Genomic DNA, 120072 nt, shown 5'->3' on the forward strand with positions numbered 1-120072 from the left:
TGATCTATTTAAATAACATTAGGTTTAACGAGTACCTAGGTTTGCTGCTACAAGGAAACTAATAAAGTACTGTGTTTTTAGTAAAATATTGGTAGCTTACTATAAAATAAATAAATTTGCCAAGTTTGATCAAAATATATCCATAAACAAGCAAACTACAACATTTTACAATATTCTCCATAAGAATAACATGGGAATTTTAAATTTACCATTTTTTTAGTTTTCTCCGTAACCAATAATCGTACAAAAACCCTTTGATATCCTGAATTGTTTGTTTTTTTAAGCTCTTTAAGAAGGTTTGGAGAAAAATTGGGAAATTTTGTGTTTTGAGGGTAAGAAGTGAGAAAAACCAATTTTTACCCCATAAAACCCCCCATAAAACCCTGTTCCCATGGTCCGATCATGCTGGATCGCGAACTCATTCAAGTTTATCCCGCCTTACACCTACAAACCAAATTTCATCAAAAACGGATAAAAATTACTCAAGTTATCGTGTTCACGGACACACACACATATATATATATATATATATAAATCTATATATATATATATACCTATATATATATACATATATAAATACCCCCGCCGCAGCAAACCTGCCGACTAAGCGAATTTCCATTTGTCTGAATTGATTTTCAGTTAAATATATTTTAATAACATTAGGTTTAACGAGTACCTAGGTTTGCTGCTACAAGGAAACTAATAAAGTGTGTTTTTGAGTAAAATATTGATAGCTTAGTACAAAATAAATAAATTTGCCAAGTTTGATCAAAATATATCCATAAACAAGCAAACTACAACATTTGACAATATTCTCCATAAGAATAACATGGGAATTTTAAATTTACAATTTCTTTAATTTTCTCCGTTACCAATAATCGAACAAAAATACTTTTAGATACTAAATTATTTGTTTTTTTAAGCTCTTTAATAAGGTTTAAAGAGAAATCGGGAAATTTTGTGTTTTGAGGGTCAAAAGTGAGAAAAACCAATTTTTACCCCATAAAACCCCCCGTAAAGCCCCGTTCTCATTGTCCGATCGTGCTGGTTCGCGAACTCATTCAAGTTTATCCCGCTTTACACCTTTAAACCAAATTTCATCAAAATCGGACAAAAATTACTCAAGTTATCGCGTTCACGGACGTATATATATATATATATATATATATATATATATATATATAAGTCTATATATATATACATATATAAAAATTTGAACAAATGGTGTTTTTGGCCTCTGGGGACATCAAAATGAAAAAGTAAATCGGTCCCGGGTCTAGGTCTTTCCGTGCCACCTACGGTAATAACTACTTCCCTATAGGGAAATTCGCTAAAATTTGAACGAATGGTGTTTTTGGCCTCTGGGGACATTAAAATGAAAAAGTAAATCGGTCCCGGGCCTAAGTCTTACCATGAGACCTACGGTAATAGCTACTTCCCTATAGGGAAATTCGCTAAAAAGAAGAAATGCAACTTTTTAAATGTTACGTGTTGGGAAATGTTAATAACTACACGTAATAATACTTTGGTGACATAAAGAACCATGTAATCATTTTTTACAATTTTAATTTGAATTAATAATGGAATAAAAACAATAACTGTGTGACATACTTAACTGATTACTTAACTGATACTTAACAGATTACAAATAACTCTATCCTTGCTAAACTCTAAATGCGCAAAACCAACATAGCGACAAAAGCGCAGCTTATAGAAACTCTTATTCTAATTCTAGTTTTTTTATCACAATCAAAAATTCAATATAGCTACTCAGACCTTTGCTAGTATGGTAAACAGATTTAAAATGCTTGTTAAGAACAAGAGAACGCATAACGAGTACCACAGCCAAAAGTTTGTTTAACACAAGTTTTAAGTTTTACACGTGTATTAAATATGTTAAAAAAGTAGTTTAGGGTAATAATGTGCCCCCCCCCTTGTAAAAACATACAAATAACTTGAAACGAACAAATTCGTCACCATTTTAGGACAGTTGATGTATGCCTAGCAAAAAACAGTTTATATCGATTTCACATAAAATTGATATGCTTTAGCCTAACTACTGAAATTATGTCTGGCATCTGTAGCTCATCATATAATACAACAGCTATGTCCAATAAAAGTAGTTTACCAACAGGGCACTAAATCATAACCACGCATTAAATACAGTTCTCTTTCAGAATATTACCTTACACTTTGATCGATTTCCACACCATTTAAAAGTTTTCTTCAAAAAAGCTTAAAGCAACCTTCGAATTTATAGTGGTGACAAAATACTTAGTTAGAGATATTTTTTTAAACTTTGTACAACTAAACCTATACTACTTTGATATCCTGAAAAAGAACCGATATCCTTTACTCCAAATATCCCTTGATATCCTTTCAACTCAACCGAGTTTTGTTAATTAATGGGTCATTGGAAAGCCTAATTCGTTTAGATTTGCAAATAATTATAAAAGTGTGATTTTATCACATAATTGTGGTGAAAAAGAAAAAATAACAAAAATACATTAAAACTGTTTTGAAGTTTTCTATTATAATATCAAATATGGATCATAATTTATTTATTTCAGGATTTATCGTGTGATTATTAGCCTTTTCATAATGTACTAATATTATTTATTATGCACCATACACATTTTGAGGTAAGCAAACTGGAAAGTTTATCATAGTTTTTTTTTTCTGTTCCCTATTTTTGAAGTTATCCGTAAACGATGGTTTTGCGGACGATTTAGAGTACTAAAAATGGCAATTTTTTGGACAGTATGATGAAAATAAATTTTAAACAGAATGAATTTGTCTGAGCCGTTGACTAGCCGATTTTCACTATCTTACTAGGATAAATAATGTATTATTTATCACATAACAAACGACGTTGTACTTTTTAGATGATATTGTCTCTTATTAAGGATTACGGTTTTTTTGCTCATATGACAAATGTTAGTTCTAAAACATACTGATACAGTTGAAACCAAAATAATAATTTAAATGAAGTCTTCAATGGCTATAAATTATTTGCTAACTAACGTTTCACACTTATCTTGATCAATTAGGTTAATAGATAAAGATAAATAATTATTATAAGATTTTACTCTGGGTGATGAATTTTGCGTTACCGCCTTTTTCTCTCGCAAAACCACTTCTTTCTTCCACACACTAACACCGATTGCAAATTGAATTTAAAGTTATTAAACATCAAGGACTCTTTGCCCTTATAACTAAAAACCAACTCCGCACAATCTTCCATGGCCTTCACGCTTTGAATGTTTAGGCAAAACTGATGCGAAATCCTAAATATGCCGAAATGTAAGGGTGACGCAGCATTCTAATGACTAATTCCAAGATACTTCCCTCTATGCCGGAAATCGGGTGTCAACAGCCCTACGCTATTATATTACCTACCCCCGTAAAAATATTACACGCACTGGTATATAGTACTGGTTCTTTAAAGTAAAAGTAGTGCATACTTTTATAGTTCAACCTAAACTATGTTAACCACATTCACCACATTGTGTATGCAGATGCATAAGAACGGCTGCTACTGAATTTCCCTTCTTCACTAACAATGTAATTTTCCAAAACTTAACTTTATTTCTGATCAGAATTTTAACAAATCTGCTTTTATATTTAGAAATGATTAGTGTGGTGCACATTTGTATAGTACTATGCTATAGAGATACATAGTAAGCGATATAGCAACATAATTGTTGTGTAGGATGTGACAATCAACCACGCAAAAATATTGACGAAGTTTTTTAATTACCTAATACTTATGGATAATTGTAATTGTTTTGATTTTTAAATATCAATAATATTCACAGTTATTGTTTAACAAAAAATAGTTATAGCAGATATACCACATCACTTATTGCATTCAACATTACAACATGCAAAACTAAACATGTATTGGACTTCCGTTTAAAAGTTAAACTTAAGTTTAACTTTTATCGTTAAATAATCATATTATATTCCAGAATACTCAATACAATAAGGAGTTTTCGTCATAATAAAGCAAAACATTCATATTTATACCTCATGAGTTGCGGGTCCAAAGTAACATTTTTATTCCATGGGGAGTAAAAATAAGTTGTTGCAAACAGTTGTAAATTAATCAGGCAAAGGTTTAGCCTAATGTTGCATTGTTGACAGTAACTGGACATATCGATGGTATAATGTATTGTAAACACAATCTTAATAGAAGAAATGATTTACTCACTTTCTAAATAGCAACTTATTTACAATAAGTTATTATAATATATATGGAATATGTTATTAGGGTTTAATTTGTCTGCTCCTTCAATATTTTAAGCTCTTACAACTGTATTTGAAAATTCATTGAGACATCATCAAACAGCTTTAGCAAAATAGTCGCGTCCATCCCTGTATATTATAATTGCCATGTTCATGTGAGAGATTCCCGTTTCTCCCTCGCCCCTCCCAACTACCTGGCCCGCCGTCGTGGCTTTCGTCCCCAGGATTATAACTACTCAAACCCTCGCTAATTGCCGTGGCTTACGTCCCCCCAGCTTATAGAGATAAACATTCGTGGCTTTCGGCCTGCGCCCGAACTAACAATAAAATTGGCTTCAGTTCTATAAGGATGAGAAATCTACTAAGGGTTAAACATATTGCACAGTTACTATGGATCATTGTGCAATATGTTCAATGCTTGGTAATGGATGAGCTTAAGGCATGTTTTCTGTTATTTTTAGTAGTGTGTTAATATTTACTATTTATTTCACCAATTTCAATAATATTTTACCCATTAAAAATTATACTTACAAATTATTGAAAAAAACTAACTTTAATAATGGAAAACTTTAAAAGAATATTCGGTATTAGCACACCGACACGCAACTGTACTTAAACCTTATATTCGAACCGACTTCAGGTTTGGATAACAAGTTTTACAGTATAAAGTCAACTATATCACCTTGCATGGGATAAACTGATTTATGAATAAAAATTGAATTACCATAAAATTTCATTCCATATGTGGTTATGAAGGAACGTCAATTTACTGTAATTCAGTCAATTGGACAATCTTTACAGTCAGATACTTTCTAAATTAATCAAAATTCAATGTTTAAAACTGTTTAGTTCCCAGGCTCGGGCGTACATAGTAGTTCAAATTTAATCAACTGTTGAAATACAACAGGTTACGTGTGTTTTTACTTAGGCATACTGATCCATATTTTGCATATTTGTGTAACATACGTCAGTTATCACATCTTGATTGAATTACGTTTCGCAATAATGAATCACACAATTCAAACTATTCCTAGAAAATGTGTTCTTTACCTGAGGAGTATGAGAATGCTTTACTTAATTGAGAAAGTTTTGAGACTGGCAGGAGTCACGAATGGTAAACTTGTTCTCTAACTCGCCGTATACTTTACTGAAATGTGTTTAGACTATTAACAAATTAAGAGTAGGAATTTGATAACAGTGGTAAATACTAAATACTCTACCTGATGCAAAACTTTTTAAACAGCGGATTGACATTTAATTATTGAAAACTAATTAATAATAACAACGTTTGATACATAAATAAAAAGTTGAACATTAAAATGGCATTTTTAAGCAGGTAACAACGTGAGTATGCACAAGATTTATTCTTTAGTAATCTAGTATTCAATTTTGTTAGTACCTAGACATAATGTGTTAAGCCAGAAACTAGTCCTGGAGGTTCTGGTTACAATGAAATATTTAAATGTGACCCTTTAATTAATCCATAGTAACATAAATGGGACTTAAATTAAAACAACAATCGTTCAAGCAGTTAGGGTGTTATAGTATTTTAGTAGTAGGATTATTTTGGTCTAATTTCTTCTTTTTTAAGCTTACATAGTCGACATTCAACGTTTACTTCTATCATGAAACATAGAACATTCTTGAGGTTTGGTTTATCAGCTGGTTCTTATAGTTGTTTCAGCTATTCAACAAATTCAAAACTACATTATTCACAGCAGGAGCTTTCCCTCTTACAACTATTTGAATTGTTTTTGGTCAAGAGTTCCTAGCTCCAGATGGTAAATAGGGAGTCTATGAAGGCTACTGCAACTCAACAATGCAACAAGGGTAGTGATTGTAATGGTGTCAATCAACGTGATTGTCTAGAATCACGTGCAATCGACCATTCGAGCGTAATGTATTGTTCGATATATAGCATTACGTAGGGGTGGCATGCACTTGTCGGGTAGTTATGGCGAAACTAAAGAGTACTTTTATTCTGTTTTACACTCGTTCTGTGGTTACAGGTTTTAATGCGTGGAACAGTGACAGTGTAGAACCATTGTACAATTTTTAAATTTTTAGATTACTTATGAGGCTTTAAATGGTTTCGGTTTTCTTTTGTTGGCTTTTAATCCACTTTAAATTTATTTAGATGACATAAGTAGAGGGAACATACGTATGTCATCTTGAAAACATTAATTGAATAATTATTTTATATCCTCTTGTTCGTACGCGTATAAAGTGTCTCACTGTGTATTTTATACTTAATAGTATATTACGTTACTAGTCCTGAAAATAAGTGTTTACCGGACGAGTGTGGTCGTTCCCGTGCGAGATGAAGTCGAGTACGGGATTACCATACGAGTCTGGTACACACATTTTGGACGAGTTACGTACGATAGTTTACGACATACTACTAAATCCGTACAAATCCTTATATATTTCCACCAACTAAACGACTAAAAATCACTAGTCATAACCTCTAAGAGAGGTTATGTTTTTGTTCATAACCACTCACTGCCACCTAAATACAGTAAATTCAGCTGATTGGTGTCCGGCAAAACTCATTGCAGTACAGTAGTACGCAATGAAGCCCCATTTGAATCATCGTAATAATAGAGATCGATGATTTGAATAAGCTGGTGGCAAACAGCTGTTTTCTGAAGTAAATCCTTGGTTGGGAAGTTCGTTAAAATAATGTAGTGTGGCGTAAAGACAATTGTAGGTCTGTATTAGTTGATCACAGTGAAAAGATGGATTTACATTTTTATGTTCACAACTTCCCGAATATGTCTGTGAATTTAAATTTAACTCCAGAAGAATGTATTTCGTATATTTATTATAGTGATTAAATCTATTACTGTATGAAGCCTATTTATTTTTCACTGCCCTTCTAGGGGATCTAAATTTATTCTGACAAACGTTCAAGCTTGTTTCTAAATTTAGACACATGATCCCCCCAGATGCGTGACGTCACTTTCTGACAGCTGTCTAAGACATGCAAATCCTACACGCATTATTTAGATCAATCCTTCAACCTGCTCAAGTTTTGTGGCTAAGTTGTGTGTTAGGTACAGTTAAGGAGATGGATCTAATATATTCGTGGCAACAATTTACAAAAATACAATAAGGGTGGAAGAAAAATGTACTCGTCGAAATTATTATAATATACACTGGTAGAGATACGATGTATTCTATTTCACCATAACTTCAAATTTTAGCATGTTGTTATTTTTTTTTTAATTTTTAGGAACTAATTTTTTTTTTATTTCGCTTACTAGTCACAAAGGATACTTTAATCTATAGCCCAATCACAAACATACATGTTAAATCGCCTAAACTATGATTAGTACAGGCAGAGTTAGTTTGAAACTATTGTATTCCTTTGTTTACTTGAAAGTATTAATTAATATCTATGATTACGTAAACCCAAATATTCGGGTTTTATTCAACCTAAAAGATTTTAAATTAATTTAAGTTTCTGGTCCTTAGATTGTTGCTCTGTATATTCCAGGCTGAGATTCTAAGGCCAACGCGATTATATTTCACTCTTATGTGACGATTTATTTAAAAATATTTAGTCTTAAAGGATAACGCATGTATAGCCTATTAAACGACATTACTATCGTCTCGAATGTTAAGCATTTGTTTAGTCTATTCTACGGGAGCGAAGTTTGTAAGGTAGAAAGTAAATTAGCTCTCTCCCCAGAGCTTCAGAGTCAGTGTTCAAACCACGTTCCAACTACAGACTCTAGCTGCCCAATCTCGCCGTGCTAATTTATCTCTTCTGCAAGACTCTACTATGTTATTAGTCATTATCATATGTTATTATCAATGATAAAACATACTCCCTTGGTAGATTTCTCGTCCTTATGGATCGGCTGAAGACAATTTTATTGTTAGTTCCGTCCGGTAAGGGTTCGTGTTTTTTCAATTTTGTTCCTTGTCATTTCAGTCATTGAAAACCTCATTTAACGAAGTAAAGCGATATAGCTTTGTTTATTTATTATTTTTAAGTATTATATATTTTCTTAATCAGGAAGCAACGTAGATTAATTTTAGATGAAAAACGAAAAATTGATTTTTAAAAACATAAAAGGTTTATGTATGTTTTAGTCACATATATGGAAAGTCCAATTTGGTGTAAACTATTTATTTCTTGTAATGTCAATAACTTTAAAACTATCTTAACTAAATAATATGATCCAATTATTAATCATTGTTGTTCCTATGATGTCCACACACTTCGTACAGGGAACATCACGTTTAGCATGCAAAACGTTGGTGCGTGCCTCTCTCCAGTTCAACATGTCATAAAATCTTAGAGCTTGCATCATTTCATCCTTCCTCCTCTTAGAGCAAAACATACAACTGTGGATATATGAGGTAAATAAGCATGTTGTAGTAGAAATTTCATCTGTCTGAAGAAAAAAACACCCTTATAGATTTTAAAATGTTATCGGACGATCAAAAAAATACTTACCTCTCTCAGCGTTAAACCATATTTGCGCCTTCAAAGCCTGGAAACACTTGTAACACACTCCTGCACAGCTGGTAGCCAGTGTATAGTTTCAGGCGCTACGAAATTCCCGCGCATCGCCTCGGTCGCTCCTTCGTCTTCATTATCCCTGTTTATCATGGTATCCTGTGATGGGCGGCCGTCACGTGAAAACCTCACGCGACACACGCTTCTTTGCTGCTCACGCTATTATCCTCACAGACATTTCGGATAAATTTACCTTAGGCGCAATGTTGTGATATCTTCACGGGGCTGAATTGACTTACGGGTACCTTTATCTTAGGTAAATCGTAAATGAATATATGTGGTTGGTGATTGTATTTTTTCAGTTATCAGTTGATGCGAAGCTATTTTGGGTCTTAAAATACACACAGGCCGACGCGATAGGTTGGAAATAGTAATTTAAAAGTCTTTAGGGTTTTAGTGAAAATTTAATGCGGAAGTTTTGGTTAATTACGTTATTGTACTGTTAACATATGAACAATGGAATTCGTTTAAATATAACGATAAAGTCACTAGTCACTATCTGGATTTTTACCCAAGTGAAATTAAATGCCCTAGACTCAACCACTACACAAACAAAACTGAATAAAGTCGAAATAATCTTTGGTTCAATATTTCACTGGATGTAATAAGGCTAGTAGTCGGGGAAATATAGGATATGACCTTAAAAAAATTGCAAGAAAACGTTTTATGGTTTTATTTTGTAGAGTTGGGTTTGCAGAATGACATACTAAAAGTTGCCAAAAATCGGTGCACGAGAAAACCAATAAAATCAGAATTTAAAATGGCGCCTTTTTCCAACATTGGACAAATTAAAAAAAACATATTTCACATGCATTTTTTATGCACTTTTTTCGAGATATTAACTTGGGACCACCGCCTGTATTTATTGGGTGGTTAGTACTTCATTTTGATAGGGAACATGTTTTTGGCCGCCATCTTGGATCAGCCATATTGGACATAGATAATTTTTTTTTTCAATGTAATGATAGTGTTGTGACACATCATTACCAACTACATTTTTACACTGATTTCAATGCCGAAATCCGTTTTTAAATATCTTTATTCATTTAGAAGATATATGCAAACGAAAACTCTCCACCATACATTTCTTATGAACGTTTCGTAGTTTGATAATTTTTTTAAAACTATTTTTCTTATATCTCCAGTTCTTATTGACGCTTGTAGTTCGTTCTAGGCTTAAAATATTCAGTAATGTAAGGGCTTTCATTTGAGCTCTTGATCATTAAAATCAGACGAGTTAAAGACCAGCTGCGAACCTTAGAACAATATTAAATTTAACTTTTTAGAAATATATTTTTATTAAAAGATTTATAACTCGGGTTGTTAATACGTCACCAAGTTCTTTCTGGTCTCAAATTACTCAGTGAATGTTTAGCTTTGATTTTATTAATCACTAAACAAAATCTGACAATTTTAAAATGAGTCATGGACCATAATTTAACATTAAAATGTATTTATATTGAAATTTGTCTTTAGTTAAAGACGTATATCCCCAATTCTAAATAACTCCCAAAACTCTTTATAGTCTTAAATATTTCGCCAATTTATTGACTTTTATTTTAGCTATAGATTACTTTCCGGGAGTTATTAGGGTTTGGGATATATGTCCTTAACTAAAGACAAATTTCAAAATAAATACATTTTAATGTTAAATTAAGAACCATGACTCATTGTAAAATTGTCAGATTTTGTTTAGTGATTAATAAAATCAAAGCTAAAAATTCACTGAGTAATTTGAGACCAGAAAGAACTTGGTGACGTATTAACAACCCGAGTTATAAATCTTTTAATAAAAATATATTTCTAAAAAGTTAAATTTAATATAGTTCTAAGGTTCGCAGCTGGTCTTTAACTCGTCTGATTTTAATGATCAAGAGCTCAAATGAAAGCCCTTACATTACTGAATATTTTAAGCCTAGAACGAACTACAAGCGTCAATAAGAACTGGAGATATAAGAAAAATAGTTTTAAAAAAATTATCAAACTACGAAACGTTCATAAGAAATGTATGGTGGAGAGTTTTCGTTTGAATATATCTTCTAAATGAATAAAGATATTTAAAAACGGATTTCGGCATTGAAATCAGTGTAAAAATGTAGTTGGTAATGATGTGTCACAACACTATCATTACATTGAAAAAAAAATTATCTATGTCCAATATGGCGGATCCAAGATGGCGGCCAAAAACATGTTCCCTATCAAAATGAAGTACTAACCACCCAATAAATACAGGTGGTGGTCCCAAGTTAATATCTCGAAAAATGTGCATAAAAAATGCATGTGAAATATGTTTTTTTAATTTGTCCAATGTTGGAAAAAGCCGCCATTTTAAATTCTGATTTTAGTGGTTTTCTCGTGCACCGATTTTTGGCAACTTTTAGTATGTCATTCTGCAAACCCAACTCTACAAAATAAAACCATCAAACGTTTTCTTGCAATTTTTTTAACGATCCCTATGTAAGTTTGTTTAGTTTGCTTGGACTATAGGGAGAGTTTACTGGCAGACTATTGGTATTCTCGACCAGGGTTACATTAAAGAATCACCCGACAGTCTGAACCATCTGAAAGTAAAGCTTTCTTCAATTCGCTGGTACGGGATAAGTAAAGCCAGGAGTTATATTTTTTTTAATTATATTTTGCAGTCACATAATTTACCGCAATAAACGAAAAATAACTTTTTTCAGCGCCATTGGGATTATTTTTAAGCAAACTATTTAAACCTGAATTCTCTACTCTCCAGTGCTGTTTAGAACCATTTTCTCAATTACAAGTGACTTCTAAGTCTCTAAATTAATTCCACCAGAACAAGACCAGAGATATATACTATTTAAAAGTTTCATTGCTTTTTTGTTTGGGAGCACAAAGAACTAATAACATTTATTTTATATCAATAGGAAAGTTTTGAGGTTTTACATTAAATTGACGTTAAGTTTTTTTATATTATGTAGCTTTTAAGTAGTGTCTCTTCCGCTTTATGAAAGTACATTAATTACAATACTACTTAAGAAAATCGTTAAATTAAACAAATGTTACTAAAGTCCATAAGAAGCTGGAATATCTTCACTATGTGTTGCAAATGTGTATGGTCCACTTGATCAAGAATATTTCAAATATCAAAGTAACAAAGTCTAAGGATCGTCTCACGGCTGCAAGTCGGCTGAAGGCAATGAATCAATACTGACTGGACAATCTTATCCTGGCTGACCCTGGTTTTGCTTTTCACCCTTTTCAAACTTTATCGTCCTTCCCTTTTTACATCACCGTTCTTTATTTATCAAACATATCTCTCTATTCTGTGCATTTAGTTATCGAGTATTATTTTATGCTCAACACATTTATTGCAATAAAATATTACACATAATGCTTATTGGTGATATGATCCACCTTTGAGTGAATTGAATATTGGGGATGGTGAAAGAGGTTTTAGTTTATTGAAATGTCAAAAATAAAGAATAACTGGGACCCACTTGAAATTAATCGGAAAGCTACTAACTTTTTCAGTATCGAATAGGTGACCACTGGATAGCACCTATAGCACTCAGATACCCGAACACAAATTTCAATAGTCCAGATGGGGTTTAAATTAACTAGCTGTTACCCACGGGCTTCATCCTGTGTAACTTCACGAGTATTAATAAAACTATTGATTTGTTAAGTTAAACTGAAATAAACAAAACAGTATACAGTGATAAAAACAAATAATCACACCTGATTTCAATAAGGTACGGTAATAAATTGAAAGAACAACATACAAATAAGTACAGCTGAGGTATTTTCAACCCTAGGTATATGGTAAGTTCCCTTTAGAAAGGAATTACGACCTTAAAGGGCATTTTATGAAATAATAGTTTTGCGCAAGGTTTCTCGTCATGGTTTATGGGGGTGTGACTTAAAAGTTCATGGGTACTTTAGGATTTATATATGGATTAAAATTAGTGAAACGACAACTTTGATATCAGTGAATATCATCAAATATTTTGAATTTTGTCTCTTATATCATTTAATTTTACTGAGACTCCGATGTTTCATTAGTTTAAACTATTTTTAGCCACCTCTAATACAATGCCGCTGCGACGTGTTTGGCAACGTCGCACCCGCATGACATGGTACAGGAATATCAAACTTGTAAACATAAACAGTGCCGTTCATTATAAATTAGTGCAATTCAGTAAGCCGGGTCTGCGACGTTGCCAAATTTATCTCGCCGCGGTCTTGTAGGCTATGATTTTACTCATGGAAATCTATTATTGCGATCGCACGATTAATCTGTCAAAACGTCAGACCCTGTGACGTAATTCTCGTCAGACGTAACAACAATGGCGGCTGGTCACGTGACGAGGCTACAGATAAGACGGAGGATCAGCAGAGTAGAGAGAGATAGAGTGATAGCTGCAGGCCTTTGACAAATGTACTTCCTAATGCGTTTTCACCCTCTTGCCCCGGTGTGAATAACAAACCATTTCCTATAAGTTGTTTGTCTTGTTTGAAATTTGCCAAATAGACTCTCCTCAAACCAGAAATTTTCTAATCTAAAAAATCTACTACAGTTCTAAGGAGATTAATAAATTTCTTCTGCCGACCAATGTAACCCAAAACGTTGCCCAGGTCGTATTGGGCAAGAATTGGTCCTCTATGAAACCTGTGAATTAACAAAGAGGATGAAAGAGAATATGGGTGGGTACTCTCTTGTCTGGTTCTGTTCTTACAACTAGTTTAAGCTGTACATCCTCACTCGGTAAATATCTATGCACACTGTTTAACACGACAGCAAGGCATCAATTAAATTCACCATTTTGTTAATTTTTGCCTCTGTATATTATTGATTGTTGAATGCCTTTTAAAACTTATTGTAAAAATAGTCCAAATACATGACAAGAAATCATACACATAACATTCATACATAATTTTTACATAGTACAAATTTTGTCAACTCTATATTGGCTCTGGTTCATCTCTTGCAGCAGTTTTTGGTTGGAGGGTCTTAAAAAAGTCATTGTGTGGTCCAAGCTGACCCATACCGTGCACCTGTAAAATCAACTTTTAAATCGTAATTGGAAAGTGTATAGAAATTTCCTCGGACGCAGTGGAGGTTTAGTGACAGTAATTTCTGTTTACTGTAGTTGAAGATTTTACAGATTTTATATACGTTTTTAATAACAAATTTTTAATACCTATATAATTGGTTGTGTTAGAATGTCATTTAGTATTAATATTTATTTAGAATTACTCTGTATTCGAAAATAGCCCATTTGCAAACAGCTGAAATCTTGAAAATCGTCAATTTCCATACACCAAAAACAAATAGTGATCAGCTGACTTTACCTGACATAGACATTACTTTCGCTACACAAACAATACTTTGTCTGTCATTAAAAAAGTTACAACTAAAGAAAAATGAATGGATTACGGAAATATTGGATAATTTGTTGAAGTTTGATGAAGTAGTTTTTTCATTGTGATAAAAATAATAGTTCAATACTCGTCACGAAAGTCCCATTTCGGTGCTCGATAGTGCCTAGTAGTGAAATATACTATAACTTTACACTCCAAACACTAATTTAAAATTCATACAATCTCTCACACATGTTTATTTGACAGTGTACGGCGTAAGTTAAATGGTATGCTGTGCGAAGCCCCTTCATTATTCTACTGCAATATGACCACAGCGTTCACTTTGCCTACTTGTAACCGAAGGCGCTACCAGTATTCTTGTTTCATAGGAAATTCGTACACACTGTTCTACACCGCTCTACAATAACTTACCTGTCAATAAGAGGTTTTCGTCAAATCTGACATGACTTTACCTGGCTATATTGGGAAATTAAAATAAGTTATGCTGTTTTGGAATTTAAAAATTCTACATACGATTTGAAACTACTACCATAACAAATTTTTGAGTATTAAATACTACTTTAAATAATACTTTTTGAGTATTTTTGAGTATGGATTAAACAATGTGTGTGATATTATTATTTTAGAAGACCACGAGTACATTTAAGTCGAGATAAAACATATAACAATTATATTCAATGTAAAATAACAGTTGTTGTTTGAACTTTCTTTAGACATCTATCGATCGAGAAAACTGTTTCTGTAGGAATTACTATTCATTGTGATGATAAAAAACAACAAATACTACTCCATTTATGTTAGGTTGAAGTCTTAACCCCCTTAGTACGTTGATTTTTATAAATTCCATTTAAAATTCGAGACTATTAAATTTTACCTTTTAACAACGTAAAACATTATTTATTTTTTTATACGAAATGGCACAACGCAAAATACACCCTGCACTACCATGAAAAAATTGCGGTTTCCAAAAATGTCAATTCATACAAATTTTAACATTCACACAACATCCAGCCGCGTCAAATATAACTCTGTTATTTAATGAGCTATTGTCGATTTGACACCACATTATGAGGCAGGCCCGTAGTGTTACCATGTAGCTATGTTGTAGCCACGGCAACGGCACGTCGCTCCACAGAGAACTGACGCTGAATACGTAAATCTGACAAACCGACAATCGATATCCTACTGTCACTTCCGGTAGTTACCTTTCCGATCAGACTATTTCCGGTGTTGGATGCTACATTTGTCACGGATAGACATAAATGGGTCAAAGCGTTATTAATTTTGTCATACTTACATATCAGCGTAGACTTGCATATCAGCGTAATGCTATGATTGTTTGGTATCTAATTACTTAATTACATATTTAAATGGAAAATTCTTGTATCCGTCTCAAGTTCAAATCACGGCATTATATTCAGTATCCAAAAGTCAATGGTGGTATGTTTGTTAACTAAATTTTACCTTAGACAGTTTTTTTTTTATTAATTTTAGTTCAGTTCTTAGAATAATTGTACACATTCACTTAACAGCATTGATCTATTCAACAACACGGGTAATGGCCCAATAAGGTTCAAGGATTGAGAGACAAGAAGTAAAATTGCAATGCTTTGAACTTCAACTAATCAGCTGTTTACCAATTTAATTGTTAATGAGTGGTGAAACCAATATTCCCTAGACGATTAATAAGACAAGTAATTATCCCAGCTAAATAACTTTTTAAAGAATTATGGTAAATTACTAAACAATAAGAAATTAGCCCTAACCCATCCCAACCTAAAATTAGTGGTTGGTACATTGAGTTGTTGCTTCATTGTCAGTGGCAATGAGAGGTTATAAACGAAAACATAAACTCTCTTAGAAGTTATGAGTAGTGATTTTTAGTAATAAAAAAAAAACTGTTGGGCACTCGCTGAGGCTCGTACCTTCAATTTCTTCTTGTGTCATTTACACTGCGTTAACAGTACGTGATCGTATCGTAAACTACTATAACTCTCAAGCCCCTGGTTTTTCGTTCTGCTTTTCCATTTCATGTTAAGGCTGCAATATACCCTTATAGGTCCTAAGTTGAACTAAGTTGCATTATTTTAGTATCGGTCTGTAGCACCATAATAATGGTAAAAATACCATACTTCTGTCTTGGGGTAACAGGTTCAAATCCATCTGAACAACAATGTCAACTTTTAATGTGGTAATACAGTGACCTGACGAGTAAGGCCACCGTAAGCTTTAGGTACACTTAATTAGCTATAGTGTGTTTTTTTATTCATTTCTGTTTTTTCTATGCCAGTGAAATTTTTTACGTTTTGAAGGTGTTTAAGTTGAGGAGAATTGCCTTTATTTCGTCTCTAACCTCCCTTTGTGAAAAATCGCAAGTTTATTTTGCTTGTAAGACCAGATTAAAAACCTATTATTTTTTGTAAATCTCTAAAAAGGTCAAATGCCTGGATTTAATATTCGGGGCTAAAAATAGGACACGCATAAAACAACACGTAGGTGCATGAATATCACGCACGTCGTAGCAAAGCGCGCTAAACCACTTTTCATGATGTTACAAACACACATATTTTACGTTTAATCGGAAATCAACGACTGTAAACCTTGAACCGTGTGAGCGATCATTGCTATTGTCACATTCGGAGTCTGTTAGAATCGATTGGGAGGGGGTTAGGGGGGTTTGGAACCCTTTATAAAGCCACTAACCCGACCTCTTATCGGTTAACGCGTCGCTGATCATTGCAACGGTTTTTTACTTTTCGGATCCACAAAACCACCCTTATCTCGTTCTTTTATTTATTGTGAAAAGTTAAAGTCCAAGAGATTAGGTGAAACATAGGTAAAAAAGCTGTTAGAGTATTTGTTTCAAAGTCAATTTATCTGCACGAATTGTAACATATGATAATAATGTATGTGAATTTTTGCCCCCTGATTTGTGTGTTTACCTAGGTATCAACAACTGTAAAATATAGTACATACCTTTATACCTCATTATTATCTACCTTATTATCTTATGGTTAATTTCTAGTACTTAACATATGCGTTTCTGTTTCAGGTAGGCCTACAGTTATTTTAATCATACTCGAGCAAGGATAGCTAGGTAAAACAACTATTAATTATTATTATTATCATTATTATTATTATCTCTTTATACATTACATTATGTCATAAATTACATGGAAGTTTATTGTTCTTGATCATTACGCAAAGTCATACAAAAAGTTTTACAAAGCAATTACCAAATTATAGGAAGGTTCTGTGATGTAATAAATTATTCGTACAAAACTTTGTGAATAAGAGCTCAAAATACGTGTATATAATGACCAAACTCTCCAGTGATACATAATACTAGTGTATACATCAAAGAGAGCCAAAACTCCTAGGACTATTTATTATATGTTTTAATTAAGAGTTTATTAGACATATTTATTAAATTTTAGTAATGTTTTTATGTTAAAAAAACAATTCCCTGTCCCACCACGTTTTTACAAGTAATTTTACTAATTGGTTGTAACCATTAACACGTGCATATAATCAACGAAAAATTATGTTACACTACTTGTCTGAAGAAAAAATAGGCGCAAAAACAGGGAAATGTTACTGAAACTGTTCAAAAGATTACTCCTTAGAAAACGAATACTGAAAGATAAAATTAGTCAAATCCCTGAAGATCCAAGTCAAGCAAGACTTGGCTGTCTCGGCACGTGCAGCCTGCGTGGCAGATTGGGCTGATTGTGTAAACAGAATACATCTCGACCTGGACAAAGTGTAAAATTATAAACTCTTAAACTGTAACGTTTCCAACGTTACAAATTCCTATGGTGATGATGAGTTAGAGCTTTTTATGTTTGCTAGGATAAAATTCCTTATCATTTTCCAAGTTCTTCTTCATTTATAGTAAACATTCCAAATTCTACTTTCAGTACTTTCTATTCTAAAAATATTATACCCTACTCCCTTGATTGCATAGTTACCAGCCTTTGTAAAAGATAACACCATAAAACTCATCCAAACCATATTTTACTGTTTCGACTACGATTTTATAAAATCTGACATTTCTGTAACCTTGGTTATGTTTGGTTTTATGTTGTCCTAACGATTATTTTCCACTAAAGATGAACAAATAGGCGAAGCAATTGATATGAAAAGATTCAAAATGTTTCAAGTGAGAATGAAACTCTTTAGGTATCTTCTCTCCTAAAGACGATATATTAAGATCCTGAAACGTCATATTATTTTGTGTAACTAATCAATTAAAAATACCCACAATAATCTTTTAAACTCAAATTGAACTCTCACAGTATTGAAATCGGTCCTCATGTAGTTTACTTAGCTTCTGTGTCAACGTATGTGAAAGTTCACAAGCAGTAAATGTCCTTACAAATTTGTCAAAAGATTGACAAGTTCGTAGCAGACATTACACGCCACGTGTTTCTACCATGCTTATCTTCACCCCCCCCCACCCCCCTCTACCACCCCTCTACCCCTCATTGCATGTCTCATTGTGGATTTGCGTGATTAGCAAAGTGGCAATAATTGCACACCTTATAATGCATGAGTGCTGTCTTGTATTATTAAAGGGTACGTTTGTTTTTAATTTATCTGTGGAACAGCTCGACGATTCATGCATCCATGGGTAGTCGTGTACTAAAAGGATTATTGTTGCTACATGTATTTATTTTATATTTATATCTAATTAGGTGATGCAAGACTAGCTTGGCCATCCTGCTTTGGATACACGAGTTCAAATCATGCCAATCACTAATTAATGGCTCCCTAAAACAAACCTTTATGGCACATAAATGTACCTAATAGCACCCATGTCGACCAATGTGTTGATCCGATGGTTCGAAACCCATATTAAGTTGTACGTCTACTCATCCTTAAAAAGAAAACACATTTATCTGTTTTGGAAATTGTTCTACCCTAAAAGTTTTAATAAGGTTTTCTAGGTTTACAAACTGTATATATTGTCCGTCCTAAAAACACAGATCACCAACTAATTTAAATAGAAAATTAATGATCATCTTTATTTTAACAGAATAATAACTTAGAAACAAATTTGCTGTTCCCTATAATTTAGAATTCTCTAAATACCTGGAACTATTGTTTTGCTTACATAAAGATATTGAGAAATGAACAGCAATTTAGAATCTCTGAGACATTTCTTTACATTATTATGTGTTCAATACATATCAGGATAAAAGTAGGACGTACAAAATTTAATTTACATACTTTTTTGTGGCCAAAATCTATTAATTTTAAACTTGAAAACAACAAGGTGTTTTCCATTTATTTCGTTTCCATTAATTTACTAACATTACTTTTTTATTGCAATTCCGTTTCTTCACTAGCAGAATGTTTTCATAATCAGCAATTTTGGTTGGTTAGGTTAGTTTAGAATAAGTTTATTTTTTTAATTGACGTATGACTTGACTAACTGTAAAAATATCGGTCGCAGGTAATTTTTAAACTCAAATGTTAGCAGAAATATGCGTTTAAATTACATTAAATAACATTTAAATTATTCTGACTATTTATCCTTTCAATTGGATTACGCTAGGATTTTTCAAAAGGGTTTTCAGAGTTTTAAAACTTGCTGGCTATAAAATAGTACAATATTCAACGCTAACGCGTTACAACCAGGTGAGCTACAACATGAACACGAGCACTGGATTGGACTGTGTTTGTGTTTAGTTTATTCCATTCTCTGCTGCAATTGAAATGTAGATAACTGCGAGTTTTATTGTTTGAAACATTGTCCGAACCGTGGAAATTGCTTCAGTGAACAATACCCAGTTAGCATGCCAATGTCTGTGTTTTCTCATTTTGTAACTTAAAATGCAAAACAACAATTTGGCTTTGGCAGTTGCGAAATAGATGGCGATCAGTTTTTAAAATGCAGCTGTTGACGTATTCAAATAATGCAATGCATGCAACTATTTACTGTGATAAATAATATACGTCAGTGATGAATCTATAATCATTTGCAAATCCTGATCACATTAATTGGTCATCCGTAGTTATATGATTTTTCTGTGTATGGGAATCTAAAAGACCAGCCACCTAAACCCCCTGATATACTGAAACCCAAAACATATATGACAAATAAATATACTTTACAATTAAAAGTTTTCCAAAATCACTGCCAAATGAATAATGAATGTATAAAAGATACTTTAAAAAAATTGTAGTTATCTTTTAAGAATCCCTATCACCCTCTTTCAAAGTCCTAAACACTCTTAAGGTAGCGATTCTGTGACAGCTATTTGTTCTGAAATATTCTCCAGAGATTGATGGAATATATCAATTGACTTAGTTTAATTAAAAATTTTATTGGTTTCATATCACAAAATATACATAAAACAAAACAATTGTCCTACTAATTTCACTACACATTTGGCATTTTTAAACGTCATAGAGCTAAAACCAAACCAGTCCATCAGGGAGCTGGTCTGGTGGTAGAGCACGGAACTTCAATCCCTGATATCCCCGGTTCAAATCCCACCAAATAAACAATGGATTTTATCTGTGATAATGCCACAACCCTTAGGTCTAGCATGAAGTAATTTGAAAACTAATCCTGGGCTCGTAGCGTCATAGAACAAAAAAACCACGCCGGTTCATACAACGCGTGTAAGTGTTGGCTTTTGTGTATCAGTTGTAGTATACAACCCCTATCCTGTGTTTAGCATACAAAGCTGTGGTGCGTGTCCTGCGGAGGTTTGACTGGTTGACAACACGATAACTTGGTTGATGTTTGACATGTCAAACAGTCAAAACTTTCGTCCTTTCTATTCCTTGTAAATAGCGTCACATCTGTACACATAACATTATTTTAGGTTTTAAAGTTTAGCAAGGGAACGGTCCAAACACTCGTCTTAACAATAACTAAAGTCAACCATTTTAATGTAAAATATCGTTAATTAAAGGTATAATCACAAATGGGTTATAAATTGGTCCCGCTCAGGATCGAACCAGAATCCTTCAGGTTTGAAGGCTAGCCTAACAACTACTCAGATAACTTACGCTTCACTTCTAATAACCGCTTCTTTAATAGGGATTTCTGCGTAATTGCATCTCATATTATGTACTTTTAGGTTGAAAAAGTCCAGTCAAAAGATACAGCTTCATGTGAAAACTTGGCACTGTTACTCACATTTTGTTAAATCCTAGCCAGCGACCTAGAAACCCAAGTTTTGCAATCAATACAGCTAGACTGGACAATCGTTCTCCCTTATTCCTTTGTGTCTTCTCATCAAACTTTTAATCCACAATTTAAAGAAGGAATGCAGTTTTTTAACCACTATATTACATTTACACGAACAATGGAATTTCTAGAGCTATGTTTGTAAGCAAAATATATTTACGAGTTACATCGTAGCAGTATAAACTAATTATATTTTCAAACCAACAAGCAAAATATTTTTTTTTATATTTATATAACACACAATATCATTGAGAGAGTGGTGAATTTCCCTCCAAATCGCACTCTCCCGCCATTTATACCGCGTGTTCATGACACTTATGACTTTATTGTTCACTCTTTGTTGTGCTGATGTTAAAGCACAGCTGTCGGTCGACTCGACATATTCAACAAGAACATTTTATCGTCAAAAAATCTAACAATAAACTAAAAAAACTGTAATTTCTCCACATTGGTGGAGGAAAGTAAATAGGGTCCCGAAAATGTTAATAATCTATATTTAATCTTTGAAAAGTAAAATCTTATAAAAACTTCCTGACATGACTCAAAATGTCGTAACTATTTCCGTTTCTGCAGTGTTTTTCAGAGTTGTCATTCTTACTTTAATTGTATAGAATATTTGGAATCACCTGACAACCGGATTAACTACTATACGTGCTGATCTACCTGTTTTGGGTTAAACTTTGGTGTACATTACGCCCTATGGCACAACTAGTGGTAGGTAATAGGGTGGTTATACAGGCACCCTTAGGGTGCAATACCCTTCCATAATAGCCCCTTAGGGACTAGTTACAGGTACGTATTAATTGTCGTATCTGCCCTTTAGGATTTCATGGTAAACCACACTCACTGAATTGTGCGTTAGATTAAACTAAACTGTCGATTTAACCAATTATGGATATTGTCTGACAGAATCTTGGAAAAATACCAAAGATTGTTAGATAAAAAATACAGTATACGTAATCTATTTTCATGCTACGTGGATTAGCTTGAGGATAGTTTGACGTATTTTCTATCCGATATGTGTAGAGTAGCTTTTGGTGTTAAGTGTTTATTTATCTTTATCACACTAACTTGTTAAATACTTGATCCAAAATTAAGCGGTGTATTTATTATAGGTACATGTTTTGTTCTCAGATGTTACAAAAACCAAATAAGTGCAAAAAGTACACAAGATGTTTTTATTGTAGATATTATTATATTTAGACAGTTTTACCTAAGGGACTATGATTTATCTATGGTTTTACCTACAGATTTTATACACTAAAATTATGATAATTTATCAAAACGCAAATAACGGAACATTCAAATTGCTGTAATTGCAAATACAAGTTGAAAAACGTCTTAATAAGAAGTTTTAATAACAAACATCCGAAGTTTCCTACTTGGCTATCTCTGTCTTAAAATTTGGACCTTCATTGTGTAGTATTGTGTTGCATCGTTGTGAATTACAATTGTATGAGACAATCATTAAAATTAAAATGACTCTTTTAGAGAAGATTTTTTAATTGGACCACAGTTTGTATTTATAATTTGATAAATTATAAATCAATTTAGGAAATATTTGTCTACATTCCATTTCTAAAACTTGTTAGGATTATACATAATTATATCAATAAAACTTTAAAAAATTTTAAATGGAATATTTCAATTACACTTGAACTATACCGTTGTACTGGATTTAGACACTCAATTAAAACACCTATCGTATCAAAAATATCTCACTGATTGTGTTGCTATCCTAGAAGTCTGCGTCTTAGACTTTATTACAAGAGTGACGGGTTCGAGTCCGGTTGTCTCCTAAAACATTTGATAAGCTTTGACCACTTTCTACCACGGATATTTTTATTTTATTCCTTTAAAAATCAGCGTAGACAAAAAAATTATAGCATCGCATTTGCAATTGTATGGACTCGTCTGAGTTTCACTGTTTGCAGCCTTTTAATTATTTAAAGCTTCTCATTTAGCTGACACTTTCAAAGCAATTAAGGAAATTAACTTTCTTGAAACTGTTTATTCATGAAGTTTTTATAAAGTTCGGTGATTTCACAGCACATTATTTATTCATCTGAAAGCTAGGGAAAGTACATTTTTCACTACGATTATCACTGTAGAACTGATGAAACGATTGTTTGAGTTGATGTTACTTCCATAATAGTAAAAATATTGGACTAGTGTATTACGGTTTAACACAAAATGTTTTAGTTTTCTTTCATTCAAACGTAGCACGATGACATTAGACTTTCAACCTACCTTTAACCCCACAAGGCTTGCACTCAATCTCAAAATCTACCAGTAAGTTTTTTTACCAAGAATTGATGTGTCCTTTATTTTATTTTGAGTCTCTTATTAATCTTTACGTAAATGAGCATTGCTTTACATGTAAATGTATGTCATAGGCAGTTGTCTATAATTCTTTGACATTTAAGAATAACAACATGTTTCAGTATTTCACTTGATATGGCAAACACCGCCCTTCACTCTTGTTTCAGTGCGTGAGAGACTCGTGCAACTTTACCGCCAAAACCCACTCGTGTTCCCGCCACATTTACTACTCTTTCGCGTCGTCTGCTAGAGTGTTCTCTCAGTGCTTCTTGTTGAAATCCATTCAAAGCGTCCACATTTGTATCACGGCTTTCTTTTTAGACGTTTCGTCTTACATAAGTCAATTTGTTTTAACAAAGAAATTAATTTTAAAAGTAATACTATGCCTGCTTGATTAAATATGATTTAAGAACAATTGAATAAATCAAAATCACAACCATAGAAAATGCAAAATAAAGCATTCAAAGAGACAAAGATTTTTCAATTTTTTTAAGTTGTCGATCCGAGATGAGAAGCAAAAATAAGTCATGTGGAATAAGATTATTTAATTAAGCATAAGTAACAAATTTGACCGCAAAATGACATGACAGATTCTTGGCACATCGGTTTGTTTACTAAATATATTGAAAGCTTAGCGATGTTTTTTTATAAATAACAGTGAACTGGTTTGACAAGGAAGTGACTTGAATTCAAATGGTAGGCACCTAGGTTGTACGGTTCATGTTTTAAAAGCAAAATTTCTTAGTGTAAATTTGGAATTTTTTTCTTAAAACATATTTTGATTATTTAATCAATTCGGGTTATTAAATTCCCAACACAGGATCATTCATCTGATGACTTATTGTCGGCGTAGATTGCACATAAATGAAATAGCATGTATTAACTATTACCTTATGGTATTGTCTCTAGTTAAATCTAATTTGCTAATCCTTCAATATAGTATTGAAAATAAATAGAACGAACGTACTTCTCGTAGTGTAGAATTAAACAGACTCAGCATCACAGAATGGTTGTAAATGACTGTAGCAGAACAATAGATCTTCACTTGGTGTAAAGACATTTCATCTATATGCAAATCAAGTCATGAGATCTGTATAAGAGGCAGCGTAGGTGCTGGGCCGTGCGGCGCGCGCCGCACCGTGTGAAAGCTCCCATAAGAACCAATGCACCTTCACCGAGTTGTCCGGCGTGGACGCCGCGCGGCGCTGTCGTCCGGCTCAAGGTGCATCCGGCGGTAACTCGCGCGCCGTGCGGCGAATTCACCGCGCGGCGCGCGCCGGACATAGTGTGAAAAGACTCATATACTCCCATAGCCCTACGCCGGATCCGGCGGGCGCCGCACGGCGCGCGCCGCGTCGTGTGAAAGAGGCGTAAGGCCACTCGGAGCTCTAGATTCCTCAGGCCTCATCACAGTATATTGTGTTGTTTAATTTAACTTTCTAATGAAAATACAGGTTGATGTGCATTAATTTTGTTGTAATATTATTTGGATCTTAATAAAAACTGATAAAATCTTAAAACAATTGTAATAAATTGAAATTATCTGGAAAAAGGAAACCTTTTAACTTAAAAAGAGAATTTTCGAGTAAAAAAGTTGATCACCTCCTAGTGAGAGGAGGGTTAGTCTTGTAAACGAGTAAAAAACCAATTGGGCTCACCATTCTATTTTCATATGGAATAATGTGAACTTCAATACCGTAGTAGCTTACTCTTTTAAAAGCTCATAAAACAATGTTCTGTTTGAGTTTAAAATACTGTAAATGGTTTACAATACCTGCATTAAGTTAACCTTGGTTGTGGAAGTAGCAACTGGTTTCAGGTTTTAGAACCCTTATCAGGCCTACAAGGTGTCAGATAATCACATCATTTGAAGGTCGTCAACGGAACTTAATAAATAAAACACACTCGAGACACAGAAACATAATACGTACATACTTTTACAAAAATCACAACACAAACGAAAGGGCTTTATTTCACTCTGTATTGAACCTGGCAACTTGTAGGCCTGAAGAAGAAAAATAGTTGCCACTACAGCAACTGAGGATATATGCAGGTATTGCAAAACAATTTCACATATAATACAGAAATCAGGAGTTTTAACAACTCTTTCAAAATACTGGCTTTAAGATGAATCATCATCACTGTAGTTACATAGAGGGAGTTTATTTACTTCAGCATCTAAAGTCAATGGCACCTAAGCCAAACGTTCACTATTCAATGATTGATATGTGTGTACAAAGTAATTGACTATATAATAAATTCCAATTTATGTGGTGAAAAAAATGTGTTACTACGTAAGTTCCAGTAATAGCAGCAAACTAGGTACTCGTTAAACTTCATTTAAATAGAACTAATTGAAAATTAAATCAGGCCAATGGAAATTCGCTTAGTCTTCAGGTTTGCTGCGGCAGGGGTATTTGTAAACAACACTGTGTAAGCTACATACTGTGTAACTCTTTATTTACACAATACAAATTTGTAAATCACCCCGATTGTTTCAAGGGACTTTGTTTCCCTTGTCCTTCAGCCTTCATTTCCGCCATTAAACCTGAGTCGAACGTTTCGTGTTAACGATCTGCTTAGTTTTACTGCCTCTTCCCTAGCTTGTATTTGTAGGTATTAACTGATCCGTGGGTTGTTGCTTGGTTGATTAAGAGGGAGAACTAAGACGAGGCAGTTATCTGTAGGCCCTTATTTGATGAAGGTGATTCACGTTAAGTATGGTGTTATCACGTTTAAGTGTTTGTCTTGATTAGATTTTAATGTAAAGGATATACCTATTCTAAATTTTGACATTAAATTTAAAAAAATCAACTGAGCTTTGTTGAAAAGTGGTAGTTTATTTAATAATGATGTAATTTTGATTCTATTAATAGACTATACAAAACTATGAACAATACTACAAGATATTTTGGATTAAATTTAAATTTCGTCCATACAATAAATCATCTAGAAGTTTAGTAGTTGATACTCGAATATCTGTGCCTTGTTTGTGGATTTCCCCCTGTTTATGATTCAGATGGTATTTTTGGTAAACCCAACGTTAAAATGCAATACCATTAGCTTTTGGGTGGTCAAAGATATTAGTTATGAACACGAAATAATACGCATTTCGTACTGAGAAATAATACGTATATGTAAATCATACTGAGATAGCTAACTCTACATAGCTTTCCGAATAACAAGCAATTCCAAAGGTTCAAAACATCTAGTTGAATGAAAATGGGGATTTTTAATTACCATGAAGTTAATGATACAAGCAACAAAGTTAATCGTCCTAAATGTCCCGACATCAAAACTGCTGAGAATATAAAATAATTCTGTGACGATTATCGTTATTAATAAGGCTCTCCTTTTGTTAGGTAAATTTTAGTTAAGGTATAAAACGTGATCGACTTATTAGGTACATGCTATATTTTAGTACTCGAATGTCGTATGAGGTTTTGGATGTTAATTTTATTTATGAATTTCCAAATTGGCAATTAATTTGAATTGATCTTCTGAAAACCCATTCATCCTAGGTCTACTTCATGACCTCGGTATTTTAAACCGAGTATGAATGGAGATGAGTGGCGCGATCTTGTAGTCTTGTTACTAAGGCCGACATGTCCCTTATACAGGACTGTTAATTAATAGCCACAACAACAGCCAATGGCAACTTAGGGGAACCTAAGGGACAACTAAGGAACCTACTTAGTTCATAGTGGAATCTGAATCACATATTGTCTTGTAATTTACTAATTTTTTCTAATTTTCAGGACAGTACTGCAAATAGTTTAATCCACAAAAGGGAGTATCGCATCCACAGATCATGCCTATAAATATCCACAACTTGTGACCTCCAATCAGGTTGATTACAGGACGATGCCACTGTCCCAGTCGTAGTTTCCCATTTTCATGTACAACCCTAGACAATAGACGACGCCGGTCTACAGTCTAAGGTCTACAATCTACGAGTCAATATGTTTCATGTCTACAATGATTGGTTCGGTTCGCAGTCATTAACACTAACTACCATCATTTGTTCCCTGGTCATTATAGGTACTCGGTAGTTCTAAACAGTCATTTATCTTGCATTGAGACCACGATGCGTCGGCAGATCGGTGTATCGGCGCTCGTGTTGAAATACGCTCTTAATTGTTATGTGGTTAAAGAACAAATTTTCGCTTCGGGTCGGCCGTCGATTCGTTTATTTAAGAATGTTTAAACATCGTGTACTATCTGAACATTTAAAGCTGCAATGTAATTTTTTTACAAAAACAAAGTTTGTTTTTTTATTGGTGGTTATAAAATAATTGTGTGATGAATAAATAATTAGGCTCCCCTATTATTAGGTCAATTTATTTTTAGGTAAAAAAAGGGGTTGACATATTAGGTACATGCTATATTTTAGAACTCGAATTATTTAAGAGGTTTCGGTTTGGTAATTTTATTTATGAATTTCCAATCACTGTTACAATAATATAATTGTCAATTAATTTCAATTGCTCTTCTAAAAACCCCTTTCACCCTAGGGCTACTTCATGAAAAAATTTCCACCTACGTATATTTAACATATAGTAATGCCTAGCGGCTTGGTTAGCAAAACCAAATTGTGACACTTTAATCATAGCCAACGAGAGAGAATTCCTCAACATTCAGCAGAGGAACGCTTCCACGCTCCCACATGTGTCAGATATGTTCAAGATACGATTGTGAAGCACAAAGATACTTTCCACCGACTATCTTGACTCAAGTCAGTGAGTGTGAAGTATTAAGTGTATAACACGCAGAAGTAGCGACAAGGCCAGAATAGTACTTAGTACTTTATATCTTTTGTATAGTGGTTATAGCACGAAAGTGTCGAGGAGGGCGGAGTTCAATCGTACCAGTCGTCGATGGATTTTAGCTATGTTATATTGCTATATCTGGGTTTTGGACGCGGGTGCTAGGTCCAGATCAAACAAAGGTTGGTGTTTCAGGCAAGGGCCTTAGGTGATTATCACTATTAGATGAGGAATATATAGTGATTCAACCCAAATATGAATAGAGGATGAGTGTGTGTTGAGTTAGGTAGCTTACTAGGTTTATTAGTCAGTGACGTTTGAGCAGTATGTTCTTTAGACAAGATTATTTGATTTAATTTTGGTCTTCAGTACAGAAAAACAGCGTTTCAAAAACTAAACCAATCCAATTCACTAAATGTTAAACACCAACTCACAAATCAGTAAGTGGCATTGGTGTGCAAGGTATGCTAAATTAATTTGGTTAGCTGGGGTTGTGTTAAAAGGTGACAAAACTATCATTACAATACACACGTAAATACGAAGGGCATCTTCACAGCAAGGGTGATACAAAGATATTGAGGACTGTAGGCTTCACAATGATATCGTGGGCTGTAGGTTGCACAATGATATTGTTGACTGTAGGTTACACAATGATATTGTGGACTGTAGGTTACACAATGATATTGTGGACTGTAGGTTACACAATGATATTGTGGACTGTAGGTTACACAATGATATTGTGGACTGTAGGCTACACAGTGTACAGTTCCACCCAACTTTATCACTCTTCTCCACTCCGAAATCATTCCCGTGATTAAACCCAAGGATGTATCACCTTTTACGACCGTGGTTTTATTGTCTTCCCCGACCCTTTATTTGAGCAGTATTAACAGTTAAGTCCGAATTTAACGACATTTAGCCCGGTTACATTGAAGGGACGGTTTAGAGTAATTTTCTACAAGCTACATGTTCCTTGATCTTGATCTTAACTGACAACGGTTGATTTTATACGTCTTACAAGCCGCTTTTACGCCGTAAACGGACAAAGTGGGTGATTTTATGCATCCAACGCCGTTGCCTACAGTGGTTCCTAGTCCCAAACTAACAGTCGAATGACTTTGAACAAATTAAAACCTATTTTTTCTTTTCTTGGTTTGGAAACTGGTAAATTTAAAAGATTTAATTTTTTTGTATAATCATACTTTCCAAGACAATATAATAATCGATTATTTCAAACGCTAAAATTAAACTGTCATAACCTAACCTAACCAACCAAACTTGCTGATAATATAAAAATATACACCTAAGATAAAAATCGAATGAATGTTAACTAATAAAAAAAAATAGTTCCGTTCCTATAATACAATTATAAATGCTTCAAATTCTAACAAAAGATGTACAGTCAAGAAGTAATCGCACTCTAAGCAAAATCTTTGACAAAAACTTAGTGTCACCGGTGGGGCTTATGGACATCAGTGAAGTACTCTATCCACAACACCACGAACACAGATGGCTGCACGTATCGTTGCGGTAATGGTGTTCCCCTAAGAGAAGAGAGTGACGTCACGCCCCCCACTCATTTGTAAAAGAGGTTCTAATCGGTTTTTGACCAAGACCCAAAAACGCTAGTATATTGACATTGAATAAATGCAGCTAACAACACATGTTGATTTGAAATCCACTGCTGGTCCATTAGGCTTTACCTACGTAGGCTAAGTGTTAGTTAAGTGTTTAACATGGGCTAATTTCGTGTAAAGGTGGCATGGCTAATTAAAATACTCCAATTAACTTAGCAAACACTTATTGTCACGCTATACTTCACGTACTTTAGTTAATTGAAGGTTTGCTACTAGGATGTTTCTTGAAGGGTTTTTTACGTTCAATGAGCTAGCGTGTACGACGCGAAGTACAGTGTTCCAGTTAATTTATCAGGGATTGTTGAAGCATCGTACAGAATCGCCATATCTCGTCACACTATAGTCCTCGCCACCCCAACTTGAGGCAGCCCATGCCCGCACTAGATATACGGTGTGCGGCCTTAGGCTGCCTCAAGTTAGGGTGGCGAGGACTATAGCAACAGTTGTACGAGTCTGCGGAAACTACAAGATCCCAGACTATAACTTTACGATCTTCTCCAACATACAATAAACCCAAACAAAGCAGTTGTAAACAGCTAGCCATAAACCGAGACTGGCAGTTCAGGTAAATCACGGCTTGCTACAGGTTGACTGGTTGGAGATGTTGCTACCAATTCAGACTACATCTACTAAACTTCGCAATGCTATAAGCTTAGCTGAGTCTAGTAGTGCTCGTCTTGTAATCAAAATGTCGCCGGTTTGATCATGAGAAAAATCATTAGTTTTTTGATTATTCGAAACTAGACCCAGCTGTCCTTGATCATTGGGTTTTAAAAATGGAAAAAGAGGACTGATCTTGTTCAACAAAAAGGTTACTAAAAGAATAACACTTTATTCTCATCCTTCTCTTTTCCTGTCAAAATGTGCATTGTTGAGGCCTTGTTGTAGTTTATTGGCAATGACAGTCATTATAATCATAAAAGAACACAGTTTAAATTAAGAAAACATTTGAGTACTGACAAAAATTATATTGTTCCCCATTTTTGGTACTTACGTATTATACCGATCACACCTAAATAGGTCAAATAAAACCCTTAGGTTAGGTTAGGTGAGGTAAGGCTATGTTATGTTAGGTTAGGTTATGATAGGTTGGGTTAGGCTAGAGGAAGATTTGTTATTTGTTGTTCATTTGGAAGTCGATTTATCGGTGTGGTCGGTATAGTACGAAAGTATCCCATTTGTATACGATTAACCGTCAACCTACACTATTTAATGTATCTCTCTAGTCCTTTGCGTACAAACGATTGTTTCATTATGTACACAGACGGGAGTATTTGCACGTCCCCGATCCATCGTCAGGAGCCAAACCGGATTCAGCAGTAAACTTTACGAAGCAGTTAATTTGGAGAATCCTCTCCTTTATCGCACTCGACCACCTGGCGTGGCGTGTTCGGCGTTCGATCCGAATAATAAAAACAATAATCGTAAACGCGTCGTTCCGAGCGACGTCTCAAATAAAACTCCTCCATAAAATGTAGCAGGCGCGAACGTACACTGCACAGGTCTTGAGTCTTGTAAACTGGGTTGACATGAGGGATGAGGTTTATGATGTAAGACGCTGGTGTTATTTAAACACAACGGTGTAAATTATGTAGGTTAAACCGGATATAGTTTCCGTTAAAGATCAACCACGAATCCATACTCATACCACTATGTGATGTGATTTAGGGGTTAGTTTCTGATGTTCATGCTGAGTGACAAGTTCAGGTGTCTGGGACGTCCTCAAGCATGCGTGGTCTGGACTGGAGTGGTAAAGTAATAAAATATCTTTGGTAATGAATGTCCCCCCCCCAAAAAAATAAAAAATAAAAAATCCATGAAATCGAGAAAATTGTGCATTCATAAAACAAAAAGTTGCAAGTTCCATCAAAAACAAAAAGTTCCATCCAACTATTTGTTGGATAAAATAACTGTTTCGTCAACACTTACCTCTGCTTGTATACAATGTTATGTTTATATTAAGCTGTACTCTATCTAGACCATGTACATTAATATTAATTAAGTACTTATTCCAAGTATTGTTTGGCAATCCTATTTTATCAAATGTATGCTTGTTCTACGTGATATCACTGCGCCCCGGTAGTTCCGAAACTACATCGTATCCATCACTATTCCATGTAAGCTTTTACTAAAAAATGAACCTGCCATGAAATATTTAAACCATTTAAGCTATAACCGGCTTCAAAGTAAAAGACGTAGTCAAATTAAGAGTAATTAAATTGAGTGATGTCAAATTATGAGCTCTGTCTTATGAACAAGGTTCCCGTAATTTCAAATTGAATTAATTAATGTTTTTTTGCGAACCCAACTATTATTGTACAATAAATAAGTAATACAATGTCAATAATAGTAGGCTACACACTGAGATTTGCTCATTCAATTACAGTAAATTACCTTTCAAAAGAAAATTGTTTACATTCATTGATTTTGGATATTTCAAGTGGATTCTCATACTATGGTAATCAGCATCCAAACTCTACGATGCAACCGTCCAAAAGTTGGTCCATCTTTCAGCAGGCAATCGTCTCCGAAGTGTGACTACCGCTATCGAGCGATCGTCACTGAGCGACAGATAAACATCCGAATTTATCGATCGTGATCGTTACATTCCTCTACAACACGGGCATCGTGACGTCACGCCGGGCTACTTTGGCGTCGATAATGTGTCAGATTTATGTACCTGATGGACCAACTGGGAAGTCGATACTGGACTAAAGAGGGGTCAAAGAGGTGTCGGTATGTGGACACATTGTGGTCAGTTATGTACCAAATGAATGGTACGCGGCTGGTGTCAAAGTTTGAGTGTATAGGGACTTCTCAAATTGCTTACTCCAATAACAATTTGCATGTGAAAACTTCGTGATTTTACTGTAAGATGTACTGTACTTCTTCAACTGTAGATCCACCATTCAAGATGGATATAGGAATTTTATTCAAGAACACCTTTTTTCTGTTTTGTTATTTTATCATTACGAATTCAGATGGGGAGCAATTGGGCTTATTTGAATAAGTTTATAAAGTATTATTAGTAATAACATTGACAATAGACAGAATAGACTTCCCATGTAATGTAAAGATTTCAAGCCAAGAAACGATGTGCAATCTGTTGAGATTATCTAACAACTACAGTAATGACAATATTCGGTGTCAATTGATAAATAAACCAGCTGTTTGCTATGATACTGCGTTTATTTTAATTATATTTAACCCAATACAATACTTCTATATATTAAGAATGTTTAATCTATGCTAGTATCCTCTGGCGAAATGGTCCTGAACATCATCTATTTTCTTGGCTTCAAATTTGAACATCACATGGGTCTATTCTGTAATAATAAAGTAAAATACTTTTTGTAGCTTTGTCACTGACTATAACCAAACTTTTCTTTAGCTAGGACTATTTGTATTTATACCATCAAAAGCTACCATCATGTATCAGGATGGAACCAACGATGAGTTGTGTATATCATTGGATTGAACTGGCGACCTGTTGATACCTTTTACCTTCGAGGCGAGCACTATAAGATAAATAGAGACCTTTCTCCACTTATAGCCTGACTATAAAATCTTAGTGCTTTAACATTATTGTAACAAGTATGCATACATTAGGGATAACCGTCAATCAGAAAGTGAAATATATTTCAACCACTCTATAATTAAACATCCACTCCAGACCTTGAAGACTGTTGATTATAATTACTGTTATCAAGACTTTCACTTTGTTGTGTAACTATAAAAATGGTTAATAAAATGTCGTGTTATGATTTATAAGAATCTAATTTACTCGGTCATTTCAAGCAACGTTTTTTTCCTTTTATAAATTTTTAGGTAGCTTTTAGACGCAGTAGAGTAGTTATTTTAAGCGTTGTACTCAGGTTATATGAAATATGTTTGATTATTGTGGTGATTGTACTACAACTAATCAGTCTTACAGTACAGTATACTCCAACGTTCTATTTACTGCCCCATCAAAGCCCGTACGGCCCATCCCCGCCAGATATATGGCCAGTTAAGGGTGTATACAGTTTCAATCAGAATTATGGACCCTATAACGTGTTAATGTCCCCCGCCATCCGTAGTTCAGTTTCTTCTTAAGTGTTGTATTTTGTATTGATAGAGGTTATTTTTAATTGGCACACATTTACAATAAACTTATCAAATATTTGATTGAGAACATGAAGTAGAGCAAAGTCTAAGTGTTGAGCTTACTGTAGCATCAGGTAGATTCAGGCTTAGCCTACGGAATGGTTGATGTTGTAAAGCAAACTTAAAATTGTTGGTTCAAACTTAATTTTAAAAGATAAGAATCGTAATTCTATCGATTACCTGCTGATGCTTGAAGTTAAGAATTAAATAATTTTTAAGAATTAAATGAATAAGAATTTTATGTATGAGTCTCTTAAACCTTTACTACGACACCGAAATAATAATTAATGTCTAGTATTTTACCTACATAATCCTTGGACTGGCAATTAATTAGTGATGATATCGAAAATAGACGTTGAAATTACAGTGTAACAATTGCGGGTTGGACTGTCCCCTTACAAAATATTGAAAATACCAATGGCGGCAAAACTTAACCAATATAAAATACCCCCGTCCTTTGTACGGGGTTGGCATACACTATAAAATGCTTATTGCAGTTATGGGAGAGGACACGGTTTAAGACAATTTGGTTCTTTTAATTCATACAGTATGCTATAGCATAGCACATCTACCATAACCATAATGTTCTACCGATGCACCTAAACTATCGAAAAAATAAAGTTCTAAATTGTTTACCACAGCTTTTTTGTTGCTAGTTGGTTTAAATTAGCTGTTGTCATAAATGCGAAAAAATAATAGGGCTGCACCTTGTTGGTAAACCTTATAACTTTTAATGCTATTTAATATCATAGAACCAACTTTAGCAGTGAAAAAGCTGACGAAATTATTTAATTCCTTTTAAATATGAATACCCATAAGGTTAACATGGGTCACTCCAGAGCCACTGGGGCAGAGCCCGAAAAGACTTTTGAGATAATAGTACGTCTATATGTTAATCGGGAATGTGAGCTATCATCATACCGAATTTCAACCCCGTCGGTTTAGTATTTTTCGCGTTTACTTGTCACAACCATCCATCCATCCAAACTCTCTAACTTATAATATTAGTAGGATATTTAGTCTTTGCTGATTACAAATACTTGACATATTTTGCCCAAACTTCATTCCTATTTCATTAAATAATTTTGACTGTGCTTGTGAAGTGAGCAAACACAAAACAGCTGTCTGTGCAGTTAGACAAAATTACTGCAAACTTCACTAATTTCAGCACTCGTGAGAAGCATTCAATGACAACACAATGATCACTCACCAACACTTACTTGCATTATTTACATACACATTCTTCATATGTACATACAACACCAAAGCTTTGTCAAAAGCTTGATCGTAACTTATATGAAGTAATAAATTCACATACTTCAATTTCTCCCTTCCACATTTTGTATTGTGACATTATTGTTGCACTAACATTGTAAAAGAGAGAATTCGTAAATTTTATTCACAAACAATAAAAAAAGCTTGGGCTTTAAAGAGAAAAATCAAGCTACATATAAGGGTGTAATTTGAAGTGGTGTCTGCCAAAACGTCACTTTTTCAAAGCACTGTTTTGATAATTGGTTTACCGATTGCAAAGTGACAGGTTCCTTTATTTGTTAATTGAATCTCGCAGTGTTACTTTAAGGGCCTCTTTTTATTGTGGCCATCATTTAAAATCGTGATATCAAGAAATAATACGCCTATGTCATTTGTCCAACATTATAATTAGAGTTATAATCTAAATTATTAATCGTCCTTCAACAAATTTTCCTTTGCAAAAAAGGTCACACGACAATCAGTAATCACGATAAATCAGTATGATATAACAAAAATATCATACTGATTGCGAGTATTAGAAACCAACAGCACCCTCTTTATGAATGGTTTGTTGACTGTAATCAATGTTTTCAAAATCCCAAATCTTAATCGAATGAAATAATAATTGTTCAAACCTAAGCATTCATTGAATGATAACCAAAAAGTTAACTGCTCACTGTAAACTTGATCCTAAACACTTAAGTCGACATTAGCATACACAAAATCAACTGGATATGAAACCCACTTTGAACAATCCGTACCTTTAATCTGTACAAAAGGTTGAGAATTGTACTTGCAGTATCCAAATTCAATAATCGACGTCTATTTCCCAAGAAAGTTATGCCGGGGAAAACGAGGAAGCCAGTGTGTAGCCTACACTTTGTTCATTATATCTGCAAGCATAGATAAAAGGAGTATAGACAAGAGTATATAAAAGTATAAAATATATATATATATATATAAATTAAATATATATATAATATTAAATATATATATATTAAGTATATAAAAGAGTATAGAGTGTCTATACTCCTTTTATCTATGCTGCAAGGCAACAATTTTAATTTTGGGTCACAATATTTATTTAGATAAACAAACTTGGCAACAATTATGAGTAAAAGCTGCACTTTACGTTGTGGCTGATACAACCAGCACAGGTAGAACTTCCTACCTGGAAAGATAATGTATGAAATTGTACTAATCTTTTTGGACAACATCAAACATACATCTAACATATTGAATGTATAATTAAATCACTCTCAACCTTCTACAGACTGGGACGGTGGCGTCCTCCTGTAATCCAGCTACTAGGAGGTCACGAATTGTGGATATTTATAGTCATGCATTGTGGATGCGATACTCCCTGGTGTGGATTAACGTCCGCACGGGTGAGTACTGCGACTATCCGCAGTACTATCCTGATAATTAGACCAATTCGTATATACCAAAGGGAAAAATGTGGTTCGGATTCCACTATAAACTGTATGTCCCTTTGTTGTCATTAGCTGTATGGGATATTAATTAACACTGTCTAAGGAATATGTCGGCTTTAGTCACTAACAAGACTACAAGATCGCGCCACTCATCCTACACTCATCTCCATTCAAATTTGGCTTAAAATACCTACTTTGTATGGTCGCCATTTCATTGAAAAGTATTAAAAGTATTAAAGTAAAGACTACACAAGCACGGTAATCTAATAAGCTAGCAAACCTACACGATGACGTCACCATGCCTATTTATAACCTTGTGAAGGTCTACCCAAGGCCCCACTATAAAAAACCTACCATTGCATACTAAATACACCGTATATCACAGCTGTAAGCTGCATAATGAGCTATTCCTTGAGATTCGTCACACTCTCAGGGCTGGCAAATTGACTTCAATTAGACGCGAAGAAAGTGACGTCCGTAACTCAACCGGAGGATAACTCATATATGTGATGTATTTACTAACGTAACTTTTACAGTGGTTTGTGGGACTTAAATGTAAGTTCCAGTTAAATTAACGTATAACATTTCTTGCTAAAACCTTTTGAAAATTCGTCGTATCAAAGTCAGATTTGTAATATTAATTTCCTTTTTTAAGACTTTAAAATGATGTGTTACTTGATAGGGGAGGCCATTTAAAGACTTTAAGTTACCCCCTGCAACCCCTGTTTGGTGATGGGAGTGAATTTCAAAAAACTACCAACAAGTACTTTACCCTGGTAACCTGTATCGAAGCTCGTTTGATATATGCAGCGGTTCAAAAAATAACGATGGGGGAGTATTATGGGACACCCGGTATTGTTACTGCAGTGGAAGCTCGATGATAAGACCCTCAATAAAAAGTCACCCTTGATAACAAGTTTCATTTTCAAATAATTTTTTACGCTTAATTATTATTATTATTTTTATTTAATTATTATTTTTTACCTCAATGAGAAGTCAACCTTTGATAACAAGTCTTTTTTTAATCCCCATTAGAGTATTTTATCGAGTATTTTTAAATATGTATTAATCAATCACTCGTGTAGGTCTATATTAAATGCTCATTCATTCGATATTCATCGTGTTATAACTTCTCAATGAGCATTTAACGTACTGGCACTATTTTAAATACCCCCGCCGCAGCAAACCTGCTGACTAAGCGAATTTCCATTCGTCTGAATTGATTTTCAGTTAAATATATTTTAATAACATTAGGTTTAACGAGTACCTAGGTTTGCTGCTACAAGGAAACTAACTTAAGTGTGTTTTTGAGTATAATATTGATAGCTTAGTACAAAATAAATAAATTTGCCAAGTTTGATCAAAATATATTCATAAACAAGCAAACTACAACATTTGACAATATTCTCCATAAGAATAACATGGGAATTTTGAATTTACAATTTTTTAAATTTTCTCCGTTACTAATAATCGAACAAAAATACTTTTATATACTAAATTATTTGTTTTTTTAAGCTCTTTAAAAAGGTCTAAAGAGAAATTGGGAAATTTTGTGTTTTGAGGGTCAAAAGTGAGAAAAACCAATTTTTACCCCATAAAACCCCCCGTAAAGCCCCGTTCCCATGGTCCAATCGTGCTGGTTCGCGAACTCATTCAAGTTTATCCCGCTTTACACCTTTAAACCAAATTTCATCAAAATCGGACAAAAATTACTCAAGTTATTGCGTTCACGGACGTATATATATATAAATCTATATATATATATATATATATATACATATATAAAAATTTGAACGAATAGTGTTTTTGGCCTCTGGGGACATCAAAATGAAAAAGTAAATCGGTCTCGGGCCTAGGTCTTACCGTGCCACCTACGGTAATAGCTACTTCCCTATAGGGAAATTCGCTAAAATCAAATGAAATATTTCTTCCAACATTGTTGTATATATCTGCATCTATACTGTAAGCATTATAAATATATTATAGACTGTAAATATCGTAAAATTATGTTATAAAAGTGATCGATTTTGACATATCACGCCGATAATTATGAGGCCCATTTGGAAACTAAGATAAAACAAAATGTTCTTTCTTTTTCCAATACTATTTTTCACCAAATAGTCGTACCCTACATGGAAACTAATACTCGTATACTCCAGATGATTTTGTTTATCTCAGTATCCTTGCTTTTAGTGATGGCCGATGTGACAGCTTGAAATTGATCATTGTTGTAAATATTGTATAGTCTTTAATGTTTACAGTGTTAGTGTGTAAAACATAAAAAGGTTTTACAGTAAACTAACTACCTTACAATTGCATATTCTTTACCTGGTTTTGGGGTACAGAAAAATGTATGTATTTATGTGAGGTTGTATATAATAACAATCTTGAAATTAAGAACCTAAGTGCAATGTAATATTATTTTTTTAACTGCACTTCCCAATAAATCTTATCCTAACTGGCTAAATCATCAAATTTCTTATTTGTTTCCTTATCAGGTAAAATATTTTCTTTACTTACACCTTCTATTATAACCTTAACCCACATACTCATAAGAAAGTCCAGTAAAACTGACCAAATATTTCATAAAAAGATCAGGAGCCTCCCTCACAAAATTGATATCACGCCCTACACCCCGCAAATCAAATATAGAAGCGTCGACGCCTTATAAGCCTCTGGGGGGAAGAGCCGGACTCTATAAGGCTGATTGAACAATATATACTCTTAACTGACCGTAAATCAAAGGCTTTGTGATGAAGGTTGCTCTATTTGCTATCATTGTGGCAATAAATACAATGTAGTACTACATTTTCGGTTTAATTTCGTTTCAAAAGTTTGTTTTTAGAGTTGTTTTGTCTTAAAAATTGCATATTTCAGTCGATTTCCAGGAAGGGCCGATCGATAATCGAATTAATAGGCAGAGCTTGATTTACTGTAATTTTTTAGGGTTAGCCGAAGAGATATTTAAGGTTTTAAATTTGTTTGTGTGTACATTGGATTTAATGAATTAAGATTGTCTTGGATACCTTTGTTTTTTATATTTTTCTGAAACAGTCTATTACTATCCACACAATACAGGTTGTATATTTATGTTACTTTACTTTGTATGATAAAAAACAACACGTGGTTTCCCTTAAGAACCCCTAACTTAAAGACGCTTGTGTACTAACATCACATGTACCAGCATGAAAAAGAAGTTGTATTTTAAATTTATAGTCATAATTTACTATCCTGTTAAAAAATATTAATTAAAAATAAATCTATTTAGACTTTTTACTAAACAAAGTACTTGAGACTGATTCCAATGAATGGTCTAGTCCTAGTCAATCGAACTATCATATCTTCCACACCAATTTATCATAGTTTATTTAATGTTATCAAGTACTTTTGAATAAGAGGCAACGTAATAGATTATTGTAATATATTTCCATCTTATTTACTCCTTTGACACCTAGCATTTAGCTAGGAAACGGTCCGAACCATGTGCACGTAGACGGACAGGTTCCTAGAGGCAGGCATCCAGTCTCCAATCACGGGGTCTGTAGGTCGATAATAGGCACTTCCCGGGAGCGCGGGTAAATTGCTGCTTATTACCGCCAAACAGGACAGCCTGGGGGCAAAACGCACCAAGAACATCCCTAGAGGACGCACAACCACTACGCAGGCAGTGGGGAAAAAAACTATAAGATTTATTATATATAATCTATATTCTACTCAATTATGTGTTGTTTAGATTAGATGAGTTCAACCCCTACCAAAGAGTAATAATTTTTTACGCGAACATGAAGGGTGAATGTTGAATGGATGAGATGACGGCTTAGTTGCTAACTAAGATTAGCTAGTTCCTTATCCAATACCATTTATTTATTTTCTTTTGTCCTAGGACGCTAGGCACTAGCCCGGAATTGTTTTCACATTACTTCAGGCTAGACGTAGGGGTTACGGCAATATCACTTAGAAAAAATCCATTGGTGATTTGGTGGGGTTTGAACCCGGGACCCCAGGAACCAGAGTCCCACGCTCTAACCACTAGACCAGCTCGCTCCTCAAATACCATTTATAAAAGCCCTAATGATTAAGGATATCCGAGTCTGGTTTTAAACAGACATTGAGCTCCTAGTTTACTGTTTAGAGTTAAAATAGCAAATATTTCTTCTTTGAAGAAAGCTCTATACCCAGTTTTTCTACGCCCATACTTGGTGAGTAGTTGATCTGTGTTGAGATATGTTTACAATAAGCTACCACAAAGTAGATTGGTACATTGACATTGGGTGGTATTAACCAAATACTTGTACCTCTTTTTACTGCGCTAAGTATGCAGAAAACATCCTAATTAAATACTTCCCTGACATGCCGTCTTGATTGCTCGTTCTGCTATAATTATATAATTGGCGGCCACAGACAGGAAACATTGAAGAGGAGGAACCAGAAACACTGATTGGTCTACTTCTTGGTTGATCGACCTGTATAGAGGAAAGTAACAAAAGTTTTAAAATATGTTTCAGATACATACATTTATTCAAGTTCATACTTGTATATCTTATTGTAAACCACTCAAATCCAAATTACGTAAATGCAATTTTAAAACGTCATTAATATGTCCCTGATATCACAGAGTAAATAGACAGTGTGGACTTGTCCACTCTTTAAACCAGGTAATATCTATAACTGCGGTGGGGCTGGTCTATTGGATAGGGCTTAGCACTTAGTACTAAAGGCCTGAGTTCAAATCCGAATAATCACCAATATGGTTTAACTCTGTGGTTAAGCCGTTATCCAATGTAAAATAAAAAGGACAAGTCTCATAGGCAAGAAGAACTTTCTATCCATCTGAGAATATAATCAATAGTATAATACTATTTCGGTTACATCAATAAGGTTAGCGTCGTCATGTAGTATTCTATTGCAGTTCAAACATGTATGTGTTACGAAGGCAGGCAAGTGAACCGTTCTATGTAGCCTTCACACGAGCGATCCTTCATGAAGCGTGTCTTTAATTGCTCAGCAAATGAGTGAGTGGGAAAGTAAATGCAATTACACAAGTGAGTGAGAGAGAAAGCGACACTCGGTTCATTAAAGAAACACCCTCACGTGTGAAATAGACTGAAAACTTTGTTTAAAGTTTAACAATTCAACAATCGAGTGGTTGCCCATGCAAAAAATTCAAAACTTAATTCAATTTTTATTAGACAGAGAAAATTTACAATTACATTAATTTGGAATTTGCTTGTCTGTTCATAATGTTGCAGAGTCGGGGTTAACTTTTTTTAGAAACAGATGTACGGAAATATTGGGAAATTAATTACATCATGTGCCAAACATGAGAGCAATAGAGCTGAAATGCCTTATAGTCCAGGAGCTGAGGGGGGTTGAGCATGCATGAAAGTAGTACGCAATGTTATTACTGATTATTGTAATATTGACTGTGGTGATCAAAATTACGTATGTCGCCTATTTCAAAAGTGGTCGATAAGGTGGGGGGAGGGGGCAAACATGGCGGGTTGCGCTATGCTTAACGCTGATATTTTGAAAACGGTAAAAGATATAACATCGGTTAAAATGTTGTTGTAATCCTAAAAATATTAACTGCAATAATGGTTATTAAGTTCAAGGTCGTATCTCTAATAATTAACAAGTTATTGTATAAAATATATACAGGATTACAACAACGTTTTAACCGATGTTCTTCTTTTACCGTTTTCGAAATATCAGCGTTTTAACGCATAGCGCAACCCACCATGTTTGCCCCCTCCCCCCCACCTTATCGACCACTTTAAAAAAATAGGCGACATACGTTATTTAGATCACCACAGTCCATATTACATTAATCAGCAATAACATTGCGTACTACTTTCATGCATGCTCATACCCACTCAGCTCCTGGACTATTATAAATGAAAACAGATAGAATCAAGAATCGAATGTTCATGGGTACTGTACATATATATTTTAGCAAAGCTTCTAAATTATGTCAATGCCAAAAATGAGTTTGGTTATAGAATTGTTTTTCTTAAATACATACTAACCGCTACAAAATATTTTAATATATATATTTCATCAAAACAGCAGGACAATTTATTAAACTTTTATCAGATCCGAGCAAATAATACAGGTAGAATGGGATGAAAATTGAAATCTTCTAAATGTTTGAAAACATGTGAATAAATTCAATCAGGCACATATGACGAGAAGATCCGTTTTCTACCTGGTATTTATTCTTATTCTGAAGTAAAGTAGGATAAATAAATCCAATAACCATAAACGGGCAGTTGTAGCAGACGTTCGGAATTAAACCCGTCATAAAACGACCCGAGGACTGCCTAATGGTCGGCATCTTTCAAGTTCAACGGAGAAGACCTCCATAAAACTTGTCATGAATGCCTAAAGCTGGGTTTGGACTTTATTGGGGCAAAAACTTACCTTCGTATGTTGGTCTAAAGTCTAAATACACCATTACCGTGTTCCAAATGAAAGTAGGAGTGCACATTTGAGTCTTGGCGTGGTTGCATTTTGGGGGAAGTTTTGGCTAAGTTTGCCTCAAGGTAGATTTATTTTTTGTATGTTTTGGGTTTCAATTTTACGAAGAAATAATTAAGAAAGCCTGTAACCTGACAATATACCTGAGGGAAAGAAGGTAATGGTTTTAGATATTATAGATAACTATTATAGTCAATGCTATTGGGGAAATGAATAGAAACTCTCTCTTTACACCATATAATTATTATAAGGCAATTCACTTAAGTAAATGCTACAGAATAACGTTTAAGACCATAAATTTCATTTACAGGGTCCATTTTAAATGAAAAAAATGCTCTACCTTTTTTATTCCATAACATACATTTCGTTGACTTTTTCTACAGCATAAACAAGTAATTTTATCGTGCAGTACATGGAGTAAAATATGTTTACGCCACAATACACTATTTTGACGACCCTCCCACGCAAGGACTTAGTTCAGAAAACAGCTGTTTGCCGCCAGCTTAATCAAATGCGGTTTCATTACGTACTACGGTGCTGTAATGAGTTTTACCGGACACCAATCAGCTGATTATACTGTATTTGGGTGGCAATGAATGGTTATAAACAAAAACATAACCTCTCTTACGACTAGTGATTTTTAGTCCTTTAGTTGGTGGATGTATATAAGGATTTGTACAGATTTAGTAGTATGGCGTAAACTATCGTACGCAACTCGTCCAAAATGTGTTTACCGGACTCGTATGGTAATCCACTCATAAACACTTACTTTCAGGACTAGTAACGTAATATACTGTTGTATCTGCAGCATTAAATAATAGAATTATTTAATTTTAAGACCACTACTGAATTCTCTGTTGTAAATTCTGGACTCAAACCGTGTTCTTTTTCCATTGTAAATTTCCCAACTAGAGAGTAATGATACATTACTCACACCGACACAAACACGACAGTTGCTAATGCTGTGGTCTTTGTAGCTGCTAATTTACCTACTCAGTCGTATAACTTGTCTCTATTAGCATGATACATGGATAGGCTAGGTACAGAAAGGTGGTCTTGTTATTTGTAGCATTGTCGTGTTGCAGTAATAGAGAGTTAAGTGAAGCCAGAGGTGGATTTTACTCTGTGAGTTTTGCATTCCGAGAAAACCCATAAATGACAATAGCATGTTTGAAATGAGTGCGGTTTTCTTAAAAAAAAGCACGAAACTCGAAACTTTAAAAATATTTGTATGTACTAAAATAAAAATAGTTTAATTTTCTTAGTCAGTAACAAAGTTTTACTGTACATTCGTACTTATTGTTAACGCATACTTATAGTCGTGTTTTGGTTACAATACCCAGCATTGACTCCATGTTTCAATTTATTGATTATATAATCATAAAAGAATTATAATTAAAATTATTTTTGTCATGTTTCAGGTAAAAGAAATTCTGCATTTGCCGATACCGTATGTATGAAGAGAAGTAAACAATGTTAGCTAGACCAAGTGTTAAATCACAAGTAAACGTTTATTTCAAGCCATGGTGATTTCATAACTATTTTGTTTTTACATAAATTTATCTTTATTCTTCCTTGCTCGTCAAAAATGTAATCCAAAAGTACTTACTGAATGTATTAGAGTATTAGTAGTGTATTCGAATAATCTATTTACAATATAATTAAAAATCTTTACTTAAAACTCATTTTGAAAATTCGCGGCCTTAAATCAAAACTTTCATAAACCTCCCTTTAAATGGTTTCAGGTATTCAACTCAATGGTTAATGTTATGGCAGTAAAATTTCAGTAGATATTTCTATATATAACGTTGGTTTAAGTTAGCCGTAGTCGATAAATAGTAATTTCAATCCGCTACACATATTTATAGTATCTCAGCATCTTATCAGATCTGGCCAATAGAATGTGTACATTAACATTTCGCATTCTTGAACCGGCAGAGTTACCACGCAGTTAGCTGGGAATCTTAACTGTAAACAGTTTAATTTTATTTGCGTTTGGCTCAGATGACACTTTTAATAGTCAGGGATCGTGTGTCAAACATACTAGTGATTTCTGCTTCTATGCATTGGAATTTATAGAATTTATGTGCAGTCACATTCTACACGCTCTTGGATTGATTTTATTACTGTTTAAGGTATATAAAACAAAAGTGTAAGACTCATCTAACTCAGACAACCGTTCAACATTATGGTGTAAATTGTATTTTTAAATACTACTAATGGATGAAATAAACGATATCTCCGAGATTTTGACGAACTGGCAAATCGTCACTTTTCAGAAGGAAAACGTAATTTGTTAGAATAAATTATGGTCACTGCTAGCTAGTCAAATGCCAAATGAATTGTGCCGATTAGACTTCATTATCCACGAGTAACAACTTTTTCCTATACTTTGTACTTTTCATTGAATTATTTTAAAAATTGAGGTTACCTTAAATCATGTTGATTTTCACTACTTAAAATTTGGTCAATTTGTATTTTTATGAAGTATTTATTTACGTCATGCTCCAACCGTGGTATAATCTAGTAGAATTACTAAGGACAATGCAGTAAACATGCACTAGCATGAGGACTATGCTGTAACCTCGACGGCAAGATCTCAAGGTCAACAGAGGTTATCTATCATGAGTTTTTGACACATGTACGAGTAGGCGGAGAAAGTGGCGGGAAGAAGAGGGAAACACCCGCCAGTTTATGACTCGGTTCGACAACACAATAAACTTGAACAAAGCCTGTGATAAACTGCGTCAACGCTCGCACGGCACGACTGCGCGGTGACAACGCATGCGTACAACATTATTGTCTGCGTACAACATTTGTATGCGTACATTTGTCTACGTACAACATTTATCTGCGTACAACCCTTGTCTATGCAACCACGTAGCTGGTCTAATAGATAAGTGTGAGGCGTTGGTCTTCGAGGTGTCGGGTTCAAATCCCGCCAATCACCAATGAATTTTATAATGCTGAGGTTAAACAAAGCTAAGTAATTGATAAACATGTTTCCAGAATAGAACCTTACGTCCTAGGATGTGAAGGTGGGACATAAAAAGTACATTTCTCCCTAACGTATGTGTTTGTAGGAAGATCTCATATTTAGCTCAAACTGATGTTTCATTCTTTGTGTATAACTGGTCTTAGACATGACCACGTAAAACATGACAAGAACCACGTACAATCTGGTCCAAGCACATCTGCGTCTGTCAAGTTGATAAACTAATTCCCCGCCATCGCGACAACCTTGTCCCACCTACTGGACAGGTTGTTTCACATCAAAGCGTTTGTTTTCTTCTCTAGTGTTCTACATATATTTGTGTTTCCTTGTCTCAGACATAATTTATCTATAACCAGGAAACTCCGTTACTCGAACCTTATTTGTAGGTTAATACACTGTTCTTTAAAAATCAAACTGTTACCTTTACTTTAATCATTGAAATAGTATTCAAATTTAACCCAAGTCGATTATTTAATCATGAAAACTGTTTTAACAATGCTAATTATGTATTGTTAGTGGTATGTTTTTGAATGGCATTGTGATTACAATACAGGTCTACAAAAAAAAGGACAAATAATTTTAATTGCGTCACAAAACTATTCGTAACTTTCGAATTCATTTAGACTATACTCATACAAATAACATCGCTCTCAATCGCATTATGAAAACTAATACTCACTTCGTGTGCGTACAAAATCAATTGAACGTAGGCCTGAATACTAACGCTGGGTAAGTCCTATACTGACTGATTGAGATGATCTTAAGCTTTGTTACTGAAGTTAGAATGTTTCTCAGTCCATCCCAGCTGATGTAAGTTTTGAACACCTAAAAACTATTGACTTTTCTCAGGTTTGAGGTGACCATTTTATCTCTAGGCTCCCTTGCCATCTTAAAGTCCTTTCAAATTCTACGTTTATGATGTAATAATAAAAATCCCCTCTGTTACGAAATTGGTTTCGTCTCATATCTGGCGATAATAATCCACATCTACAAACCCGAGCACATACGACCTCCCCAGGCTACAAACTAAAGCCCCGAATTTCCAATCGTTAACAAACCGCAACGCCCAACTGTCAGTCAGCTATTGCATTATCAGTCACCCTTCTCCGTGGGAGAACCGAGGTAACCATTATTTTTGTAACACCTTATAAACGCTGTATTGCACAAACACCTGTTGCTACGGCGGCGTTGTACTTTCCTATGTTTAACCAACATTCAACAATACATTTACTCTGTCAACGACACCGCAGTTTGTGGTTATGCTCGACATTAAAAGTCTGGGAACCGTGGCGCGATGATGGTCTTTAATATTTTTATGTGGTGTTTGAAACGCTTGTGGACCTTGTTTGGAAGATTGGGGTTTGATCTTACAACGTGTAAGAGGGATAATGTTGATTATCCCTTGTTGATATCGTTGTTGATGTCAATAACCTTATTACTATAAATATTAGGAAGGTTTACTACAGTTGTATTTTTTATGATTAGCTTTACCTTAGCTTATTATTCCGGTTCAATATTCAACACAACCAACAGACGCGTAGAAGGAGAAACACTTTTAATAAATCAAGAAGTTAAACGTAAAACTTTTGAAAAGATGTAAACGTTTTGCAGACATAAGTAACAATGTTTTTCTTTCTCAATGCCACTTCGAAACAACTCTTACTTTGTTCAAAAGCCATATTTTCAATATGTTCTGTTGTATTGGGGTGAAATGTGAGAGCGAGACCTATAAATAAAAATATACAACTATATAGATACAGTTAAAGGTTTTCATTAGCTCATATTTTTTACACTAAGCAATTAAAATTGACGAATTTGTGTTGAGCATTCAATTCTAGTTTCTATATTATCCACCCACTGTATATATGAAGAAAATCAGTTCAAGGACAAAACCAAGTAAACACATTTTTCGCTATTTTAAATACCAACTGCTTGTAGTTACACAAAAGAAGGAAGTCGTAATTCGATCCATTGACAGTAGGTTTGTTCTGTAGGCAGCAACATTGGGCTTCGGTGTGATATGTCTTCTCCGACTGATGCCAAGCTGTAATTTACCTAGCTGTCAGACGCTTCACATCACTCGCTGTAAATTCTGCAGTGTATATATTCCTCAGTCTCCTATTTAGGCAGTTGTTAAGTATTTAGATGCGTTAATTTAGTCGCTTATTTTTACTACAAAAGATCGGATGCTCAAAACTAGAATCCTCTTGTTAAGATATATATTTTGACTCCTTACTCTCGAGGCTTTTAGTTGTAGCTGGGTTTTAGCCTTGCTTAGTTTTTGACTTGATTAGTTATTTACTCATTTTACCTCTTCAAGTGAATCGTTCACTTGGTTATCTAATCAGAGATTGATTTTACTCCCATGGTGTTGATTTTTACTGGACGTTTCGTAATTAGTAGTTACTCTCCATGTTTCTCTTACAGTACAGTCCCTAGTGCAATTCGCCCTATAGCTATACTATAGCCGTTCTATTTCGATTTTAAGCTCTACATCCTGAGTATTCTGTCCACTCCTATAAAGTATACAATAGCAACTCACGAATGGAAATTAAAATCGAATATGTATGTTACATGCTCAAAACTGAACCATATAACCTTGCGGCAACAGTCGCCAAAACTCAAAACTTAACAGCTCAATAAAAATCCGTATTTACTATACCGTCCGCGCCTGATTTACAAGGGGCAGACAAAAGGTTTTTGCACCGCTCCTCACAGGGCCGCGGGGAAAGCGGTTGTTTTTGTGAGAAATTCCACCGGGCCGGGGGCGGAGCCCTGGTAGCCTTCCGTCGGCGTCAGAGGTAGTGGAAGGTGGAAGTCAGAGCTCAGTAGTTTCCGTGCGGTCCGCATGTGCACTCGAAGGCGCGACAACTTCAGCGACGACTCGCGAGAGTGTAAGTGTTTCAAAATATGATTTGGATTTACCAAATATAATCTTCTACCAAGTGAAGTTCAATTCAGTGCAACATGAAGGAGAAAAGTGAAGCTAATAGTGCGAATGTGCTGATGTGTCGTCAGTGGTGGAGGGTGTGCTGGATATATGGTGATCAGGAGAAGTTCTACAGACAACTGTATGGAAGGAGACCCCCGCCTAAGGCGACGGTGGTGTCCCTTGAAAGAGAGGTGGTCTCTGTGGTGGCGGAGTGAGTTGCAAAAATATATTTATACAATATAAGTTAAAGTGTACCAACTGCTAAGAAGATTATTGAGACCGCTATAGATTTTGATGATAAAAGATCGAGATACGCATTGTGAAATGTCATTAGAGCTGTTGATGTATTGTTGTACATACATGCTCTCCATCACAGGTCTTATTCTTTCTTGTGAGTTATTTGGGTTTCGTCTTCTAACAGTCTAATCGAATCTTAATCGTATCCTCATTCAGTACCAGTAATATATCTTGCGTGTTGACATTCGATTTCCTCACGAATAAACAAATAGGCCTAACACGGACGAAAACACGGTAGGCTACACAACATTGTAACACTAGGCCTAGGTTTACTAATAATTCCTATATTTCAAAAGGAAATGTTCCGCGACTGTAAACATTAATACACATTTTAACATTGAATTTTTATCCACAGCCCTGAACGGGTTATTTCTGAAGTGGCTTCAAAATCTCAAAGGTAAAAAAAATGTCACTGATTAGCAAATGTCTCTTAGGTCTATGAAAAAAGCTAAGGATTAGCCTACAACTAAACCTAATGGTTTCAGTCATGATATAAAAAGAAATGGCATCCATTACAAATTTCAATAAAATTATACAAACGTATTTTTTGCAGTAAATATTATTTTTTTCAAGTTATGATATTGAACTTTTACACTACTAATTTGAACTCCTGGCACCTACAAAACACATACCGGTATGGGTTTAGTACTTTGTACATGCCCAAAATGTAGGGGCTTAGGATACATTACAAAATTTTCGAACGTATACAATTTACTTAGAGTGACATTACATTTCGTAGGTCTGTTTAGTCAAGGGTAGCAACGAAAACGAAACGTTTCTGAATCAGTCCAGTATATTTACAGTAAATCTCTACCTGGATCATGGCGATGTGTTGAATTACATTAACGTTTCGTAAACATTACCCTGACAGAAAAAATATAAAATTAAAATTAATAGTTTAAGACCACAGTAGTTTGAGGTGGATCCATAAACTGCCTGGAACAACAAACAAAAACAAATCAGATTAATAGTTACCTAATTTATTGTTTCCAACAAATAAACGTACAATAAGTAGTTTTAATAACTACTGACGATAAAAAAAATTTAGAAACGTTTCCAAACGATGGGAATACTTCAGTTTCACGCACCGTTAAAGTCTCCATTAGGTCAGGTCCTACTGTAGTAGTTCGTAAATAAATTGCAACCTGCAGGATAATGCTTTAAATTAAAAGAATTCTAAAATATATCTATGTCTTGTTATATATTTTTAGTTTCTTCTGAAATCTTGGTATTCTGTACTCAGGAAATTGGTAATTTGCATACTCTTGAATAATGATTAAAAGAAATATTTTATAGAAATGATTGCTGTGTATTAAGTGAGTCAATAATTAAGCCAATTCTTACCACCATGTCTCTATTACGATTTGTAACCATACAGCTTTTCTATTGAGAATTTAATGAAATTTAATGTTCTCGGCCTGTCTACCTATTTTCAATAAATTAAGACGTTTCAGTGGTTTGCAAGTAGTTTTATATTGTTCTGCTTTATGTTTGTAGTTACGTCAACTTTGCTACGTGATAGGTCCCGTACTAATTTAGAATACATGAATATGCTTTATGTAAAGTCAATTTGCGTTATGATAAAATTACAACCACCAAAATTGTATTGACATGATAAAGACTAATCAAAGACATTATGAAATCAGCTGAATAAATCTGTTGTATTATATTTTTTACTTTGTTGAATTTGATTTCAACATTTTTTCCTATGAACTACCACAGTGGTCTGTATACACGTGACTAAGGCACCGATCACAAAATTGTCCCATAGCCTATCTAGACCATTGAACCTCGGTACGGGAGGGGCGGGTTCGACGATTCCCGGCACATACAAAACACATACCGGTATGGGTATGGACCGCTTTCCCTAAAAACGTTATATAAGTACACTGGACATTGCCTCTCCTGCAAAAATGCCTTTGGTATCAACTTAAGAAAAAATAGTTTACAAACGTTGGAATAATCTATATTAAAAAAGGTAATTTAAGTTTCTTTCAGAAAAAAAGGTCCAGAACGTATAAAAGTCCAAAAACTAGCATATTTCGAACAACAGGCACACAATCTTACTTACCGTTCATTTCACATAACTTGTAGAAGCGGAATACCTTATTGACACGAAGGTGTGTTTTAACGGCTGTAGTGCCACGGCGGGAATGTTGCTGAAAGTCAACAGTCCCGGAAGATCAAATAATTTATACCTGTGCCGCTAGGTCAAAAACTACAATGTTTGCAGTGTCTGTAGATCAAAAATCCCAGAAAGTCAAATAGTACAGTCCGGGCTAAAAGTTTAGTCTATGTTAAAGCAATTGACTTATTGGGAATTTGACCTAATGCAACAGCAGGATTAATATAACGAAATACGGTAAAATACAAGTTCAGTTTCGCTGAGTCAAAAGTGTCGGAAGATCAAAAGCAATAAAAGTGAACGTCGATTCAGTGTAAAGTAGACCTCCTGCAACGCTTACTACACCAACAAAACTCACTTTTAGTTACTTCGTGTTTTGTCATAATTAGAATAGAGCTAAAATTATCATATTTGGTACATAGCTTATTTATTAATGCTTCTTGCCAACTGTTTGGTCAACACTGTAAATAGGTATAGTTTATGTAATGAAAAGCCTTTCGTCAAAATTTGTGGCATAAAATACACGCAAGGACGATCTGAACATTTCTGGTTATTATATACGTTTGTAAAAGGAGATCCATTTAATTGTAGAACTATTTTATGAGTTATAATGTAGTCTACATATAAACTGTGTAATGTATTACGCCACGGAAGGGTTGAAACCTGTCCAAACTATCATATATATTATTATAACGTAAATGGGGTTTTTTCACGATTCTGAATCAACCAGTCGATGGATTTTCATTAGTTTTGTGTTGAAAGAAAGACCATTTTGAGAACTAGATAATTTCAAAGCCATAATTTAAAATTAATGTCCCAGTTTTTTATAAATTAAGTTTTAGTTTTTAAAAAGTCTAGCAGCCGATGCTAACCTTCTCCAATAAGTCAATGCTTCTAGCTAGCTTTTAGTACATTATAATTTGCTTAACATAACAGCTGTAACATTCAGTATTTGTGACACAAATTCAGCATTTGGAAGAAAATTCAAATACATACTTATGGTTGACTTATTTATACTATGTATGTGTAATGCTGACCATTGATACATTTAATTCTTCGGTACGAGGATGGCAGTTTAATTAAATGTGCATAGTAAAATACAGTAGTAGGATGTTCAAATTATTTTTTAAAGTATTCTTTGTAATCATCGATTTGTTTTAGTCCAATATAATTTGTTTTAACTAACAGCTGGTTGAATGTGCTATGTATACTTATAAAAGGCAAAGCCCTCACTGACACACTCACTCTCACTCACTCATCATCACTAATTCTCCCACTTCCCATTTACCTAGGAGGCTGAAATTCGATACACCGATTCTTTGGGCATTAAATAGGAAAACTAAGTAGTTTTTATTATGATCGGGCATTCGGGCTCCGCCCCAGTGGCTCTGGAGTTTCCCATCTTAACCTTATGATTTTTCATATTTAAAAGGAATTAATGAATCATAACAGCTGTGTCAATTTAACAATTTATGACAACAGCTAATTTGCAACCAAAAGCTGAGTGAGCGTTTCGAACGAACTTCAACCTGGAGGCGAGTTAACCCCAAGGCAAGTGAGCTCAGCGAACGAGCTCCAACCTAAAGGTGAGAGAGCGTAGCGAACGAACTTCAACCAGGACTTGATTGAGCCATGCGAACGAGCTAATCTTGAAAATTAATTAGTTTAACGGGGCAAAGCCAGCGGGTACAGCTTGTTATTCTATAGAATTATTAGGTTTTTAGCTGTCATCGTTATTCGGGGACCGAGCAGGTCCCTAGCAGCGACCACAGAATTAAAATTTTAATTTTAATTCTGTGGTCGCTGGTCCCTAGGGCCGCAAAATTAGCTGCCCGCTTACTTACTTAAAACATGAATGCATATTAAATACACAATCAGTATCCATAGAATTATTTTATTGTCACCGTTGCCTAGCAACAATTTATTTTTATTTTTGCTGATGCCTCGAATTATTTCTTCACATAACCTTAAAGTTTTAGTTGTGCTAACCATCAGTGTGCATTATTATAGAGGTGAATAGTGGCAATAGGGTATAGTGTGGTGCAAAATAGCGTTCGTACCACGGACCGAAATGGTTTTGCAGCTCTCGATCGAGACGAAGTCGAACTATCTCGAGCCGGCAAAACCTTATTTTTGGCCCTAGGTACGAAATATACTATTAAATGGGTTGTAGCTTAATCGGGTTTCAACTTTATTTAATTTACAGTCTGTTTCAAAAGTAGAAAAATAAGCAAATACATTAACAATAATACAACGTTAAAAGTATAGTGATTTACCACTCTCAACACTAGCTGACAAAGATAATTTTGATAACACAGCCGAATCTGAATGGGAGGTTTAAATGTCGTAAATGGTGTTGTGATTGTCCAATAAATTTAGTGCAAGATGAGAGCTCGCCTTGTGGTCGGAAACTTGACCAAAAGTATGTATTTTTCCAACTTATCTATATTTACCCTATGCTATAAATAAGACATGTAAATGGAATTTCTTCTATTTGGTTTTATTTTCTGTTTACATTTAGTTGTTATTTCGTTACCTACATGGCAACCCATACGGCCCAAGTTATTTTTAAAATTTTAAATTCGTTTCTTGTGTTTATTTTTGAGCCTATTTTAATTTATAAAGGGATTCATCACATCTACAGGAAAATATCTTTCATTTGGTACCAACCGCGTGTAATTCGTTCCAGTAGTATGGTCAGGCTAGCTGTCATAAGTTTTGCAAAAGTTGTTTTGTATAAGACGATTTTGAATGATTTTCCAATTTGATTATCTTTTTTCACTAGATTTTGTAATTTCTTCTTTGACTTTTCAAATTCTAAGATTATTATGAAGTGTTCTGTTAGTAACAAACCAAGGTGCGTTGACAATTTTACGTAGCAATTTTGATTGGTATCGTTGAAAAATTTCAATGTTTGATGTACTTGATGATCCCCAAAGTTGGATCCCATAAGTCCAAATTGGTTTTATAACTTTTCTGCAAAGTAACATTATTTTGTGTACTAAGTTTTGATTTAGATCCAAGAAGACAATTAAGCTTAGTTATTTTAAAATTTAGATATTGTCTTTTAGTCCAGATATGTGCCTTCCAATTAAGCTTTGCATCTAAGTGCATGCCCAAGTATTTTATTTCTGTTACTTTAGGGTGGTAAATATTGTTCATGGATACTGGAGGACATGTAGCCAGATTTAGGGTAAAAGTAATGTTTTCTGATTTATTTTCACTAATTTTGAACCTCCATGTTTTAAACCAATGTGAAATTTCATCCAAGTTTAACTGTAAATTTGCTGTAGTTTGAACCGGTTTGTCGTGGACAGATAAAATGGTCATATCATCCGCAAATGTGGCAACGATAGTATTTACAATTTCTGGTAGGTCCGATGTAAAGGGAATATACAAGTATGGTTCAAGTACGCTTCCTTTGGGGATTCCTGATTCTATAGGGTAAAGGTCAGTTAAATAATTTTGATGTTTAATTTGGAAAGTTCTGTTTGTAAGATATGATTTTTAAATATGAAAAACTGAATGGGGTAGCTAAATGTGGCATTCTTGTCAATAGTTCGATATATCGATAGTAATATACACTAACACAATCGTAATAAACGAAATAATTTAATTATATTTACTAAACAGATGCTTGTTTGCATTAGCAAAATAAATAACAATTTAGAAGTCATTTTGAGAAGTTATCTTAGTATTTCTGTTAAAGAAATGACATTTCTTCATAATCTTAACATCTCAAATTACTTTAATACTTTCATCTGAAATGGCTACCATACTAAATTCAAACTCACATAACAAGAAATTAAATAACATCTAAACATAAATTAAAAAGTTTTACACCACAATTAAAAAAACAAATGTACGATTGCTCTTGCTCATTCTTCGTCAGATTAGGCATAGGCACGAGACCCTCCTTCATTGCGCAGTCTGTAGTCTTGGAGATAAGAGAGATATGCGGTAAAGATAAGCAAGAACTGGAAAGGTCCGTTGTGGGTTTGCAATATTTATCTCAAAATTCAGCGCAAGGTTAACTAAATTTTGGAATTAGGGTCTGAATACGTGATTGGTGAAATCCAGGAGGCAATACTGAACTTGCACTACTTATGTTTTATCGCATTTTTTACCTTATCTACCAAAATTATGCTATTTCCCTTTGGCACTTTAGGGGGAAACGACTATTTCACCCTGAAAATCACGTTTGGAAATCGAGAAAAGCTTTAGAAATCGGCGATTATAAGCGCTTGAAAAATCTTTTTTTCTTTTAATGGAAGCCTATTTTTTATTATTCGAGTCATTTCAAACTTCTTTTCCTCTTGCACTTTTTCAGCAAACACATATTTCACCACGAAAAACACGTTTGAAAATCGTTAAAAGCGTTATAAATCATTAATATCGCCACATTTGACTGGTAAGTGTCAATAAAAGAGTGTAAAAGAGTCCTTGGAGCCTAGACGTTGTAACTCATAAAACAATGTAAGAACTACAAAGACAATTTATAATTTAACAATATACTAGATATTTAAATTACAATCACTCTGATGTTTGAAAAAATACTTTTGGACTGTAAATAAATCTCCAGCTGCTGTCTGAAATTAACGTAATTAACATCGCTCTTATGGGGGACAAATCCAAGATGGCTGTTAGCTTTCATTGACTCCACTGGAGAACAATAAAAAACTACAAAGAACATTTCTAATCTCACACTATACTCGATGTTAAATTATAATCACTTTGGTGTTTGAAAAAATATTTTTGGACGATAAATCGCTCTTCAGCAGCTGTTTGAAATTATCCAAAATGGCCACTAGCCTCCAAGGACTCCCTAAAATAACCTTTAGCTGAGCTCCTCAGCCCTAACCTAAGCTGGGTTTACCCAAAATCGGTAATTTTCGGCACTTTGCTGATCTAAGCATGGGTTAGGTTAGGTTAGGTTAGAGTAAGCTAGGTTGGATTACTTTGGTTTACCCACAAATTGGTAATTATCGGCACTTTGCTATTTTTTAATAAGTAAGGTAAATTAATAAGTACGCAATTAATAAGTACGGTAAACCATATTACTGCAGAGGCCGGTCTTTATAAGTTATATTGTCTATGAGAGATTTATTTTGGACCTATTTGCATAAGTATGGTGATGCAAATGCAGTTGTCATCGAATTTATAATCATCGATCAGTCTAAGTTTTATTTTGTCAATAAATGTAAATATCCTTTTTGGTTAACAAAGGATGCAACCGAATCTGTAAATTAAGACAAGTATGCGAAAAACTTAAGTTTTCCAACCACCATTATTGCCTTGTTTACAACTATAAAATCGGAAGTAAAAATAACAATTAGGACAGCGTATACTAACTATTTGATTTTTGTTGTGAGTTGTATACAATATCACTTCTTTTTGAAATTATGTCAAGTCCAAGAGACATACATCTAGTTTTGTATTAAAGTCTTCTGTCAAGAACTACACGAATGTAAATGTTACTGTGGACAAGGTAGCTGAAACATTTGCAAATAGGTGTAATAAATTTAAGAATATTGTATTAGTAAAAGTATCATATACATTTGTCATTGATATCACTGTATTAAATAATGTATTACCTAATTATTTGTAGGGAGTAAATTAGTTAGTAGACTATCTATTAATCGATTTGCAAGGTACATTATGAATATTTCATAATGTAGCTTGTAAATCGATTAATGTATTTAAACCAGACGCTCGTCAAATAATGCAGTTCAAGGCGGAAATGTAGTGAGGGATACATCAGGATTAGAATGTGTGTTACAGAACAAGAAACTGATGACAATAGTTGGAATAACTAGTCAATGTCAACGCACTCGATAAAAGCGCGGGATTAAAAAAGGCGCGAATATGTGCAAGTACTACTGTATAACCAACGACAACACCTATGAAAAACCAGACATAAGCTATATTACAACCAGGCCTACGAAAAAGTCAAACTATGTAAATAATGAATCACTGAATATGATTAGACGAAATCACAGAGGTACAAACTATGTTAGATATTTACGTGGTAAAGGAGTGTAGTTTCCTGATAGGTCTAAACAACGTCATCAGTTACCAAATCAATTATTTTTACTAGTTTTAGTCATACAATTGTTCTCATTTAAACTTGCGCTATTATGCTAATTCAACCTAGGGCAGATGTAGTTCCCACAATATATCTATACTTACACGAGGAGAGCGTGGTTTCGGTGATTTTGTGAAGTAAGAAATAATAGATGTAGAAAAAAATGTGTAGATTTTGAACTTTTTTCTTTTTTCATTGATTTACTGTGTTGATTATGCACCACAGTGCTTTGTACTGTAATTATTTTCTGCCATTATGAAAAATTCATTGCCAATATTTCTTTCAAGGTCCCTTGCATTATTTTGCGTGTACTAATATGTACTAGGTGTACAATGCAGTTGTCTGCTTGCAATTTTGAGCGGAGCTATCATAGTACTGTAATCCAATACTTTTGCAAAGTCAATGCTAAATATAGTTCACGTAATTGAGATGTCTCCTACAAGTCCACTAAGTCAATTGTATAATTGTTTCTCATAAATGGGATGACTACTTGTAGTATCCAAAGTCAATGCTTTATCTGTTTCTCTTAAATGAAATCTCTACTTGCAGTATCTAAAGGTAATGATAAATCTATGCTAAAACTATTGCCTTGGGTGTAGTACGCCAGTGTCACGGTGATAACGGCGGGAGTGGTCGTGGTAGGCACGGATGAGTCGTTGTTCTTGCAAGGCTGTTTTTTGCCTGTCTTCTGGCTCAGTCAGCACTTACACCATCGGGAAGAGATAGTACATCCAAACTAACAAAAATAGGTTCCAAGGACCCATATTAGATTTAATACAATTGGCGGCAAACGTTATTGTTGATTAGTATGTTAAATAACAATAAAACTGTTGTAGGAGTTTGTTCCTAACCGTAGGTGCTCTGTATAATATTTAAATCGCTAAAATTATACCCCAACAATCAACGTTTACAATCGTGATACGTAAACAAATGATCCAATAATATGTAAGCCGAAGGATCGTCGTAAATTAATGTCTTTCGTGTAATACAACAATATGATAATAAACAATGTTACTATATCACTAATAACGTGTACGTAGACCGTCGTAATTAGGCTCAAATTAAAATATAATAATGCAATGTCAGTATTAAACAATCTTAATACTTGTGCGTAACAATATTGCTGTACTACAGAGAAACAAGGGTTTTCGAGTCGCTGTTGAATAATAGGACAACAAGAAATTTAATAATAATACGTTAATGAATACTATTACTATTAAACAGTTTCAATCCCAAATATTTTACGGGCAAGCAAGTCGATGTATTATGCAGAAATAAAGCCTATAGTAGAATTATGAACGAGGAAACTCAAATAGTAAACCGCACGAATACCGTTATCAAACAGCTGATTGGGCCCCTCTTATCTCTTGCCCATTCATCCAGAGTACAATTGACGAGCTTAAACAGTGTACAGTACATTTCTTTTTACGTACAGGTCTAGAAGGGTAGGTACAGGTCGACTAGCATTTACAATTCTCACCAAATATTTGGTAAACTGAATGATAACTGAAAGATAACTGAATGCTCTGACATGAAGCAGTGTTCTTCTTTACCTATAAAACAAGGTTGACACCTTTCTTCACTGATCACGTAATGCGTGATTTTCTATAAAGTCTTGGAAAATAAAAGGAAAAATAGATAGACTACAGGTGTACTGTATGTGGTTTACACACAAATATTCATCAAACTGTGTGATAGTTTGTTATAGCAATGAACAGTTTGAGAGTACCTATCGTATTGTTTAAGTCGATGGAAAATCTCTGTTGATCCTGTTTTACAAGCAAACCAAAAAGATACAGTAGTCACCACTCTATGCGACATATTCTAGCCAGAATATTGTAATCGTATGATTCTATAAGCATTGGTAGGATTGCAAAGTACTACACAAACATTATTTCAAGGGTAATAACAGTCACAATTTCCGCTGACTTTAAAAGAGTCAACTAAACTATTATACTAATGGACACACAACTAAATGGAACAACTAATGGAAATTCTCACGATGTACATTCGTTCGATATAAGCATTGAGTATACACGTCAGTACATACGTGTATACCCAATGATATAAGCAACGGTTCTTGCAATTTATTGCTTATTGTTTTTTAGAGTTGTTTTCGGACTTACTCACACTCGTATAAGGTTTTCCACGTTTGTCATTGATAATGTAGCCATGTTGCTTTGAAATGGCGACCATACAAAATGTATGCATTTTAAGCCAAGTATGAATGGAGATGAGTGTGGGATGAGTGGAGCGATCTTGTTGTCCTGTTTGTGACTAAGGCCGACATAATCCTTAGACACAGCTGTTAATTAATAGTGCATACAGTCAATTAATAGCAGCAGAGGTCAAGTTTGGTATCAAATTAAAGGTTTTATTCATAAAAATACATTGCTGCAAACCCAAACTCAAACGAGGATGATGATAATAACGTTAATGATGTCGCTAAAACGTATCGTTTGAAATTTAACAGCTGAAAATAAGTGAAATAGAAAAGGTTTTGGTTAAATCCATCAAATTGTAATTGGACACTAGTAAATACTAGTGCACTTGTTGCTACCTCCCCCCTTCGGTTTCATGTATTCCTCTCAATCAGTTCAAACCTAGGAGGATTAAACATTAATGTTAATTAATGTTAAATCCTCCTAGATTCAAACCTGAAACACCCAGATCGAAACTCGCCTGTCGTTATTTTACCATCGCCTGTTATTTAAATATATTTTTCAAAAAAGAAATATTATATTGATTTACTTTGGTTTTTAAAAATGATAGTTTTATTTTGTTAAAGATTTATGGTGATACGTAAATATTGTGGTGTAGTAGAGTATATTATATTGTAGTTAAGTGTTAAATTTTGAAATTTTAGGGTGAATCGAGATGAATCTTTGTTTATAACATGGGTCTCTTCTACCTTAACATACATACCAAGTTTGATAAACATCGGTTGGAAAAGTGCAAAGATAAATATTTGTATGTAAAAAATACAAAATGGCGGATATCTGGTTAACGAAATTATTTTGGAAAAAATGTTATCCTTGATTTTCTGTTTATTTTGACCCAAGGAATTACTAGGTAAAGTATCTCCCCGCTTATTTTAACACCCTGTTTATGATGTATTCTTATAAGTGAAAAATGTTAGCTGGTAATAAAGAAAGATGTTTTATAAATAATATGAATGTACTGGTGATCTGTATATTCACCTTTTTCTTGTCCTTAGATAAATTAAATTAGATAAATTAAAAGTCCACTCAGCAGTCGCATCGTACGATGTAGTTCTTTCCATGCGTTGCGAAATGCTACATTTGCCGTCCTCTTCAACCCAAGTTATCTACTGAACCACTGATTGTAAAAAATTCAAAAAAATATATTTTACGCATTACACTTTTGGCTACAACTTTGCCACAGACAAAACCTCTCTAACCCAAAAACAAAAAAAAATCTCGCATGCTAACTTTTTCATGTTAGAAATCACGATTTAAAACTATTTCACCATACAAATCATTTTTTATTAATTAGATCGGTAAATAGTTTAAAGTTCCAACAAAATAGTCATCGAGTAGGACTAACCAAGAAGCTCTGTGCCAAATTTCAAAATTTTAGCACAACTTTAAGAACACCAAAACACGAAATTATTGAAGACATGCGTCGAGAGGACTATCGTTGTTTTTAACAGATTATACTTTTGACCTTCCGGCACTGTTGACTCAGCGAAACTGAACTTATATTTTATCTTATTTCGTTATATTAAAACTGCTGTTGCATTAAGTCAAATTCCCAATAAGTCAATTGCTTTAAAATAGACTAAACTTGGACGCGTTGCAGAAAGTCAACAGTCCCGGAAGGTCAAATAATTTATACCTGTGCCGCTAGGTCAAAAACTACAATGTTTGCAGTGTCTGTAGATCAAAAATCCCAGTAAGTCAAATAGTACAGTCCGAGCTAAAAACTTGGTCTATGTTAAAGCAATTGACTTATTGGGAATTTGACCTAATGCAACAGCAGTTTTAATATAACGAAATAAGATAAAATATAAGTTCAGTTTCGCTGAGTCAACAGTGCCGGAAGGTCAAAAGTATAATCTGTTAAAAACAACGATAGTCCTCTCGACGCATGACTTCAATAATTTCGTGTTTTGGTGTACTTAAAGTTGTGCTAAAATTTTGAAAATTGGCACAGAGCTTCTTGGTTAGTCCTACTCGATGACTACTTTGTTGGAACTTTAAACTATTTACCGACCTAATTAATAAAAATTGATATGTATGGTGAAATAGTTTTAAATCGTGATTTCTAACATGAAAAAGTTAGCATGCGAGATTTTTTGTTTGTTTTTGGGTTAGAGAGGTTTCGTCTGTGGCAAAGTTGTAGCCAAAAGTGTGATGCGTAAAATATATTTTTTTTTTATTTTTTACAATCAGTGGTTCAATAGATAACCTGGGTTGAAGAGGACGGCAAATTTAGCATTTCGCAACGCATGGAAAGAACTACATCGTACGATGCGACTGCTGAGTGGACTTTTAATTTACAGTTCTAAGAACAAGAAAAAGATTAATATACAGATCACCAGTAAATTCATATTATTTATAAAACATCTTTCTGTATTACCAGCTTCCAGCTTACATTTTTCACTTATAAGAATACATCATAAACAGGGTGTTAAAAATAAGCGGGGAGATACTTTACCTAGTAATTCCTTGGGTCAAAATATCCGTCATTTTGTATTTTTTACATACAAATATTTATCTTTACACTTTTCCAACCGATGTTTATGAAACTTGGAATGTATGTTAAGGTAGGAGAGACCCATGTTGTTAAAAAAGATTCATCTCGATCATATAAGACCAATTGGTCTTATGTGATCGTTGATCTCGATTCAAATTAAAATTTCAAAATTTAACACTTATACAATATAATATACTTTACTACACCACAATATTTACGTATCACCATACATCTTTAATAAAATAAAACGTTCACATTTTTAAAATCCAAAGTAAATCAATATAATCTTTCTTTTTTTGAAAAATATAGTAAAAAAAATATGGCGATGTTAAAATAACGACAGGCGAGTTTCGATCTGGGTGTTTCAGGTTTGAACCTAGGAGGATTTAACATTCATTGATTAACATTAATGTTTAATTCACCTAAGTTTGAACTGATTGAGAGGAATACATGAAACCGAAGGGGGAGGGGTCACGAGTGCATTAGTATTTGGACTAATGTCCAACTACAATTTGATGGATTTAACCAAAACTTTTTATATTTCACTTATTTTCAGCTGTTAAATTTCAAACGATACGTTTTAGCTACATCATTAACATGATTATCATCATCATCGTTTGAGTTTGGGTTTGCGGCAATGTATTTTTATGAATAAAACCTTTAATTTGATACCAAACTTTACCTCTGCTGCTATTAATTGACTGTATGGGCTATTAATTAACAGCTGCGTCTAAGGATTATGTCGGCCTTAGTCACTAACAGTACAACAAGATCGCTCCACTCATCACACACTCATCTCCATTCATACTTGGCTTAAAATGCATACATTTGTATGGTCGCCATTTCAAAAACAGGTAAAATAGTATTAAAATTATATAAGAATTTTGTCTTAGTCTTTGTGGTCCATCCCCCTTAAGGGATCAAAAAGTGATAATAGCTTAAGACAGTAGATATTTATGGCTATTATTGATATACCAAGTCTCACTACTTTATCTATATTGTTAAAGAAATATAGCCAATCCAGGACTTTTCAACCATACTGTATAACGCCAACACGAAATATTTCCGTTGAACTCCTCCGCATTTCTTATGCGATTTTGACCATTCACGTCTCATTAGAAAGAGCGTGTCACGTACATTTGCAAACCAACCTTACGTTTTTTAAATCCCTTCGGCTCAACCCCAGTGGCTCTTAAAGAACCCATGTTATGCCTATGAAGAACATATTTATTTATTTATATCAGGATCAGCTCAATTAATTGCTATGCAATTCAAGGAAATAATGTAGGCTACATTATTAACATGTTACTGATTTGTTTGAAATACTATATTTACTATTTCGATTTGGGTTTGCTGGATAATTTAATCCATTTTACCAAACAATAAAAATTAATGGACAAAGCACTATATTTCATGAGCAATCATTGAAAGGACCGATTGAAGTCCTCATCAACCAAAAGAATGCCTACTAAAGCAAATAAAATTGAGACGAACATGTAATGCACGAAATCAGGTGGTTCTTAAGTATGTGAAAAAATTTATCGTTATTCAAAAACAGACGGAAAACTTGTAAACCTTTTCGTGACAACGGGTGTAACATAGCTACATTATCAATGACAAACGTGGACAACATTATACGAGTGTGAGTAAGTCCGAAAACAGAGTAAGTCCGAAAACAACTCTAAAAACAATAAGCAATAAATTGCAAGAACCGTTGCTTATATCATTGGGTATACACGTATCTACTGACGTGTATACTCAATGCTTATATCGAACTGTTATATGTATAACAGCAAAGATAAATAACTACCATAAATAATAAATACATCGTGAGTATTTCCATTACTTGTTCCATTTAGTTGTGTGTCCATAGTATAATATTTTAGTTGACTCTTTTAAAGTCAGCGGAAATTGTAACTGTTATTACCCTTGAAATAATGTTTGTAAAGTACTTTGAAATCCTACCAATGCTTATAGAATCATACGATTACAATTTTCTGGTTAGAATATGTCACATAGAGTGGTGACTACTGTATCTTTTTGGTTTGCTTGTAAAACAGGATCAACAGAGATTTTCCATCGACTTAAACAATACGATACTCCCAAATTGTTCATTGCAATAACAAAATATCACACAGTTTGATGAATATGTGTGTGTAAACCACATACAGTACACCTGTATTCTATCTATTTAACCTTTTATTTTTCCAAGACTTTATAGAAAATCACGCATTACGTGATCAGTGAAGAATATATGAAGAAGGAGGCCACCATTGGGATATCGGAAACGGTAAGAATTAGAGAAAACTTAAAATGGGGGACATTCCTTTATTTTTTGTGGCAGTTAAAAATATGATTTTAGTTTTTTTTTCTCAGCCGCCATTTTCCAAAATAGCGGCCAAATTTGAAATTTCTTATGGAACACCCTATATTTTATCATGTTTTCGGATAGAATAGGAAATTTAAAAACTTTTTATCCTTGACATTTTTTCGATAAACCCACTCGTTTAGGAGTTACAGCCTATGGAAAAATGACTTCCGGTGTACATTTTAAATCATGTAGCTCCTAAACAAGTAAGCTTAAAGCAAAAATGCGAAGAGTAAAAAAGTCTTACAATTGCATCCACAATCCAAAAAGACCATAAAATTCATTAAAAATATGAATTATATTATTTAAAAAATGGCGGCAAACTTGAAAAGTGGAAGCAAATATTTATTTTATAGTCTTTAAGGAATTTAGATGCAATTCTAAGACTAATTTACTTTTTGCAATTTTGTTCTAAACTTACTCGTTTAGGAGCTACATGATGTAAAATGTACACCGGAAGTCATTTTTCCATAGGCTGTACTCCTAAACGAATGGGTTTATCGAAAAAATGGCAAGGCTAAAAAGTTTTTAAATTGCATATTCTATCCGAAAACATGATAAAAAAAAACTAAAATCATATTTTTAACTGCCACAAAAAATAAGGGAATGTCCCCCATTTAAAGTTTTCTCTATTCTTACCGTTTCCGATTTCCCAATGGTGGCCTCGTTGATTTGATCACCCTATATATATGAATTTGAATGGATGGTGTTTTAGGCCTCTAGGGACCTCAAAACGAAAAATTAAATCGGTCCCGGGTCCAGGTGTTACCATAAGTACTACGGTAATAGCTTATTCCCTATATGGGAAATTCGCCAAAAACATAATAGTTATATAGAACAATATTACATTCAACCAGCTGTTAGTTAAAACAAATTATATGGGACTAAAACAAATCAATGATTACAAAGATTCCTTTAAAAAATAATTTGAACATCCTACTATTTTACTATGCATATTTAATAAATCTGCTATCCTCATACCTAAGAATTGAATGTATCAATGGTCAGCATTACACATAGTATAAATAAGTCAACTCTAAATATGTCTTTAAATTTGTTTCCAAATGCTGAATTTGTGTCAAAAATGCTGAATGTTTACGGCTGTTATGTTAAGCAAATTATATTGTACTAAAAGCTAGCTTAGAAGGTTAGCGTCGGCTGCTAGACTTTTTAAAAATTAAAACTTAATTTCTAAAAAAAAAAAACTGGGGCCCTTAATTATAATTATGGCTTTGACATTCCCTAGTTCTCAAAATTATCTTTCTTCCAACACAAAAATAATGAAAATCCGTCGACTGGTTGATTCAGAATGTGAAAAAACCCCATTTACGTTTTAATAATATATATGATAGTTTGGACAGGTTTCAACCCTTCCGAGGCGTAATACATTTACACAGTTTATGTGTAGACTACATTATAACTCATAAAATAGTTCTACAATTAAATGGATCTCCTTTTACAAACGTATATAATAACCAGAAATTTTCAGATCGTCCTTGCGTGTATTTTATGCCACAAATTTTGACGAAAGGCTTTTCATTGCATAAACTATACCTATTTACAGTGTTGACCAAACAGTTGGCAAGAAGCATTAATAGATAAGCTATGTACCAAATATGATAATTTTAGCTCTATTCTAATTATGACAAAACACGAAGTAACTAAAAGCGAGTTTTGTTGGTGTAGTAAGCGTTGCAGGAGGTCTACTTTACACTGAATCGACGTTCACTTTTATTGCTTTTGATCTTCCGGCACTGTTGACTCAGCGAAACTGAACTTGTATTTTACCGTATTTCGTTATATTAAAACTGCTGTTGCATTAGGTCAAATTCCCAATAAGTCAATTGCTTTAACATAGACCACGTTTTTAGCTCGGACTGTACTATTTGACTTACTGGGACTTTTGATCTACAGACACTGCAAACATTGTAGTTTTTGACCTAGTGGCACAGGTATAAATTATTTGATCTTCCGGGACTGTTGACTTTCAGCAACATTCCCCTAAACTTTTAGCCCGGACTGTACTATTTGACTTTCTGGGATTTTTGATCTACAGACACTGCAAACATTGTAGTTTTTGACCTAGCGGCACAGGTTTAAATTATTTGACCTTCCGGGACTGTTGACTTTCTGCAACGCGTCCGCCACGGCTACTCGGCTACCAGCCGCTGCTAACCGCTAGTTGCTGATATAGCCGCTCTGCGTTGTAATTATGATAGACCGTTCCATAGTGACTGGCTACATCACCTATGAGGCGACTCATGCTGACGTACAACGGTATATGGAACAGAGAAATTAATGATTATAGAAAAAATCACCGTTTGAAACATCTAGCTGTTCCGTAAATCAAGGGTTCAAATCTGCCTTAGCTTACCCATTCACCATTGATAATCGTAGTTAAATTCACTTATAAAAGTTGTAGCTAGTGTTAGGATACAAGTAAACGTGGTCAAGTCAGCTACAGAGTGTGTTGATTTTGAATTGCAGATTTTTGTCGAATTTGTCAATTATTTTACCAAGCCAAACTGGAAGACAAACTTCTCATATCTCAGTAACAAAAACTAGTAGAAAAAATGTAATTTTGACAAGAGCACACTAAGTGAGTAGCCCCATTCAACTGTGTTCTATTTATTTTGTTATTGCTACAGCTGGTTATAGTAAACGTAAGTCTACTTTAAGTGTAACTCAAAGATACTGATTTACTGTATCATAAATAATTTGTTGTATAGTCTGTGATCATACTCACTTATAGATTACTGCCTCTTATTAGATCAAATGAGAACAAATTTAAATTATCTGTTCGTACACTGTATGCGGATTTTGTTTAACTATTTACTTTTTGTTATTTCATTTAACTTTAAAACTCTTTTCCAAACACAAACCATTGTCAAACTGTTGCTTGCCCCCCTTTAATTAATTGACAAACATAACCGTGCATAGAGTACCCATGAACTTATGCTAAAAATATTACAATATGATAATAAGTGTATTTGCTGTTTAATGTTTATGGAAATGATATCGTGCAATAGAACAAATATTAAATTAGAACAATGCAATGCTTAACCAGCTAAAATGATATTTAAAAGCAATGTTTTGATGGGCAGAGAAAATATCATTGTAAAAATGTTTCTAATTAAATAACAATATTATCCTCTAGGAATTAAAGTTGTGAAAACATTAAATGTAATAATATTCTAAAATACTTATTAAGTATCTTAAAGCCCTCTGTGTTAAACATCCTTTAAGTACGTTCAGTCACAGCTATTTTTTAGGTACATTTACATGCTCCTGCTATGAGACAATTGTCATATCAGTTTTTGAATTACAATTCAAAAAGCTCAAAACAGAACCAATAACTGGAGTTGCGTTAATATTTAGAATTCCTATAACTAAAAGTACTATTTTGTAACATGTTTCACTCATTCGAATAATACTAGGAATGAAATTACCGGTTACTTAAAAAAGTAATTAAATCTATGAAAAATGACACTGACGTTATAGTCCATCAATATAATGGTCTAGCTTCTTATGTAGTCGGTGTGTTCGTAATTACAAATTATAATAAGTGTTCCATTATAAACTGACAGGGACAGGTAGAAGGTAGACAGCGTCATCAGATATGACGGTCTTCATTTACATACAGCTGGCCATCACACTGCTAGACACTAGGAGATACAGAGGTGACATTGTGTGGTACGTCATCATACAGCTGGCCACCACATACTAGACACCAGGAGATACAGAGGTGACATTGTGTGGTACGTCATGTGGTGTCTAGAGACAAAAATATAAAATCAAGAATAAAAAATATATCTCTAAACAAAATTTGCCATGCCTACAATGTTTGTTACTTTTTAATCCTGACAAGCTTAAATGAAAATAATTAATAATTATAAGTGCAGCAACCCTCTTAGAGTAATTAAATACAGGATAAGTTACAATGGCGATAAATAACGATCGGTCATCAACATGCCCAACCGGAGACATTGTTTAGGAATATGTTGTTTCCATATGTTGTAAATCAAATGTAAAGAAATAATTAAATACATACAACCATTATTGTCAGGTTTGTACTTTCAACGAATTTCTCTGTAGGGATACATTTTATTAGTGTGTTTACTGGTTCAAACATAGCACGTTACCAGTATTCATATTGGGGTAATGCAATTATCTATGCATACATTGCCACTCATTGCAATTCTTAAAAGTTATATTTTTAAATGTTGATAATATGCCAAGATAAATTAATTTACACCTATCTAATTCGATACAAACGGTTATATGATCAATGCTTCATCCAAAATATGAAAAGGTGGGATTAGCGAAAACGGGGTCTGTTTCAACAAAAAGGCACACTAGCAGGTAAACGCTTTCATTAAATGTATTTTTAGGCAATGATACTTATAGATACTTACAAGCATAATAAACAATCACATAATTTTTTCTCTGTTAAGTTGTTGTAAAACAGGAAACGAATTGATAAATTCCTTCAACACTTAACACATTCACCAATCTCCAATTCCCACACCTTTGGTTCAACTGCAACTCTGTTAATTAGTGACATAAACCAAACCTTTTCACACTCTTCAGTCACAAACATTTACAGCGTAGTCACGACCTGCCAACGAGAGGGAGAGAGAGGAGAGATGGTCATCACATTCTTCCTCTCTGTCTCTTTGATGCAGTTGCAATTAAAGTGCATAGCCGCCGGGTGTGGCAATCTCCCATCGAACTGTTTAAGTTAACTGTTAACATATCTGATGTGGCGTCCAAGTAGTGGTATAATAACTGAAAATTGAATTTAATGTTGTAGCGGATCGGTTGTTGACTTAATTCTAGGACACGTGCTAAATCATCCATACTGTAACGGGTTGATTAAGTCAATTATGTAGAAGAAATCTTATTTATTAAAATAACATTTATACAATGATGTTTAAAATTAAAAACTCTTACCACCTATACATAAAGCTGTGAAGTTAAATATGAATAAAACTATTATATGTAACTAATCAATACATTCAATCCTGTAATCTTCCCTCCCGTGGTACCACTCTTTGTAACGTCACAACAAGAAATAGTAAGTCTATAAGATATTTTTTCATCACGAACATCACATACTTGGTGTAAGATATTTAAATTTTCACGAGAATGTATGTTCTGGGTATATAATCTGGGTGTATGTTCTGGGTGTATGTTCTGGGTATATGTTCTGTGTATATGTTCTGGGTGTATGTTCTGGGTATATGTTCTGGGTGTATGTTCTGAGCTCACCACTACATATGGGAACAAATTATAACATTATAATATTCATATACAATGACTTATAAAAATAAGAACTATAACATCTTATTGTTTATAAACAGATTTAAACAGTCTAATGTTAGATTATTCATAACATTTTCAAAAATAAATCTTTTTTGTTGAATCACTCGGTTTTAAGGTATTTAAGATTGAAAATTGTAAATGGACGCCATTCTTAATTGGAACAAATTAGAAATCTGATACTTGGTGTGTAGTTGGTCCATAATAAGTTTGAAATGAATAACTTAAGGGGTTCAAAAGTTATTATTCCATATACTTATATGGACACATTTTGATTAATCACATATAGACAGAATGACAGAAATCCAGGCATTGCATACCTATGTGCAAGTGATTTGTTTATTGTTTTGACCTAAGGTACAATTAAGCCCTACACGAAATCTTCCAGGGAGTTTGTTTTCATCCTTGAATACTTTATTAAAAGACCTTAGGTATACCTTTAATCTCATTGTAAAATGTATGCCTGTTTTATGGGAGATTTACTCAAAAGAAAAGTTTCGAGTTTTTTTTTCTTTTTACTTTTCCTCTATCGCACTATGTATTTATTCTTAAAATACATTTGGCCGAGAATCCGAACTGTAGATTCGTAGATGACTGCCTGGACCTTGCACTATAAAATCCAAAACTCTAATTTGCATAAAACCTAGATAATCTGCTAATTTACAACCTGTTCTAGAGGTTGCTAGAACGTCCAAATCCAAGTCCAATTTATCAGACTCAGAATGTTAAACAACCCGTGTGATCTAGAATACAAACCGGGAATCAGATAATCTGTTAACTGTACCCGCTAGGCTTACCCAAAGGTAAATGAAAACTTTTTGGAAATATGTTTCTTATGTAATTTCCCAGTAAATAATAAGTTTAATTCGATGGACGCAAACTAAACGACGTTAAGTACACGGAAATTGTTTTTTTAAACGTACCTTTTTCCGTAAATTTCATTTAATTAACGCAAACTCAATCGTAACACACCTATCATTATCGATACGTCCATCAAACAATTTAATATTGATAAATAATTTAATGAGAAGACACAGTTTGATATATTCGTATAATTTAATGATATTTAAAATTCTTAAAAATAACTACTTTGATGGTGTCCATGTATGAGTGCGTCTGTGGAATTTTATGAAGAATCACAAAGACACCAAATCCTTTAAGAAAAAGCGGTTCCAAACCCCTAAAATTGTGGATTTTAGGGGATCAAACTCACCTCTCTCTTCCCGGAAGTACCGACGAATACAACTCGACAATTATTCCTTGACCAATTCAAAATTAAAAATTTACCGATGAAGATTTACTGTGCCGTTACACTCACACATTATCGATTATAGTTTGTCAAAGTGAACGAATAACTTCATCTCTGAGTTTCGGCGATGCCGTGTTCTAGGAAGCCTCGTATAATCACCACATGCCCGCGCCGTGCCCGGGGACGTCCAGTAATCTAGCTCAGTTTGGCGCCCCAGCCCGGCCCGCCCCGGGCGTAAGTTTCTCCGCAATCCATGTAATTGTCCCTCAGCCGGAATGCTAATCCATTCCCTCCATTTCCACTCATTTTAATGTCTGGACGTGGAATTGAAATTTCAGACCACTTTCGAGACGAGAGCCGTGCGTGAATATTAAAACTCCAGTTGCTGATGCTCCTGTAGATGAAATAAACTAATAATTTACATGGTTATAAGGAATATAGCTCCTATTTTAGCCACGTCATTGTTGATTGCAATGGATCTATAATTAATCTATTATAATCTAATTATAAGCTAATTATATATCTGGCCCGAATCATATGTTCCTCTGTATTTGTTCAGTGTTCTGGATTCCTCCTATTCTGGATGACACCACGTTGCAGTCAGTGTCTACGGCCAACTTAGCCAGGAACGTACAGTAGTTGTCCTGTGTTCTTGTTTTCTCCTATCCCGGATGACACCACGTTGCAGTCAGTGTCTACGGCCAACGTAGCCAGGAACGTACAGTAGTTGTCCAGTGTTCTTGTTTTCTCCTATCCCGGATGACACCACGTTGCAGACAAGGTCTACGGCCAACTTAGCCAGGAACTTACAGTAGTTGTCCAGTGTTCTTGTTTTCTCCTAACCCGGATGACACCACGTTGCAGACAGTATCTACGGCCAACTTAGCCAGGAACGTACAGTAGTTGTCCAGTGTTCTTGTTTCCTCCTATCCCGGATGACACCACGTTGCAGTCAGTGTCTTCGGCCAACTTAGCCAGGAACGTACAGTAGTTGTCCAGTGTTCTTGTTTTCTCCTATCCCGGATGACACCACGTTGCAGACAGGTTTCTTGTAATTACCTTGAACGCTAATTGTTACCGAGCCTTCATGCTCTTCCATTAGCATTCTTGCCCCCCACACCTCCCTCCATTATCGCTACCTGTATTATCTTTATTATCGGCTTCCTTCTAGGCTTCCACCTGCTTAATTGCCAAAATGTCTTTCTGGCTATTTTGTCATAAGGGTAATCAGCGGACACGACTTTCCATGTATGTAGAAAGTGTCATAAATTATACTAAATGCTCTTGAGTCACTTATAACGTGTAAATATGTATTGGTTACACACCCGATACATTGTTGGAGTATGTAGACTAACTTAATAATATGCCTATCGTAAAAAAAAAAACTATTGTAATATTAAGAATGTAACTACGAATTTTATTATGGGATTGTTAGGCGGATTCAACATAGAATATACAAATACTGGCTAATTGATATTTTTTTGTGTTTTATTCAGTATGTATTTTTCTAAGTTCTACGATTTATATTTTTTTAGGTGAATCTGGTTTAATACTATGAAATAGTGAAAGAGTATCCTTTACTTTACTCTAAATAGAATGAGTCATTCAAAATTATTGAATTTATTTGTTGAGATAATATGATGTAAAATATAGTAATATATGCAGCAAAATTGGTAATACAGTACTATCATTTAAATAGTGTATCCCTTATTTTCTGCACCTTGTTCTTAATGACCACGGTGGAAAAAAATACATTTTACCGATACCAATATTCACTTTTAAAATCATATATGTATATGTCATACTTTGTAAACAACAAACCTTGCCTTTGAGTAGGGTAAAGTCATGCCTAATCGGTTTGGAATAGAACAAAAGTCAACCTGTATAATGGAACAACCGCACGACAGCGGCAGATCAAAGGAAAACGAAACCTTTTAGATGATTACGGGGAAATAACAGAGCTGGCCAACCATTGCTTTGTGGTCCAAGTGTGCTGCAGTAGCTCATTATATAAATGTAAATAGCCAAGGCAACAGGCCGTAAAACTCTAAACATAGGCAGTAAGTATGAGAAATGTATCATAAAAGTGGTTTTATTTGTCGGTGAATTGTTTGTAATTTTTTTATAAATTTCTTATGAGATTTCGACCAAAAGATTCATAAACTTGAACATACTGACCTAACTATCTTTAATGTGCTAATAGCTAGAAGATACGTGAAACGACAATTAATATTAACCTTTTCAATTACTCACTAAAATCACCTGTTTATTTAGCCAACACCATTTATCATCAGCCAAATGGCCAAGCACAGCTGGGTCCAATTTCGAACAGTCAAAAAGATACTGACATTTCTCAAAATTGAACCGGTGACCTTTTGTTACCAGGTGAAACTATGACCGCTCGACTACTAACTGACTGGGTAGCTGAGTGCTCACAATCAAAAGGTCGCTGGTTTGATCCTGAGAAAAGTCAGTAGCTTTTTGATGGATCGAACCCGAACTCAGCTGCTCCTGATCATTGGGCGTTAAATAAATTATTCTGACTGATAAACCAGCTGATCTTAGTCAGTAACAAAGCTACACGATTATCTCACACCATCCTACAAGCATCCTTCACTCATATTGGGAGTTAAAATACGCACTTAGGTGGCGTCCCCATCTCAAATCCTATACTCTTATATAGCAATGTTTGCTTGTATGTACGCTTGTATTCTTGTATGTATAAATGTATGTTTGGACAAATATTTCGAAAACGGCTTCGATGATATCCTATAAATGTTGTAAATAGGAAACAATCTTACCTAAAAACGTGTTAGGATCTTATATCTGACCTAAAAACGTGTTTACTGCAGTTAAAACCACCAGCAAAAATCTAATTACTTTACGTATGAAAATTAAATTATAAGTCACATTTTTTATTAGTGGTCTTATGGGTTGCCAAGTAGGCCTAACCATGTTGGGGAAAGAACAAAACAACAAGGAAAATGTAAACAAAAGACTTGTAACATGTGTTTACAACACGGTTGTACTAGTAAATTACTAAATGCAGTACAAATGGAAAACATCAGTTGTAACTATTGAACAAAGATTACACTGAAGATTGTACTCAATATACAATGGAAATAAACTATACTGAACCATCCCTAGGTACTAATTGATTAATTAATTAATTATTGATTGATGGTCTATGATCTTCCCTGCATCAGTCATAATTTAAATTGGTTTAAAGTTACATTTTAAAGCATGGAACGCATGCTTGGTATACCAAGGCATACATTGCTGAGTGTCGTGTTCTCAATAGGCCTTGGAATGCGGTTTGTGGTAAAGTAAACCGCGCTGTACAAATGTTTACTTTACCATCTGGCTGTTAACTCTGGACTGTCGGAACAGCTGATTCATTCGTCTCCAACAACAATGACTTGTGCTTCGTCACTTGAAACTCAAATTCAAAAATGTTTGTTCCGTTTGAGTGGAGAATATAACAGTTTACTTTCTTTCTTTCATCTGTTGGAAACCCCTTTGGTTGTTTTTATTCCTAAGTTTGAGTTTGGTAAGTTTTGGTACACAACTAAAATAAATCAAAAGTCACGACAGGAATTTCATTACGATTCTACCGTAGTTCTCAATTTTCCTCTTACTAGTGCTAGGCAAACTTTGCAAGGAGTTTAGAATATCCCCTGAACTCGTATTTTCCTGGAACATTTTGATACCGGTAATCATACATTATTCCGTCTCAATAAATAAAAGATAACATAGTTACTGTATCCGATGTATCCAATAACAATTGTTCTCAGTATTTTATAATTGAATAACTTAAGTCGAACAAGAGAGGACGTAGGTAACGTTGTAATGTAAATTATACTTTGGCTTGAAGAGGAAGAGGTTAGGGTGGCTCAGATTACCAGATAATTATCATCCCTCCCTCTCAACCATAAACAACTTACCTTAGTAGCCTCGTCCAGCCGGGGATGTTCTGGTCGCGCTTTTAAACTTAATCCAACGGACATTCCTCTGAAATCATTGAGTTGTCTTTGTATCCTACGGTTAACATTTCATTAACTCAACTCATCTGTTTATGAAAACTGGATTAACCTCTGTTTCAATACTTATACTCATAAATATACTTATACTCATAAATATATATATGTAATCAATAATATACACTTTAACGAAGTTTTGTATACGGCTAATAACACATCGTGTATTTTGTATACATTTAATAGAAGCTTACGCAACGATCGCGTAAAGGCTAATTACGTGAGTTGCGTACACTACTTGACCTACAACCGTTTTTAATTACTAACAATTACTACTCATAACGTCTAAGAGAGGTTATGTTTTCGTTTATAACCTCTCATTGTCACTGATTTTGATTAAACGAATCATTGTCCCAACCACTCACTCATTGCATAATCAATTAAATTGGCCTTAGGTGATAAGTTGACGTTCAAAGCGCTACAATTCTACTTATTATCTCTCAATCCTTGAACCTCATTGGTCCAAACTTGTACTGTAAAGTAACAAAACAATAATGTTATGTAAATAAACAAGTAAATAGTTCATTACGTTAAGTGAATCTCTTCTAAGAACTGAATTAAAAAGGCATGTTTAAAAATCGGTCGATGTATATAATATGACCAGGATGATAAAGATTATCACAATTTGGTTGCTTCGTGATACGTCGTGAATATGTGTTTAAGCTTTTGCAAAAATAACACCAAAGAAATAGATCACCCCAGTTTTTATAGATCATCGCAGATTGGGAAATTTATAATGATGCTAAACATAAAAACCAGGTCACAAATCCGAGAAAAATAAAGCTCCAACGTACAAACGTAAGAATCTAGGAAGGAAGTCATTATCGTAAACTATGAGCAAAACTTTGCCAGACTTTTTCTTAGACTAAATGCAAATGCAAATCTAAAAATCCATTACGCCAGTCATTAGGCATTTTATTGCCCTAAACAAAAACTGCACCATCTTGAATCCTTCATTTTCATTCCTCGACGTCGGCAATAATAATAAAAATGTCATAAACAATAAGTAGAACGAGGACTCCCCTTGATTAGTGGGCTAATGGCCCTTTCTGGGCTTTAATTATTGCCTTCGCACCCAAAGCACTGAGATGCGCGATTTTTGGCCTCGTTATTGTAACGGACTGGTCGAGTCATTCCAGACTAATGAGACTCTGAAACGGATAAAATATGAGAACGTCGTGTCGTAAATATCTGACTTTTAAAACTGTAAAACCTTCGTAAAGTGTGAGTTGTAAAATAGGATGCGACTAATGAAAATTACTCGAATTCGCATCTTTATTGTCAATAATAGATAGAAGTTAATTCCGTAGACAGGATTAGAATTACGTATACTAAAGTTTACATTAGTGTTACATACATGGGAGATCGAGCTGGTCTAGCCGTAAGCCAGACCTATGGCTTAGCCTGAAGTAAAGTGCAAAACAATCCCGGGATCCCGGTATCCCTAGCGTCCTAGGACGAAAAAAAGTGTTACGTAAACAGACTTTTTTTCTGTACCAGTCTAAGGGAGGATGATAGTCAGACCTTGCCCATGTTACTGCCTCCCCTGGACTCCGCCCCTCTGGCAGGCAAGGATCTGTACCTGAGTTGTAATCACTGTTGTTGTGTCTACAGGAAGGTGTACCGCAACTGTAAGAGTCCCAGGGAGGACCACAGTCAGACGTTGTCCATGTCGCTGCCTCCCCTGGACTCCGCCCCTCTGGCTGCAAGATCCTGTACATCAGTTGTGATCAGTGTTGTTGTGTCTACAGGAAGGTGTGTCGCAACTGTAAGAGTCCCAGGGAGGACCACAGTCAGACGTTGTCCATGTCGCTGCCTCCCCCGGACTCCGCCCCTCTGGCTGGCAAGGTTCTGTACCTCAGTTGTAATCACTGTTGTTGTGTCTACAGGAAGGTGTGTCGCAACAGTAAGAGTCCCAGGGAGGACCACAGTCAGACGTTGTCCATGTCGCTGCCTCCCCTGGACTCCGCCCCTCTGGCTGGCAAGGTTCAGTACCTCAGTAGTAATCACTGTTGTTGTTTCTACAGGAAGGTGTGCCGCAACTGTAAGAGTCCCAGGGAGGACCACAGTCAGACGTTGTCCATGTCGCTGCCTCCCCCGGACTCCGCCCCTCTGGCTGGCAAGGTTTTAGACCCTCAGCGACATTCACACTCTGACGATGACTCTGGCTGCGCACTCGAGGAGTACACCTGGGTTCCTCCAGGTCTTCGACCTGATCAGGTATGACATATTTTTTTTAAAGAAAGCTTAGTATTAATTAATTGCAAAATAAGAATCTAAAATCAAACATAATGCTGTCTACAAATCAACTACGATAGAAACATGATGTAGGATCCACCAGTTATTAAGATAACTTTTTTATCACTCCAAATATTCCTAGGTTTAGTCTTATTGGAGGCTCCAATTAAAAACACTGATAATATTGAGGGCGAAAAGACAACAAGATATAAATATTAAAGACCAAAATGTCTTTTATCTATGGTCTACCTTGCTAATCTTACCTAATCTTCATCTTTCGATTCGTCGCGAAACCTCTACAGTTCACTGTTTTCTCTGTGGTCCCTCGCAGTTCTCTCTGAAGTGTGTCGTGATTATTGATAGAGCAATCTGTTATCAACCCCTGACCGTGAGCGTGCAACCCCCTCCCCCAGGGCCACGAGGACTCCTGGGGCGCCTGTCCTGTGATAATAACGCTATAAATTTCGAGGACGCGAAAATAGCAGAAAATCGGGTTTGAACGCCACGTTGACTGTACAAATTAGATTACTCCATTTTATGAATAACACCTTTTTAAACTAATTCTACGTTAACCTGTCTGAAATCTGATGTCAATATCTTTTGGTTAAGCTTAAGGTTTTGAGTTTATGAAATCACGGCCAGCCATCCCAAGTCCTGAATAGAAGGGGGATAAGAACCTTTTGACGACAGAACATCTTGACAACGGAGCATCTTAACAACAGAACATCTTGACAATATGGAAAATCTTGATAACGGAACATCTTGACTTCAGAATATCTTGTCGCTTTACTATTTCAGTCATTGGTTACTTGCCCAAGTAAGATGTAAATAGCATTCCCACTTTACGGTTCAATTTACTTTATATCACGTAAGCAAGATACACGCCAGAAGTGGAAAGGATATTGAGCTCGGTTCTTATTAATTAAGCTATTAGACAACTAATCTCCTACGGTAGTTTCTAATACCAACCTTCTCGAGAGTTGATCTAAATAGCATTAGTGCTCCGGTAATGCATGTAGTTAATTAATATCGGATACTATTCGTTACACAGCAGCTTTATATATATATATATATATAATCACATAGTGTGTAAGCAGGGTGATTGTATTTTATATGCCAGAAGATTTTGAATTGAAACTTAGAGTAAATCTCACTTTCCTTTGCATTTATTAATGACAGTTGAGTCCTAGTGGGGATTGGGAAGCGAAGCAAGATGACTCACCGAAAACAAATTGTACGTGGATTTAAATTTTTATGTTTGAACATGTAGATGAAATCTTCATCGATTCTATTACTTGGAGGAATCCAGATACATTTGACAAATTCAGATACAAATTTAGGAAATTACTACCATTTAACTTTATTCCAAACTATACCAATCATTACATCATCTTACAAATATCAGATTACATTGTCCAAGTCTCGTTTTACATATCTCCATCGCTCAGGTTCAGAGTCAAATCCGGTGCATTATCATAATATCTACATAACGCATCGTGGATGTACGGAGCAAAAACAGTTAATCCGGCCATCGACGTTTCCTTGATTACGAACAGGTTTATTATAAATCTGACACTAGAATATGCCGCAGGAATGTTCTTAATTACGCAGAACTGTACGGGGAGTGTCTAGATGAATTATGACTCAATTTGGCCGACGTCCTCTCAACTTGCTAACCACTACAGCGACAGATGTGCAAATAACTCAGCACAGTTTGACTGAGACTGCGAGTGTCGGGAACAGATTTGACGAGTTTTTGTGCAAGTTCCATATCTTCTGGAAGGGAACGGTAGCTTGGTTGTGTTTTGTTGATTCTGCGATCACTTAATCATTGAAAACACCGGGAGACTTTGTGGACATAGTATCAGAATCAGAATCAGAATGTTTTATTGCCATAATAATACATAAATGTACAGGGCAAAAGTCACTAAAACTAAACAAGTAAAATCAGACCCATTAAAATTATACTTGGCTAGATGTATATGAATGCTGAAGTGGCAAATCGTTGACTATGGATAGAACCAGACTTTTCTTATTTTTTAGCCTCTTATTGTGTGTGCTGTTGCCAATCATTAATCTCTTGAAAACAATAAGTACGTCTAATAACACTTGTAATAATATATTTACACTTAAACTGTTGACTCACAAGATGGTAAAAACATATAAAAAATGGTAAGTGGTGATCGATTTGATTGGAAACTCCAATCATCATCAGACCCAATAGCGTATTCATTCTCCTATTGGGTCTGATGATCATATGGAGCGTCCAATCGAAATCGCTCTTCACTCTCCATCTTTTACATGTATTTACCTTTTTGTTAGTCAACAGTACGATTGTAAACATATTATTGCAAGTGTTATTAGACGTATTTATTGTTTTTCAAGTAGTTTATTTAATCATTATTTTTCTGCTGTAAAAATTTGCGAATGATAATTCTTTTGGATGAAATATCCTAAATATCCTTAAAACTTGATCAGCTTCCAAAATTTACAGTGTTTGATTTCAACATATCAAGTTGTTCATGCCTTTTCAAACAAAAAACGTGAAACCCGATTCGAAGCGCAAACAAGAAGACTTTTGAAACGTGATAGAGAGAGAAGGCCATTCAATATTCTGACCACAAATGATCCTTGCGATACCAAGGTGTGTGACCAGTGACCAAGCGACTTGAGAAAGGTCTGGGACTGTGTGTGTGTGTGCAATCTACAGGTGTGAGAGTATCATAGCTACATTACCTCGCTCGCCACACAGTTCGAATTACAGCTTTCACAATCCTACAACTATCAGTCACTTTCCTTTTGTCGTGTAATGGAGCCGCCGCCCCCCCCTCCCCTTCAGTACGGTGGTCATTAAAAGGTAATGAGAAAATCACGACTCAGGCTACTCTGGTGGGTTACGTACGTTTAATGTTTTAGGTCAAAAGTTGTGTTTGGATATAATTTGTCGTTTAAGGATTGGTATGGAATCAGAAGGTTGTACTGTACCAAAGAGGGACACAGTAACTCGCTGGTAGCTGGACTAGTTAGTATGGTTTTGCTCGTTTGAGGTGTATGTTATCGCTGCTTTCACCACTACTTTTATAGTGAGTTAAAGCGTAACTGTTCCCAACTGTAATAATATTACCACACATGCCTGTATGTTTTTGGCTGAAGAGGACAAAGTCCTATAACAGCCTCAGTCCAGTAGGGTTTCAGCTCACTGGACTGGGACATCACGACGAACGAATGTAGGTTTAAAACATGCTTTGACTTATTCAAGGTAGGATAAAAAAGACTGACATCAGAAAAATGTGTAAACAAATACAATTTTTAGTAGGAGTTTAATACTTTAATACTTTTCGATGAAATGGCGACCATTCAAAGTAGGTATTTTAAGCCAAGTATGAATGGAGATGAGTGTAGGATGAGTGGCGCGGTCTTGTTAGTGACTAAGGCCGACATATTCCTTAGACACTAATTAATAGCCCATACAGCTAATGGCAACTAAGGGACCTACAGTTTATAGTGGAATCCGAACCACATTTTTGCCTTGGTAGACCTATATACGAGTTGGTCTAACTATCAGGATGGTACTTCGGATAGTCGTAGTACTCACTCGTGCGGACGTTAATCCACACCAGAGAGTATCGCATCCACAGTGCATGCCTATAAATATCCACAATTCGTGACCTCCTAGTAGCTGGATTACAGGACGACGCCACCCGTCCCAGTCTACATACAAGCATTTAATGTTACCTTTACCTCATCGGCTAAGTTAATAGACGTATTATACAGCTTCAAATTATTAAATTAAATTAAATTCGAAGATCAAAACCTTCATATGATAGCCGAGAGGTTAGTGTTCGCATTTAAACTTGAAGGTCGCTGCTTCGATTCCAAGCGTGGTTGTTATTGGACTCAGATGCATAGTGTCATTGGGTCAACATGAATGATGCTATCTAATCTAGGTCGATGTTAGATGGTAACAAGACTAGGGTTTGGGTCGTTCCCTTTGAAAACGTTAAAAATTGCCAACTGTGCAGATAGACTAGAAACTTGTAATATTGTAGTAAATAAAACAGTTATTTCGTTTGAAGTTTGGCTTACTTTCTCAAACAAATGAAGGAGAAATTTTGCTTCTTTCCCTGGAGTTAGTAACATTATTTTTTCCTTTTTTATGAAGACAGAGGCAGACCTTGGGCGGCAGTCTAGACTTTACTTCACTCCGGTCACGTTCGCTTTTCTCAATGTGCCTTAGATTTGTTTCATAATGTCTATTTCATGTTTTTTGTGTCTCGTGTGTGTTTCATTTGTTGAAATCTATTGACGACCATCAAATGAAATGATTACCTGACTTTTTGTAGGCCTGATGATCCCCTCTAACCACTAAGGATTATAAAATCCAGGTTAAAGTACAATCCGGAGACTAGACAACCATTTGAAAATAAACATTTTGTTTCAACAAAGGAAGCAAACTATCTGTTTGAAGTTAAATATTTCTAACTAGCTGTGTGCCCGTTCTACGCACGGGGATCTTATCATAGTCAGTATAGTCAACCTTCTTATATAAAGCACAGCAGTTGGTTTGCATACTTTCAGATATGCTGACAAAACTATTCCTTCGCAAATACAGTATCTGACAGTTTCAAGCCAAAACTAATGCTTCGCAATTAAATGTCACCCGGATATTGTTGGTCCATATGTTATATCCAATGATTAAACTAAATAAACGGTATCAGCATTCTGACACATACTTTCTCCCATAAGTTTGTCAACAACCTTTACCATGTGTAAGCGGTGAGAGTAAATATACGGAAATGGGATTTGTACAATTTTGTTCAGAATTTAAAGGACTATAACATAATGGTTAAAAGTATTTAAGGTACTACCTCAACCTCTTAATTTAACACTTTATTCGGGTTGACATTTTCATTATCAAGGCGCTCTTGTCCTTTCCGTGAAACATTGAGAAACAAGGATATTAATGCGTTACCATCATACATACACACAAAAATACCGAACTTATTTAGGGAATCTGCTACGCTTTAAGCATAAAAAGGTACATATAAAATTAGTACTTGAAATCTTTGTTAATGCCATAAAACTTGATCATAACAATTTATATTTGCTTGGACCGGAGATGACTCGAAATTCTGTCGAAATGCTATCGGAATCGGTTTGCTATATGAAATGAAGTACAGTAGGCCTACTATAGACGATTTAGATTGATAATTTGTAAAAAAAAATACCAAAATAGGCCACGAACTATTGATACATAAACAACGTTCAAACTTTGAACAATTCAGTGTTTGAACAATTCATGATGGTTTGCTGAATAAATGTTTTACTAAAATGCGTTATAGTTTTCTTAGCATAACATTTTGGAATCCAGACAGAAAAAGCAAAAATTATACAGTTAAGACATCAATTAAATTGAATAGGCCTAGGCCCCTACGCCTGTAATAAATAAGGTGCAACACCAACGATAACTAATTTGTAAATTACTGTGATGTGTTGGTACGTAAAAATGATTCTTGCTGCTACTAAAGGTTAAAAGGAAAAGAACCAGTACCGTACCAAAAACCAACGTTTACAGTTAAGAACTGTAGTACAGCCGACCAATTATATGCGTTAATCAAGGTTATTGATCTCTTGGTTTTGGATTTTCTCGTAAAAAGTTATTGGCAATCAAAGTTATTTCTCATTAATTGCTTTATTTGTACACAACTCTTAATGTAAACTTATCGGTGTTCAATTTGAAAAAAAACCTTATACAACATAACTTTCTGTTATTTAATAGATTACGTATTCTCTAAACAATGGTTGCTGGTATATATATTAACGTTATAAGGAAACACACAAATCACATGACAAAAATCACACAACGTTGGGTTTTTGGGTGTTTATAATTTTATTTCTTAAGTACCTAGGTAGGCCAGTATTCTATGGAAAAGTACCGGTATCAAGGATCGTTGTCGAAAGGGTTGTTATAAATAATTGGGTAAGCATACCTACCACACGTACCCAAGAGAAGGGCTATGGGCCTATTGGCTGTATGGTCCAGCGATTGCATCACACGGTGAGTAGGAACTATTGACTTTAAATAGTCAATGGTAGGAACAGAAAGTGACACATTGGAAAATCGAGTTCAGCATCATCCGTAAACCTCTGTTACAATCACCCACTGCAGTTGTAATTTTTTGCTTTACACTTTACACAACCGCCATTGAAGAGTCGTCAATGAGTGGAACATTGTTTCTAAGCTATTGGCGACGGTCATTAGTAAATTTAAGTTTCCCAGCCGTATACAACACTGATTCAATCTTGATTCAATGTCTTCTTTCTGGTTATCAAAACTCCAAAACAATTTTATACACATATTTCTGGTTCCTGACCTGGATGATGCCTAGTTATTTAATTTACGGTTACACTATATTATTCCACTTGCGATTAATTAAATCCTTTATGTAATAAAAACGTTTTTAATCTCACTTGGATGGGATTTGCCTTCAAAACGTGATCGGAAATGGTTGTGATGTTTGTAAACAACATTTGTAAACATTTCAGTGACAGCTAGAAAAAATAATCTTGATCCGAACAGCTGTTCGTTGTTTCATAGATGATTATGTGATTAAAATTGGAAGAAAACTTGACAAAAATCGCACAAAACTGCATTTTTGAACGTCCGTAATTTTAATTACAAAGTAGTGAGACCATATTTTAATGGCTAAAGACACTCTCGCCAATCCAATGAATACATTAAAATGACTTGGGTCTTGATAGGTACTCTCGTTTTCCTGGAGAAGATTGCGTAAAATGCCATCTTGAGTGTGTCAGACAGACAGACAGACAGACAGACAGACAGACAGAAATTTAGATGAGACTTGTTTCGGCTTCTTTAATGTATAAAACGTAAAAATAACCTAAAAATGTATGATTCTGAGCAATGTACAGACAAAACTCTAATTTTATTTATATAGATGATATTTGAAAATCCAAATTTGCGTGACGTCCATAATAATCCTATTAAACTTCTAAACCCAATTCGAGCAGTGTATCTCCAGTAAGCTTCTTCTCATGAAGGTGGTTAATATTAAACTTGTGTTGACCCTTGTGTCTGAAGTCAGCTACTTTAATTAAGCTTATTAACACAAGCGAGGGGCGCTGGAATAACGTCTTCCTTCATTTATAAATCTTAGCGAGATGGTGTTCTTAATTTTGTTGGACAAAGTTAAAGTGGGTTGTACGGCGTGGAAATTAATTGTAATATTTCTTAATTTTGAAATTTGTTTTTGATTGATTAGACATTTAAGAGAAATGACATTTGCATGTAGTTCACTGTACTACATATAACTATTTATAATCACCGGAGAGTATACCTACACCGATATAAACAACAGATAGCAATGTAAATTAATCTATAAACAAATACATTGTTTAAATTGTTTTTCATTTCCTCCACAGCTTTAATAGTTTTAGTATTACTTGTTGCACGTGGTTTATTTAATGTACTACCACTGCACCCATACTGAAAAAAAACATTATACTAGTTTACAAACTTACAGAAAATACAGTTTTGTTAAGTCATGATATAACTTTATCATCTAAAATTTATATAATTAAACACTGGCTGCTGTTCCTTTCAATTGTATTCAGATTAGGGAATAGACATTAACGAGCTGTATCTTTTTTATTAGCTCATTGTATACATTTTATGAAAATGGCACATTAATAAATTCGAGGAGTTCAAATATGGATGTTATACATATTTCCCTCTAAAGCCAGTGCACTAATAAGACTTGCAGTGAAAAACGTGCAGTGAGTACTTTAAAATGTAATGTAGTGTATGTGAGAAAGATATTATACAATATAGTCCCCATAACTATAATAATCTTCCCTCTAATCTTAATCACGTAATTCAAATCCCACAAATCTGCTAGGAATGTTTAAACTCGTTCGTTCACGCGTGATCAATAAATAAATAACCCCATATAACGGTGTTCACATGACCGAACATTCGTCTTTTGGCGGGAGTCCCGGACTTTGGCGCGAGAATACAAGATGTACGACTACCACAGCAAAGGTCACCGAGACAGGTACAGGTTCTATCCTTCATCTGATCCTGCGATGTCTTCATCGTCCGCGATCTTCGCTCTGCGATCTCCCGCGATATCGAAGATTTACCGTGCGGTTAGTGGGGAATTTAGCGGCAAAATTATTGAGTCATTATTGGAATCCGAACCATTGTTCGACTTTTGTTTCGCTTTTTGTGGTACTGTTAATCTTTCTGGCGATCGTTTGCGTTGGTCACTGTTGCATTTCTCTAATGCATACACATTATCCTAGATCAATATGGGGTTTTCCTCCTTTCAAATCACACGAATTCCATTATTTCTTAAACATCCGCGCCCAATATAGAGACATCAATATTTTGTGTCACCACTCCTTGTGCTATTCAATACAACAGGTATCTTCCCTTTTTCCAGGCTACGTGATAAAACGTCATTTTATTAATAATGTCGTAAGCAGTCCAGTTAGGAGTGGGCTTTGTTTAATTCAGTTCTAACCGATGTAGAAAATTGAACTAGGAATTCGAGTGACGACAGGCTCAGTAGTGTGACTATAGGGCTACAACTGAGGGAAGACTCCTGTGTCTGTGACTCACAGGAGATCTTCATGTACATCACTCGCCATACGTTATGTCACGTTATGTTATTATCTTCGCATATTCCACAAGCCGAGGTGTTGTATCTGGCGATACGTATTGTAGCTAGCCTCTAGACAGGGGCCGTTCAGCCATTACCTCATTATGCGCACCCTGCGGCCGCCATCACTCTAGCCTCGCTGTAAAGACGTGCGTTAAGTGTAGCAACCGACGAGAAATGTGCTGAGATGTATCATTGTGGCTTCAAATACAGCTTTGCATGGTGAAGAACAAGATTTTATTACGTCATTTCTGCCTAGAGCTAAGCGTAATATGTGTGGTGTCCTCACCAGTTCACGACATAATTATAAAGAAAGGTTTTTATCAGGTTGAAGAATTTTAGCCCAGCATTCTAATTTCTAAACAGGTAGCGTCTGGTAAATGCAGCGAAATAATAAAGAATCTTGAACTTAATGTTGAACGACAGATCTAAGAGGTTTTGCGTAGTCGTTGCCACGTGGTGACTTACAATACAGTTTTGAATACTAAAATTATGAATCCCATCTTAACATGTGAATAGAATATCTAGCTCCACCTACAGTAGCTTCTACTTTTTCAGGATAGTGACTGGTGATAGCATTGATATCTCCAGACAACTGAACATAGATTCCAAACTATTTACTACCGACACAGTTACTGTAGAATGCAGCTCGCCACAGTTCAAGAGCACTACAGTCACGACTGTAGGTGTCATGCCCATATACAGGGTGTGTAGCAATGTGATACTGCCATCATACACTCGTATTACACGGTGAAAGGTACCTCCGACCTTAGATATGACTCACGTATTATCTATCTGAACAGTGATAATAGTTCAGGCTGAAGTGAGTGGTCTTGGGTTAGAAGTGTAGAAGAAAGGTACCTCCGACGTTAGGTTTGACTCACGTATTATCTACATGAACAGTGATAATAGTTCAGGCTGAAGTTAGTGGTCTTGGGTTAGAAGTGTAGAAGAAAGGTACCTCCGACGTTAGGTTTGACTCACGTATTATCTACATGAACAGTGATAATAGTTTAGGCTGAAGTGAGTGGTCTTGGGTTAGAAGTGTAGAAGAAAGGTATCTCCGACGTTAGGTTTGTCTCACGTATTATCTATCTGAACAGTGATAATAGTTCAGGCTGAAGTTAGTGGTCTTGGATTAGAAGTGTAGAAGAAAGGTACCTTCGACGTTAGGTTTAACTCACGTATTATCTATCTGAACATTGATAATAGTTCAGGATAGAAGAAAATGTTTACAGCATAACAAATAATCGGTATCGGCAAACTGACACATGCATTCTCCCATAAGCACAAATACTAAAATGTCTAAGAGGCGGGAGTAAATGAGTTTGTATGAGGAAAATTGCCAAAAATGCAATTTTTAACCGTTACTTTTTACAGCATTTGGGAATGTCCCAAAGAACCATGCGGTTTTTTTTTCAAAATCGGTCGAGCCATTTTTGTAAACATCGAATTAATCTGTTTTTAAGGTTTTTATTGTGACATCAATATTATAAATCAAAAGTTCAAGAAAATGAACAAACCAAAAGTAATAAGATAAAATTTTGTTGTATCATAAATATTCAACTGACATTTTTTGCATTAAATTTGAAAACAAATCTTGTAAACAACCTATTCCTTACCACAACTACCATATTTTTTACAAATCAACCTATAAACTATGTGTCGGTAGTGAACTCCTCATCTCGTTTTAACACTTATCGTTCATTATCATCTACTAACTCCTTGAACGGCAATAATTCAACTCGTCCTTGTAACTTGTAATTATTCAGCTGAAGCGCAATGAGAGATTAATAGAGCAATAACTCCTGTAGTATCTACTGGCCACATTCCTCTGCAGGCGGTCATTGGTTGTGTAATCTCCCCATTATCACTGGCCTATGTTAATGACGAGGTGGTATCTATCTGTACTGTGTAGGCGGGGGGCGGCCACTGTACGTCAGCTTGTCTCAGCAATTATACTATCTCCCCAAGTCTTATCAGGACGAATGTGCTGAGATTTACACGTAAGTGGAGTTTGTTCACCTTCATTGACCGTTTCAGTTTTTACAAGTCCCCCTACTACAAGCCGGCGTCGGTGTGGCAACGTCGCACCGACGGCCTGTTGTCATGGTAATAACAGTATTGCGCAGACGCTCCGTTATGAGCTTAACAGCTGTTGCAGTAGGACGGGTCTGCGGCGTTGCCGCTTTTGTCACACCGTGGCCTTGTATTAGAGGAAGCTATGCAAGATTACGTGACATTAGTGTAGTATTCTTTCTTTAGAGATGCATCTTTTTGCTTTATAATAGGTAGACTTAAAGCTTTGGGTGGCTCAGAATCACTGGGCTACGGCATTATCACATAGGTAACTTAACTAAAAACTTTCTATTCACTAGTGGGATTTAATCCTGATCCAATACACAATATCCAATAGACTCTCACCATGTCACGGAATTAACATCTAAAAACAATTTTAGATTAGCAAGATTTTAACCCTTGTCTTGAGGGCATAAGTCACATGCTTTAACCACTAGATTCTCCAAAATCCCTGCTAGACATAGAAATTGTCTAGTAGACAATTCGTTACCAGAGTTTCGTTAACAGTTTCAAAATGTTTAAGAACTTATTTAAACTAAAGCTTTACGCTGTCGAATTCATCTATACAGGAATTGCAAACTATAGCTCAGCTATCATCTATAGAAAAGGTAAGATAAGAAAACACTGGCTATAGTTGGTCCAGGTAGGTGGGTTTTTTGTCCTCAGTAACCAAGGTGAATGGTACTGAAACAAATTAATACAAATTTGAATATAATTCGCAACTATAATAATGGAACAATAACTGATAAAATTATAAAACCAAGCCATCTTAACTTTATTTTTCACTATACGATTATCATTAGTTTTTACGACAGTAAATAATTTTGTTTAATTTCATTTTACACATAATAATACTTTTTAGAACACCATGCAGCACACCTTTACTAGAAGTCATTATAAGGGTTAAAACGAAAACGTCAAACACAGATATATTGGTGTTGAAAAGTTGATTTATTGCTACGTTTAACCCTGGATACGGTGGCGATTCATCTTGAGTCAAATTAATTCTTGCCTTGTAACCCGCCGGCAGTGAGGCAAGCTGCTTTCACCAAACGTGGACTTTCGCTCAACTCATGAACATTTATTATCTATTCAAAGAAAGCAGTAGCCGCACGTGTGTAAAAGGGTGTGTTAAAATACCGTTCTATAATGATTCAACATTTCAAGTTGTTCTTTAAATGTATTTGAAATTAGGTGTTTTGATGATACAATACATTTGATTTGTGTCGTATACTCAATGTCAGACCCGAAAGAAGTAATTAATACTCTACCACAGTGTGGATTACCTCAGATTATTATCTCCTTATTTATTCTATAATACAGTACCTTATTTCCAATCAATGATTTTAATAAGGTGTATATAGACCTGAAGTTTAACTAAGTAAATCCTTTGACTATTAATTAATACAACTAGACAGTAGACATTCCAACCTATGTTAAATTTGTAGCCAGGTTTTTAACAAAATCGTCGTAGTTGATGTTAGCCACCGACAGACTGCGCTGATCTATACTACTAATTCTGTCGCAACATGAACTTTTTTACCAAATTAAACTTAGGGAATCACTTAAGGTGAGCTATAGCAACTGTTAAGACCAATCAACCTGGTCAGCAACAAAAATAAGGTATAAAATACAATTTTAGACACTAGCACATTCTGAGACTGGATCACACAACTACGTTCTTTAAAAAATGGCGACAGCTGGGATGTCTACTTCAGTATCCAATAGTCAATGGTAAAACTTAGGATACGACATAAAAACGACATACCACTTAGGTACCCAACTTAAAACTAATTAGATAACCAATATGCAATCATCTGCAGTAAGAAGTACCATTTTCAGTTAACTATGGAAACAATTTTTTTCATAAATCTTGTTTTAATAAAACATTTTACCTTGACAAAAAATATGTAAGCAATTAACCTCAACCTGCAACGGGTTTGAGCAATTTTAAATACTTAGTGAACAAATTAATCCCTCCAGTTTTCGGTAACAGCTGTCATCGCATTAGTCAGCTATCTTAACCGATGGTCAATTGCTGATTTGCGAGGTATCGATGAAATATAAACTGTATATCGATAATTAACACGTTTCCATATGTACTAACAATGCATTACATCGATGACGTAAGAAAAGTAGACATAACGTTTCAAAAATACCTTGTGGTTTTTAGATTCCAAAAACAATATCACAAAAGGCTTCTAGACGGATCTTTAATATAGATAGTATTCCTCGCCTTGAAGACCTACAACACAGATAAAGGTCATACATTGGTGATTGATTGGATTTGAACTGGGATTCACATGACCAGAGTGTCCCAATCTACTTGGCCAATCTTGTCCGCTATTGGATATTGGTATTGGATGGTAAAATTAAAACTTTATTGGATTGGATAGTGAAAGTGCCTCATGAAATTGTACATAGTAATTGAAGAGTGTGGGTGGTCTATGACTTAGTGGTATTGGTACGCTCCGCACGTAGGCCCGAAACATGATGTGGGGCTGAGCTTAGTAACTAGCTATTGAATAACCGGGAAATATGGCACTTTCAGGACAATTGTGTGGAAACTGCTTGTATGTAATTGAAAAAAATACAAGAACGCTGCGTAATGAAGTGACCACCCACTTCTTATAAAACAAAAATATATTTTGAAACTTCGAGTTAGTATTTTAGGCGTTGGTGCTATTAGGACTATACGAATATTGTATGGTAAAATACGAATTCCAACACTGTTCGATATGTCTACACTTGTACTATTTTTACAAGGTGTTGTGATTTTTAGAATATGAAAATTAAATAAACGATTTCACATAACATAAGTGCTTTGGTTTTAAGTTCATTTTGTTACAGCTATAAGCTATAATTATAGTTTTGTACTAATGTAATGTTTTCTATGAGCGGTTTCTTATGTGATTTTCCATCTTATAGGTTGAGTTATAGTTTTATAGGTTGAGTTTGTGTGATAATCTTCAGATGCTTTAAATAACTTCTTGACCAACATTGTACGTGTTATTAAATTTACGGAAATTTTTTAAGTGTTATTAGTAGTTTTTTTTTTATTTACTTTCCGTAAATGCTTTAAATATTGCGTTAGAAACTACTAAACCTCAGGACGGTATTAGATGGGGTAGACACACTCCTTTAGGAGTAGGCCTATGTCTACTTTTTGATCTATGAAACCGAAACGGCATGGACATTAGCTCCTAAGCAATCGTGATGAAAAAAATCCTTAAATAACCTTGAGTAGTATGATTTTACTCCTGTTCGACTGTACTTGTATAAAATTGTGTGTAAGGGAATGGAATTAAATAGAACGAGAACATGAATCAAAATTAAATTAATCATTCTTTTATTTACAGATACAGATACATTCACTTAATTCACTTTTTCTAATTTTAGAAACTATCCTTTATAACATTTTCTCGCTATTTCCTCCTGACGATTGACGTAGAAATTATTTAAGATTCATTATACCTAATTCAGTCGCAAGTACATCAGTTCACCACTACCAGTAGAAACGGATAACTGATCTCTAGCTTCAACTCACGTCATTCCTAGACATCACAATAGCAGTTGCGCCCACATCATTGATCTGCTCGCTACCCTACGATCATCCTTCAGACGTTATCAGAGATCTTCCAACATTTGATCTGCTGTAATCCCTTCTGGGCTTGACAGTGAAGCCCGTCCAAATGTTAACCGCTTTAGATATTCGGACTGATACAAGTAAGATTGATCGATGTTAAAGTGAGCTTTTAGAAAATTGCCTACATATAGTACAAAGCCTACATATTATACATTTGCAGTAGAACTTTTAAAAGATTGTTTATAAACGTCATTATACATTCGTACCTGCGTTCTAAGGGGATTTGCCACTGAAAATAGGTAAAAATCATGAAAATTAAAAAAATATTTTTTTTCATTTCTTTATACATTGGACCCTATTACATCCAAACAGTATGATATAATCCATGTCTGAATGCTATTATATGATATAACCAACGGGTTTCGCTCTTTACGATAGCTACAAGATCAAAGGTCACCTTCTTATTCAAACACGGTTTCCGCAATATTGAAATTTCACGTTTTTCAAGACAAAATGTGATTTATCTTAAGAGCCACTAAAGGTACATTGTTGTAATTGTTACTACTTATTCTAGACAATATTAGGAAAATATTTAGGTTGAATTAGGTATCTAAGTTGATTAGGGAGTGAAAAATATTTTTTTTTATTAATTATTTTTTCAAAAGAAAAGTTATATTTAATGTGTCACAGCAAAAAAAGTATCTGAGATATTATTAAGAATCTACCTAAATATTTATTTTACCTATATAACTAACGTAACTTACACAACTTTTTGAAAATTGTTTATATAATTTTCAGAGAGAAATATCCTAAATGACCCATGACGTTTCAAATTATTTATCAGGTAATTTTTTTCTGATGTGGCTAATGTATCTTTCTCTACAACTATGTAACATATTGATCTGTAATAAGATAGTTTGCACAACGAGTAACTATCTTTATTGAAAATGACAGTAAGCAAAATCAATTAGTCATCCACACCATATTGATAGTACACCACCCGTTAAACAAGGATGTATAGAGCTATTACATTTTTCCATATATTGAATATCGTTTGGGATGTAAGAGCTTATTGTCTATATGGGAAATTCGTTGAAACAAAAATAACCATCAAAACGTATTCAACATTGTAACACATTATACTGAAACTTACAGTATAAATTGTCTCCTGCTCATCCATTAGCATGATAAACCGTAAGTTCAATCCATGACTAGTCACCTGAAGCCATTATATCTCCTCAAGATTCTCGTATTAGCGGGGTAAATCAGTGGCGTAGAATTACAAGAGCGGCTGGTCGTTAGAACTGGTTTACAGACACGTCACTAGCCATTATCAGCGACACTGAGATGTTATCAGTCCTCCTACGCCGCCGCCGCAGCTACTGGACAACTGGACAAAAACTGGCCTCCGTCCAGACAACTTAGACTCGAGATGTTGGACTCGAAACAATAGTTTTCGGCTTAGGTGCGGACTCTAAAATCTTAGGTACAGCTGTAATCTGTATCTGGTTTATGTATGTTTAAGGCTTATAACATTTATACAGTTACCTGACAAAGATTCCACTGATTATAGCGTGCAAAGTAGCGGATTGCTGCATTTACTTTCTTTTGCCGCACTCCAGTATTCCAACACAAAGCCGTGTGTTTTTATAAGGCTCTTAATACGCTTACGCTTGAAAATAAGTTGGCAATACTTAAATATTACTACGACTACGGTAAGCTGGTGCAGTGTTTCACAGCCTTTGAGTATTGATTCGTGTTAACATTCTATTTTCGTTCAACGCTTGGATTTAACCTAATCTGAAACGAGGTGCATCAAGCTCCCCCCTCCCAATTAAGCTCCGACTTAAAAAATTGCATTTGAAAGACTAATTATTTATAAGCTTTATAGTAACTGTAGGAATAACGCGAGCGCAAAGTGTCTTTGCTGCACTCAAAAGAGATGATTACGCACGAGTCGCACTAGTTACTACACAAATAACAATTGCATGAATTACTTTTCAGATATTCGAATTTGGAGTATGTTTGTTAATCCATACTTGCGAGATAAACTAGTTTAAAAATTTGAGCTGTACTTTTTTTGATTAGATTAAATTTTTACGTCACCGACACAAAAATCAGGGCATTTTCTGGCGGAGATGAGTGGAGGATGAGGATGGGTGTTAAATGGATGATTTTATACCTTTGTTACTGACTAAAAAAGATTTTTTGCCCAGAATCACTTATCTGATAGTAATGCTAAGGACAGCTTTGTCCAGATACGAAACTATACAGCAATTCAGAATTTTCTCATTATCAATGAATCAATCAATGTATCAATGTATCGTATTATTGTATATTAAAATGATGAAATACTTGATTGGAGTGAAAGTCTTAATAATGTAAACAATTATCCGTGATTGAACTTGTATGATGTGAAAAAATCGCGGTGAAATGTAAGCCTATTTGGCAATGTATGAATTGCATTTTGCCAATTCAAGTTTAAATCATAAATTTGGCAAACCATACTCTTAGATTGGCAAACCATACTCTTAGATCGTGGGTCTAAATTGTATTTAACCATTTTTTAAGTTTTAGTTTACGTTTTTACTACTGAAATTGACTTTAAATTGTATATGCATACAGTCAATAATACTGCCAACAAAAGCCAATCCAATGATACTACCAATAATTTCCCAACATATACAGAATGGCCAAAATTTGCTTTCAATCCAGAAGTTGGCTTTTCTTTTACTGTAAAATCGAAATCTGTTTTGATGTGTTTCGTGTCCCTTAACATCCAGAATGCCTTGATGTTGACTTATAACACCTATCTGGTCAAAATAACGGAAGTACAGGCAATAGTATACAAAATATATAATTTTACCTGGTCGAAATAGTTTGAAAGATACGCATAGGATACAGACGCACAACCTTTGACTAGTATTATGAGTATTCAAAAGACAATGCTATAACACAGCTGTATGTCAAGATCAATGTCACAAACCTCCCAGACATTGTTTACATCAGTATGTATGGCATTTCCGTGCCCAGACACGTTAAACAAGAATGGATAGTACTATTACATTTTTCCATATATTGAATATCGTTTTCCCTGATATATTCCAAGTATCATATCATTCCTTAGTCCTGCACACGTGACTAGAAGACTAAGTCGACCTTCGGAACCCTCAATATGTAAATACTCGGGTGCATTTGTTGCGAAACCGATCACGAGATTCAGGAATTCGAATGAGAAAGAAGTTCTTGAAATGAGTTGGACGATAGATTCTTTTCATTTAAGTAGCCTTTTGGCATTGACTTTAAACAGCACAAGTAGTCTTCTCGTCCTATTTTAAAATTCTGTCGCCCATTTTTTATGTATATTTTATGTTGGTTACGTGTGAGCATTAGTGTGAAATAAACTTTTTTCATCATATTTCAAGGTAGGTTTTATGATTTAAATTACATCATTAAAGTTTACACTGCATAATTATATTTATATATCACATGCTACATGTATCAACGGTAGAAATGTTAAGAGATACATCGGCGCTTTCTTTACTCTATGCCAACACATACCAATGACATTTAATTTAAAATCATGGTGATTTTGCCGTTGTCAGCTCATTAAAGCATTGCAATAGAATTTGCAAAAACATGACACGTCCTGACACTAGAAAACCAAAGCTAGCATTATGCAAGTTAATGCAAATGCAGCTTCATCCGTCTATAGTTTGTGATATTGATATATTCCATCAGGTTTGCTCAAGGACATTCGTTTACTTATGATTCACAATTATGAGTTTCGGCCACGCAGTCACCTTTTCCCTATTGCATTTCTCAGCATCGCACCTACACATATCGGTTTGGCCAATAAAGCACAATACTTACTGGGAAGATACAAGCTACCTGTAGTGCTACCTGGTCTAGCAGTAGAGTGCGGAGCTTCGGAGCCCGAGGCACCGGGTTCAAATCTTACCCATCGCCAATAGATTTTATCTATGCGATAAGTCCGCGACCCTCTAGGACTGGCCTGAAGTTATCTGTAAAACAGTTCCGGGCTAGAACCTAGCGTTCAAAATATGAAGGTAGAAAAAACAAAATATACTGTGCTACTGAGCCTGTCGAACTTGTCACTAACAAGACTACAAGATCGCGCCACTCATCATAGACTCATCTCCATTAATACTTGGCTTAAAATACCTACTTAGTATGGTCGCCATATCAGTAAAAGTATTAAAATATTAAGCCCTGTGATCTGTTTACGATAAAAACCAAGACCAGCGTCGACCTGAAGCTTTCCAGAAACTCCTAAATCTGCATAATGATAATCACCGGATGTCAAGTAATTGACGCAAAAACCTGACTTGCATTACACCTCCTCTCACAGAAACTAGTTTATGATAAATCTATGTAGGCCCAAGGAGTGTTAGTGTCCAGCTTCTAAGTCATACCTGGGTAAAGAGGTCAAGGAAGAAATCATACGTTGTACTTGAGATCATACTCGTTAAAGGGTCAGTTATTCGATAGGTGAATACTGATAGAAATGGAGAAATTATTCCAACAGTACTGAACATTCTATTTTAAATACTAAAGTAGATTTGTGTAGTATTCCCAGTTTCTGTAAACTTACGAAGTACTGTACACATCCAATTCATCAGGTCCAGATGTAGCTAATTTTCCATGCACATAGTACATACCTTGTTGTTAGCTGCTTACAGAGTGTGCTAACTGTAAAATTATCCTTAGCTTTCGAAAAATAACGTAAAAATAGTATGACGTAAAAAGTTCTATCGTTCAGCATCCGTTTTTCTCTATTTGATTTGTTTAAAAAGACACAAGAAGAATCAGTTATAAGAGCAAACACTGGAAGAAAATCTAGTTTTATTCATAGTCAAAGTTGTTAAACTTTCCCCTTTTTGCAGTCACGATCTTAAAATACATACCCAAAGACCATCATGACTTTGTGTCTTCTAAATTTAAAAGTCATATTATGTACGGTAGAAAGTAAGATTTTTCAACTGACAGGGCACGCTTCTAATTCAACAATAATAGAATTAATTTAATTTCAAAACTGGAGACAAACTTAACATGAGAATGGTTTGCATATAGTTTTATCCATAGTTAAAGATAGCACTTTGAGAAAAAAATAACTCTCATCCATCTTCTAACGGCCTGAACACTTTACTTTATACAGATCATTGGCAGGTAGCTGCGCAGTAACTAGTGTAGAGTGTAACTATGGACTGTAGGCGGAAACCATCAAGGTGGGCTGTTAATTCTATGCTAGAGGTCTTTAATTTTAAACTTTTTACGTTTCAAGACTTAAAAGGAAACCTATTAAAACACGGTTAGCTGAGTCAGTCAGTAATATCTTGTAACATTCGAGAGTTGGAGTTAATGTAAAAAAAAAAAAAAAACACGACGTTTCAGTGAGAAATAAACGCATAAATGAATGAAAATTTATTATAGGTTATCATAATGGAACTTACTACAAGGTTTTTAAGAAACAATAATAAAAAAATCGATTGGTGAAAATTGCATGATTTTACAATTGGGAATGGTTTGTATAAGAGAGAATATCATCACGTCTTTATTAGGCAACCTCAAAATGCACTCATAGGTGATCTACACAGACCTAGACCTAGACATTTTTCTTTGTTTGTCATTGGATTCGGATTAAAAGAAACAACTTCTTGTTTTCAGGCATCAAGTTTTCCATACTGTACGACATTCATAAGTCTTAATACAAAAATGTGTTTACTGAATTGAAATAATGAAAATGAAGTAGTTCATGTCCCTTAGACAAAGGTGCAGCACAAAAACTGATTACCGAACGCTCAGTGGCTGGATCATGCGAAATAATACAAAATCTTTACTTTCTTTATATTTAGATATCCACACTTCCAGTAATCACACTTGCAGAAGTATATTCTTCAATGACTGGCAGATTAAGTTAAACTGGCAGATTAAGTTTACCATCATACCCCAAGTTATTAAGCAGGCACGGCTAGTCTGTGGCTGAGGTCCTTACTCTGTCTCCATTGGCTATCCAGCCACTCACAATTACAATGCTATTTTAGACTCCTCAGGCAATCCATTCGCTTGGCTTGAAGGTTGATGAGGAAGGAGAAAGAAATGGTTCGTCCGTCGTGACGGTATAATAATAGCTGACGATTGCCTCGTGTGCGTGTGTATGTGTGTGTGATGTTGCTATTGTGTATTTGGTGTGGAGGGGGGTTGGCATGTCCTTTGATGCCTGAAGTTTACGTTTAATTTAAATATGATGTAAATGGGTTAGTGTTTACAAAGACTGAGAGTGTAAAATCGTCTACGTTGTATACACCGTAGTTATAAATACTTTATTTATTTATTGCAAAAATATTTTACTATCATGGTAGGTTTTTTTGTGTTAAATAAACGGAACGATAAAGATTATCCATTTTATTCACGCGATGTACTCATAAAACAATTATCGGAGTAGGAACTTTATTTAATTATCAGGTTTTGCTGTTCCTTTAGTGAGTACAGATCGTTAAACCTAATTATGACATTTTAAAATTATCAAACCTTATCAAAACTGTATTTAGCTGCACATTCTAACAACAGCTTGATTTAGCTACATTTTTATTCTAAAACTAACTACGAATTCATCAAAGAAATTTAACGTCTACTACATTACAATATTTCTCATAGCAAAGCTAGTCCACAAGGTGCATAGATGTACATTTCTATCGTTGGATTATAATTCATTTTCTTCTAAATGTCAATTCATCATTGTAGTTGATGTTTTCTTTGTGTTTCCAACTCGACGCTACATGTTTAACTATCTTGGGAATGGGAAACTGTTTATGGTCCATCATAAACAAAAAGCATCATAACCATCAACGTAACTGTACGTGAAAAACTATTCCACACCACACACAGCGCTGCGTACGGCGGTTGGCGGAACTACGTCGATAAATCATCTGGTTTATTACACTTTTCATAATTAATACGAGCTCATACAATTCCTGACGTGTTTTATTGCAAACTGCATGTTTAGTTGAAGATAGCTTCGCTCGTAACACGAGATAAATACTTTTGACAACTTCTTTACATGTGAATTTATATAAAACCAGTTTGTAATCAGAGATACGTCGCCAGCACCGAGGATTATATACTTGCCGAGGTTTACGACGAGTTTATACAATCGTCAAAGATATGTTTTTTTTTTTATGAGACATTAGTTAAGGGTGAGCTTGTTGAAGGATGTTTTTTACCTTGTTTTACCACTGTAAAATTACTTTTGGTTGAAAATTGTATTTACCTACGACCGTTTTTTAAAGTAGTCGTTTCAGTCCATCTCTTAGAATTGAAAAGCTTCACATATCAGCATTGTTTACTTTCATAACAGCTCATAACATCACGGGTAACGGACCAATGAGGTTCAAGGATTGAGAGAGAAGAAGTAAAATTTGTATGATTCGAACTTCCACTAATCAGCTGTTCACGCAAATTTAATTGTTGAGTGGGACAATTAGTTGGTACAATGTTTCGTTGCATCACTGTGAGTGGCAATGAGAGGTTATAAACGAAAAACATAACCTCTCTTAGAAGTTATGAGTAGTGTTTTTTTGTAATTAAAACACTGTCGTATGTAAAGTAGTGTTAACAACAATCGTAGAAGTTTTAAAGACACTTTTAAGTTGTAATTTTTAGCAACGTCACATAAGTGCGTTTTTTCTACTGAATGCAAGACGAGTGTATAATAAAGGCAATGGAGTGATAAAATCTATGAAGCTTTGTTACTGATTAAGATTAGTTTCTTTGAAGCCAAGATAATTTATTATTAGCCCATTTCAGAATGTTCCTATGATCGAACCCGTGACGATTTGGTTTTCAGACGAGGACTATAACCATTCGTTATGTAAATTCCAAATAATAATTCTACTGTTCAGTGTTTTTGGGGCATTGTAACAAAACAGGTTGATCAAAAACTGGTTTACAAGGTTAGTCTGTCGCCGCTGGGCATGGCCACGTGATGGTCGATTTGTCTTCAGCTGCCCACCTTCACGTTTGCTTTTCAATGAGGTTAGGTCCGAGTGTGGGGGTTTAAAGGGTTCTTGTGGTGGTAGCGTATACAGACGCCAATAAAACATGTCTTTTGTAAACAGCTGATTATTCTGCATTGTTAAAATTTATTTTTTCGTATTCCTACCTTATGGGATTTTGTAGTAAGATTATTTAAAAGTAAAAGTCAATAGGCTGCATTATGTATTAGCAATATATGAGTCAGACTCTATTTGAAAATGGTCTTTAATGTTTTCGCGGTTTAAACTTGGAATTAAAAGTATTGATGTATTTATATGTATGCTATATTATTGCATTTTATTTTTGGCACTATCCTAAATGAGGATGTTAGGTTCAATAGTATTTATGCATCATTCAAATCTCATGTAAAGTTACACTTTACGGATCACTTCACCAACCTTTTGTAAAAATTAAGCTATAAACAATAACTACTTTGATGTATCTTTAATCTGTAAAGGAAATTAAATTACATTTAAGTTTTGTTTTGACGAATTACTGGTTGAGTGAATTTAAGCTTAAAATACAAATCAAATGTAAGTTACAGATTTGTGTACTATAATAAACCTAATGATAAAATTGATGAAAGAAGCACGTTCAATTAATGTAAACCTGGTCAATGCAAGATGGCGGCTAAACATGCCTCTACGGTACAAGCTCTCAACACTCCTTAAAACTAATTTGTTTCCAACCATTGTGTGCTTTTTGTGCTATTAACATATCAGATCTCACAATGGATGGTGATAAATTGATGTTTAACTATTATTTAGAAGCTAAAATCACATTTAAAAAGATTAATTTGCGGATTTTCGAAATGATTTTGTAAATACTAAAAAAAAAAAAAAAAAACAATTACGAAGTTTCAGTTCATCCAGTGAATCGTTTGGATCTTTGTGAATATTTTACAGTTTATTTCAACTCGATAAACACTTTAATAATGCCTCAGGGTTCTTTTTTGTATGGCCATGTTTACTTGGTAACCAGACGGTGGGTGGAACCCTCTTAAAACAGAGTACTAATATTGATAAATTTATCAATGATAAAGCCGTTAAGAAAACGACCTCTACAAATTAAATCGTATTTTATATTTTATTGTAAATAACCCAAGTTGTGTGTTTCAAATTGAAAATATAATTAGTTTGGTATAAAATAAATCCACTCAAAGATTACGACACGTTTTCCATTCCCTCAAACCCTGCATCATGACACTCATAGCCTGCAGTTCCCATAACACATTTCACTGTTATTAGTGAAAGTCAATCTAAGTATAGATTGCAAAACGAAACAGAATTTATTGGAAGCTGCAAATGGTGTCACTATATATAAGCAAATGAGGCTACTAAAGAGGGGCCATAAAAGTCCAACGTAAGTTGATAGCATGTCCTCGTTCTGTAATTTAAAACTGAATATTGTAAAGTATGTGTGTAAATTCGACCTCGCACTTATTACTAAAGGGAAAATAGTTCAATTTCAACGTATTATTCAAACAAAGTGCACAGAAATGGGGAGTTTAAAATCAAATTCTCAAAAATCGTGGGACTTTTTAGTAGTATGCTTCATCACTAGGACTTAAAGTAAAGATTTAATTGAGTAACGGTTGAAAAAGTACTGTGATGATATTTATTTTTCGTCCTATTTCTAAGTATTTAATAGAAAGTTTTTGTGTAATTTTTTTTATAAAGTCAATTGCAATACAACAAAATCAGAACCCGAACCAACACATGAGCAAATTAATCTGAATTGATTAATTTAATTAGATTTCAAGGGGAAATGGAGCTAGTGCCGTTCTAATCTTTGCCGTGGGGGTCATAAAGTGTCTAAACCGTCAGGTAGGCCTGAGTGCCATTTGACTTTCCAAAGCAAGAGTGATTCAGGGGAGGGTATTAGTGGAAGAGGGTGTATTGGGCAGGATGTAATGGAGACCGGTTACAGTTTCTTAACTGGGCTACCCTTATATCGATTGAAAATATCGATTCGATTAGTAAACCTTCATTCAGTTTGATCATAATCACCAAGTTTGGTTGGGTTAGGTTATGTTATAATAGTTTCATTTAATCCCTCAAACAATTTTTGCTCAAACTGCCCCCCCCCCTGGTCGATCTTTCCACCACCATACCCGCCGCACTGTGGAACCGGTCACTGATACAAATTGACCCTAGTCAAAGATTTAGGCAATTGGCACTCGGCCCTGCACTCGATTTTAAGAATTGATCAAAAATCGTCGGGACCGATTATCTATAGTCCGTTCTATATATCATCGACAAAATCTAGTTCATAATCAGAATCATTATCTTTTTACCATCTTTTTAATGTTTTGTATTTTTTTATTCTCCTCTTTCTTTCCCATTCCTTTTGTTCTTGTCCCATCCCCCGCCGTTTCCGATGCACTTTTCTAGATTCATTCATACTCTTTAGTTAAATTTCTCGGTGATTTATAAACTGATATTTTTCGTTATAGGTACACTTGTACTTCTCATCTCTTCCTGAGGACAAGGTACCGTACGTCAACTCAGCAGGAGAGAGACACAGAGTTCGACAGTTGCTGCATCAGTTGCCTCCGCATGACAACGAGGTCCGATACTGCCACAGTCTGTCTGATGAAGAGCGGAAGGAGTTGAGGCTCTTCTCTGCACAGAGGAAGAGAGAAGCGCTTGGAAGAGGAGCTGTCAGACAACTCGTCGCTCCAATGCCTTGTGAAGGGGTATGTCATCAACTAATCATACTTTAAAACTCTTTACGAACTTTGAAGTAAGTCATCTGCACCATGTTCTTATAAAAGTAAATGTTAAGTTTTATTTGCAGAGTAAAAATTTTCCTCACGCCTGAAATCAATAAACCAACCCTCCTTTCCCCGCGTAACAAACGGATTAAATGATATATCAAAGAAAGCAATATTAGTTGAGTGAAGAAATTGTGAGGCCATGTGTGAACTCCCCTCGCCTCTGAGAGATGGCGTCGTTAATATCTTCGGCAACAAATCCTCCGAGAAAGTTTATCAGCTACATTTATTAAAGGGATCACGAGTTCAAGTCGCGACTGTTGGGGCCTGCAACATCTCATTTCTACACCTGTGTTACATGTCACATTAGTTGTTAGTTCCATTTTGTTACATTACGATATCTACAGAGGTTTCAAGTTACAAATCAAGCTAAGCTTGTGCATCTAGTTATAATATAAGCTTTTACAAACGTAAATACTGTACTTCCTAAAAGTAAAAGAAATTTTCAATGATATATTTTCAGTTCACAATTATCTCGTCAAAATAATAGCATATTTAATTGACTAAATATTACATATTCTCTCTTCATTGAATGCACGACGTCACATACATACCATAACTGGTACTGACAAACTGTTTTAGACTTTAATTCAGTGACTAATATTTCTGAAAAATCTTCATGTAAAATGGTCTTGCGGAATCGCTGATATGAGTTTTAATTTTCTTGTTTAACTTCATTTCTCACGGCTTGTTCCATGTTACATCACATTAACAATTTGATAAATTTATTTCTAAATATACCGCAAATAAGATATTTTACATTGTACTTAATAATAGTTAACAAAAACACATACATCCCAAGATAATTTACGCCCATGATTTTGTGTGATGAAAAGCTATTACCACATTGCTTGAATATACAATTTAACCATCGATTCAATAAGTCAAAGAAAATTATAATACAAGTTTAACGAAGTCTTTGCTCTAATTTTTTTCAATTATTCACCTAATACATTCGCAACTGTCTGAATTCCATTTCTAGCCTAAGTTTAACAGACTAATCCGAGTCTGCTACTAGGTTTCAATCTACTCTTACACAACGAAGGCCACATTACGGCGTCCCCGACTTAACCTGTTTATATTCAAAGGCTCGGCGCGCCTCCATATATCAGTTTTACGACAATTGCGTCACTCGGCGCGGGGCGCATATGGTTGTAATGGAGAATGGAGGTGAGATTCTGATTTAACGCTGCTCCATATAAACGCTTTGAAGTAGATCACTCTAATATCACTCTCTTTAATACACTCTCGAGGGTGTGGCGTTTTTGGTGGTTATAAAGAAGAGAAAGTATGAAATGTTGGAGTGTTTATGGTTGAACCGAATTTGGTGTTATAGGCTAAGTAAAATAGGATTGTTGAGTTGTGGAGTTGACTTTTCCATTATAATTTGATTTTATAAATGAGTTCTGGTAACTATTTGTAATGAACAAGTAACTATAGTAAAGAATCAAGAATTTGATTTGACCGTGGCATCCAGCCTTGGCAAACCTGCGGACCAAGCGAAAATTGATTTGCCTCATTTAATTTTCACTTAACTATTTCCTCAAACATGTAAGATAATTTATTCTTTGTCTGCAAGGAGCTGCTGGTAGATCTCATCACTATGTACTGCTTGTGTTACAGTGTGATGAGAGACTATCTACAGGAGACATGTCAGTGTTTGCCTCTCGTGCTGGACCCAACTGTTGCTGGCACCCTGGCTGCTTTGTCTGTAGTGTTTGCTAGGAGTTGCTGGTAGATCTCATCACTATGTACTGCTTGTGTTACAGTGTGATGAGAGACTATCTACAGGAGACATGTCAGTGTTTGCCTCTCGTGCTGGACCTAACTGTTGCTGGCACCCTGGCTGCTTTGTCTGTAGTGTCTGCAAGGAGTTGCTGGTAGATCTCATCACTATGTACTGCTTGTGTTACAGTGTGATGAGAGACTATCTACAGGAGACATGTCAGTGTTTGCCTCCCGTGCTGGGCCCAACTGTTACTGGCACCCTGGCTGCTTTGTCTGTAGTGTCTGCAAGGAGTTGCTGGTAGATCTCATCACTATGTACTGCTTGTGTTACAGTGTGATGAGAGACTATCTACAGGAGACATGTCAGTGTTTGCCTCCCGTGCTGGGCCCAACTGTTGCTGGCACCCTGGCTGCTTTGTCTGTAGTGTCTGCAAGGAGTTGCTGGTGGATCTCATCACTATGTACTGCTTGTGTTACAGTGTGATGAGAGACTATCTACAGGAGACATGTCAGTGTTTGCCTCCCGTGCTGGGCCCAACTGTTACTGGCACCCTGGCTGCTTTGTCTGTAGTGTCTGCAAGGAGTTGCTGGTAGATCTCATCACTATGTACTGCTTGTGTTACAGTGTGATGAGAGACTATCTACAGGAGACATGTCAGTGTTTGCCTCTCGTGCTGGACCCAACTGTTGCTGGCACCCTGGCTGCTTTGTCTGTAGTGTCTGCAAGGAGCTGCTGGTGGATCTCATCACTATGTACTGCTTGTGTTACAGTGTGATGAGAGACTATCTACAGGAGACATGTCAGTGTTTGCCTCTCGTGCTGGACCCAACTGTTGCTGGCACCCTGGCTGCTTTGTCTGTAGTGTCTGCAAGGTGTTGCTGGTATATCTCATCACTATGTACTGCTTGTGTTACAGTGTGATGAGAGACTATCTACAGGAGACATGTCAGTGTTTGCCTCTCGTGCTGGACCCAACTGTTGCTGGCACCCTGGCTGCTTTGTCTGTAGTGTCTACAAGGAGTTGCTGGTAGATCTCATCACTATGTACTGCTTGTGTTACAGTGTGATGAGAGACTATCTACAGGAGACATGTCAGTGTTTGCCTCTCGTGCTGGACCCAACTGTTGCTGGCACCCTGGCTGCTTTGTCTGTAGTGTCTGCAAGGAGTTGCTGGTAGATCTCATCTACTTCTACAAAGAAGGCAAGCTGTACTGTGGTCGTCATCACGCTGAAACGCTTAAACCTCGTTGTTCTGCCTGTGATGAGGTAATTTAGATGTTGTTAGTTTAGATAGTAAACAAATATCAAGGAATGATAAGACAACTCAAGTCAGTTGAGTGGAAAAAATGACTTTGGTTGAGCAGTTTAGATTCATATTTAATCGCTACTCTCACTCAAGAACAATTTAGTATTTTCTAAACTAAATTACAGCACAGAGAAGTACTTCTCTGTGATTACAGTTTATTTATTTTATGAAGCACATTTTTCTTTAATTTTTTTCTTTCCCTTGTTTATTCTCTGTTATCATCTCACACAGCCCACTCCCACCCCCACACCTAACCTTGTTTGTAAAGTACTCACTCGTTTTCTTAAACATTTTCCTCTGAATTTTTACCTAAGGGTGAATTAGGTACAGTAGGTACTTTTAATCCATCCACTAAAAGAAAAGTGTGCAGTTTCTCTCTTACCAAATATTTAATGTGATAGGTTCATTCTTTCCCAACTGAAACGTCGCCTACTTTTGTTCTAAAAATGTCCTAGTATCTGGAAAACATGATAATTGTGGCATCATATCGTATCAGTGCTATTATAAATCAGTTTGACAATCTCTTTGATTTAGGCTACTAAATTTTAGGCTAGAAAATTACCTGAATTTATCAAAGTTAATACATTCACTGTAAAAGGTTGACGTTGTCATGTGTTAAACTGGATGAGAGGACAAACATGAATATTACTTTTGCAAGACCATGGAGCCGTAAAGCTTACAATTTTCTTTTAGTATGTACAGTTTCAGATGTCTTAAGTGCTTGCAAGAATTTTAATACCGAATTAATAATAAAGTATCTCTAAAATGTTTAGGTATGATTAAGAATTTTTGGAAACATTGAAGGAAATTTTTAAAATCATTCTCATAATTTAAATTTTTTCAGATAATCCTAGCAGATGAGTGTACGGAAGCGGAGGGCCGAGCATGGCACATGAAGCACTTTGCCTGTCTGGAGTGTGACTTACAGCTGGGAGGTCAGAGATACATCATGAGGGACGGCAGACCTTACTGTCTTGCCTGCTTTGACGCCATGTTTGCTGAGTATTGTGACTCTTGTGGAGAACCAATTGGTGTTGACCACGGTAAGACCATAGTATCTTAATGTTTGGAGGGGTTGGATTAGAGGGATGTTTGTTTATGGAAATAAGTTGACACAATCATTGATAGTAACCAAACCCATCTTAGAAGAATGTAAATAAGATGGACTGATTTTATGAAGCTTGCCAAATTATAAAATACTATTTTGTATGAATTTTCTTTAAAAAGGCCATGTTAATACTGGGCAATAGCTAAAATTTCCAAAATGTGTTTTTTATTCATTTCTTTAGAAAATAAATGTTGTTATCCGTCCATTGCGTTAGCTAATCTTACCAAAAGGTTTATTGCTACGTATTGTACATTTTTTGATGGAATTTGGCTTCAATTCATATGGGGGAAAATTGTCTAATAGAAATCAACTAGACAAAAGAAGTGTTACGTTTGCATGGCTGCTTGGTATTATTTGAATATTTTCTACCCCTTTCTGCACTGGACATATTTCATTTGTACACAGATAGACTATTAAACTACCATCATAGTTATGCAGTTAAAAACATTTTGTACAATCTTTCATATTTGTCTCCAGGTCAAATGTCACATGACGGCCAGCACTGGCACGCCACAGAGAAGTGTTTCTGTTGTCACACCTGCAGGTCGTCTCTGCTGGGGCGACCGTTCCTGCCTAGGAGAGGAGCGATCTACTGCAGCATAGCCTGTAGCAAGGGAGAGCCACCCACACCCTCGGACAGCTCTGGTCCAGCCACTCGTCTAGGGAGGCAGCGACCCAGGCCGGCGTCTGAGGCGTCAAGTACACCACCAGCGTCCCCTAGTCACCACAGACGTGCCTTGCCACCACCACAGGACAATGCCAACAGTCCCGGAGCAATGTGAGTTGAAAATTACAGATTGTTTTAAGGATTTTTGCGAGGATATTAGGTTACCTGAATGGGAAAGAGTCCATAGGCACAAGAAACCAACTTAACATAATACACAAATGTTTTATTTCCTTCCTTTGTTCAAACTGCTGTCAGGGATAGTGAAATATTATAATATTTTTGTGTAAAAAAGGGTTGTGTTGCTTTTTCCTGACTGCACTTGTTTTTATATAGACTAGAACTGATTTCCTCCTTACCTATAAAATATTTTAATTTCAAGCGCTTGAGATCTAAGTTAATCCTTAATCTCAAATTATAGAGTCAATATTTTATTAGATTGTGGAGGATAGATCACTTGGCTTAGGAATGCATTGTTGAAGAAAGAATGGACCTTTAACTAAGAAAAGACTTCCACGCGGTTGAAAGCTCACTAAAACGTTCCCAACTCAATTAATTTGATATTCTGTAAATTTTTTATTGTAAACCAGTTTAAAGAAAACGAATAATTATTTTAACATTAATATAAAATCAATTTTTGCTATTTTGAAGGGTGTCCTTCTATCATCTGTCTTGGGTATGTTAGATTTTACTGTACCTAATATTAAAGAGGGAACCAAACATAAAAAATGGAAGGGTGAGAGAAGGATTGTATCCTGTAAAGTAATAATATCTGAAGTTGTTGGTTGCTTAAAGAGTATGTTACCAGTGTGTTATCGACTATGACCTGTAATGTTTGGTAACCTATGAGTATAAAACCCTAAAAACTAATATTTAAGAAAAACGATTGAATTTAATCATTTGCTATAAATTGGTTGAAAATTACACAATGTTATAAACACAATCAATTCCTGTAGTTTAGCTTTGCATTTAAAAAAGATATTTGACAGACAATTAGAATTTTTGATATAGCTTACTAAATTAAACTATTAATAATTTCAACAAGTGCTCTACAATGAAGAATCGTAGGTTAATATTATGGATAAGAAATGTGTGGAAAATATAAAATTTTTAATAAAAATTACTTTTTGCAGAGATACATGTTCACCGGGAAGCAGTCAAGTAGTGAGGAGTCCTCCGGGCAGATCTCCTAAGATGGGCCGCAGAGCGTTACAGAGGTCTCCCAACAAAAGTATCAACACGACCCCTCCAGAGTACAACTCTGTGAGAGGACCTCCTCCTCTGCCACCTCCCCCCGGTAGTCCTCCCACCCTGACCATCACCACTCCTGGAGGGAAAGGGCTGGACAGGGTCCTTCTGGAGAGAAACCTGGAGAAACTCCTATCTGAGAGAGGCTCCAACCATTCGTCCAGCTCTGAACACCTTCCTGCTGAAGGAGACTTGAGCAGAATCCTCGGCCTGTCCGACCGATCGAGTAGATTCTTCCTCGAGTCTCACTTAGAAAAACTCTCAATCAAAGACGAACTTGGAAGCCCAACAGATTTCAATCTCACCAAGCTGGTTCTAAGTGGAAACGATGATTTAAAGCCTGAAGTGAAAAAACTATTTTTAGACATCGAGAGTCACGATGTAGAACCTAGAAGGTTGAAACCAATTTTAACCGACTCCTTGGAAAAAGACAACAAAATATTAAATTTAGATGAAAAAGATTTGTTAGATGGGAATCTTTCGGATCCGTTAAGGAACGAACCTAGTACCAGCACGGATAGGAGGTTTAGGGTGAACGATTCTCCTCATGATAGCGGACATGCGTCTTCTATGCCTGAACTTGCGGTTCATCCAACGACACCAACGTCGCCGCAGAGGAAGGTTCGGTTTGAAGGAGCTCCTCCTGAACTTGACAAGAGGATGGTGAGGAGTCGTAGTTACTCGGAGAGACATGATCACGACGACACTGAGAGTTACTGTTCGACGTGTTCCTCCAGTTCTAGCAGCGACGATCTCTCAGCCTACCAGTTGCCGCCCCGCAGAGCCTACGGGGGCGTCAGGATATCCTATGTGCCAAACGACGCCTTCGCCATTGCTCGTCAGCGGCAACAGCACATCAAGTCTCCGGTGAAGAAACCTGTTGACGACAAAAACTGTGTGATATCCTGATTGATATTAGTTCTAGTGAAACCTCGCATTAGGACCAATCCTCAGTGGTTGTTGACAGATGGTTTTGTAAAAGTTCCTGATTGTTGAATTTGAAGAGGTTTTACTTTGATACTGTTAAGTTGTTGTCTGTGTTTAAATTTGTTCAGTTTGTATTTTGAAATAATAAGCAATGAGTAAGATGTCACAAAACTTATGGATAGGGAAGTAAAGAAAACCAAACAGCGACACTCCCGCGATGTCAATAAAAGTAAACTCACTAAATTTGAAGATTTGATTACATTTAAGAAGTAAATTCCTAATGGTATAAAAATAAGTTTTAAAAACCCTACTCAACATCTTCAAACATCTGTATATAAGTTGTATTAACATTTCCGAGCCATCAGCTACGTGTTTTTGCTTTAAATATTCTTTGAAGGAAAGATTTCCTTATGTATTTTAGAGAATGGAGAAGTCATATTACATTAACCTCTTCATCTTACAATAAAAAATCTCCAATTCAATTAAATACTTTAAACATATATATTGACAAAATATCAAGGAAATTCATATTTACATTAAACTTGAAAACCTTTCTGTTACAGAAATTTAAATTATTTTTAAGATTATCTGTTTCCAATTCAAATGAAGAAGTATATGATTATGTAATAAGTTATATTGATGATTTTTACTGTTGGCTATGAGTTAAAATAGTGTTATAAGCTAAATATGACTTTGAGAGACTGTAAACAAACAAAAAATGCTTATGCAACTAAATCAGGGTATTTTAATACATGTAGAATCTATTTTTTTCAATTGTATTTAATGGTTTTTCAAGCATTGTCTTTGAGAACTGAAGTAAACATTTCATTTATGGGATGCTACCGGTAGAAAATTTATTTTTCAAGGAGAATTTAGTTGAATGGCGCATATAGAGTGAACCACTATTGAACATAGTATTTTTTTGTTATTAAAAAATTCTGCAATATCAATATTGTATGTCTATTTAAATATAGTGTGCCTATAGTCAAGGGTCAAAAAATTACCTATTCCCATCAATAAAATATTATTTTCTAAAAATTTTCTTGTGACAGAGAGTAAAGATTGTAACTTCATGGAAAAAGTGTTTTTTATTCTGTCTTTTTTTATACAATCCAGATAAATCACCTTACTGTTTTCTTGTAAGAATAGTACAACAGATCAACTTCATTGAAATGAATATTTTATTTAAGAATTTGATAATTACTAAGTTGTACTGAGTTACCTAAGACATTTTGAATTTGGTGTAACAAAGTTCTATATAGTAGTTAATGTATATTTTTAATAATCTTGTAAAATAGCTTTTTTAGTGTTAAAATTTGTAAAAATAAACTCATTATTTATTGCTGATGTTCCCCTTTCTTTAGTCACCTACTATGTTTGTATTTACAAAAACAATATTAAATTTTATTGTTTGAACCAGAAACAATTAATAAGAAAGAAGACTTTTTTAAATAGATTAAAATGTAAATAAATAATTAATCTCAAATAAATAGCATTTCCTGCTAGTTGTAAAACATGCAGCATGATTTTGAGTCAGGCAGGAGAATGTATAATAATGAATAATGTTTTATTTTGACTAGCAGACTATTTGGTTTTACACTGCATTTTAGGATTACATGAGGATGGATACCTTTTAGTGTCTTACTTTATACTGTCTTTATGTGGAACAGTAGTACTGTAGCTGTAGTAGTTTTGGACCCATAAAATGCTATGTTCCCATTGTAAGTTAGGCCACGTCATATGCCATTAGAATTTCTAAGTATGTTTTTTTTCTATTTAAAAATATAACATAACAATTTGAAAGCAACAAGATTTTCAAACGATCAACAAGTATACAGCTGATGGATCAGATTAGTTAAGATCAAATGAAAAATTATAAGATGCATAATCAATACTATTATATAAAAATCTAATGGTGTCTGTCTGTAAGTGTATTACTATTGAACGTAAAAACTACTGAACTGACTGGGCTTAAATTTTACTAAAGTGTAGCTACCATACCAAGGATGGCCATTCACACTTCGATACTGACCTTAGGCATTAAAAATTCTGAGGTGAGGATTTTTATTGATTGGTGTCCATGGCTGCAATGAAAACAATCACAATGTTTACATTTGCTTTGACATTTCAATGTAAACAAGAAGAACTGTCAAATTGCTTATTTCACAATTTCAGACAGCTGATCCAAATAAATTAAGTGTAATATTTTACACAACTATATTATGGTAGGCTTATAACTTTATCATAGAATATTTATTCTAAAACTATATCAATGATTATAGAATTTAAAAAATCTATAATTGTAACCCAGGCTCTGCTTTACATTTATTAAAAGTGTCTAAGTTATGAAAATAATGTTATTGATATATTTTCTATGAAAATTACAGTGTATAGATGTTTTGCATTAATTTGGAGGATTTTTTATAAATTCGAACTGCTTAACTTGTATTAACTAAAAGTTTCAATTTTTTTTTACTTGAAATAATGTAGCAGCAAAATTAAATTTAAAAATTAAATCTTTTAAATTCCATTTGTCCGTTCAAATGGTCCTCAGGCCTGTGCAGGAACATGTCAAGTAAAAAAATACACAAAGAGAAAAAGCACAACTCTTAAATTTTCTGGAAGCACTGGAACAATGTTACACCATCGATTTCATAGTCCAACATCATCTTCACTAAGCCACAATTATCAAAAAAAGTATTGACTTAAAAGTATCAGAAAATATTAAGAAATGGGGAAGAAGATCTGTGTTTTTGAATAGTATAGTGGTGGATCAACCCCCTATTTGGTACCAGAATATTACAATAAAAACGGTAAAAATATGTATAAACCTTAAAAAAATAAACTACGACTAAAAGAAATTTTTTTTTTATTTTTTTAAGGATTCCTTATACAAAGAAGAACGACTTAGCTAATTCTATGCTATGTTTTTAGCTAGAAATATTCACCGGTTGCAGATAACAGAGCAATAATAAATAAATTTTCGTGATAGATTTTATTAAAATGTATTTCATATGATTAAAATATTCTACTACAAGATATGGATAAGAGTAAAATCTTTGACAAGACATTTCCATTATACTTAAGGGCAATCAGGTCAAATGGAGGGTCTTATAAAAAGGTCTAGGGGTGATTTAATGGGCCATTTTATTCCTACTATATCGCTTTCCTCCTCCCATAGAGGCAAGACCCTCTTAAACTCTTGTCATGCTAAGTAACTAGCTCAATATTTCGTGGCAACGTTTCCAAAAAGATGTATAAAACACTACTTCTCAAGCTTTTACACCATTTTATATTGACTCAAAAAAACAAAATTTTTACATGAAACCCCCCAACTCAAATCAACCCAACTTAAAAACTCTTGTTAGTAGATTAGACGTTTAAACATTCTGACATGTGCGTTATATAATTTTGATTGTTCATATTGACCAGCTTGTATACTACTGAACGATGAAGGTTAATCATAAAACATTAAGTATACATAGTAAAACCTAACACTATTTACTAGAAAAATAAGTATATTAAACGACAAAACTGTTTTCGTTGGTTGACGATTACCTATATATAAAGCCAAAAGTACCCATGAACTTTTGAGAAAACTACAAGTCACACCCCCATAAACCATATACTTAAAATGTTCGTCATGACGAGAAACCTTGCGCAAAATTATCCATTATTTCATAAGTTGCCCTATAAGTTCGTAATTGCTTTCCAAAGGGAACTTTCCATTTACCTCAGCTGTTATTATTTGTTTGTATTCTGCTTTGTTTATTTCATCTTAACTTAACCAATCAATAGTTTTATAATACTAATGTAGTAAAATGGGGTGGAGCCCGTGGGTAACAGCTAGTAATTGATAATTATAATTTGGTACATTAATTTTCCATTGCACTATTTACGCCACCACAAATTCAAACGATGAAAATGATAAACGTGTTTGAAGGTGAATTGTTTACTGTCTAACTAATCACAAAAGGGGAAAGGCCCCTTCTTGAAAGTATTATAAAACACTAGGAATCATACATACAAAATTACACGAGTGAAATTAAGTAATACAAATAGTTAGAGGACATTTCAAAGCCCAACCTAACGATAATTAATGGACAAGCAGCACTTAAACTCCCTAAATTTTAACGACTAAGGGAACTTTAGACACAACTGCCATATACTTAACATCCGTCGTCCCTTAGTCCCAGACCCCATGAATTTAAAGTGAGCTAATTCGGTCAGAATGGTTAGGGGTGAGTCTCATGGGAGGCATATGACGGCTCTCTAAAACACTGAATGATATGACCATACATGTAAAATACAAAAGAGAAAGATTCTGAAGTATCACAAAATAAAATATGCACCCTTTATGGGTCTCATGAAAAATGGTTTCTAATTCATTTAAATAAGGCACGTATTTGTTAGAAACTATTAGTATTGCATGTTTAAAACTTAAAAAAAATCCTATAACAGATTAACTATGAACGAATACATTGAGATAACACTTAAGTAGATGAAAAAAAAACCATCTCACCTAATGGAAATGGTAAACCCTTTTACGTTTAGTCCTCTTACAAGAACGGTTGAAATTCCCTTATTATGGGAATCACTTATTAACTTGATAAACGAAGTGAAGTGATTTTCCTTTTTAAAATCGATCTAATCTATGTTTTTATCTTACTTTTCGATTAAATTTATCTTTTTCCTCTTTCCAAAACAACTTTGTATACATTTACATTTTTTACAAAGTAGTTTAGTTAAGGCAGGACAGATTACAGTAGTCCCGTTCTATAGTTTTAACAATATAAAGTAACTTTGTATGCAACTAACGATGTTCTTTTCTCTTACCATAAATAAAACAAATCTAAGTTCTCTAATTGTTTAAATTATTTTTGGAAAACGTTCCAGTATTTCCCCTCTATTATTTCAGGGGGGAAATAAGTAACTTTTTAATACAAAGTAAATCTGCCTTCTCATATTATGACAGTATGCCTAAATATTGAAGTTTTGTTCATTACTTAAAACAGTGCATCACACTTTTGATCTATTATTTCGCTCTTTTATATTTTTTGTTTTGTGGTATGTATTCGTCCAAATAGATTAAAGTTCCTTCAATTTTAAAACAAAACCTATTAACTTTGAATATTCACATTCTCAATGGATTAGTTAATTTTGAGTCTGGAGTTAATACAATTACCTTTGTATACTGAAGTGACAGTGTTGTGATCTATCAATAGACGAAGGATTGAAAGACCAACAGGTAATTTCTATGACTTATTCAATTAATAGAATAACAAATTTCAATATACATCAAATTATGTATAAAATACATTAAATCATAAAATAAATCTTGTAAACTCAATCTAATCTAGAAAAGTATATATTTAAATAGAATCACAATTATTAAACTACCATAAGGGTAGTGTTTTGGTTCAAAAAACGACGAAGTTCGAATATCATAATTGTTTACAAATAATTAGCCCATTGACCGAATCGAGTTCACTTCTCCTATTAAACTCACTATGTTATATATCCAATTTATATCAATGTTTTTACATTAACATAACTTTTTGGGTTTACATAACGTATCTATTTACCTTATATCACAATGCTGCCGAACATATCAGCCTATTTAAATGCATTGAGTAGTGCCACAACCTGTCTCCCGTCCTACGTGGAAGAGACTGTTCTTTACAATCATTTACTAACCCTCTTTTAAAGGCTTTTTATCAATTCAATTTTAAAGGTATATTCTTCCCTTTATGTAGAAATTTCATGAATATGCCAGTTAATTTAACAGCCCTAAATATCTCATCTTAGTAAAATTATCCATTCTTTAAAATTGATTTTTTTTCTTCATTTAAAAAATATAGTGAATCGTTATCTGGTTTTGGTGTTCTAAAAAGTAAATAAAGAAAAAAATATATTTATTTATATATTTATTTATATTTATTTATTTATATATATTTTCCCTAAAAATTTAAGTTATACTTAATATGCTTTAATACCTTTTTCTGTAATGGTGACCATACGAAGGTAGGTTTTTTAAGCTAAGTAAGTATGAATAGGGATTAGTGTAGGATGAATGGAGCGACCTAGTAGTCTTGTTAGTGACTAAGGCCGACATATTCCTTAGACACAGCTGTTAATTAATAGCCCATACAGCCAATGGCAACCAGGGAACCGACATTTTATGGTTGAATCCGAACAACATTTGTGCCTTTTAACTAACCAATTGGTCTAATTATCAGGATAGTACAATGATAGCGCTGCGGATAGTCGTAGTTACTAGTGCGGGTATCTTTTATTTATTTATTTTTTATTTATTTATCTTACCCATGATATAATTTAATCTGCAAACACACTTTCAGTACTATGTGCTTATAATAAGAAATCACTCAATTTATAATACATTCAAAAAAGCTCACTCTTATCGTAGTTGTTCTACTCAAATTGCATAATTTTATACTATGTACTATTCATCGCTGTTCCTAACAGGATAATATTACAAACATTATCCTAAAGGTACGTTATTATGTTTACAACGACAGTACCTAATATGTGAAAATAAGCCTTCTGCCCCAATAAACACTGTACAAGGCCCTTACTACTTCTAATTTGGTAATTTATGCATTTTTGGCTATTTTGTTATAAATTCACAAAGTAATTTGCAAAACAGTAAAACATTTCATTGTTTAACACAAAGTTTTTTGTAAAATACTTACTACTGCAATGTTTTTGTGCCAACTATTCCATTTAATTAAGTACTTTATAGTACTTTTGCCACATTTTGGTGATTCAAATGCCTTGTAACGTAAGCAGTTTATATCCGTTAAGCCTGACTCTTGCCCCCCCCCCTGGTAATGCCCTTACCCCGACCCGTGTACCAATTTATCCCTTGTACAGAACCGTGTATCGTGGGCTCATGGTACATCGCTCCACAGACAGCGCTGGCAAACTGTGATAAATTACACTTCATACTTGTTTTTTCTTGTATGTTTTTTAGTTTAGAATTAATAAATGGGGTACTTTTTCGTGTGTGAACACGCTATTATTATATGCATGCTGGAGCACAACTTTTTATTATTTATGTACAACACTTATTTTATTCTTGTGAAATAATGGTATTTTACCAAGGCGTATAATATAACGTATTAACTTGTATACACCTTGGATTTAAAGAACAAACAGAAATGCATAATATCAAATACAGGCATAATATAAGGCATACAAATAAAATACAGGCATAATATCAGGCATAAAATTAAGGTTTAGACATACTATAAATAAAAGAAGAACAAATTTATTCACAAATCCCTTATCGTTAGTAACAACTTTAAAATTTTAAGCCTGCTTTAAGAAGATTCATATACGGTGGTTTTAGTGCGCTCGTGTGGACTAATGTATATACTAAAAAATTGATTCAAGACTTTTGACAGCTAGCCTGACCATGCTAATGGGCCGAATTACACGCGGTTTGTACCAAATGAAAGATATTTCCTGTAGATGTGCAGAATCTCTTTATAAAAAAATAGGCTCAAAAAAAGCAAGAAAAATGAATTTAAAATTAACAAAAGAAAATCAAAGTGGGCCTTATGGGTTACCATGTTGGTGAAGAAATAACAAAAAATATAAACAAAAATAGAGAAATTCCAATCCAAGTGTTTCCAGGCGATCCAGGTTTAATATATGATTTTACTCAAAATTCACCAGTTTCGAATGTCGCACCCTCCCTAGACTAAGATTTCACCCCGAATGTAAGATTACCCGATAAGTCGAACCAGGCGCTCAGCCAAAAGCTGTTAACGCCGTTGCATTTACATTTAAACGGAATTTAAGAGGGGCGCTTTTGAGTCAAGTCGTTAGGAGGGATTTGAATAGAAGCTAATTTACAGCACTCTTTTTTCAAAATAATTTACTATCCAAGACAAATATACTTGTTAAATATGGAAAATGGTTAATAGTGGTGGAAATGTATTGTCCAGGCTTTCTCGCTTTTTCCATTGTAATATTTACGCCAACCCAAATTCAAACGATTAAAATGACAAACTATGATCTTTTCTACGTGTTTGAAGGTGAATTGTGTACATATGATTTAGTTTTGACAAAAGCTATTCACTTTTTTCAGAATTGAACCGGCTTTCATTTATAGCAATACGTTTATCAAATAGTGTCCTGTTAATTTTAATTACAATAAATACTGTTGAGCCATTGAAAAATAAACATAAATCGGTTTGGTGTTTATGTATTAGTATATCAAATTTTAACAAATGTTTTTAGGTAAATCAGTATTAAAGAATTATTTTAATAAAGTAGTTCCTGTGTTTAAAACAGTATTTCTCCAACAATTTTGGAATTTCTTCACCAAGTCTCGGATTCCAGAGAGGAAATTGAGTCGTGAGTTACAATAGTTACATTTCAGGAGCTCACTTTGCCTTACTACCTGTTATTACCGAAATAACTTCTCGCCACGGAGTCGGGCGTTGAAATATCACCTGTCTGTCTGTTGTGCGGTTTGCAATGTTTAAAAATAGAAACCAGCTGTTTGATTAATAAGCAGGCTTAGTGGTATCCTTGACTTTGGATATCAACTACTCTTCCTCTTAAAATTGGAAGCAGTTTTAATGCGAATTTCATGTTTGGTTGCGCTTTTGTAGACTAGATCCCTGATTTCGATTTAAATGTTATAGGGTGCGCTACACATCACCAATATAGTTTTTGCGATTTTAAAATAGTATAAGTTTAATAACAGTAAATATTAACAAGCTCTTTTGTGCTTGAAGGGTATACACATTTAAAGAAGACAAATCTTTAAGGGACAGTGTTGTATCTTTGTTTTAACAACTGTTACATTTATCTGTACATTAAAATATTCAATTCATAGCTGTTTGATTTTTTTTACTAGAACTGTCTTTGTCTTGTGATGATGACAAGATGGGAAAATTAGTTGGCATTAACTTATTCAAACATTATCTGTCGTGGTACTCCAAAACCAGCTCCATATTTTACAGGACATGAAAAGTCTTCTAGCAGTATAAGAACTCAATTCTACAGTATCAAAATAGTAGTTAACGCAACGATTGCGTAAAGATAGTGTCGTTATAGTATATTTCGTACCTAGGGCCGAAAATGAGGTTTTGCCGGCTCGAGATAGATTTTAAGTTCGAGACGAAGTCGAGAACTTAAATCGATCGAGAGCTGCAAAACCATTTCGGTCCGTGGTACGAACGCTATTTTTCACCACACTATACCCCATTACCACAATTCATCACTATAATAATGCACACTGAGAGTCAACAGAACTACATCTTTAAAGTTATGCGAAGAAATAATTTGAGGAATCACCAAAAATAAAAATAAATAGTTGCTAGGCAACGGTGACAATACAAAAATTATATTGCAATGCTATGGATTTTGATTGTGTATTTAATATGCATTCATGTTTTACGTAAGTGGGCAGCTGATTTTGCGGCCCTAGGGATGTAAACACCTGCTCGGTCCCCAAATAATGATGCCAGCTGGCATGGCCTGCAAAACGTCACTTTCAGCCCCCAACGTATGTAAAACCCCTAAAAACGTCATAGTGTGGTGAAAACAATATTTACGCGAGTTGCGTACACTAACTTCACCTACGACAGTGTTTTAATTACTAAAAATTACTATTCATAACTTCTAAGAGAGGTTATGTTTTCGTTTATAACCTCTCATTGCCACTGACAGCAATGCAACGAAAACACTACTCATTAACAATTAAATTGGTATAACGGCTGATAAGTTGAAGTTCGAATTATTACAATTTTACTTCTTTTCTCTCAATCCTTGAACCGCATTTGGTCCTTTACTCGTTTTGTAAGTAACAAAACATTGCTGTTAAGTAAGTAAGCGATACTGTAAAGTGAATCTTTCAATTCTAAGAACTGAACTGAAACGGCTAGTTTAAAAAACATTCGTTGGTAAATAAACATAAAGAAGACTGCAATGAACGCTGTAGTTTTAAAAGCTTTTACGAGACACAATTGCTAGTTTCAATCCCTTTAGTTCCCGTAGTGGAGTGTTATTATCCGGTGGCACTTCCGAGGAATTATTCCACAATCAAGACTCTTCCTTCACCTCACGTTATGACCCTAGGGTCGTCACGACAGCCAGTCTAACCACTAATATCAACATCAGTTGACACGGTGC

The 120072-nt window shown here is 34.7% G+C and overlaps 1 protein-coding gene across 1 annotated transcript; it reads left to right on the plus strand.

Moving 5' to 3' along the window:
* Nucleotides 1–49245: 49245 nt before the first annotated feature.
* On the plus strand, nt 49246–110523 carry LOC128996150 (protein prickle-like). The gene is made up of 7 exons (XM_054421286.1): nt 49246–49511; nt 77530–77722; nt 102600–102842; nt 105712–105915; nt 106800–106998; nt 107541–107841; nt 108861–110523. The coding sequence occupies exons 1-7, from the start codon at nt 49336–49338 to the stop codon at nt 109882–109884; spliced, it is 2340 nt and encodes a 779-aa protein (XP_054277261.1). The 5' UTR covers nt 49246–49335; the 3' UTR covers nt 109885–110523.
* Nucleotides 110524–120072: the final 9549 nt, after the last annotated feature.

This window comes from Macrosteles quadrilineatus, unplaced genomic scaffold, assembly GCF_028750875.1.
Source record: "Macrosteles quadrilineatus isolate MER2022 unplaced genomic scaffold, UCM_ALF_1.0 Scaffold_6__1_contigs__length_79288215, whole genome shotgun sequence".
In the NCBI taxonomy this organism is placed as follows: domain Eukaryota; kingdom Metazoa; phylum Arthropoda; class Insecta; order Hemiptera; family Cicadellidae; genus Macrosteles; species Macrosteles quadrilineatus.

Bases quoted from the DNA above. Each gene is read 5' to 3' on its own strand.
- LOC128996150 (XM_054421286.1), top strand. From the start codon at position 49,336: ATGAAGGAGAAAAGTGAAGCTAATAGTGCGAATGTGCTGATGTGTCGT. The intron at 49,512-77,529 runs GTGAGTTGCAAA...TTGTTTCTACAG, and splicing joins GTGGTCTCTGTGGTGGCGGA to GAAGGTGTGCCGCAACTGTA. The intron at 102,843-105,711 runs GTATGTCATCAA...CTTGTGTTACAG, and splicing joins CTCCAATGCCTTGTGAAGGG to TGTGATGAGAGACTATCTAC.